This window comes from Castanea sativa, chromosome 8 (assembly GCF_040712315.1).
Source record: "Castanea sativa cultivar Marrone di Chiusa Pesio chromosome 8, ASM4071231v1".
Taxonomy (NCBI): Eukaryota; Viridiplantae; Streptophyta; class Magnoliopsida; order Fagales; family Fagaceae; genus Castanea; species Castanea sativa.
Genome location: NC_134020.1, coordinates 21,910,061 through 22,054,239, shown reverse-complemented (window position 1 = coordinate 22,054,239; position 144,179 = coordinate 21,910,061). Strand labels below are relative to the sequence as shown.

At 37.9% G+C, this 144,179-nt stretch overlaps 3 protein-coding genes and 4 pseudogenes across 3 annotated transcripts; 6 read left to right on the top strand and 1 right to left on the bottom strand.

Moving 5' to 3' along the window:
* Window positions 1–53,638: 53,638 nt before the first annotated feature.
* On the top strand, window positions 53,639–55,023 carry LOC142607058 (uncharacterized). The gene is made up of 2 exons (XM_075778468.1): window positions 53,639–54,187; window positions 54,596–55,023. The coding sequence occupies exons 1-2, from the start codon at window positions 53,759–53,761 to the stop codon at window positions 54,764–54,766; spliced, it is 600 nt and encodes a 199-aa protein (XP_075634583.1). The 5' UTR covers window positions 53,639–53,758; the 3' UTR covers window positions 54,767–55,023.
* A 2,312-nt stretch (window positions 55,024–57,335) lies between these two features.
* On the top strand, window positions 57,336–59,832 carry LOC142606007 (UDP-glycosyltransferase 73C4-like; annotated as a pseudogene).
* Window positions 59,833–76,360: 16,528 nt separating this feature from the next.
* Window positions 76,361–84,002, top strand: LOC142606005 (UDP-glycosyltransferase 73E1-like; annotated as a pseudogene).
* On the top strand, window positions 79,407–81,338 carry LOC142607554 (uncharacterized; annotated as a pseudogene).
* Window positions 84,003–85,048: 1,046 nt separating the features above from the next.
* On the bottom strand, window positions 85,049–85,627 carry LOC142606004 (uncharacterized). The gene has a single exon (XM_075777425.1). It carries the CDS (start codon window positions 85,625–85,627, stop codon window positions 85,049–85,051), a length of 579 nt encoding a protein of 192 aa, XP_075633540.1.
* An 8,068-nt stretch (window positions 85,628–93,695) lies between these two features.
* On the top strand, window positions 93,696–97,741 carry LOC142608475 (E3 ubiquitin-protein ligase RSL1-like). The gene is made up of 3 exons (XM_075780254.1): window positions 93,696–94,490; window positions 95,562–96,331; window positions 97,247–97,741. The coding sequence occupies exons 1-3, from the start codon at window positions 93,738–93,740 to the stop codon at window positions 97,425–97,427; spliced, it is 1,704 nt and encodes a 567-aa protein (XP_075636369.1). The 5' UTR covers window positions 93,696–93,737; the 3' UTR covers window positions 97,428–97,741.
* An 851-nt stretch (window positions 97,742–98,592) lies between these two features.
* Window positions 98,593–140,341, top strand: LOC142606003 (E3 ubiquitin-protein ligase RSL1-like; annotated as a pseudogene).
* Window positions 140,342–144,179: the final 3,838 nt, after the last annotated feature.

Genomic DNA, 144,179 nt, shown 5'->3' with positions numbered 1-144,179 from the left:
GTCTGTCAATTTAAAGTCCACTAGGCCCACAGGTTAGTCCGCACTATAAATGGTCCAAGGAATTGTCTTAGGAGGAGTATCTCCTCGGACAGGCCCAGTAAAGGCCATGAGACTTGCTAAATGGTTTAGGGACAGAATTCTGAAAGATCTGTTGGGTAAATGTGTGATCCAAGCACCCATTAGAAGCAGGAATGAATGAGAAAATATCTGAGGAAAAAGCTGCTACCACTGCATTAAAGGCCCTGCATCTACCTCCCTAGCCGCATTAATGGAGAAATGACTTCTGAACAGTAGTATTCAGCCTTCCAGCTATCGTTTGAAGACTTTAAGAAGGTGGTGGATGGGACAAGTATCTGGGGAAAAGATTTGTGTTACACGTGGATGAAACAGGGAAGAAGAAGAGGATATAAGAAGACGAGAGAAAAGAGGGGGGAGGCTTTTCTTTTAAAGAAATTAAAAATTGTAATATTTTGCTTAGAGAAAAATGGGCTATACAAATTGTCCTCGGCTTATCAACGAGGAGGGTTTTTTATCACGTTCATCTGTTACTTGCTTAGATTGCGACATTCTAGCCTGCTTATCAACTTTCCAACATCCCAAACCTAGGTTTCAAACCTATACTTTACAAATTTCATTGTATAAGGCTCTTTGGGCCTGAGCCCATCGCTCGTTTTGGGTCCGGGTACAAATTATGCACTTACAATGCTCATGTCTATATGTATAACAATATCTATGTATGTAAGAAGTGATTTACAATTATACATATTTTGAGAATGGCTAGACAAAGAAGAGTGTTTTTCTTGGTGGATTAGTGCAAATTCATGGACTTTATAATGTATGTGGTTGGGTTGTTGTATCATTGGGCATCATGGTAGTGAACCCATTGCACTGGTTGAGATATATTATTGACATTCTGCTGCAGTGATATGAAATGCCTTAAAAGAGAGCGAGTGCCACATAGGGACGAAGTCAAAACTTATTAGAGTTAGAAGGGGCAGAAGTGCGTGTGTGTGTGTGTGTGTGTGTGTGTGTATAAATCATTATAAAAGTCCAAATAAGAATTCATTTAGTATTAATAAACCGTCAACCAAAACAAAGCACAAAATCATTGTTTCTAAATACATTATAATTAATTATTTAAGAAAATGAACTTAGCGTTTTTTTCTTAAATCTTTGAAAACATCTATAATTGAATCTATACTAATTGTCATAGCGATATCTCTTTCAAAGTATAAATCATAGCATCCATAAAAATAAATAAATAAACTCATATTTCATTTTGTTGGCAATGTCTATTTTGATGACATCTATAGTTAAAAATGCTTGCTCCATAGTTTCTCTCTGTCTTCTCTTAGTTAGGCTGCTTAGCCGCGTAGGATTTTTTTTTTCCCCCCTTTAATGTGTGCATTGCTTTAGGGTGAGGGAATTTTTAAATATTTTTTTTATAAAATGTCTGAGTTGTTTGTTTTTGGTAAAATTTGTAATTTAGTGGATTTGATTTTTTTTTTAGCTTTGCTATTGGTAATTTTTGTTATTGCGCAAATTTTTTTGTGTCTGAAATTTTTGTTTTAAATTTAGATCTAAATTTTTTTTATGATCTTTAAAAGGATTAATGATATTTTGGGTGGGGGAAGTGTAAATTGCTGAAACTAGTACAAATATATAGTAGTATTTTTTTTTTTTAATTTGGCGGGGCCATTGTCCCCAATATCAATGAATGATTCCACACCTCAACTGAACCATGTACCACAGTGATATCTATATCTCATTATTCTTATTTCTATAGAATTATTTACATGTCATATGTTATTATTCATATGATATAAAAAATTGAGATAAGAAGTGAAATTTCATTTTGTAAGCTACATGATTCTGAATTATCAAATTATTTTTCTTATTTTTAAACCACAGTCCAACAAAATTTATATAAATTGACATAAAAAGGATAAAATTAGTAATTTAAAGAACTTATAATTTAAATGAAAACCTCCAAATTTGGGGAATTGAAAATGATCTCTCCTAATCCCTTCAACTCTTTTCTCTCATTCCTTTGAAACTGTTGGGTTATAGACTGACTCTGATTAATTAATTCAATTACCGAAGTGAATTAACTAGATCAAATTACATGCAAATCACCAAATAAACTAAGTGCAACGGAAATAAAATAGACACGGTGATTTATTGACAAATGGAGAAAACCTCTCACAAGGCAAAATTCCCACCGGATAAGTTTCAAGTCACCACTCTCAAGAATTCATTAATTAGGAATAAGCAGTTACAGGTATAAGGAATATTACTACTTCCTTGGACTGTCTCAAAATACCAACCTACAATTGAACCTCTACTCCAATCCTCAATTGAACTTGCTCTTATAGAGACTTTTTTTTGTATGCACGGATCCTAGTACGTGTCTAACTTCCCAACAACTAATTGATTCTTGTTAGATGCAAAGTTCTCCACTTCAAAGCACATTCAAAATTTGGAAGTACTTGATTACAAAATCTTAAGGCGTATAAGAGTGTGGTAGTTTCTCACAGAATGTATGAGTTCTCTAATTGAGTCTCTATGTCTTTGATGACTTTAAAATAAAGCTTTTATATGATCTAAAGGTTTAGTGAACGAAACCCTAGCAATCAAAGTCATCATGGGCTGAAATTCAGATCTAAGAATTTTGAAATGGCAGAGCTCAATAAATTAAGATGTGTCGAGCTTGTGTCGAGAATCCTTCATTAAATTATGATAGATGCTAGTGTTGAGCTACTGTTGAGACTAGTGTTAAGCCTTATTGAATTAGCTTTTCTTCACTTGTTTGTTGGTTTAATCTTTAAGTTTTTCATGATACTACTTGTAATGTAAGAGTTACACACTTCTTGATATATTAAATTCATCTTATATCTATCAAATTACAAGTTTTTATCAAAAGATAAGTTAATACGTAAAAAATATAACCCTAACAAAAACATCAAAACAAGCGTAATTAAACATCCATGATCCATCACCCCTTTTCAGGATTGACTCCCCTCTCCTCCCGCTATCCAAACATGCTACTTGGCCATGTTAATTTGTGCATTCTTCTGATTAGTGCATATATTCCCGATCCGAGCAAATGCAACCTCGCCATGTTAAAATTCATTGTGACTAACTAGTATGAAAGAAAAACTAAAAGTAGTTGACCTGAAGCCTGTCTAGTATGAAAGGCTGCCAGTGGAGAAAGTAGCAAAACTACTTTTTTCCTAAATTTCAAATGATTACAAGACATTGTAGCAAGGACTAGAGCCTTCGGTGGATGCCAACTTGTAGAATGTAGAAATGGACAACCATTTAGGTTCACTTTCATCTCCTAGATGATAGTATATTGGAGCTCTAGTTCCTATTTTTATCTGATAATGATCTTAAAGTATATGAGACAGCAGTACTGTCATGGGGTTAGATCAATCAACATCATTGCTCATAGTGGTATTAGGTTAAGTGTGTGATCTAAAAGGCCACCTAACCAAATTTAATCGAAATAAAAGTATTGATCGATTCTACTGAAATTGGAGAAAGTAGTAAAAAGTCAAGTTTGAATTGCTAGGGAATGATAAGACAAAATATACGTACAACATTTCTTAATTACACAGGTAAAGGAAATCCAAGCTCCAAGAATAAACTTTAGAAGAATTAGTCTTATCCACTTTTCAAAAACAAAATATAAACCAAAGGGTCTGTAATGGGAACCAAGTCATTGTTTTTAAAATGCATGGGTGGAAACACTTTTTCAAGTATTGAATAAGAGACCCCAAAAAGATCTTTTTTTTTTTTTTTTTTCATTCTCTTATAGATAGGAGTAGGACTAAGGAGTAGCTTTTAATTTGTCTTGCAACTTTTTTTTAGCTTTTGGTTTTGTGGTGCATATCCACCCACTTAATGCAAAGTCATTTTTAACTTTTCTCCTTTCCCACCTCTCGAATAACAAAGTAGAGCCCAACATGCTCAAAATATGTGACTGCCCACTGGTTTAGCTTGTGAAACCGTACGCCACGTTCGGGTTATATTATCATCAGCAATCGTAGCGCCGCCGGCTGCTATTTTACCAGACATTCTAAAAAATTAGCAGAAAGTTATTTTCATAAATGCAGTGAATAAAATCAGTCCACGCATTTCCTTGATTCTTCCTCCCTTAATTTCTGTCTTTTCTTATAAACATGATGCTACGATCTCTCTTCATTTCATTTCTGTCATGAGCCTTAAAACATTCATTTCATTTCTGTCATGAGTAGGCATAGCAAAATGGGCGGTTTGGGTTGGGTTTGGATCGGATTAATTGAGTTGTGGGTCAAATGGACTGCGGGTCAAAAAATGATCATTTCAAGCAAGTTAAAAATGGATTCAGGTCAATCGAGTTACAGGTCAGGTCGGGGTTAACCCATATTTTTACATGAATTTTTTTTTCTATAAAAAAAACAACATATATGTGCCATTTGGAAAGTCATGCAATAGATTACTTGATGTAAAATACATTATTTTGAATTCACTACTTATATCAAGAATGAATTCAATTAAACTTATTAATACTTATTCAATAATTTTAAAATTATACAAATCCTAACATCGTTATCTAAAACAAAATAACACAAAAATAAGTAAAACAAATACACAAGTTTTATTTATAGACAATATCAACATCTCAAAATATAAAAACAAAATTACAAATGACTTATTGGATAACTCATTTGACAAAAAATAAAAACATATAAAAAATTACAATCTTGAAAATTAATTTTATATTCTATTATCAATTGTGGTTGACACTCTATTTCAATTTGAAATATACATTAAAATTTGATTGTTTACTTATTTATACATGGTCTCCTTTATGAATATCATATCATTGCTAAATAACACACACTATAGAAAATATTATAATTTATTTTGAAAAGTTGTTTATTTTGGACATAAATTGTTAAAAAATAGGTCTCAGCATTCATAATTTATGCTAGTTTGATACTTAAGCTTCACTAATTTCACACTTATGAATGTTTCTGACACATGTTTGCAATTTTAAATCTATGTTTTTAATTATACTGTAATCAGATTATCTTGGCATATACTTTTCTATTTGATATTTAAAAATCTTTACTAATTACAGAATGCTCAACCATTCATCTTTCAATTAATTTGCATGCAATTATGTAAATGTCGCAATTGTTTCCTGAGAGCTCACAACAAACAATTAAACCAATATTATCTTTATTATTATAATTATTTCTTTACCAAAAAAAAAATTTTTAAAAATTGTTTGGGTTCAAGTTGGGTCGCGGGTCAGGTCAGGTTGGCATGCAAAAAACACGGGTCTAGTCACAAATCAACCCATTTTTGTTTTGGGTAAAAAAATCGGCTTCGAATCAGGTATTTTCCTAGTTGGATCGGGTTGGGCCAGAAAATTTTGACCCGCTTTACCATGTCTAGTCATGAGCCTTAAAACATTGTGAAATCAGTAATGCTATGACATACCACAACTTTTAACATAATTTTGTCACAATTTACTCACGTAGTGAGTTGTGAATAGTAAAGTTATGGATTCCATAAAAAAAAGTTATAGTCCTAACATTTTTATTATGAAATTTGTCAATGTATTTGATGTATTAGACTTTCTTCTTATATAAGAGTAGGCTTTAGCTGTAAGTTCTGAATATAAAACACACCCTTATATGAATGGAAAACATAATACATCAAATGTACATAATTAATCATTTCTCAAATAGATCCATGACGATCATTTTTATTTTTTTAACGTTTTCCTTTAGAGTTTGCAAGTTCGATATGTTATATCAATTATCAAGTCCTTATCATATGATTCTCAGGATTAGATTCGCAAAAAAAAAAAAAAAAAAAAAAAAAAACATGAGAGTTAAATTTTGAATGCATTTAAATCCATTTGCTTGTTGTTAAATTGGTAACAATTTCCAACCCCTTTGATAGGACCATAAACAATTCCCCAATTTCTGACGAAACATACCTGATCAATTCAGCAAGACTAAAAAAAAGATCCCATTTTTTTTTGTCTCAAACCTCAATTAAAGTTCTCAAACTAGGAAACACTTTTCTTATAAAGAATCTAATACAATTTTCTCATTAAATTATGTGGGAGCACTATTATCAACTATCACGAAATTGCATTTATCAAAAAATATGTATATCAAGACATGCATAAGAATATCTTCAGGAAAAAGACATGCATATCAAACACAATGCTAACCAGATGCATTTCACGTGTACAACAACATTCGTATCATCTATTTTTCGAACTTCTGTGAAATTTCTTCGCTTGTATGGTATTGTTGATAAGCATTTCAACAGTTAGTTAAGAATTCTTTCAATCAAGAAATCAGTCGTTATAATTGGTGGAATTTTTTAACGTCATTTTCAAGCAAAAGAGATTGCAATTTGAAAGGAAAACCCCAAAAGTTAGCCATGCATTTTGGACAAATGATCGAAGATTTTTCAAACAAAAATTCTTCTGTCGGACTTATCTTGAAAATTACTTGTTGATTTGTCCATGCCGTCAGCTCCATTTTTCTAATGAGAACCAAATTAAGCATAAGCATTGGTAAATAAATTCTGCCATGACCATCATTTTGCTTTCCACGTGTTTTAATTCCTTCTGTAAAAGTCAACCAAACTAAGGCAGTGTCAAACTTCCATGCAAGCAAAGTATTTTGGACAGTTGCCCCCAAGGAATTTCTCTCTCTCTCTCTCTAAAAGAGAAATGAAATAAAAATGTTTATCAACTTTCTTAATTGTTAAGATAACATGTTGTAATTGGTGTATAATATTCATTCATAAATCTGTATAAAAGTGATCTTGTATTTAGGTCAAGAATGACTATACATTATGACAACAGGGATATGACCCCTAAAATTTTAAATTTTTTAATAGAATCATATAAGCTTTGAAAATTTGGTTAAAAAAAATTTATATTTGATCCTCCAAAATTGAAAATTTATATTTAATGTTACTAAAACCAACAATTGGTTTTAGTAAGAAGAATATTGACACATAATGATATGTCTTTCATAGCTTGAATATCAACTTAAAAATAAGTCTAAAGTGAAAAATTTAGAATCGCCGATGTGTCAAGTAGTAGTGGTATATAATGGACTTTACTTTTTTTTTAGAGAATTTCAACTTATGGCATCCGCTCTTAATGATAGCTCTTTATTAATGGTGGACTTAACTCAACTATTGTGAGAAATATTATGAAAATTGTTGTGTTGTAGCATTACTCTTAACTTAATAAAGGTAAAGAGTTATTATCAGGAGCGGATGTCATAGGTTGAAACTCTCTCAAAAAAGAAAAAAATATACAACCTTTTGTCTACCATAATTTCTCTTTAATAAATTATCAAGGATTCCTAGGCGTAATGAATTTATTGATGATGGATTTAATGATTGGAAGAAAGTAGGGGTGAAAAAAAATGTGATTTTCTAAATCATATTGGTGATTCTAACTATATCTATAAACTTAACAAGAAAAAATGTGAGGACTTGATGATATATATCTTGTTTCATCTATTAAAGTGTTTATTCAAAAATTTTGAGATGATAGATGAGATGATTTACTTCCACTGTGAAATAATTTTTGTGAGACACGAAATATAAATGTCCCAAATATGAATGTTCATTACGTTGAAAGATCAAAAAATTGTCAAGAAGATTATTTTGTAATTAATAATCAAATGTCATTATTAAGTTTTTTTTTGGTAATACAAGAGATTCTCAATCAAAAGAGAATTTAACAAATCATTTTACTTATTCTTAACTCAGTTTTGAATCTCAAGAGGCAAATGATTCTTTTAGAATTGAAAATATTTATTGGTACAAGAGTCTTCATTTGTAAAAATTTACATATCATTAAATTAAACAAATATAATTGAAAATAGAACTTAATCATTATGGGTATAATGTAGTTCGATATTAAACTTCGGTAAGCATTGAAAAATCAATAGTCTATCAACTTATTTATAGGGATGGTTGTTTTTGTATTTACTCTTCTAGTTTCTACGGTCTACTTTCTACTAAAACTACAAAATGAGTATTTTCAACTATAAATAAGTATTGTCAAAATTAGGTTTACCAAAAAAATGAATCATAAATTATTGAATTATAATATATTCAACTACCATTATTTTGTATCATTTCTTTTATTTATATTTTGTTAATACTGAATATACTAGGCTAGTTTTATTTTTCATATATTAATTTAATTTTAAATTTTAATATTTTCCACATATAATTAAATGGTTAAAATTTTATTGTTCATAGTTTGGCTCCCCACCAAGGATAAAATTTTGGTTCCATCCTCGCTTTCACCAATCACAAGTTATCATCTTAATGAGTAGTGAAAAAGAAAAAAGAAAAAGAAAGATCCTAAAATTGCTCTTTGGGGTGGGGGATTTTCTTGTAGTTGACATTGTTGTATTGTCTTCTAATCTCACGCTAAAGCTTGTCTCAGCTCAAACAAAGAGTTGGGTCAGCCTTTAGAAAGCATGGGTGCGGCTCCAGGGCCGCCGCACCCGCACCCGCACCCGACACTTGGTGACACACTGATTCGCCAGTTTTTTTTTTTTTTTTTTTTCAATTCGGGTCAATTCGAGCTAGTTTGGCTCCTTTGAGCTGAAATCGTCTGAAATTGGCCGAAACTAGCCGAGGAATTGGCCGAAATACACATTAAAAATAATAATAAAATAAAAACTTGAGTTGATTTCTTATTTAGTTATAAACTTATTATATATTTGTCAAATTATTTGTAGTTTAAACAACTTAAATTGAAATTACTAAATTATTTTTAGTTGTTATTGCTCTTAAATTGGTATATGTTTACCATTATATGAAAATATATTTAATAATTTGTAAATAAAAATATATATAATAATTTATTAGTAAACATATCCAGCTGCACCTGCATTTTACTTTTTCAAAAATTGTCGAGTCTCACACCCGAATCTGCACATATGCTTCATAGGTCAGCCTCAACTGAAGAAAATTTGAGGCAGTTTGAGGCATATCATTTTTCTTCTTTATAAAATTAAGTTAGGCTGGTTTCTAGATAAATGAGAAAAATCAAATCCACACTCTATGAGAATTTGCTATTAAAATACTACCATAACGCCCAATGGTCTTGGAAAATGCAATATAGTCAACTAATTTATGTACGATTTTCATTGACCCCCTTCCTTCCCAATTTTACTTAGCTAAGGGGGAAAACTCAATATTATTGGGTTGCTTTTTCTTCTTTGCATTAATTTTTTTTTTATTACCGTTACTCTTAAAGCATTTGTAAATAAATTATTATAAGAAAATTTTAATATCCCTTTATCGGAGATATAAAAAATTATTACAAAAATCGATTACTTTTGTTTTTTCACATAAAATTGTGGTTTGTGTCTAAAGACTCTAAAGTCTGAACTCAACTTAAAAAAGCCGGTAACGTTTAGCATTTTTCTTTTGTGGAGGGCTGGGACCGCTAGGAAGATAAGAAGTTAGAAAAACTTCGATGGTTGTAGTTGTTTTGGGTTTTTCTTAAGTCTGGGTTGCATTGGTTGACTTTTGTATAGTTTAAGCCCTTAAGGTCTTCTACTTCCAACCCAAAGTTTTGTCTGAACTTGGCTCTCTCAAGTCTCATATGAAGAAAATTTGGTTTTATTTTTATTATTTTTTTCTTTAAGATAATAGAGAAGTGGGCTAGCTTGTTTCCACATAGATGAGAAAAATCAAGCCCGCACGCTATCAAAATTTTGATACCCATTTAATTTTACCTTAAAGAGTAGAACCTAACGGTCTGTGAAAATTCAACATAGTCAACCAGTCTATGCAAATCTGAGATTTGCGTATATTATATATTTTGTGGACATTTGTTAGGTATTAGAGGTTGGAAAATATACACATTTTGAAAGGAAATTGAATTGACCCCTTGATGTAATCTGACTGGTAAGACGGACCTTTCAAAGAAGAAGCTAATTTCTTCCACTTTGAATGTTGTAATGTTTCTAGAGTCTCTGGAGAAGAACGTAGTCCACCAATCAAAATCTGCACCATTAACGAAATCTAGGTTGCGCTTTGTACTGTTCCCTTAGATTTTCACGTTTGATATAGAGCACTGTCAAAAATTTATGTTCCAAATGAAGGATCTAAAAATGGTATATAGCAGAATAAATGGAGTATTTAAAAAAGGTGGCTTTTGCTCCATTTGGTTTATATGATGAAAAAAATCAATGGAAAACGTTTAATAGTCTAATCATCCAAAAACATTAAAAAACAGTAGATGTTAATTAGGTGGAAAATGTTTTCCATGGGGTGGAAAACGTTTCTGACTTTAAAACTGAAGCTACTAAAGTTAATATATATTTTTTAAATGTTAAGCTATTTTTCAAGATTATATAGATGGTTGCTTTCAAAAAAAAAGAAGATTATATAGATGATTTAATAGTTTAACTATTTTTGGATGGTTACTTTTTATGATTTTTCTTTAAAATATATATATTTTTAAATGTTTGTGAAGCAGTAAACGTATACCTTTAAGAATTTAATATTTGAATTGATTTTCTAGTTGCTCTACGTGATATTCATGTTGTGGATAAAATTTTTAACTTATGTACTTATTTAAAATTTTAAGAAATATTAATAATTTTTCAAGTAAGCCGAATGATAGAAAAAATTTTCAAACTCATTTTAAGAGTTGCAATCATACAAGAAAACGAGTCATCTTTCGACAGCATTTTCTGCTCAAACAAGTTGAACACTAATCTTATTTTAAGAAGATGCGAGGAAAAAAAAAAGGACCTTTGAGTGCAAATGGCTTGAGTGTCAGCTGGCCCACAATTTAACTCTTTTTTTTTTTCTCTTTCTTTTATTAAAACACTTAAAAGGATTAGTTGTGATGATCTTAGCCCGCTTGGTAAAGGAGTTTAAGTAATATTGTTTGGATGTTTTTGATATATGTGTAGGTAAAAAAGTGTGTTAAAATGTGTGTTAGAACTAAACTACCAAACAGAGCCCTTATAACTAAAGATGTGAAATGAATACTCACTCATAAACAATTTCACTACGATATGCTCGTTCACTAAAAAATATTCAAAGCATGCCTAAGCTACTTTAAGAATTGAGTACTTTTTAAGGTGGGTTTAGGGTTTACACTTATAAAACTTTTATTTATTATCTCCTTCTCCATACTTAACAAAAAAGAAAAACCATAAGAAGTTCATATAAATTTGAAGCATAAAGAAAAAGCATTAAATAATATACGATTTGCTCGATTTTTTTTTTCATAAACACCAAAAAGAATAGTTTATATGAAATAAGTAATAGAATTTTAAAGATAAAGCTGTTAAATATTGCTATCTTCCCATGTTTTAATAAAATGACTACTACTGAAAATGAAAATATATTAATTAATTAATATATTTTTAATATAGAGTAGTGTGACTAATATGCACCAAGAAAGATAAAAACAGAGCTTTCTTAAGTAGGACTTGTAATTTCAATGAACTTAACTAACATAGCTTATAAACAAATATAAGTATGAACGAAGTTTGAACATTAAAATCAAACTTGGTGTTAAGCTTTAAGCTTAGTAAAAAGTAATTAACTAAACTTAAAACACTTTAGTATTTGGCTCAACTACTCATTAAATTAAGCACACATATCGATAGTTGTAATTTTGTTTAGGACAAAATTTAAGTACAGTACTTTAAGTATTATTTCTTATATTTCATTTTTAAAATTCAGTCATGTGACTATTTAACTAAAAAATACACTTTCATTTCATGTGAAAAAATTCATATGACAGAATTTTAAGAGGGAAACTTAAGGAATAATACATAAATACTATACTTAAGTCTTGCTCGTTTGTTTAATAATCACGTGGTACTGTAGTCGAGAGATATCTCTTTAGAAGGTTTTTGAACTAATTAGTAATGTATCACGGTAGCTTTTTTCTTGAACAATAAGTCTAGCTGAGAAAGTTTTTCAACCAATTAATTTATCACAATAACTGCAAGGAGATTCACCCCTATTCAGCAATGTTTCAAACTGTGAAGCAACTCTCAGATTTTCACCCAAAAAGAAAAAAGCAACTCTCAGATAATAGCAGACTAGGATGACCAAAAGAAGTCATTGACACCTTGATTTGGGTCGAAACTCAAATTTCTACAGTTGGGCCTCCCCTTAAAATATTTAGGCGTGAAATTTTCAGGTTTTAACTTGTGTTATGGCCTATGGGCCTTTAGATTTTGAGATGCTATGCTAAAAGTTCAGATACGTTCACGTCGACGTCCTTTCTTCTAGCACTCCCGACAACTTTCAGCTCCTCACTTCTGTTCCTACGTATATCAAATATGTAAATATTCAAAACTTTCTTGGCCCAAATCACATGACATAATTGGGTTTTAGGGAATGGAAATATATATATATATATATATATATATATATATATATATATATATATATATATATATATTCCAGTTGATAAGCATGAGCATTTGATGACTTATCATAAAAGGTCCTATTAATGGGTATCTTTAAACCATTTGTTAATTAACCATTTTACAAAAGTTTTGATATTACTTTTATGAGAAATATAAAAATGTGTCAAAAAAGTCAATTGATTTCTTTCTTTTTCTATAAAAGGTTTTTAAAAATATTTCTTAAACCTATATCCTTAGAACATCCGTTAATTTTTCACTTTGAGTCCTGTTAACTTAACAACTCGTGATTTTTTTTTAATAATCGCTTTCAATTATTTAGTTTATCAGAATCAATTGGGTGTAAAGAATATAAGGATAGAGAGGGTGATGAACGGGCTTGAATAATATTTGTCCCAATATGATGTGTATTATTGCTTCCCTTCCTCTCTTTTTTTTCCCCCCAAAACGGGTGGAAACAGTGGAGACCCTCTGTGTTTGAAGTGGTCTAATGGATGAAGGTGAATAAGTTTACTACCTTAATAAGTGACTGGATATACAAAAAGGGAGAGAGAGAGAGAGAGAGAGAGAGTGGGGGGGGGGGGGGGTGGGGTGGGGGGGAGGGGTGGTGTTCCTTATGGTAAAGGGCTTAATTAATATGTAAATCTCTAGTTGGCATTTTTGTAATTCAATTGTTTTGGGCCACATAAGGATAATGTTCTCCAATGTTGTTCAGTTTTGTATTGATAAATTTTGTAGCTGTCTAGCCTCGGGTGTTTGATTCAAGAATTTCGTAGGCCCAACTCTTATCTTGATTTTGTCTATTTGGACTTCTTTCCCATAAATGTTTGGGGCCTGATGAGAAAGTTTTACGTTATTGAGTACTTTCAAATTTCATAATTTAATTTTCAAAAATCAAGTAGATTTCCAATTGATATATAATTTACTTATATATCTACTTTTTATATACTTTGTTTGTCCTAATGGTATACAACTACTAATATCTTTACGAAACCTGTTGAGTTTGAACATCTACCTATTATTTAAATTATTTGATAAAAATTCATAGCTATCTTGAGATTGTTATTGTGTAATCTTCTCACTTTTGATATATTTAATTTAATTAGGTAGGGACACAAAAACTCATCCCCGAAGTATGCTCCTCGGAATTCTACTGCAATAATTCACACAACTCAAATATAAATAAACAACCGAAAATGAACACTCCATAATGGGAAACACAAATAGTTGATTGCTTTGACCATAAGTGTTACAATTACAATTAAAAGTGCTACTAGAGGAAATTTTCCTGTTCCCATGGTGTCACCCTTAGTGTTTCTCTCTCTATTTCTATTTCTCTTCTTGGACAAATCTTTTTCCCTCACTTTTTGCTAATCCCCCCTCCTTTTGCCTCCCCCTCCCCCCCCCCCCCCCTTCTTTTTACAACTTTAGCCCTTGTTCTTATCACCATAGTTGTCCTGCACTCATCCAGAGTCTTAAGGGATATTTTCTTCCTACTTTATCGGTTACTTCCCTTCCTTATCCTAACATTTTGGCTGTTAGGGGTTGCGTGTACTGTTCAAGCTGTCTTATTTGCATTCAATGCGACAAAGGTTAGGTAAAAATCCCCTCACTAATGCGAAGGTAAGAATCTTCAATCTTCTTGTGCATTCTATAAGTTTCCCGTGGTTACCAATGTCTTCTGGAGGTCATACGTTGATTATCCGTGCTCCATATCTTGGATAAGTTAGTGCTTTAACTTTTCCGCAAGGACTGATTTGCCGTGATGCTCATCTTTGTGCACAATACTTAGGACAATTTGGCTTTTACCTCTTTCATGGTTCACAACCTTCTAAGCACTCCTTTTACTATATGGGCTAGGCCTAAGTTATTTCTCGTGGCCCAATTACTTTTTGGTCTTTTGGCCCGAGTGGTGACTATCCCACTCCCTACAATAGCCTACCACGATCTTCAAGTCATCATAACTAACGTGGGGATCGTGGTTTGATAAAAAGTGGTAATCATTAACTGGCATTTATGAATAGTGGCGGCATTAGGCATTAAAATTCGTAGACACGCCTGAGCTCCTCGCCCCACGATTAACAGCGTGTGTTACCAATTGGATGGTCAAATGGACCCCTTGGAAAACGGAAAAATGGCGGGAAAGGAATGGTCTCATTTGTCCCTTCCTCTTTCCCACTCTCCTTATATAAGAGAGAAAACAGACCCGTTTTAAGGCTCCTCTATTACCATTCTACTCAAACTCTGAAAAAATTTCTTCTTTCTCTCCTCCTCTCCCTTTTCTGACGACCTACAAGTGGCCTCCAACAACCCCTCTTTTTTTTTACTTTACTTTCTGTTGTAAGTTTGTTTCCCTTTCTTCCTTTTGACTTTATTTTTATCTTCACACTCTTCTTTTCAGTTCTTTATTTATTTATTATAGGGAAGTTTAAATCTATGGTGGATACCCGTGAGAGGTTAGCTGAGTTTAGGAGAAAATATGATTTTCCTCATGAGGTAGAGGTGAGTTATTGCCTGGAATCCAAGGTAATACTTTTTAGGAGGGAAGGCAGAGTGGTAATCCCACTCGTTGCCATTGTAGAGGGGGGAGTTAGGATCCCCATGAGTATCCTTCTTACTTATTTCCTTTGCCATTTTAAGGTCTGTCTCGACCAATGCACCCCTAATGTTTTTAGGATTGTTAGTAGTGTAGACACTCTTAACAAGAGGCCCGGATTAAACCTTACTGAGCATGATATCAACTACGTATATAGTTTTCAAGATAGTATAACCTCTAGGTTTTATTTTAAAATTCGACACGGGGAAGTGAGGCTCATTTTGGGCCTTTCGGATTCCGACAAAGAAACAGAAGGAGACTACCTGATTGTCTCAGGGAATTGGTACCCCGGCAGAATCCACTACCCCATGAGTGCGGGTAAAGTAGGTGGGTAGATCTTATAGGGCTTTTCTTTCCACTAACTTATTGCTTCTAATTTACTCTATTTCAAAGCTATTTCTAGGCGTTTTTAGGTGATTAACCTTTAATTGTTTCTATTCCAGAGGATTACGCGTTCAAGAAGAAAAGGCAACTGATCAACTCTACGGATTTGAATAGATTGTTGAGATCTCCAATCTACCCTTATCATGACGGTCAGCTTCATGCAGCCTATCTTATCCTTGCATACTCTCCCGTGATCGGAGCAATTCCTCTCCTCCTTTTACTTATGAGGACTTAAGAGTTACTGTTGTTGTTCCCACCTCAATCGATCGTCCTCAACGCAAAAGGAAGAAGAGAATAAGGAATGTCGAAGTCCATAGCCCTTCACCATCCCAAGAAGAGACAAACATCTCAGTAGCTATCCCTTTGGAAGGATCATCTGCTTAAATGACTCTCCAAAGGGGTTAGGTCACCCTTGCCCAAATTTTGGCCACTCTTGTTGTGCCTCAAGGCCAAGCTCCTCCCAATGCTACAACTACTTCCACACCTCCCCCTGCTCCTCCAATTACTGCGATAACTACTACCCCAACCCGTGAAACTAGAGCTAGGCGTAAGTAACCAAGGGAGTCAAGCTTCGAGTAGCCCTTGACAATCCTTGATTTCGAGAATTCTCCTCCTACCTTGGGTGACACCTATGTTGATGCCACGAGCGCTCCAGCCTACACAAAGGCGTTCATGGTGGACAGGGAAGCTCTTCTTACCATGGATAGAGTCAGGCCTTAGAGGGATGGCCGCAGTGGAAAGGTTGTCGAGTGTTAAGAAGGCCCTCCTCCTTCCCGAAGACATGAAGCACTGGGCAAAGTAGGATGATGAAACCCTGTTGTTGAACATGAAGAGGGAGGCCATCATGGTAATCAACAGTCTCATTATCTCTTCTAGTTACCCCTTTTCTTCTTTCTTAAAGAACTTTCAAGTTTTAACTAGTCTTTTCTTCTTAACGTTTGGCAGGGCTACCAATGTTCCGTGGTAATTGAGGAGAGGTTTTTGGCTACCAAGGCTAAAGTTAAAGAGCTGTACAATGACAACGAGGACCTCCTGAAAAAGATCTCGGATATGATGAACAAAGTTTATGAATCCGAGAAACTTAGAGCTAATGCCGAGGAGAACACCAAGGCCATTACTGAAAGGAAGGAGGCTTTGGAGAAGGAACTTCAGAAGGTGAAGACAGCTCTCATGGAGAAAGATGCCGAGTTAAAAGGATATGTGGCAGTTAATGATGCCAAAATTCAAGAGTCCTACTACCAAGGCCAATATGACTACATTGCCTCCGTGAAGCCTAAAGTGCAGCAAAACTTGCAAGTCTACTTCTCCAAGGGATGGTTTACAGCTCTTGATAAGATGCAAGTGGAAGCCTTTCTTCTCTAAGGCAGGAGAGTAACATTCCAATCCCTCAAGAGCTTGTCATCATCCCTAACCCTAATATTCAGGCTATTATCAACAACGATCTCTTGTCGGCGAAGTCGGAGGTGCTGGTCTTGTTGTGGGGTCAGGCAGGGAAGTAACTAGCTCGGCAACTGTATCCACTATTGAGGAACCGCCTCGTGCTTGACTTCATGTCTCCTTTATTTAGATATAGGTTTATTTACAATATATTATTTTTTTTAGATTGTTGTGTTGTTTTTTTTTTTTTTTCAAATACATTTCTCTAGTTTGCCCAATTTTCATAGGCCTTAACTTTGTATTCAAATTTCTCAAGTACTTTAGACTTCTATGCAAAAGAATACTTCTAAATCTTCCTGTCTATCTATGCTCCTTACTTATGTTGCTTGGGCTACACAGGCATTTAACAATTTACTTTCATATCTTTCCCTATATGATATGCATTGTTTGCTTTTCAAGACTCCAACAAGTTAGTTGTTTATTCTCAAAGATGTCTAACATCAATTGAACTAAAACTAGCTCCTACTCGAGATGTTAGTGTAGATTTTCTACCACAAAATTTACCTTCCTTGTCTTTTCAAGCTTTGATTTTACTTTCCATTAGTGCTCTCTTCTTGAAATTTTGATCTTGTTCCTTACTTAACAACCCTGAAGTCTAATCAAGACAGGAAACTTAGTTTAAAAATTTACCCGAGGTAAAGACAAGGTCTTGCACCACGGGCTTTATTTTTACGAAGTTCTAATTTTGTTTCCTGATAGTGACTCTGGAGTCAGACTAAGACAGGAAACTCAGTTTAAAACTTAATCGAAGTAAAGACAAAGTCTAGTACCTCGGGTTTTAATTTTGTGAAATTTTAATTTTGTTTCCTGATAGTGACTCTAGAATCAGACTAAGACAGGAAACTCAGTTTAAAATTTACCCAAAGCAAAGACAAGGTCTAGTACCTCAGGGTTTATTTCCCCTTGTTATTTCAACATCCCTAGTTAAGCCTTCATAGAACTTTACTATTGTTTACAGAACTTAAACAAAACAGAAAATCAAACAGTGCATATTTCTTACATAATAATCAAAAGTAATACTTCTTTAAATTAAATACATTCCATGGCCTTGCCACAGGCCTTTCATCTAGATCCTCTGGCCGATAAACACTGATTCCTGCAATTGATGTTACCCCAGAGTCCCTACCAAGTCAGACCAAGCTTTCCCATAGTAGGATCTCAGGTATTCCCAAAAACCTTCCTTAGTACCAAATCTCCCGGAATAAACTCCTCACTCTTGACACCTTTATTATACCCTTGGTTGCTTTTTTGCTGATAGTTTGCCAATCTGACTAAAGCTATGTTATAGTTTTCTTCTATCAAGTCTAGATGCTTGCCGAATAGTTAATCATTCTTCTTGACTTCAAACATGTCGGTCTGAAAGGTTGGCAGCCCTATCTCCACGGGTATCACGGCTTCCACACCGTACGTCATTGAGAAAGGAGTTTCTCCAGTAGAACGTCATGGAGTAGTCCTGTATGCCCATAACACGCTCAAAAGCTCTTCTGTCCACCATCCTTTTGAATTGTCTAGTCTCCTTTTCAAGCCATTCACTATATACTTGTTGCTTGCTTTAGCTTGACCATTGCTTTGGGGATAAGATGGAGTTGAGTACCTATTAGTAATTCCTAACTCTGAGCAGTATTGCCGAAATGCCTTGCTATCAAACTGTAAATCATTATCCGATATGAGAACTTTCGATACACCAAACCACATCACAATGTTCTTCCATATGAATCTCTTGTCATTTGTATCTTAGATATTTGTAAAGGGCTCTTCTTCTACCCACTTAGTAAAATAGTCTGTTCCCACCAGGAGCCATCTTCTATTACTCGTGACCTTAGGAAAAGATCCCACTATATCTAGCCCCTATTGTGCAAAAGGCTATGGGCTGGATATAGGTTTGAGAAATTCCTAGGGTTGTTGGATGCTAGGAGTAAACCTCTAGCACTGATCACACTTTTTAAAGAATTTTAGCACTTGTTTGTGCATGCTCGACCACCAATATCCCTGAGTGAGGGCTCGATGTGCCAACGACATGCCTCCCGTATGACTTCCACATATCCCTTTGTGCAATTCTTCCAAAAGTACTTCAATTGCCTTGGGATGTATGCACAACAAATATGACCTTTTATATAACTTCCTATCTTCAGAGAGCCAATATCGCGGAGACTTACATTTGATTTGGTTGGATTCTTTCTTATCCTCGGGCAAAATCCCATTTCGGAGATAGGCCACTATGAGATCCATCCAACTCGCGGATGAATTTATGCTCAGGACTGAACCCTTTTCGGAAGGAGTTAAACTAGAAAATGGTAAAAATTCAACTGACACAATCCTTGGAAGGGGATCAACCACTATAGAAGCTAGACTAGCTAGGGAATCGGCATGACTATTGTTGCCCCTAGAGATATGTGATATCTTTAGCCTCTTGAACTGACACTTTAGTATCCCGACCTCCTTCAAGTAGCTTATTATTCTCTAGTCCTTAGCTTTGAACTGGCCTGTGATCTGACTAACAACCAGCTGTGAATTACAATATAGTTGTACTTTGTCTACCCCTACTTGTCTAGACACTCTGAGCCCCGCAAGGAGAGCTTTATACTCTGCCTCATTGTTGGACGCAAGAAAACCTAGTCTGAATGACATTTCCACTTTGATTCCTTCTGGAGAGATAAGTATGATTCCAACCCCCGATCCTCAGCAATTTGATGCTCCATCCACATACTCCTGCCATATGTCTTCTCGAGGTTCCACTATCCTGCTTCCTTCTATTTGCAAAACTTCGGGTTTCTTAGGTGTGAATTCTGCAACGAAGTTTGCTAAGACTTGCCCTTTGATAGAGGTTCGAGGCCTATAGTGAATATCAAAAACTCCTAAAAAAGGCCCCTACTTTGCTATCCTCCCCATGAAATCTGACCTTCTGGGAAACACTTACAAAAGGTGCTCGGTTAGCACAATTACTGTGTGGGCCTAAAAATAGTGGGGCAACCTCCATACAGCATGAATTAATATTAGCACAGATTTTTCTAAAGAGAGATATCGTGTTTCTACTTCCACAAGAGTTTTACTAACATAAAAGATTGGTTTTTGAACTCCCTAATGCAATCTTTACAAAACAGCACTTACCGCATGATTAATCACAGCCAAATACATATACAGTGTTTCCCCAAGCACTAGCCTTGACAAAACAGGAGCTTGAGACAGGTGGCACTCATTTGTCCACTGAAAGCTTTTCCATTTCTTTAGCAATTGAAAAAAGGGTCAACATCTATTCGCATACCGTGAAATAAACCGATTAAGAGCCACAGTTATCCTAGTAAGTTGTTGAACCTCCTTAAGGCTTCGAGGAGGCTTTAGACTTTGCAGAGCTACAATTTGATCTAGATTAACTTCTATACCCCAGTGGGTCACCAGGTAGCCTAGAAACTTGCCCGAGCTGTGACCCCCAAGGCAAATTTTGAAGCATTCAACTTCAACTGGTGCTGTCGTAATGTTTTTAAGGTTTCTGCAAGATTAGTGAGGTGATCCTCTATGACCTTACTCTTTACTACCATATCATCAATGTATGCCTTCATATTCCTACCCAACTGCTCTTTGAACATTTTGGTTACCATTCTTTGATAGGTAGATCCCACATTCTTCAACCCAAATGGTATGACCTTATAGTGAAAATTACCCGTAGGGGTAATGAAAGAAGTTTTCTCCTAGTCCTCAGGGGCTAAAGCTATCTGGTGGTATCCTTGGAAAGCGTCAAGAAAACTCATCCTAGGATGCCCAAACATTGCATCAACAAGTTGGTCTATCTTTGGTACTAGAAAATGATCTTTAGGACATGCCTTGTTTAGATCCGTGAAGTCTACACATACTCTCCACTTCCCATTCTTTTTCTTCATTACCGCCATATTAGCTAGCCATTCGAGATAGTAAACCTCCTTAATTGCCCCAGCCTCTTTAATTTTGTCCACTTCTTCCCTTACTACCTTAACATGTATATCCGAGGATCTACGAGGCTTTTGTTTCTTTGGTGGACAACAAGGGTCAACATTAAGTCAATAACAAATAAAGTCCGGATCCACCCCGGGTGCATCATATGAACTCCATGCAAGCACATCTAAATAATTTATTAAAAACATGACTAACTCTACTTTTTCCGACATAGGGAGTTTAGCTCCTACCTGGAAATATTTATACCCGAGGTCAATATGTATCTTCTCCAGTTACTCATGAGTATCCACGAGTAGGGACTATAGCTGCTACAAGGGATTTGTTGACCCAGACTCGGCCTCCTGCTTATGCCCCACAGTAGCTATTTGGAATTTTCGAGCCATACATTGGTCTCCGCGTATTTCAACAATGCCTTACTCAATTGGGAATTTCACCTTTTAATGTAATGAAGAGGGTACTGCACCCATGGAATGGATCCAAGGGCGTTCGAGGATTGTTGAATAAAGGGAATATGAATGCACTACTATGAAGTGGAGACTCTCCTTTCATCGTTCCACCTCCACAAGAAGGGTCACCTGCCCTGCTGACATAACAATGCTCCCTTCAGAGGCCACCAAGGGACTATCATACTTTGTCAGATCCTTAGGAGTAAGTCCTAACCCCTCATATAGGTTTAGGTACATTACTCTGCCCCACTTCCCTGATCTATCATGACTCTTTTGACATTGAAGCCCCTAATCCGCAGTGTACTACCAAGGCATCCTTATGGAGCGGAACAGTATCCCTGAGGCCTTCCCCTGTGAAATCAATGCTTTCGTCCTCCTAACGACTCTAATTATGTATGGGTCCTTCCGATTCTATGTCAGAAACCGAATTCACAGTTAACACCCTAGGTGGTGTTTTCATAGTCTCAACCTTTTTCCTAGTTGCATGTATTACCCCTATGAGACCTCGAGTTCGTGTCGAAATTCCTGCGGTGGTTCCCCCTTTTAAATCCAGCAGGCGTGAGTCTTCCTGCACTAGGAATTCTACTAGATAACCTGCCTTCTGAAGCTGGCGTAAGTGGTCCCTCAAGGTTTGGAAATCGTTAGTTGTATTTCCGCATTCTCGATGGTGTGAATAGTAAAAGCTCTGATTCCTTTTGGTAACATCCCCACTCATCTTGTTCGGCCAACGAAAATATGGCTCATTCTTTATCTTTTCCACAATTCGAAAAACAGGCTCTTTATACAATGAGGTAACCATTTTTGTAATTTGCTTCTAAGCCTAAGGGAAAAAATCCCTCCAAGGTTGAGGGGCCTGATCTGCCTTGACCTTTTTCTTTTCTCTTACGAGTACCTTTGCTTTAGCCTTATCTTGTAGTTGATCATCTTCTAGTCTCTTGTACTCCTCTACCCACTCCATTAGTTTGTTCAAATCCGTGACTAGTTTTAAGGCCAATAAAGCCCTCAAGTCAGAATCAATGGGAAGGCCCACCTTGAAGGTACTTGTAGCAATTCCCTCATTATCTCCTTTGATCTTATTGTACAATTCCTAGTAACAATCCGAATAAGCTCTAAGGGTCTCACCTTCCTTTATGAATGAGAGGAGTGAGGCAAATAGTTTTGGGGTCCTACTATACGTCACAAATTTGGCCCCGAATACTTAATAAGCTCGACATAACCTCAGATAGCCCCTTTTTCTAATCTATTAAACCATCTTATCGCTATTAGACCCAAACTAGAAGGGAAAATTTTACACATTAGGGCCTCGTTCTTAGAGTATATGGTCATGCTTTGATTATAATGACTAACATACTCCACGAGATCCGTCTTGCCATCATATATTGTGAAAGTTGGCCTAGTAAATCTCTTCGGTAAGTTTGTTTTCTCTGTCTCTTCTGAGAACGGGGTTTGAGATATTTGATGTAGAGCCTTACTCATGGCATCCTTACTAAAAACATATGGCGTTGTAAGAACTCGAGAATGAGAAACTAGGCCTTTAAGCCTCTCCCCATCTCGCACTTCCTTTCTGTTCTTGTAAAGAGGTGGAGAAACTGTTCTCTCCCTGGAGGAAGTCTTCTCTCATTCCCCATGAGAATGGGGTGATCTCCTATCCCTCTTCATATTCTTATCACCCACTCTGATAGGCCAAGAATGTATTGACTCATTGTGATGAATTAACCAATTAATTAGCCAAGTGAATTAAATAGGTTCAATTACATGCAATGAGCGTGGTAGCACAAAAAAATTCCCAAATAAAGTATAATGTGGCGGAAATTAAATTTGACATGGTGATTTGTTTACGAATGGAGAAAACCTCCGAGGCAAAAACTCCACCGGATGATTTTAAGATCACTACTCCCGAGAATCCACTATTATCAAAATAAGCGGTTACAAGTAAAGGAATCCCAAAACCTTATACCAACCTACAGTTGAACTCTTACCCCAATACACAATTGGACTTGTTTTATAGTGACAATCTCTCATTTTCAATGCACGGCTCCCAGTACGTGACTAACTAATCGATGCGCGAATCCCAATATGTTGTTTGCATGAATCCCAGTATGTGACTAACTCTACAGCTACCCTTTGATTGTTGTAGCTAATTTGTAGCAGCTTCAAATAAAAACACCTATAAGATCTTCAATGTCGGTGCAAGAGACTTTACTTGGTTACAGAACCCAAAGGCATACAAGAAACGCAGAAAGAACTTTTTCTTCTGTGGGAGGGGGCTAGGGTTTCAAAAAGAAAACCTTATGAAGCTCTCTAGGGTTGGGTTTTTTTTTTTTTTTTCCACTTCCTTTAAATAGGAGCTTAATGGGCTCTCCTATTTCAAATAAGTTTACACAAACCTTGGGCTTTCCTAGTCCAATAAGGATTATACAAACCCATAAACAGATAGCCTTTTAGAGTAAAAACGTTGCTGGCTATAGTTTGAATCCTGTAAGCTCAATAGATCGAGACATATATCGAGCTTTAATGAATCTCGACAAATCGAGCTTCTGTCAATGAGGTATCGAGACTTGCAAATTGCACTTTTCTTGAGCAATTCTTGAGTAATCTTCATGTCTTCAATTTAACCACTTGTAATGATCATCTTAAACCTACTTAGATTTACCAAATACAAATAAAGTGCGTTTTGTCAAAGGATATGCCAATGACATAAAAATATGTCCCTAACACACTCCACACTCATCCCCTCAAGATTGACTAGGTGATGGACTCGGTCTTCCCCGATGATATATCTCCTTGTCTTTATGGCGAAGCAACTCTTTGTCTTTCTCTGCATTCCTTTGCAACAAAGCCACTTGCTCCCTCATTTTTTCCACCTCCATGTCCCTATTTGCATACGGGCCCTCTATATTGGTAGCCAACCCTTCTACCTGCGAAGGTGGGCTAGGCTGTCACTAAGTCTCCTTATGAACTTCAGACCTCACGCGTCGATCCACAAGAACAAATTCTTCCAAATAGGCAGCTCCAGATGAGCGGGACTGCTCCGGGATTGGTTGGCCATGGTCTCAAACAATCTAACTCTTGACTCTTCTGCTTGGTAGAGTGTTTCCCATAGACAACTCCAATTGTAGGAACAAAAACTTGTCCCCAAAGTATGCTCCCTAGAATTCTACTACAGTAGTTCACACAACTCAAATATAAATAAACAACCAAAAATGAACACAAGTAGTTAATTGCTTTGACCATAAGTGTTACAATTATAATAATTACAAGTGCTACTAGAGGAAATTTTCCTGTTCTCATGGTGTCACCCTTAGTGTTTCTCTGTCTATTTCTATTTCTCTTCTTGGATAGATCTTTTTCCCTCACTTTTTGTTGTTTAGCTCCTTTTGCCTCCCCCCTCCCCCCCCCCTCTCTTTTATAGCTTTAGCCCTTGTTCTTATTAGCACAGCTATCCTACACTCATCCAAAGTTATAGGGATATTTTTTTCTTACTTTATCGGTTTCCTCCCTTCCTTATCCTAACATACTAACCGTTAGGGGTTGCGTGTATTGTTTAGGCGGTCTTATGTACATTCAATGCAGCAGAGGTTAGGTAAGAATCTCCTCATTAATGCGGAGGTAAGAATCTTCACTCTTCCTGTGCATTGTAGAAGTTTCTCGTGGTTACCAATGTCTTTTAGAGGTCATATGTTGATTATCCGTGGTCCCTATCTCGGATAAGTTGGTGCTTTCCCTTCCGCGAGAACTAATTTTCCGTGATACTCATCTTTGTCCGCAATACTTGGGACAATTTGGTTTCCACCTCTTTCATGGTTCACAACCTTTGGAGCATTCCTTTTAGTATATGGGCCAGGCCCAAGTTATTTCCCATCGCCCAATTACTTTTTGGTCTTTTGGCCCAAGTGGTGACTATCCCACTCCCCACAATTACCAATTGGAAATCTGCTTGATTTTTGAGTTATGAGTTCTAGGGGATTAGAATTTCGGTTTCACACTAATCATTCATATCAATGTTTATTTATTTATTTTATCTCTAGGCCTCTAAAAATAAATAAATATTACACTAGATGTATATCATTACATCTACTCATCTATCTCTATCTATATTATTTATAAGAGGATTCCTCTCTTTGGACTAAAATTTTATGTGGTTCAAAAATACCCCTAAACCCTAGGTTTAATAAACACAAAATTTGAGAACAATCTAGTAAAAAATATCTCCAACTCCACATAAAATGTCTACAAAATAAGACACTTTCCTACTAATCTATGTATTCAAAATAGACTTATACAAAATGTCCACTTCAATGTTTCCCTCAAGACCATGTTCCAACCATTTTTTTTTTTACTTTATCAAGACTCACCGATTTCTTTTATTTATTTATTTATTGTTAAAACATATGTGGATCATGTTAAGAACATATGTCATTTAGAATTGGCTAATCCTTTGACAAAACGCACTTTACTTATAATTGGGTTGATCTAGGATGTGTTTAACACTTCAAGGAACAAGAGTTCAAGTCCAAGTATTGAAGCCATACAAATCTATTCAAGAATCAAGTGAAGAAGTGTTGTTAATTAAAGCTCGACAGATGTATCTATCAAGATTTAAAATGTGAAGCTCGACAAATAAGCTCGATAGTTGTATCTATCGAGAATTGCAAAAATCAGTTTTTTAGATCTGATTTCATGTATATCCATGTGTATGTGTTTAGGTTTTCTTTTCTCACAACCCTAGACATATATAAGGATTATTATATGTGTCGTCTTATGGTTATTGCACTTGTTGTTACATGCATATTGTAACTGAAGACAACTTGCCCTAATTCATCTTTCTCTTGAAGAAGCTGCTGCGTTTGTACGCCGTAGGGATTTGTGACCAAGGAGCTTCTTGATCTTCATCATCTGGATGAACTAAAGAACTTTACAGCTAACATCCTTCTCAAGTTGGTGGGTTAGTCACTTACTGGGATCCGTGCATCAATTGGTTAGTCACGTACTTGGAGCCGTGCATTAAAAGGAGAGATTGTCACTACATTACAAGTCCAATTGTGTATTGGGATAAGGGTTCAATTGTAGGTTGGTATAAGGTACTAGGATTCCTTTACTTGTAACCGTTTGTTTTGATAATAGTAGATTCTCGGGAGTGGTGACCTTAAATTCACCTAGTGGGGTTTTGCCTCGAAGGTTTTCCCTATTCCTAAACAAATCACAGTGTCAAATTTAATTTTCGTTGCATTTAGTTATTTGGTAATTTGTTTGTGCTACCACGCGTATTGCATGTTAATTGACTTAATTAATTCACTTGGCTAATTAATTGGTTTATTTACCATAAGGGGTCAATACATTCGTGGTGGCACTAACTATGCATACTAGAAAGTACGCATGAGAGCTTTCTTGCAGTCATTAGATGAAAAAGTGTGGTAAGCTATGGAGATAGATTGGACCAAGCCAAAGGAAGCGTCGGTTGATTGAGATGATGCAAAGATCAAAGCGGCTAACTTCAACAGTAGAGCATTGAATGCTTTATTCAGTGCGGTCACAAATGAGGAATAGAAGAAGATATCCTCCAATGAAACTGTGAAAAAAGCATGGACCATCCTCCAAACAAACTATGAATGGAATTAAGGCTGTCAAGGATTCAAAGCTTTAGATGCTTACTACAAACTTTGTGTTAGAACATATGTGATTCATGTTAGGAACATAATTCATTTAGAATTGGCTAATCTTTTGACAAAGCACACTTTATTTGTAATTGGGTAGATTTAGGATGTGTTTAATGCTTCAAGGAACAAGGTTTCATGATCAAGTGTTAAAACCATACAAATCTGTCCAAGAAACAAGTGAAGAAGTGCTGATTTTAAATCTCGACAGCTAGTATCTATCAAGGTTTAAAAAGTTGTTTCAACCCGAAACTTGACAGCTTCTCGATAGATAAGTTATCTATCGAGATTTATGAAAAAAAATTTCAATTCTGATTTTCATCCAATCCGTGAATAGATGTTTGGGCTTTCTTTTCTCACAACCCTAAACATATATAAGTGTTAGGTTCTAAGACCTTAGGGACTAATGTATTAGAACTTCAATGTGTAATGTGTTGACAAATCATGATCAAAACATAGAGTCTAGGTTTAGACTTGCTCAAAGTATGTTTTTATTGTAAAGTTGGAATCGAGTGATTGTAGAAATTAGTGGACAAATTCAACAAGGCTCGATCGATCGAAAATTAGATTCAATCGATCGAGAATCGTGCAAATTGTTTTTTTCTACAAAATTTCCAACTCAGCCCAAACCCGTTTAACGTGTAGGGTTTTATGTTTTACTTCTCATATAAAAAGAAAAACCCTAGCTACATTTTAAAGGCTTTTGATGTGCTGTGTGTTTTAGAGGTATTCACCTTCATACACACTTAGGGTTATCAAGATTAAGATTGATGTTAAGAGCTTGGTGATCGCTTCAGTTGCTGCATAAAGAACTTAACGAAGATCTAAAATCTTTGAGTGGAGTCTCAAAGTCACAAGTAGGGCTATGGATCAAAAGAAAGAAGTAGTTCGTGGACTCGAAGCTGTCACGTGGTCGTGGTAGTGGTAGTAAGTTTTCTACTCGAGGTAGCAATAGGATGTTAGTGGTCTAAGTTCTATTGTATAAATTTCAATTCTTTCATACTGGATCTGTTTTACCTTGAGGATAGCTAGATTAAATCCTCCCCGAGTTTTTTACCGGTTTCATTTTCTTGGGTCATCAGATTTTTGTGTTCTTTATATTTTTTGCATTATATTTGTTTTACACATATTGGTTTAACCTAGTGTTAATTAACAAAATTTTTAATCAACTTGACTTAATATTAGGTTAATCATACTGTGTTAAGGGGTTTAAAACTTTACAATAAGGATTATTTTAAGGGCCGTCGAAGGTTGCATAGTTGCACGAGTGTGAAGAAAAGTTGTGTTTATGCAAATTGTGACCGGAAACCTAATTTGCCCTAGTTCATCTTTCTCTTGAAGAAGCTACTGCATTTGTATGCCGTTGGGTTTTGTGACCATGCAGCTTCGTGATTTTCATTGTATTGATGAACTGAAGAACTTTACAGCCAACATCTTTCTCAAGTTGGTGATTAAGTCGCGTACTGGGATCCGCGTATCTATTGGTTAATCACGTACTGAGAGTTGTGCATTAAAAGGAGAGACTGTCATTACAGAACAAGTCCAATTATGTATTGGGGTAAGAGTTCAACTGTAGGTTGGTATAAAGTATTGAGATTCTTTTACTTGTAACCGCTTGTTGTGATAATAGTGAATTCTCGGGAGTTGTGACCTTAAAATCACCTAGTGGGGTTATTGCCTTGGAGGTTCTCCACATTCATAAACAAATTACCGTGTCAACTTTAATTTTCGCTACATATTTAATTAGTTGGTGATTTGTTTGTGCTGCCACGCATATTGTATGTTAATTTGATTAATTAATCAACTTGGCTAATTAATTGGTTAATTCATCACAAGGGGTTAATACATTCTTGGCCTATCAAGTGGCATCAAAGCAAGCGCACTCTGATTAGGTTTTAATCTTTGTTGTGCGATCCATTGACCACTGTTTCTCATGGATAAACGACAGTTACTCATATACCTCCTTTATTTGATGGTACTAACTATACGTATTGGAAAGTATGCATGAGAACTTTCTTTCAGTCTTTAGATGAGAAAGTGTGGCAAGCTATGGAGATAGGCTAGACCAAGCCGAAGGAAGCGTCAGCTGATTGGAATGATGCTAAGATCAAGGTAGCAAACTTCAACAGCACGGTATGGAATGCTTTATTCAGTGCGGTCACAAATGAGGAGTTCAAGAAGATATCCTCCATTGAAACTGTGAAGGAAGCATGGACCATTTTCCAGAAAACCTATGAAGGAACCAAGGCTGTCAAGGATTCAAAACTTCAGAGGCTCCCTACAAGCTTTAAAGAAATCAAGATGGAGGAGAATGAGTCATTTGATGAATTCTATGCCAAACTCAAGGACATGGTGAACTCAACTTTTAATCTTGGGGAAACCATTCCCGAACCCAAGATTGTGAGAAAGGTACTTAGATCTCTATCCAAGAGATTTCATGCCAAGATCACTGCTATTGAGGAATCAAAGGACATCGACAAAATTCCTTTGACAGAGCTGGTTGGCAATCTGCAGACCTATGAGTTGGGTTTGACAAGGATTGGGAAATCAAGTAAGGGCAAGAGCATGGCACTGAAGGCCAAGAACAGTGACATGGATGAGTCTTCAAACAATGAAGATTCTAAAATGAAGTCATACATTACAAGGCAATTCAAGAAGTTCATAAAAAATGTCAGTGCGAAGGGCTTCGACAAGGATCAAAGGCAATCTAGTTCTTCTCAGTCTAAAAGCCAAGACAAATGGAAGAATGATGCTAGGGATTGCATTCAGTATACTGTTCCCTCAGGACCTAAGTGTTTCGGGTGTCAAGGCTTTGGACACATGAAACAGGAGTGCCTTACATATCTTAAGACCATTGGGAAAAGTAAGGCACTTGTTGCTACATTGAGCAACACCGAACCTGAGGTTGAACAAGATGACATCCACATAGCTTATGCCAAGTTATACAAGGTCGCCAAAAAGCATGAGAAGTTGTATAGGCTGGCCACCAAGAAGCTCAGTGATGTGGACGTTGAACAAGAAGAACTCTCCACAAAGTTTAATGAAGCCAATCAGACTGTTGGAGCACTGCGGTTTGAGAATAATTTCTTGGTTGAGAAAACCAAGAAGCTTGGGGCAGAGCTGTTCCAAGTCAAAGCTCAGCTGGAGTGGACTTCAAGTGCAAAGCTTGATGAGATACTCAACCTTCAGAAATATGCTTCTGATTGAACTGGTTTAGGATATGATTTCTCTTCTCCTAATACTGCTTCCTCTAGTACTATTGTTTTTATTTCTTTTTCTAATAATGTTTAATTTGAGAACAATGATGTCAAAACTGTGTTAGCTAGTGATAACATAGATAAGGGTAAATCTATCTTAGGAGCGCCCCTTAAGCTTGCTAAGAAAGAAACTAAAAACCCTAGGGCTAAGAAGAGTAATGCTCAAAAGTCTAATCAGAAGAAACAGCATCTCTGCCATCACTGTGGAGCAATTGGACATACTCGACCTAATTGCAATAAGTGGCTAGCCACTCAACAGAGTAATAGTATGATCTCTTCGGAAAACCAGAGTCAGTTTCCATCCTCTCTTGCTCCTCTTGGAGATCTCCTTAAAACCCTCATGTTCCTTTTGAACTTGAACGGTTGCAATTCTTCACCCTCACCACCGGTTCAAGGGTTCGTTAAAAGGAAAGGTTCTTCCAAAGTGTGGAAGGAAAAAGGCTCTAAGTGATTTAGTCACTTTTCTCTCTCTCCCTCTATTTTTTCTTACATTACTTGTGCGTTTTGCTTTATAAGTTTGAGTCAATCTAGTTTTATGCATTGCTTTGTTTAACATGTTTTTGTTCGTGTGTTTTCATTTTTACTTTATTTTGTTTTTCATAAAAAAAAATTAAAAAAATTGAAAAATAAAAAAAATACAAAAATAGTGTGTGTTTGTGTACATTGGTACTTGTGTACTTTGAATGGCCAATGAAACAAAGTTTTCTAAACTTCGTATCTCTTATAGTTTAGATGAGCATCTCTATGCACAACTAAGCAAGTGAGATTTGTGGCTCGTGTTTGTGATAAGTAAGAATAAATAATCTTTTGTACTTAACACTCGTATCACTTTTTTTTACGGAAAGGACTAGAAAATCCTAAGAGAAAGGCATAAATAACCATCTCACCATTAAAGCCCGCCAATCATGAATTGACATATGTATGCTTTGGCATAATAAAAGTGCAATGTCAAAAGCTAAACATAATTGGGTATTTCTTTTCTCTATCTTATATGCTCATGCATGATATGCTTAAAAGAAAATATGCAAAGAAAATTAAAAGCAAAAAGAATCAAAATACTTTATATATGATTGCAAACGTGTCTTCTAGGAGATGTGGGAGTTATAAGATATACCTAGAAGGTGATAGTCCTCATCAAGCAATTATGATCGTGTGTGAGTTCAATTGAGTTGCTCATATCTCAAATCATCATAACATGTAGACGCTTATGCAATCTTTCGATGTTTCTCACACACAACACGTAATATTCTTTGCTACTTTTGATACATGTGCAGGTACAATGTGATTTGGTCATCACAAGGAATACATGTATTAATGTATACCCACTAAACTGTCTTGACTTGTTTTTTAAATATAAAATTGGTTAGACTTGTTTAGTGTGTGTGAGAGATGATTTTAAGAGCTTAAAATGTTGTTTGGATCCTTGGTTGTGTAGCATGCTTGATTGCATTCATATCTATGTTTTCTCTTCTTGAAAAACTATTTTTAAGCAATCTCGATAGCTACTGGACACCTTTCAACAACTAGGCTATTTATCGAGCTCTTCAGCTTCTTTTCATCGCAATCTCGATAGCTTCTCGATCCATCGAGAATGTTTCTGTCTCCTCGATAGCTTCTCGATCCATCGAGCCCCTTTTGCTGTGGACACCTCTGGATAGCTTCTCGATAGATGTATCTATTGAACTTTAAACCTCGACACCTCTCGATCTGTCAAGAATTATGGATTTCTATATAAAGGGTCAGTGTGATTTCTCCTTCATTTTTCTCAATCTCTCTCAATCCTTTCTGATTTCTCACCTTCCCAAACACCTCTCTCTCTCACTCCAAACTTCATTCCAGTAGATTTTCGGCCTAGATCAAGCTTTTCTTCTCTGGTAAGGGTCTTTAATCCTTCATTCTTCATGCATTTTATGCATTAGACCTAGGTTTTTGGGTTTTTGAAAATTTTTTGGGGTTGTTCAAAATTGATGAGGTTTTTGCAAAATTTTCAGATGGGTTTTGTATAATTGATCCTAAATGATCATACATTGCATCACATTTACATTTTAACAATGTTTCATACATTTTAGATGTGTGTTTACTTTGTTGCAAACTTGTGTGTTAATAGGTTTGGATTATGCTGAGCCCATGATGCTTTTAAGTTTGCATGTCACATGTTCATGCATTTTTCATGCATACGTACCTTCATTTCTTTATATTCTTATATTGAATTGTTTGGTGCTCTTCTACTTGTCTCCCTCTCTTTCCTTCTTTTAGTTTGCATCATGGCACCTAAGCGTAAATCCACTCTGTCCTAGAATCCTCTTCATTCTGAGGCATCTTCCTTTGATTCTACTCTTTCTCATCTTCAATTCCGTGATGAGAAAGCTCGTAAGGACTTCTCGAAGAACTTTTCTCGACGAAGCATTCATTCAAAATGCCATGTCATTTTATCGGATTTCTTCGATACTGACCTTCCTACTGTTATCTACAATAGGGGTTGGGAGTCATTGTATGGCGTCTCGGTCACTTATCTTTCCGTGATCATACAGGAGTTTTACTCCAATATGCACGAATTCGATTATTCAGTACCTCATTTTTCTACTCGCGTTCGAGGTACACGCATTATGGTCACTCCAGATATTGTATCTGAGGTGCTCCATGTCCCGAGGGTAGCGCATCTTGACTACCCCGGTTGTGATTGCCTTAGGACTGTGTCCAAAGACAAGCTCATGTCTCTGTTCTATGAGACTCCTTCTTGGGGTGATTGTCAAAAAACTCGTTACTTGACCTTTGCTAAAGGTCCGAGGTTTCTTAACATAGTAATTACATTTGTTCTCCATCCATTGTCTCACTATAACTCTATCACAGTGCCTCATGCTCAATTTTTGTTATCCCTCCTAGAGCATCTTTCTATTGACTTCCCTTCTCATTTCATCATCTCTTTTAGAGATGTCTATAAGGATACGGCGACTCATGATAAGCTCATCTTTCCTTTAGCTATCACGAGGATCCTTTACCATTTTTCTATCTCCTTTCCCGTTTTCGATCATTTCCCTATCATGTGTGTCATTGATGAGGCAACTGTCAGACGGAGTGAGGCCCAGCTTTAACCAAAGCGGCCACAGACTGAGACGGCGACACCTCCAACTTCTTCAACTCCATCCACATCTGCTCCTTCTTCTTCCACGGATGGTGTGACTCTCGAGGCAATTATGGCTCAACTTCAATAAAGATTATGACGCAGCTTCAGCGCATGGATGCTCACCTTAATACTCTCAGTGATGAGTTGTGTTAGGTGAACACCCGTGTCGGTCGTATTGCACAACGATAGGCTCGCCTTGGTGGCTTTGTTGAGTCTCTCACTCCTTCTCCAGAGACTTCTAAGGATGAGGACGACGATGGTGGCGTTGATAGCGATGGTGATTAGGATGATGGTGCTAGCTCTTCCAGCGATAATAAGATGGGTGCTTAAGTTACTTGCCTTTTGTCATTCGTGACAAAAAGGGGGAGTAATTTTGGGATATGAGAGTAGTAATGTATTTAGAGGGAGAGTTAGCATATGAGATTTTTGTTAGGGGGAGTATTTATACTTTTTTAGGGATGTAGTGAAGACTTATGTATCTTTTCTTGTCTTTATCTTTTAGATACATAGTTCATGTACCTTTGGTCTTATGACCACTTTGTGATAGCAAACCTTATACTCTTTATTGATACATATATTTGAGGTTGTTATTACATTTTCACCTATCTCTTCATTTGTTGTTTCTTTTCTCTCTTTATTCACATGTTTCTTATTATTTATATGCAATCTTTTATTTTTGTTTCACACTAAGATGCCGTGATGAGTTTTGTTTAAAGTGTTTAAAAAATACAGGTTGTTAAAGTCTTCCTTGCCATGAACTCACTTCTTGCAAAGTTTTTCAAGAGTTTGTGTTATGACAGCTTTATTGTATTCAACAAGTGAGTATGAGTTCATGATCTATGACTTCTCTCATATGTTCATTTGTTTGTTGTGGTTTTGTTACAGATTGCCAAGGGGGGAGATTGCTAGGACATATGTGATTCATGTTAGAAGCATATGTCATTTAGAATTGGCTAATCCTTTGACAAAATGCACTTTACTTGTAATTGGGTAGATTTAAGATGTGTTTAATACTTCAAGGAACAAGGTTTCAAGATCAAGTGTTAAAGCCATGCAAATCTGTCCATGAAAAAATTGAAGAAGTGTTGATTTTAAATCTCAACAGTTAGTATCTATTGAGGTTTAAAAAGTTGTTTCAACCTGAAACTTGACAGCTTCTCGATAGATAAGTTATCTATCAAGATTTATGAAAAACAGATTTTCAGTTCTAATTTTCATCCAATCCGTGAATAGATGTTTGGACTTTCTTTTCTCACAACCCTAAAAATATATAAGGATTATTTTAAGGGCTGTCAAAGGTTGCACAGTTGCACGAGTGTGAAAAAAAGTTGTATTCATGCAAATTGTGACCTGAAACCTAATTTGCCCTAGTTCATCTTTCTCTTGAAGAAGCTACTGTGTTTGTACGTCGTAAGGTTCTGTGACCAAGCAGCTTCGTGATCTTCATTGTGTTGATGAGTTGAAGAACTTTGCAGCCAACATCTTTCTCAAGTTACTGATTAAGTCGCGTACTCGGATTCGCGCATCTATTAATTAGTCATGTACTGGGAGTCGTCATTAAAAGGAGAGATTGTCACTACAAAACAAGTCCAATTGTGTATTGGGATAAGGGACGTTCTACTGTAGGTTGGTATAAAGTACTGAGATTCCTTTATTTGCAACTGCTTGTTGTGATAATAGTGGATTCTTAAGAGTGGTGACCTTAAAATCACCCGGTGGGGTTTTTGCCTTGGACGTTTTCCCTATTCGTAAACAAATCACCATGTCAACTTTAATTTCCGCTACATATTTAATTAATTGGTGATTTGTTTGTGCTACCACGCATATTGTATGTTAATCTGATTAATTAATCAACTTGGCTAATTAATTGGTTAATTCATCACAACGGGTCAATACATTCTTGGCCTATCACGTTGAAGAGATTAAGATGGAGGAGGATGAGTCGTTTGATGAGTTCTATGCCAAACTCAAGTACATAGTGAACTCTGCCTTTAATCTTGGGGAAACTATTCCAGAACCCAAGGTTGTAAGAAAGGTGCTTAGATCTCTTTCAAAGAGATTTCGTGCCAAGATCACCACCATTGAAGAATCAAAGGACATTGACAAAATTCCTTTGATAAAGCTAGTTGGCAACTTGCAGACTTATGAATTAGGTTTGACAATAATCAGAAAATCAACCAAGGGAAAGAGCATGGCACTGAAGGCCAAAAGCAGTGACACAGATAAGTTTTCAGACGATGAAGATTCTAAAATGAAATCCTACATCACAAGGAAGTTCAAAAAGTTCACAAAGAATGCCAATGCGAAAGGATTCGACAAGGACCGAAAGCAATCCGGTTCTTCATAGTTCAAAAGTCAAGATAAAGGGAAGAAAGATGCTAGGAATGGCGGTCAGTACACTGTTCCCTCTGGACCAAAGTGCTTCGAATGTCATGGTTTTGGACACATAAAGCAAGAATGTCTAACTTATCTCAAGACCATTGGGAAAAGTAAGGCTCTTGCTGCTACCTTGAGTGACACTGAACCTGAAGATGATTTAGATAATGAGGATGATGGAATCTTGAATGCCTTTACTGCCACTATAAATCCTACTGAGGCGATTGTTGAAGAAGTGGATGAAGAAGAAAACTTGGTGGAGTCTAAGTTTGAGAAGATGGATGAATAGGATGACATCCATACAACCTATGCAAAATTATACAAGGTCTTTAAAAAGCATGGGAAATTGTATAGGCTGGTCACTAGGAAGGTAAGTGATGTGGAACTTGAACGATAAGAAATATCCATAAAGTTTGATGAAGCTAATCAGACCATTGGAGCATTGCGATTTGAGAATAATTTCTTGGCTGAGAGAACCAAGAAGCTTGAAGCTGAGTTGTTCCAAGTCAGAGCTTAGCTAGAAAGGATTTCAAGTGCAAAGCTTGATGAGATGCTCAGCCTTCAGAAATTTGCTTCTGATCTAAGTGGTTTGGGGTATGACTTCTCTTCCTCTAATATTGCTTCTTCTAGTACTACTGTATTTGTTTCACCTGCTAATAACGTTGATTCTAAGAACAATGATGTGAAATTTACTTTAGCTAGTGAGAACATAGACAAGGGATAAATCTATCTTAGGAGCACCCGCTAAGCTTGATAAGAAAGAGACTAGAAACCCTATGGCTAAGAAGGGCAGTAATCAAAAGTCTAAACAGAAGAAGTAGCATCACTGTGGAGTGACCGGGCATACTCGACCTAATTGCTATAAGTGGCTAGCCATTCAACAGAGCAACAATATGATCTCATCGGAAACTAGAATCAGTTTCCGTTCTCTTTTGCTCCTCTTGGAGATATTCTCAAGGCCTTCATGTTCCTTTCAAATTTAAACGGTTTCAATTCTTCCCCCTCACTACCAGATCATCGCTAAACGCAAAGGTTCTTCCAAGGTGTGGAAGGAAAAGGGCTTAAAGTGATCTAGTCACTTTTTTTCTCTCTCTCTCTATTTTTTTGGTTATGCATTACTTGTGTGTTTTGCTTTCTTGCTTTTGAGTTAGTCTAGTTTTATGCTTTGTTTTGTTTAACATGTTTTTGTTTGTTTGTTTGTTTTTAGTTTTGTTTTATTTTGTTTTTCATAAAAATAAAAATAAAAATTGAAAAATTAGAAAATACAAAAACATTGTGTGTTTTGTGTATATTGGTACTTGTGTACCTTGGATGGCCATTGAAACAAAGTTTTCTAAACTTTGTATCTTTTGTAACTTAGATAAGCATCTTTATGCACAACTAAGCCAGTGCGCTTTGTGGCTCGTGTTTTTGATGAGTAAGATTAAGTAATCTCTTGTACTTAACACTCATATCACTATTTTTGACGGAAATGACTAAAAATCCTAAGAGAAATGCATAAATAACCATTTCACCACTGAAACCCGCCAATCATAAAATGACATCTGTATGCTTCGGCATAGCAAAAGTGCATTGTCAAAAGCTTAACATAATTGGGTATTTTCTTCTCTCTTTTATATGCCCATGTATGATATGCTTAAAAGTAAAATATGCAAAGAAAAATAAAAGCAAGAAGAATTAAATACTTTATATATGATTGCAAGCGTGGTTTTTAGGAGATGTGGGAGTTATAGATTGTACCTTAAAGGTGATAGTCCCCATCAAGCAGTTATGATTGTGTGTGAGTTAAATTAATTTTCTTATATCTCAAATCGTCATAACATGTAGATACTTATGCAATCTTGCGATGTTTTCACACACAACACGCAAATTCTTTGCTACTTTTGATACATGTGTAGGTACAATGTGATTTGGTCATCACAAGGAATACATGTGTTAATGTATGCTCACTAAAATGTCTTGACTTGTTTTTGAAATATAAAATTAGTTAGACTTGTTTTGTGTGTGTGTGTGTGTTTTGGATCTAAATTCTTGACATTTTTCTTGTTAAGAGATATTTTTGAGAGCTTAAAATGTTGTTTGGATCTTTGATTGAGTAGCTTGCTTGATTGCATTCATTTCTGTATTTTTCTCTTCTTTGAAATATTGTTTTTGCACATCTCGACACCTTCTCGACAGCTCATGACAGATAACTATCCATTGAGACTTTTGATCTTCCTTTTTCGATAGAAGTTAACGCAATCTCCATCCATCGAAGCTTTCTTGAATTTTTCTCTATAGATTCTTGACAAATTCTCAATCCATTGAGAAACTTTCTATCTGCTCGATCCATCAAGGTTTCTTTGCCTTTGATAGCTCTCGATAGCACCTCGACAGATAAGTCTACCGAGAATTAGTGCTCGACAGATCCTTGATAGCTCTCGATCCATTGAGCTTCGTGTTTCTATATATAGCCTCAACGTGATTTTTTTCTTCATTTCTCTCTGATCTCCCTCGACAGAAACACTCTTTTCTCTCTCCCAAACACTTCTCACTCAACGTCTTCACCTTCCCCACTTAATCTTCAGCCCAAACCTTGTTTTCTTCATCTGGTATGATCTCTTCTCTCTCATTTGTCATGCATTTGATTCATTTAGACCTAGGTTTTGGGGTTTTTCAAAATGAATGAGGTTTTTGTGAAATCTTTGGGTTGGGTTATGTTTAAATGATCATGTATGCTCATGCATTGCATCACATTTGCGTTTTTGCAATGTTTCATGCCTTTTAGATGTGTGTTTCTATGTTGAAAACTTGTGTGCTGATAGGTTTGGATTAGGCTAAGCACATGATGTTTTTATTGTTGCATGTCACATGTTCATGCATTTTTCATACATACATACCAATTTTTTCTTCTTTTGATACTATTGTTGTTTGGTACTCTTCTGCGTCTCTCTCTCTCTCTCTCTCTCTCTCTCTTTTGGATAGTTTGCGCATGGCACTCAAGCGCAAATATGCTCCGTCCCGGAACCCTCTTTGATCTAGGGCATCTTCTTCTTCTTCTTCTTTTGATTCTACTCCTCTTCACGTTCGGTTCCGTGATGAGAAGGCCTGGACAGACTTCTCGTAGAACTTTTCTAGACGTGGCATTCATTCGGAACGCCAGGCCATCCTTTTCCGATTTCTTCGAAATTGACTTACCCATTGTCATTCACAGTAGAGGTTGGGAGTCCCTTTGTGACATTCTGGTCAGCTGTCCCGCTGTGATCATACATGAGTTTTACTTCAATATGCACATCTTTGACTATTCTATACCTCACTTTCTCACTTTTGTGTGAGGTATACGTCTGGTGTGAACTTATTGCAGATGTGCTACACTTACCAAGGGTATTGCATTCTGATTACCCCAGTTGTCCTCATCTTAAGACTGTATCTAAAGACAAGCTTTCGTCTCTCTTCTGTGAGACACCTTCATCTTGGGATGAACGTCAAAACACCCATTACTCGGGCTTTGCAAAAGGTCCGAGGTTCCTGAATATGGTGATGACATTTTTTTTACATCCTTGTCTCACTATAATTCTATTACTGAGCCTCGTGCTCGATTCTTGCTATCCCTCCTTGAGGGACTTACCCTAGACTTTCCCTCTCACTTCATACTCTCCCTTATAGATGTCTATAAGGACACGGCGACCTGTGATAAGCTTATTTTCCCTTCTGCTACCACGCAGATTCTTCACCATGGGTCTGTCTCCTATCCAGAGTCTGCTCATTTCTCTATCATGGGTGCCATTAGCAGCACGTCCGTTAGACAGAGCGAGGCCCAACTTCAACTGATGCAGCCACAGAGAGAGATCGCCTCTCCTCCAGCCTCTTCCGCTCCATCTACCTCTACTCCTTCCTCTTCTTCCGCGAGTGGTGTGACTCTCGAGGCGGTCATGGCACAGCTTAAGTGCATGGATGCTCGCCTTGACACTCTCAATGATGAGTTATGTCAAGTGAACACCCATATTACTCTTATTGCACGATGTTAGGCTTGCATGGGTGGTTTCGTGGCATCTCCATCTCCTTCACCTTCTCCAAAGGCTTTGAGGATGATGATGATGGTTCCAGTAGCGATGTTGATGCTGCTGAGGATGATGATGCTAGCTTTCCCATTGACGAGGAGATGACTGCTTCTCAATGACTTGCCCTTTATTATTCGTGACAAAAAGGGGAAGTAGTTTTGTGTATGAGAGTAGTCATGTACTTAAGGGGAGAGTTAGTATAGGAGATTTTTTGCTAGGGAGAGTGTTTATCTTTTGAGGGATGTAGTGAGAACTTTTTGTATCTTTTCTTTTCTTTACTTTCTAGATACATTGTTCTTGTATATTGGTCTTGTGACCACTTTGTGATAGCAAACCTTGTGCTGATTATTGTTATATATATGTGTGTTGAGGTTGTTATTACAGTTTCACCTATCTCTCCATGTGTTGTTTCTTTTCTCTCTTTATGCATATGCTTCTTATTTATGTATGCAATCTTTTATTTCTGTTTCACACTAAGATGCTATGATGAGTTTTGTTTAAAGTGTTTCAAAAATACAGGTTGTCAAAGTATTTCATGCCATGAACTCTCTTCTTGCAAAGTTTTTCAAGAGTTTGTGTTAGGGTAGATTTTATTGTATTCAGCAAGTGAGTATGTGTTGAGTAATTTATGACTTCTCTCATATTTCATTTGTTTGTTGTGGTTTTGTCATGGATTGCCAAAGGGGGAGATTGTTAGGACATATGTGGATCATGTTAAGAAAATATGCCATTTAGAATTGGCTAATCCTTTGAGAAAATGCATTTTACTTGTAATTGGGTAGATCTAGGATGTGTTTAATACTTCAAGGAACAAGAGTTCAAGTCCAAGTATTGAAGCCATGCAAATCTGTCCAAGAATCAAGTGAAGAAGTGGTGTTAATTAAAACTCGACAAATAGCTCAACAGATGTATCTATCAAGATTTAAAATGTGAAGCTTGACAAATAAGCTCGATAGCTGTATTTATCGAGAATTACGAAAATCAGTTTTTCAAATCTGATTTCATGCATATCCATGTGTATGTGTTTAGGTTTTCTTCTCTCACAACCTTAGACCTATATAAGGATTATTTTATGAGCCGTCATAAGGTTGTTGCACTTGTTACATGCATATTATAACTGGAGACAACTTACCCTAGTTCATCTTTCTCTTGAAGAAGCTGCTGCAATTATACATGGTAGGGTTTTGTGACCAAGGAGTTTCTTGATCTTCGTCGTCTTAATGAATTGAAGAACTTTGTAGCCAACATCCTTCTCAAGTTGGTGTGTTAGTCACGTATTGGGATCCGTGCATCGATTGGTTAGTCATGTATTTGGAGCCGTGCATTGAAATGAGAGATTGTCACTACATTATAAGTCCAATTGTGTATTGGAGTAAGGGTTCAACTGTAGGTTGGTATAAGGTACTGGGATTCCTTTACTTGTAATCGCTTATTTTGATAATAGTGGATTCTCAAAAGTGGTGACCTTAAATTCACCCAGTGGAGTTTTGCCTCAGAGGTTTTCCTTATTCGTAAACAAATCACAGTGTCAAATTTAATTTCCGCTGCATTTAGTTATTTGGTGATTTGTTTGTGCTACCACGCATATTGCATGTTAATTGACTTAATTAATTCACTTGGCTAATTAATTGATTAATTTACCATAAAGGGTCAATACATTCTTAGCCTATCATTTTTGAATTTCCAGTTTCCTTCATTACTAATCTCACATACAGTAGACAAAAAAAAAACCCTCTTCACACACGCAAAGTTCGTGTGATGAGGCTAGTATGTCCTAATACCATACTAGGGGTGTCCAAAAAAAACCGGGACCCGACCTACCCTCCCAACCTGTCCAATTTGGCTTGAGAACCGGCCAACCCGACGCTGATGACGATCAGCGGTGGGTCTCTGCCCCTTGAACTTGAAAACGACTAGTCGATTAGCGGGTCTGAGGCTGAGAAACCAATTTTCAACTGACCCAACTGTCTACAGACAGAAAAGTCGCCGTTCAACATCGATAATAGTGGTTTATAGGTGTTTTCTGTCTGATCTGTCCAGCTCTGGCCTAAACTTGAAGAGATCAGGCGAGATCTCGTTGAGATTCAACCTGATCTCTTCGAGATATGCCGAGATCTCATCGAGATCCTGCCAAGATTCGGTTTGATCTCTTCGAGATTTGCCGAGATCTCATTAAGATTTGGTGGCTTTTAGCAAAATTAGGCAGAATTTCTCGCAACTCGAAATCAACCGAGGACTGATCAGTACCCAATGAAAATCCAACCACCTGAACCAACTCCTTTCACCAGTTGACGGGGGGTCTAGGCATGGGAAACTTGAAGAGATCGGGTTGGTTCTGGGTTGGCCATAAATCCAACCCGAATTGACCTATGGACAGCCTTATATCATAAAACTACTAATACCTATGGGAAACCTAATGAGTTATTTTAAATTATTTAAAATAATAATAATCATTCATAGTTATCGTGGGATTGTTACTGTGTAATCCTCTCACTTTGGATTTATTTAATTAGCAATTAGAAATCTATTTCATTTATGAGTTATGAGTTCTATCAACATTTTTTTAAAGAAAAAAAACAATTATAGTTATCATTAACATGCATGTAATCCTTACACCTAGTGCCATACAACAACTAATACTTATGGAAAACCTAAGGAGTTTGAACATCTACCTATTGTTTAAATTATTAAAAATAATCATAATAGTCATTTATAGTTATCACGGGATTGTTATTATATAATTATCTCACTTTTGATTTATTTAATTAGCAATTGGAAATCTACTTGATTTAAGAGTTATGAGTTCTAGAGGATTAGAATTTTGGTTTCAGACTAATTGTTCATATCAACGTTTAAAAAAAATTGTTGTTATTGTTAACATGTAATCCTTACACCCCATGGACTTTTTGTTTCATATCAACTTCTTCAAAACTCTATATTAATCTAAACTTCAAGAAGTTTAGGGTATTTGATCGCATGTATGTATTTATTTACTTTATTTTTTTATTATGATCAAATTGAATAGGTTTCATTTATTTGTTTCCTTTTCTTTAAGCTAATTTTCTTAAGTTTGATCTAATTTATTTGCTTATGATTTGAGAATCAATAATTAAATATGGTTAGGCATGATTTTCATATAATTTTTACAAATTCTTATTTGCCTCTTGAAAGATCTATTATTTTGTATATCATATTTGAATTATGACATGGGTTCCAATAATGATATGTTGTTTCCAATTTTGATTTCAAGGTCAATCTTCTTTTTGGCTTATTATTAAGCATGTATTTGGTATAATTTATTAATTATTTTCATTAAAGTTCATTTTGCATACACTTCATTTTTTTAATCTTTATATTAATTTGATGTTAAATTGTTGATAACAATTTGAATTTTTTTTTTTTGTTCAATTATATTTTTTATCAGAATGGATAGACAAAATCAAAGATATACCGTATTGGATGATCAAGGTTCATTTGGTGCTACTTGATGAGAAGGTAAGTTTCAAAGTAAAATAATGAAGTTTCTTATATGTCTTCAACTACAATTGAATTTTTTTTTAATTAAGTTTTCTCTTTCTTTTTTTTAGGATAATGTATTAATCTATTAGAAACTCAACATTCATTGATAGTTTAGTGATATAGAAGAAGTAAAAATTTATTGAATTAAATATTTTGGAGTTGCAAAAAAGAAGGGTGCTTACAGGATTGTGAATCACAAATACATGATAAGATTTTATGCAACATATGTGAAGTTGTTACAAACAGATGATCAACTTATTACGAAATAAAATTTTAAATTGATTCCATCTTATGAGTTGAAGTATCTTGCTGACATAAACACATCTCTAACAAGTAATTTTGAGTATACTTTTATACTTAATATATGTTATTATCTTCATAACTAATTATTTTACTTAAGCACTTTATTGTTTGTAGATTCAATGGGAGCAATCATAGGAATTTATCCAATGGAAAAGATAGAGGTGCGTGGGAAAAAATTGAACAAAAAGCTAATCAAACTTCAAGATAATAGTTCTATTAGATGTTGATGAATATATTACATAGATTCAAACTTTTTGTCAAGAGATAAAATATTAATTGTCTAACAAAAATGTTTATGCAAAAGGGAAAAAAATTAGAATCACATTTTGGGATAACTTTGCAGAGGAAATTAATGAAATCTATGTTTTGATAATTCTATATGATCTATATAATTATCACATAAACTACTATTAAGACATATATGACTAAGAAATTCTTTCTTTTGATATACATGATATCTATTTAAACATCATAAACTATTTATGTATTAATGATGGTAGGGAAAATTGTCATTGTTTTCTACAAACTCTTCAAAGTTGTATATGAATTTAGATATTTTAGAGGTCACAAAATTAGGAAAAAAGTTAGGGCAATTTTAAAATTTCTTATTTACAATCATTCAATTTATATTTTCTTAAATTAGTACTTCATGAACTAAAATAGTCTACCAATAGACTATTTCAATATGTTGAATTTCAATATAGTCTTAAAGAAACCAAATTCAACCTTGATGAGAAAGATAAGAAGATTGAGTTATTGTAGCTACGAGATACAGTCCTTTACCTTAATAAGATTTCTAACATGAAAAGAACATTATCAGAAATTTTGACCTTTATAAAGATTTAAAAAGAACTAGTTAGAGCAAAATATTATATTTTGTTGATATTATATTAGTAAAAAAAAAAAGATATATTTAGAACAATACCATTTAGTACATGCTTTTATGTAGGACTTAACATTTTATTACACAGCCTCTATTAAAAAGATCAATACTGAGAATGGATGGTATTATCCCTGTGATGAGTGTCATAAAAAATTGAAAAAACATGAATCAAAACTGTGGTGTAAATAAAACAATTTCCTTTAAAGAACTGTATCCTATGAATGGTTGTTTTACTCAAAAGACCACATCTTTTTTTGTTAATTTTATGATGGTGGTTATGGACAATGTTATGTATTTGAGAATATATTTCTATGCAAATATTACGTTAGTTTGGAGACATTTGTGGTGTTGTTAATTAATTATATTTGTGGTATTGTGTTAGTAGAGCTAAAACTACTATAGGTTCTTTGTAACAGGTTTCAACAATATATTTGATGCAAAACAGGTTCTTTGAAACAGGTTGTCTCTTGTAATTGATGTAAACAGTAGTTTCAAAGCCCACTGGAAAAAAAAAAAATCACCTATAGCGGCGGTCAAAAAGCGCCGCAATAGGGTTTCATTTAATAGATAAAATGGGAACCTATTGCGGCGCTTTTTGACCGCCGCTAAAGGTGAATACAATAGCAACGGGCACGACCTGCCGCTAAAAGTCATTTGAAACAAATTCGAACGGGCCTATAGCGGCGGTTTTATGCCCGCCGCAATAGACTAAAACCGCCGCTAAAAATCGTATCTATAGTGGCGGGTTTTTGTACCGCCGCAATAGAGATACTGCGACGCGACAAGCCTGGCGGGGAGAACCGCCGCAATAGCCCCCGCCGCAATAGGTGAAATGTACCTATAGCGGCGGTTTTTGGGGCTTTAGCGGCGGTTTTGGCCCGCCGCAATAGCCCAGTTTTCTTGTAGTGAAACTCTAAATAATATTGGCCTCTACTTTCAAAGCCCAGTATTTAGCGATAGCCAATTGTACATTGTTTTATCTCATCTCTCAAGTAACAAGCCTTGAAGGTCTAAAGATTTTAATAAAGAACATTGACAATGAAGAACAATAATACACTGAAACATAGTGTATAAAGAGTTATTCAACAATCTCCAAAAAGTAAAAACTACTTCTAACATTTTTTTAAATCGTTAATATTATTGTTAATAATACTGCAAATCACTTACAAACTCAGTATTTATATGGTAAATCCATTAGATACAAAATTTTAATGCAAACATTTCAATATATGCAACTACAAAATGTCATTATAGCATAATTGGTGTGTTAGAAAATAATTTGATATTAAAGTGTTATTATTTCATATTTGAAGGTTGATATACCAATACAATTTATTCTTTTCGTTATAATAATAATTTTTTTATTTCTCAAATAAAATATATATTTTATAAGGTTATGATTAAAAGTAGAACATAAAAAGTAGTACCGAGGATTTATATTCTTCTCTTCCATATTAGAGAGTTGCATAACAAACACCTCTCTCTCTCTCTCTCTCTCTCTCTCTCTCTCTCTCTCTCTCTCTCTCTCTCTCTCTCTCTCTCTCTCTCTCTCTCTCTCTCTCTCTCTCTCTCTCTCTCTCTCTCTCAGTGTGTTTTTACGCCTTGCGATTGATTCTTAGGTATATTTGTAAGCTTATTTAGACTTGCATATTTGCAAATTCTATTGTGTCTCCAACTTGCATGTCAAGGGTGTATTTGAAATATAATTTTTTTTTTCATTTACATCAATTAGTATTTATATATATTCAAAGTTAACCAATAGTAAATATGTAGAATTACCAAAGGAGTCAATCTCATACCGGAGGCTGTACCGGTTTGACCAAGGAACGGTATATTTCAATACCGGTTAATACCGGTGTACTGTTTTGGGTTTACCGTTATTTTATATATATATATATAAGTTTGTCATAAAACATTACCTCAATTCAGAACAAATTATTCATGGTTTTAGATTTTAGCATCAATTAAAAGGAAAAAAAAAAAAACAATACAAAAATAGAAAGTTTAATTGTTCATTGCATACTAAGAAAACAAATAATACTAATAAGTTAATGCAAATAAGTTACCATTCTGCCCTTACAAAAATTCAAAAATTACAAAATTAAAAAAAAAAAAATTTGTACCGGCCGGTACTGCCCGAAATTAGCCGGTACGGCCAGTATTTAAACTGGTACGAAACGTTGGCTTTTTGATACCGGTATACGTACCGATACGGTACATACCGGCCGGTGCTGGTACGGTATCGACTACACTGAGAATTACTTATCTAATTTTTTGAAAATTCACATGCTTTCATATATACATGTGTCACACCATAATTTTTATTCATGTTTTTCAAATTTTTAGGCCATTCATTACAGGAGACATAATACCATTCATTCTCAATGTTGATCTTTTTAATAGAGATTGTGCAATAAAATGTTATGTCCTAAAAAAAACATGTAGTAAATGTTACCATTCTAACATAAATCTCAATATCAACAAAATAAAATTTTTATTCTAACTTGTTCTTTTTCAATCTTTATAAATTTCAAATAGTGTTCTTTTCATCTTAGAAATATCTTTAGATCAAGGATTGTATGTGATAGCTACAATGACTCAATCTTCTTGTCTTTTTCATCAAGGTTCAATTTGGATTCTTCAAGACTACATTGATATTCAGCATCTAAAAATAATTTATTAGTGGACTATTTTAGTTTACAAAATACTAATTTAAGAAAATATAAATTGAACAGTTACATAGTTCTAAAATTCAGTAACCCTTTTCTTTATGCAGTGACCTCTGAAATATCTAAATTCACAACTTTGAAGAGTTTGTAGAAGACAATGACAATTTCCCTACCATCATCATTCATGCATAAATAGTTTAAATTATGATGTCTAAACACATATCATGTCTAAACACACACACACACACACATATATATGTATATGTCATAATAGTAGTTGATGTGATAATTATAATAGGCTACATAAAATTATCTAAACATAGATCTTCATCAAATTTATCACAATTGTGATTCTAATTTTTTTATTCTTTTTTGCTTAAACATTTTGGTAGACAATTAAAATTTTATCTCTTGACAAAATGTCCGAATCTAAGTAATATATTCATCAATATATAACCAACCTGTTATCTTGAAGTTTGGTTATCCTTTTGTTCAATTTCTTCCCATGGACCTCTATCTTTCCATTGGAGAAATTCTTATGATTGCTCCCATTACATCTACAAACAATAAAGTGTTTAAGTAAAAATCATTAATTATGAAGATTGTGATATATATTAATTATAAATGTAATATCAAAATTGCCTATTAGAGTTATGTTTTTGTCAATAAGATACTTCAACTCATCAAATGTAACCAATTCAAAATTCATTTTTGCAATAAGTTGATCATCTGTTTGTAACAATTTCACAAATGTTGTTGCATGCATTAAATCTTATCATGTACTTGTGATTCAAAAATTTGAAAGCATCCTTATTTTTGACAACACAATATTTAATTCGATAAATTTTTCCTTCTTGTTATCTCTAAAACTATCAACAAATGCTTTTCTAATACTTGCATGAATAAGATGATCAACAAATGCTTTTCTAATACTTGCATGAATAAGGTCATCCTAAAAAAAAAGGAGAAAACTTAATCAAGAAATAAATATTTATTTTACTTAAAAACTTACATTTTCATCAAGTAGCACCAAATCAACTGATAAGTTCATTATTTGTTTTAATATTAAATACCACCCACATTCTTGTGATTGTTACTCTAATATTCCAAACGTCTTTTTCAATGTCAATTTTATCCAAGAGGTTATATCTTTAATTTTGTCTATCCATTTTAAAACAATATTAACGAAAAAAAAACATCAAATTGTAATCAATAATTTAAAATCAAATTATTGCCAAGATTATATATATATATATATATATATATATATATATATATATATATATAATTGTGAAGAGTTTCCTCAAAATCAAAATTAAGAGGATGATACCACCATTGGAACCAATGTCATAAACATGTAATTCATATAGGATATACAAAATAATAGATCTTCCAAAAGGAGAATAAGAGATCTGTAAAAATTAATATATCAGTTCTTGTGAAAGACATACCACTATGAAAATTATGTCTAACAATTTTTTTTTTTTTTGAAATAGTTTCAATCTATAGCGTTCGCTTCCGATAATAGCTATTTATTATCAGACCAAAACACCAATTGGTTTTTGGTATAGGTAGGGAGGGATTGAACCCCAGATCTCTTATTTAATTGTCAGAGACTTTATCAGTTAAGTGAACCATAAGCATATAAATTAGATCAAATTTAAGGAAATTAGCTTAAACAAAAGTAACAAATACATACAACCTATTCAATTTTTTTATGAAAAAAAAAAAACATACCAGTAAGATTGTAGGTACCGCAGGTTGGAGAAGGGAAAACTAAACCAAAAAAATGTAAAACAAGCAGGAGAATATATATATATATATATATATATATATATATATATATATATATATATATATATATATATATATATATATATATATAAAACACACACTCTACGGGAAAGTAATTCATATAAAAATCAAATACTCAAACTTCTTGAAGAAGTTTTTTATTTGATAAACAGACACATATACACATATAGGAGAAGGGGAATGAGATAAGAGAATACACTCACAGGCCAACATCAAAACTGCATGCGGCAGTTAGTGTCGCAGAGCAAGTAATAAATCACTTCTCAATATCACATCTTACCGATGTGAGATGACTCTACAACACTAAGTATATTTTTTTATTTGATTTGAAAAAATAAATAAATACATAGTCCATGAGGCATAAGTAAAATAAAAAAGAAAGGATATAGATGAACAATGATTACACGTTAATTTAGATTTTGTTATTCAAACTGATTAGGTCTCTCTTAAGTCTTGGTATAGTAGTTGTATGCAACCAACCAACTAATTTTTTTTTTTTAAAGAAATTTAATAAAATTCCTCTGATCACGGTATGCAATACCTGATCTTTGTTTTCGTTTTTGTTTTTTTCTGAGAACAGTACGCAGTACCTGATCTTTGAGCTTTAAATCAAATATATATGAATCCATCATTTAATGCTTGTGATGGAAACATTACATTATAGTTCCTCATCTATTTCAGACGTGACTATGAGGACTTTGCTAGAGATCTAACAAAGTAACTTACTCAACATCTTCCCTCAAGAGATGATACTTACATGGCGTCAACAATAGAAGGTTGACAGCTGAAATACATCATATTAAATAGGAAGTAATACAATCACATAGTCATTGGCTATAACGTGATGTTAGCTGAAATTCAGATGACCTCAGTCTTATTTTAGATCCTGCAGCTTCACGATGTTCTTAGAACACTTGGCTTATTTTATTTTCAGTTGCTCAAACTTGAATTTCACCACTCTTTAGTGCAATCATTGTTCTTTATGCATAGCACCCACGATCTTATAGCTCACTCATCTTCAATTGAAGTCACCTCTAGCCCTCCCATGTTATGGATTTTAAATGCTTTGGATGAACATGATCAAGAATATATAACATTTAATATTTAACCTGTAGCATAATCACACATATATTCCCTGATTGAACTTCATAATTCAGTCATGGTTGCTACTTGCTTGCCTTGTAGCCATCTTAGCTTGTAATTTTTTTCCTTTGGTTAATACATAAATAAAAACAAAAACAAAAACAAAAACTCAAGCTCAATAAGTCATTGGGCTTAGAACATGTGAATGTTGAGCATCTTAGCTATATTTTCACTCTATTTTGAGAGTAAACAATTACTTTTACATTTTGCTTACTTCACTTTTTCAAATACACTTTCTAACAGACTCTTTATTATTTCTCAATCTCGTTTAAATATTATTTCTCTATTCATTTTTTATTCAATTTTTAATCTTTCTTTATTCATTCCTAACTATAGGGATGTTCATTGATCGGGTTGGGTTGGGTTTGTGCCCAACCCAAACTTGACCAGAAAATTTCGAGTGGATAAAACGCAACACAAAACTGACCCAGAAGATCTCTTCAGATTGGCCGATTCGGGTCTTGTTGGTTTTGGGTTTTATCATTAGGGCTAATATTTGGCTGGATTCGTCGAGATCCAGCTTATATTTGGCAAGATCCATCAAGATTTGGTCGAGTCCGTCGAGATCTGGCCTAAATTATGTCGAATAATGATGAGATCTCACTAGATCTTGACGGATCTCGATGAGATCTCGCTGGCTCTAATCCAAAATGCTTGAAAAATCATCAAAAGAATTGATGTATTCGGGCAGATCAAGTTCCACAGGTTTTGAAATAGGAGACCTGTAATCGACCCGTCGGGGTTGTGTTTAGGGAGGTTGGGACCCATGTCCGATCGCTGGAGTTGTTGGATCGGGTGGCAATGGGTCGAGTATGGGTAGGTGGATGGGTTTCTTGGACACCCCTACCTAACCACTGTATTTTATTTTAAATTGCCAATAGTTGTATTTTTTTTTTAAATCTCCCAAAGATCATATTTTCTAATAATCTCTTTTTTTTAGCTGACATATTTTTTTAAATTTCAATTATTTTAGTCTTGTGCAAGTCCTTTAAAAATTCTATGTACTTTGATATTAATCAAATCTATGTTACTTTTTTCTATCAAACAAAATTGGGATCTCATCAAAAAAAAAAAAAAAAACACACACACACACAAAATTGGGATCCAATGCAATAGCTAGGGCTATTGCACCATGCAATACCTCTCACATCATTTTCACTTTTTCAAAATTTTTAATTTTTTTTTTATAAAAACTCTCAACTTTTTTACCTTTTTAACTTTCTTGATCCAATAGTTGGTAGTAAAAGCTAACTTTTTAACTTTTAATACAAATTCATTTCTTCATTAATTTTTGGGTAAATTGCAAATTACAATCCTAAAGTTTGGAGGTAATTGGATTTTACACCTCGAAGTTCCAGAATTTAAATTTCACCTCTTGAAGTTCGGTGATGCTTGGATTTTACACCCTAACATTTTAAAATTTGGATTTTATCCCCTATTTTCTACAAGTGTTTGGATTTTACTCCCTAAAATTTTAGAGTATTTAGATTTTATATCCTAAAGTTTCAAAATTTAGGAGTGTAAAATCTAAACAACTTTAAACTTTAAGGGATAAAATCCAAGTTCTGAAACTTCAGGATGAAAAATCCAAATACCCCAAACTTCAAGGGGTAAAATCCAAAGTCTAACACTTCAGAGTGTAAAATTCAATCACCTCCAAACTTTAGGGATGAAATTTACAACTTACTCTTAATTTTTATCTCTATCTTTACCTTGGCGGTGAAATTTACCACTTTCCAAGTTTTCTTAGTTCTTACCATTTTAAAAAAAAAAAAAATCCCCGCGTAGGGTCATTATCTTTAAGGCGAAAATACACTTTTGATCCCTACATTTTAGATCAATTCCCATTTTGGTCCCAAATTTGATTTCGTTACTAATGTCATCCCTAAAAAGAAAATCGTTTCTAAAATGGTCATTGTTGTCAGTCAACCAACGGAAAAATCCTATGTGTCTAACAGAATGCACTGCTTGCTGACATGACGCTGACGTGGCCATTAAAAATTATTTAAAAAGATTATTTGGCATTTTTTTAAATGCCACGTCAGTATTTTAATTTTTTTTAAAAGCCATGTCAGAAAATTCAAACAAAAATAAATTAATTTTTTTTTAAAAAAGCCTTAAATCTAATTTAATTTAAGCCTTAAATTTTTTTTAATTTTTTTTGGTAAGAACATAACAATTTGTTCTTCATGTTCTTTCCAAATCTCATAAACGAACCCAGCAACTAAATCCAATCTCCAGCAACCAAATCCAATCTCCATCAATGCCAGGAAAACAAGAAATAAATCCAACAAACCAACCAATCTCCAGCAAACCCATAAACTCATAAATTTCACATTCAAATTATCAAATTCCTATTCGAAATTCAGCTTAATCATGAACACACACAAGAACACCATCTGCTCCAAGATCCACATCATCGTCCAAGATCAACACAAGAACACCAACAGCATCATCGTCCAAGATCCACAACCCAAATCACCCAAACAACCGCCTATCAAAAGCTCTGCATCACTCGAAACGCACCATCTCCCTCGTTAACCCAATCATATGGGTTTGAGAGCCACTACTTGGGTTTTGGTCATGGCTGGGATTGGGCCTGAGAAAGGAAAAGAAAGGGTGAGGTAGAGAGAGGTTTTTGCCATTCATGGCTAGGATTGGGCCTGATCTGCTCCAGACCACCGCTGGCCTTCTTCCCCTTGATCTGCTCTAAACCACCGCTGGCCTCCTTCCTCTGGATCTACTCCAAACCACCGCCGGCCTCATCTCCTTCTCTCTCTCTCTCTCTCTCTCTCTCTCTCTCTCTCTCTAAACGCAAATCATGAGTTCTCTCTCTCTCTAAACCCAAATCATGGGTTCAAAATGGGCTAATGAAAAAAATGGTCTAATGAAAAGAAATCATTGAAATTAAAGAGAAATTAAAAAGAAATCGTGAGAGGCAGAGCTTGGGGTCTTTGGCCATAGGTTCTTGGGGTTTTTGGCTATGGGTTTCTGAGTTTGGAGCTTGGTGTCTTTGGCCATAGGTGTCTGGGTATGGAGCAGATCAAAGAGAAATCAAACAGACAGAGAGTGAGAGAACAATGGGTAGAGAGATGGATTAAATTGATGCTGTGATGTTAGTGACTAACAAAAAATTTGATGTTGGGTTGGGTAACTTGGGTTCGTGCAGTTGGGATTGGGATTTGGTGTAGAGGATTGTGATAAAAAAATTTTAAACTGAGAATTGAGAAATTAAAAATTTTTAGTTTAAATAAAATTTGTATTTTCAGTTTAAATTAAAATTAAGAAATTAAAGGTTTGTTTTTTAATTAGATTTAAGGTTTGTTTTTTAATTTAGTTTAAATTCTCTGATTTGGCTTTTTTTTTATTAATTAAAATGCTGACGTGGTAGTTAAAAAATGCCAAATAATTTTTTTTAATAATATTTTAATAACCGCGTCAATGCCATGTCAGCAACCAGTACATTCCGTTAGACACGTAGAATTTTTCCGTTGGTTGATTAACGGCAAGGACCATTTTAGAAACGATTTTCTTATTTTAGAGATGGCATTAGTAACAAAATCAATTTTAAAACTAAAATGAGAATTGATCCAAAATATAGAGACAAAAAGTGTATTTTTGCCAAACTTTAACAAAGAGACAGAGAGAGTCCGGGAGCGATCGGTGTTAACCGTGCAAAGCCGCATCGTCCGCTCCACTGTCCTTCTCGCCACCGCCAAGAACAATGTCAATGTCCACTTCTCGGTCCTTGTACCGTACCTTCTCTACCACCCGGTTCTCCCAAACCCTTCGCACCTTCTCTACCACCACCCCCAAGCCGTCACATCACAACCACCACCAACAAAACCACAAGTTCCTAGAGTCCCATTCCTATGTCGGTAGCTGGTGGAACTCCGATCGGCCACGGGACCCCAAGGTCGCCGAGCGCAGGCTCGCCATGCTCCGCCGCGACTACGCCAAACAAGTCAAGCAGGTCCGCAAGGAGTACATCCGCGAGGTCGAGCTCATGCGCCTCGAGCAGCAGCGCAAAGACGAGGCCAGGAGAGAGGCACTTCGATTAGCCAATGAGGAAAAGAAAAAGCTCAAAGCCGAGGCCGCTAAGCTCCGAGCTCATGAGCGCGAGCTCGCCGAGAAAGAATTCCGCCAAACCCTAGTACGTCTTCTCTCTCTCACTTTTTCTCTTAAATTCTTTATTTTGTGTTTGGCTGCTAAGGAAATGTTGGAAAATGGGATGTGAATTGTGAACCTCTTTACAGATTTAAACTTTTGGTTTGTCGTGATTTATGTTTGGTTGCTGAGAAAATGTGGGAAAAGAGTTTTGAATATTTGAATTCATGTTTAGTTGCTAAGGAAGTGTTGGAAAATATGGGGATGTGATGTGAGGCTCTAAGTTTTAATTTTGTTGTAATTTATCATTTACGTTTGGTTGCTGAGAAAACGTGGGAGAAGCATTGTGAATAAGTTGAATTTTAGGTTTGTTCATAAGTTGGGACAGAACTTTACGAACAAAATTCAGTTACCATTTTGGAGTCTTTACCAAGTGTTTGTTGTACAAATGCAGTTGAAGGAAAGAGCTGAGAAGCTTGAAAATTGGAGGATGAAAGAAACAAAGAGGGAAGAGAAGAAGAAAGAGAAGAAAGAGCTGCTGCACCGGAAGAGTTCCTTGTGGATTGATGAATCTGAATTGGAAAAGAAGATACTTGAGGCTATTGTTGATACTACACCCCTCTGATTCTTTCACTTTTCATTTTTGTATTTTTGGATGGGAATACTTTTTTTTCTTTTAGTTGGAATAATGTTTAAGAAGCATAAAACAATCAAGGCTTTGTCCCTTTTTTGTTAACATTTTGAAGCCTCAAAGCATTTTTGTGCTAGAATATGTAGCTTAGTCATGTTTTGTGTATCGGTGTTTGTCAAAGTAGCCTTGTAATATACAGCTTTGTTTGAAATAATGTTTTAGCTTAATAGATTGAAGAGGTTTCTTTTTCAGAGACCTGCGGGGGGGGGGGGGGGGTGGGATTGTTTTCTAGGTATTAAGTTCTCTTTCTTTTGGCATGTGAGTGTATGGACTTGGTGGCTTTTATGAACATATGGATCATCCCTTCATACTGTCGGTGGGGCTTATATACGTGATCCATTGGCATATAACTATATATATAATTCTATCTGACTGTGCATGTGCTAATAGATTTTTCCGCTATGGGTGCTTCTGTTGGCCCTTGCTTTAAGTGCCTGCACTACTTTGGATTCTGTGGAACCAAAAGAAATGGTCAAAACACAAAATCATGTGATGAAGGTATAAATTTTTTGTCAACTTGGATTATGCATCATTAATAATGGGAATATTATTCTAAAAAAAGATTTTATTTCATAAATCTCTTGATAAATTCGACAGGCAACCCTTGGGTTCTTTGCTTTGCCAAATGATCCTGCAGATGATGTCAATCTCCTTATCATTAACCTTATCACTCTCTTATGTGCAATCCTTCCCATATGGTATTCTATAATCAAAAGGTCTTTGCTTTTCCTGACTTGGATATTCCTTTGAAACAATAACATTTCTTCGTCTTTAGAAGTTTTGGTGAAATGCATTATATTAAGTGATGAGATAATTTGGTTTTGCCATCACATTCGTCTAATATCTGAATAGAGTATTTTAATAGAGATTTTGGTTCCATTTTTTGAATTCTATATTTTTAAATTGAATTTTTTGAAAAAATTAATTGGAAGTGTATCATTGAATCATTCAAGGTTGCGTTCTTGAATAAGGAGTACTAATTCTGTGGAAGCACTCCCAGTTGCTAAAGTTTCTTAAGTATGCCTGTGTAATGTGTCACTGCTTGCATAATAATGCTTTTGAGCTTGAACACTATGGCTGTTTCATAGGTCTTTCAGCGTGTGAGTGCATGTACCTGGTAAATATTATGAATATATAGCTGATCCCTTCGTACTGATCTAATTTTTATTGAAAGAGTGAAGAACAGTGGAGCTTATAATATTATCCACATTTGCACAGAACTAAGTATATAACTCATCTGATTGTGTATGTGTTAATAGATTTTTCATGTAAGATTTCATATATACCTTTTGTAATTATTAAAATTATAGAACTTAGTGGAGAGGATGGGAGAAGTCGGGCAGAGCAGCAGTTGCATATGTTGATTGATCAGTATGTTAAAGCAGAGAATAGTTTGTAATGCATTGTATGTGATGCTTCTCCTGTTTCAGACGGTTTGCATCAGTGGATATCGCTTCCCAATTATTTGTTTCTTTCACTGTCTTCTGCTAACTCTGTACTTCCAAGTTGTGAAGAGCATTGTCATGTATCTTCCACATTAGTGCAGGTCATTTTTAAATTCTGCTTTTGAGCTTTTATTGAGAGTATGGGCAGTTTTACGGGACCTAAAGGTTTGCATTTTTTTTTTTTCGGTTCTTTTGCTGGTATTCTCTCGCTCTATACACTTTTTGAACCTTCATCTTGTAATTACAACTATACCTTGGTATTAGTTATGTTTCCATTTGTATTTGTTACCATATCTTACCTTGACAATTTTTTTGTCCCTGCTTTAAAATTGGTCTGGTGCTAATTTATTCTTACTCTGTTCTATTTTTATTGGATGTTTCATCCTTCTCTACTTAACATTGAGTCATGTGCAGTCACATTTGGTAGAGTTGAAATAATACGTCTTCCTCTTTCCTATCACAATGTTTTAAAACTTTTCTTTTGTTTAAATTCTGTGTTATTGATTTTGCAGTTTGATGTTGAAAGAATGCTTCTCTGAAAAGTTGAATCATCACTAGAAAAAATGTCTTATGTACATGAAATTTTATGCGTGTGTTATACTAATTTTTTTTTTTTGGTTTTAAACTTTCTAGCAATCTTATAATGTTTTTATCTGGCTGATTGGTTGAATGTCCTATACATGTCTTCCATTATTTTTTATTTGCTTGGATTTTTTAGCAATATATTGAAGTGATTGGTTTTGTTATTTCACTTAATTTTTGTTTGAAATAGGTTCGCATATCTTCTGCAGAAGCCTTAGGTCAGATGGTTGGCCTTATCACCCGGACACAATTAAAGTGAGCTTTACTTAGACTTGTCCCTACAATTTTGGAATTGTAAGATTTGATACATTAATAATGCTTCAAGTTTTATGTTTATGATGCTGCACTGTGTATATGTTGTTTCCTATTTTTGGTAGAATAGTTTCCTGAATTGGGGTTATACATATATATTCTCAAAAACCTGCACATAGAAAACCTATCAACAATATCATGCATATGCATGAAAGTCAAAAGGGATGACGTTACTATTTTCTGTGCATCAGGTATAAAAAAGATCACGATGTTGCCTTTGTAAGGAATAAAAATTTTCTCATGAGCTCCTTTTGTTCTTACTAATGGGTGCTACATAGGGCCTTATAATCGAGTTTATGATTTTATTTTATGATGAACTGATGGTCTTTTCCGTTTAAACTTTGTCATGTTGACATATCTGGAAGGAAAGAAAAAACCCTTGATTGCAGTAGATATAGGTGTTTTCTTAGGAATGGGGAGGATGTAGAATTCATGTTGTGGGATTTTAAGAATTTAGAGGATGCTCTATATGCAAATACTTGGTATAAGCTCTTCTTCTATGTCTTTCTAGGCTTTAACTATGTACTGCAACAATTTTGTTCTATACAGAAACTGTTACTAGTTTATAGACTTCGTAAATATTATACGACATTAAACAACTATTCGGTCTCAAAACACTTTACAAATATTACATACAGCAATAATTTTTTTGGTGCTTGTTTATTCTTGTGATGGCTTGCAGGAGCTCACAGTTATCCTATCAAGTCTGCTCCCTGTAGTTTGCATTAGTAGTGACAGCAAAGAGCACTCTGATTTCTCAATGGCATTGAAGATGTAATTACCAATTCTGTTTTGTGTAAATTCTTTCAATATAAGAACTTCCATTTCTTCTAGTTGGTATTGAAGTCCACTACTTTTTCAAGCTTTCAAATTTGTTGAATTTATGAGGGTTTTTTCTCCTTTAAATTAATTTTAGCCAGTGGTTTGACTTTTTTTTCTTCTTCATAGGACTGGCAGCAAGTTATTATTTGGTTCATTTCTGAAATTTTTGTTTCTAACATTTCCTGTTTTCAATTGGAAGGATTAACATCTCATTTACTTCTCCTGGTTTCCCTACTACCCCCGTTCCTTGGCTGGATGGATGTTATTTCTTGCCTTAAGCGGTGTTTATCATATCAGTGTGCTGTCTCATATTTGATGATGATAGTTATTCTAATTTGGCACTGGACATCTAGATTTTATATTTGAATGCGCGTTTGCTTTGTGACAGAAATATAATGAAGTTCTGTGCTCCAAATCCAAGTTATCCCACTTCAATTTCCATGTGAAGAGGCGGCAGGAATACCAGAAGGATGTGACAATCTTGACAAGCTGCCTTCTATAGAATTGGGCACAAGTTTCTTCACTTCAACATGCATGCTACTTCAACCAGTGGAAATTTTGTTTGAGAAGCTGACACCATAACCAAGCTGCATAATCTCCGGCTTGTGCTTGCCTTGACAAGTGATATTGCTCGCAAATTTCACATTCCAAGGATTTCTTTCCTCGGATGAAGTAGCTTTTGTCTCTTGTACTTTCAACCTTTGTGTTCACAAGGCTCAAGAGAAGATATCCTCTGAGTCAGAGTATTTTGTCGTGCCTTGCTTGCCTGTCCATGTTGAATTTACTAATTCCTAACTGCCTTTTCCTAGAGATTCAAGAATGAAGAAACTTAGTGAGCAAATAGTAGCAGGTAGCTTAGCCTTATATGGGGTCTAAATACTTTCGAAGAGTTGGAGTCAGCATATGTCAAAGAATACAAAAAAGCATGGGAAGAGAGAGTCTGGTATGTTGGCCCTATTTTTGCTTTGCAATAAGGAGCACTTAGATATGGCTGAGAGAGGTAACAAGGCCTCCATTGAAGAGTATCAATGCAAAAAGTGGCTTGATTCCTGCTCTGTAGTCTATGTCTGCCTTGGAAGACTGTGATCTAACACCTTCCCAACAGATAGAGCTTGGGTTGGATTTAGAAGCGTCAAACAGACCATTCATTTTGGGCTGTAAGGGAAGGAAATGAGTCGAAAGAATTGGAAAAGTGGCTTTTAGAAGAGAGGTTTGAAGAAAGGATCAAAGGGAGTGGCCTTTTGATTTGGGGTTGGGCTCCACCGTTATTCATATTATCACATCCTTCAGTTGGAGGGTTCTTTACACATTGCGGTTGGAATACAACCATAGAAGCAATATGTTCTAGGGTGCCAATGCTTACTTGGCCACTATGGGAACTAGTTTATCGATGAGAAATTAATAGTGCAAGTACTAAAAATTGATGTGAGGGTTAGGGTGGAGGATCCTTTACAGTGGGGTGAGGAGGAGACGATTGCAGTGTTGATGAAGAAGAAAGATGTTAAGGGGGCCATAGACAGGCTAATGGACGAAGGAGAGGAAAGAGAACAGAGGAAGAAAAGAGCTAGAAAGCTTGGGGAGATTGCGAAGAGAGATGTTGAAGTTGGGGGATCTTCTTACTTGAATTTGACCCTGCTAATTCAAGATATATGCAACAAGGTTATGGAAAATCAACCTAACACACTTATATGAGAGATGGGGAGTTTTTTCCCCTTCACCTCATGTAAAGTGTGCAATTTCTTATAGGTAATTTGTTTTGGTTAAGTTCGAAGACATCCTTTTTTTTTTAACACCATAGTTGGCACTATCCTAGATGTGAAAGAGGCTAGGCATGCATTACAGTGCAATAATCTTTCACTTCACATTGTTTCATCAACAACTTAGTGCCATAGTGATATACTCATATTACTAAAAGAACCTTTTTTTTTTTTTTTGGTAATATGGATTTTTTTTGGTAGGTGACAACTGACAATGGGCATTAAGTTAGTTCAGTTTGTTCACATGCTATCTAAAATATATATATACCTGTTGTTAATTTTGATCAATGTAACATTAAGTTTGCTCCATGTATTGTTGATTGGGTCCTAATAATGGGTGTATTTGTGCATCTAATAAGATTGAATCTTATTATGCAATCAATTGACTTTTATAGGGAGTTGAGCCATTTTTAGTATAAACTAGTTGCAAACCCATGCAATGTTTGGGAATATATTTTTTTTTGGTCAACAAGAAAATTTCATTGAACTAAAAAGCCTCTACAGCAAAGGAAACAATTCGGTCATACAAACAACTAGCAGCATCTAAACTAATAAGCATTACAACATCCGCCTCGGGGGGGGGGGGCTTAAGAAGATAGTAAAATTATGTGGAAGTAAAGCTCCATGACGTGCTAAGGCATCAACGCACTTGTTGGCCTCTCTAAAACAATGCTTGATCCAGACCAAAGGGATTTTCTTAAGGCCTTCTTTACGGTCAAACACAATAACATCAATGCTATTTAATCTGCAGCTGTTACTAGTTACTAGATCAGCCACAACTTTCGCATCCAACTCTATTTCCACAGCAGGCAGATTGAGAGCAATACACAAGCGGATTCCATCCCTTAAGGCCCATAATTCTGCTGCCACACTCATGGTGACCCCAATAGCCTGAGCATATCCTTTCACCCAGTTTCCAGCACTGTCTCTAATGATTCCTCCTCCACCTGCTAGGCCCGGGTTACCCAATGAAGACCCATCAGAGTTCAGCTTGAACCAATGGAGGGGTGGAGGAGTCCATTTTACCTAAATTCTTACTTGGCCTGACACATGCTTCCTATTAATGCCCAAATAAGCCACCTCCGCAACTTTCATTAAGGTCTGGCTTTGCAAATCTCTGTGATTGCCTAGCCTTTCAAAATCCATGTTGTTTCGGCGAAACCAAATAGACCACACAGCCATAGGGAAGATAATACCCCAATCAATCTTAGAAACCCCACATTTGCGAGTGCTTTGACAATTTAGACGAAGCCAATAAATAATGTTAGCTCCATAGAAAAGAGAAGGGTGGGTTGGAGGAGAAAAGGAGTTCCAAAAACTCTAAACCTCTAGGTAGTCCCTCAAAGCATGCTCAATGGACTCAGTTTCAGCCTGACACACAGGGCAAACCGGATCTAATTGCATGCCTCTATCTCTAAGGATGGCTCGGACAGGGATGCTCAAGTGGTAGCATTTCCAAAGAAAACATTGCACCTTCGGGGTAGAGCAAACCTTCCACACCCATCCTCCTTTAAACAGTGGAAAGCTCCTACCATGCTCCTCCTCTAACACAAGATGATAAGCATCTTTAAATATAAAATCACCACTAGGGGAGGACTGCCAACAAATACGGTCAACTCCACGGTTTAGGAGGGGGAATGGAGTTGCCTTCATTTCCAAAATAATTTGCTTAGGGAAGGAGAAAGAGATATGCTCCAAATTCCAGCCAAAAAAATTTCCAACATCCACAAGTTTAATATTTTCCTCACCTTTGTTAAGAGGACCAGTGATGAGACTTCGAAAGGCTGTTTAGCCACTTGTCATCCCAGAAGGACAGACCACTGGTGCTATCTGCAATCCATTTTGTGCCCTTATTAAAAGTGGCTTTTCCCTTCCGTAAGGCTGCCCAACAAGGATAGCACGAATAGTTCTTAAGAAAGGAGCGGGTATTCCAGGTTCGGTACTTATGAGACAAAACACAAGCCCAAAGGGAAGATTTTTCTGAATTAAATCTCCAATTGAGTTTGGCAAGAAGAGAAGTGTTTTTAGGCTTAGCCGGATGAATGCCTAGACCACCCTCTTCTCTTGGCTTAGTTATCTTATCCCAACCTACAAGGTGCACTTTTTTCTTGTTTTCAGACGAACCCCAAAGGAAATTATGACTAAGTCTATCAACCCCTTGAAGAATTCTCGCAGGGAGGGCAGTACCCTGCATTACATAATTGAGGATGGTGGATGTCATTGAACGGGTAAGAATAACTCTTCCTGCAAAAGACAAAAGATTGGCCTTCCACCCCGCCAACTTGTTCTGCACACGATCAATAATGAATCCGAAATCTTGAGGGGAACCCGTGTGTTTAATGGGAAACCCCAAGTATTTGCCCAAAGACTAAGTGGATCGAAACCCCAGGATACCACACATCTCCTTTCTAAAGCCAGAATCCATATTAAGGGAGAAAAAAACCCGAGAATTATCCCCGCTGATTTTTTGTCCAGACAACTCACTGAAAAAATCTAACACCTCCTTAGTGGCAATACAGTTCTTGTGGTCAGCTTTAGCAAAGAGTATAAGATCATTAGCAAAGAAAAGATGCGAGAAGGAAGGGCCACCTTGAGACACTCTAATCGGATTCCAAAGCTTGGCTTGGCATTTCTCTGCGATTAGCGCCTCAAGAACTTCCATACATAAGATAAAAAGGTATGGGGAAAGCGGATCACCTTGTCCGATCCCTCTTGAGGAAAGGAAAGGATCAAGGGTCCCTCCGTTGAATAATACAGAGACAGAGGTTTTTGAAACACAGCTCATGATCAGAGAAACTAGCCGGTCAGGGAATTTGAAAAGCTTTAGAGTCTCTCGGATAAAGCCCCACTCCAAACGATCATAAGCTTTTTCCAAATCCAACTTTATAGCCATAATCCCATCATTCCCCTTTTTCTTGGATATAGTATAGACCAACTCTCGTGCAATGATTGCATTATCCACACCTTGTCTCCCCAGAACAAAGGCTGCTTGAAGAGGAGAGACCAACTCAGAGAGGAAAGGACGAATCCGGGCCACAATTATCTTAAAAATCACTTTGTAAGTAGTGTTACAGAGGCTAATAGGACAATAATTTTTCAAGGATTGCGGACTTTTACATTTTGGAATCAAGGTAATTAGTGTTCTGTTGAGAAATTAGGTACCACTCCCGTATTGAAAATCCCCTTGATCTCCGCTTTCACCGAATCCCCAACTAGAAGCCAAAAACATGGGAAAAAGCCAACATGGAGCCCATCAAGCCCCGGTGCTTTAAAAGGTTTAAGCACCCATAGACCGGCTTTTATTTCCTCATCCGTTACTTATTTATCAAGAGTACTTGCATCCTCATCTTTCAAGAAAGTTTGCGAGCAAGGAGGATTCCATTGCATTCTAGAAGAATACAAGAGAGTAGTAGTGAAAAGATCCAAGAAACCTTCCCTAATGAACTCCTCAATACCCCTATCTCCATCAATCCAATTGCCTGCCCTATCCTTCAAACATAGGATGCGGTTTCTTCTCTGATGAACCAAAGTAGAAGTATGGAAGAATGTAGTGTTCCTGTCACCCTCAACTAACCACAAAATCTTGGCTTTCATAGCCCAAAACTCCTTCTCAAGTTTAGACACTTCCGTAAATTTGGCTCATAATTTTTTTTTCCAAATTGATCAGGAAAGAATTTGAATTCATAGTTAAACTCTTCTGGATACCTTTTAGTCTAGCTAAGATTCTATTCTTCCTCTGGAAGAGGTTACCAAAATGGGTACGATTCCAAACAGTTGCTTGTTCAGAGAAGGAAGATATAGCCATCTGGAAGTTTAAAGGGTTTACCCACGTATCTCTGACCAACTCCGAGAAAGTCGGGTGAGAAAGCCATATAGGCTGAAACTTGAAAGGTCTAGGAGGGTGAAATCCTTGATTACTTTCTAAACACAGCTTTATAGGGCAGTGATCAAAATGTGTTTTCTCTAAATGGAAGACCGCAGCCTCAGGAAAGAGAGAATTCCACACAGGGTTAACAAAAACTCAATCGATCCTTCCTTGAATTAACTGGGAAAGAGGCCTGTAATTTGACCAAGTATACCTTGGTCCATTAAAGCCAATATCAATCATTCGGCATGAATCAAGGCATTCCTAAAAGCGAAGAGCTCTGCTGACACTCACAGGATTCCCACCAAACTTATCTCCATTCGTGAGAATTTTGTTGAAATATCCAGCAATTACCCACGGTAAGGAATGAAGCCCTGCCACCTTGGCTAAATTATCCCAGAGAAGCTGACGCTCTGCAAATCTGGGACTCGCATAAATTGCAGACAATAACCAGGGAGGCCTTGCTGTGGATGTCACAAGAGCATGAATCTCTTGCTCAGTTAAAAAGAGATCCGATAATTCCACTTGTTCTGAGTCCCACAACACCCACAAGCCCCCAAAAAGACCAATGGAATTAGCCACAATGGCACCATCCATGGGCAGTCTATCAATTATCCCTTTAGCTCTGTCATCACAGAATTTTGTTTCAGAAATTATCATAATAGCTGGGTGATGCTTACGGATCATATTACTAACAACATAACCAAAATTGGGGTTAATAGCACCCCTACAATTCTAGCTGAGCATATCCATTATTAACAAAATAAAATAGATACAGAAACAACTAAATAACATCAAAGAAAGCGATTAGAAATGTCACCTCCCTTTTCACACTTCATATCCATGCTCTCAGTGGACCCTTCAGGTGGTTGGGCATTATTTAAGCTGCCAGGAGGCTCTTCAAGGTACCCATCTGAACTCCAGGACTCCATATCACTCCTTGCTTCTTTAGACCAAAGTTTCGGGTCTAATCGTTTGAGATTAGCTTTAGAAATATTCCTGATATCGACCTCCAATGACCTGTCTGCCATCTCACCTTGTTGATGAAGATTAACTTGGAGCTTAGACAGAGGTGGCCTACCATTCACTTGAGTGTCCAGGGCTTGTGGGGAAGAATAATCCTTATTCAAGGTGTGCGCATGAGCCGAAGCCATAGCAATATCATCACTGAGGTCACGGTTGTCCACGGCAGCCATTGAACGGGGCGGATAGGAGGTGGACAACAGCTTCTTGGTAGGAGCAGAGCCTCTTGCTCTGAATTCTCGAATCACCACATTCACCTCGGGGTTCCCAGCTTTCCCCTCTTCCTCATGCGACACTTTACCATCAAAATTTTTCAGGTTGATCATCTTCCATTTCGAGTAAGTCTTTTGGTGTGTAGCTCTCGACTTGGTCTGGCCTTGAGAGGTATTTTTCAACTCCTGACCACATGTGTTGCTTTTGCCCTTCATAGACTTGGGTTTAGGCTTACTCCTCATTGGAATCGTGCTGGTGCGATCTGCACCCATCGCACTACTCCCTGCATTGTCACTCAAAGACCAAAACCCCAAGGGCTGAGAGTCAGCTACTGGACTAATAGGATCAAAAGGCTTTATTGGGCTGTGAAAAGAGGACCCAAACTTAGCAACCGGGCTAGCAACTTTATAAGTTTTCCTATTGGGCTTTCCTTTTCGGGCAACAAGCACCCAAGGCCCAAACACATTAGTTTCTTGTTCTTCGTTCTCCACCGATTTCTGGCTTGCCGGAGTCTCCATGTTCAACACCGGTGCGTCATTCTTAGGGGACGGTTTCACACTGTAGGGACAGCCATCCGCTTTGTGTCCAACTCATCCGCAAGAGAAGCAAAGGGAGCTAATGCCCTCATATTGCACCGGTTGGTCTATACCACCAACTTTAACGATTTTTACAATTGGTTTGTCAAAGTTCACCTGTACGCACAATCTCGCAAACCGCCCTCTTATCTCCAAAGTAGTATGAGTATCAATACGTAGCACTGGACCTATCGCCTTACCGATATCCCGAAGCATCGATAGCTCGTAATACTCAATGGGAAGATTGGGAAGACGCACCCACACCGCGACAGCGGAAAGACTCGCTGTTTCTAGCCTGAAGTTAGGTTCCCAACCTCTAATGGATAGGTAGTGCCCGCCAACAAACCATGGGTTACCTTTCAACACTTTGGCGTGATCCTCCTTTAGAGCGAATTTAATAAGGAAGAAGTCGTTACCTAGATCAATGCAAGTCATTCTTCCCAACGGCTTCCACATGCTAGATAAGCGAGATTGGAGAAAATGATAGCCAACAGTCCTCCCGAAGACTTTCACGATCAGAGCACTAGTCCAAGATGCTCTAATTTTGTTTTTCCTATCACCTGAGAGTTTGACAGCCACTTCCCTAGGAGGCAGGTCATCGAACTCGTCATTTGACTGAGCCTCAAACTCCATAGGACAGTCAACTACAAAGGCTTGCTCAAACGCCCCAAGAATTTCTTCCATAAGAGAATCTTTATACAAAAGCCCTCCAGCTCCAGCACCATTGACGTGAAACTCCTGAGCTAGTTTATCACAATGACAATCCTTCACTTTCTTCGTACTCCTTTGGAGTTCCTCATCTTCTTCTCTAGACCTGACCGACGGTTCCATGCACGAGCTCCCATTTCACTTCGGATAAGCAATTCAACTCTAGGAAAATTAAATTCAATCATGCGTGGGAATATATTATTACTTTGAAATTGTGGTACGATGTATGATATGTTCTCTCTTAAAATCAAAAAAATTCTAAAATTATTTTTCATCTATCCATCTTTACATATATATCATTTTAATATTTTAGGGATGTTTGATTGAAATTATTTCTTTTTGAGATGGTCCATATTTTTCTAAATTATATTATGGTACGTTGTGTTTTCCTTTTTTTTTTTTTTCTTACAACTAAATTCTTTAAGTTTTTTACTCAAAAAAAGATTCTTTGAGTTTCAAATATATTATTCAAATTTCTCATTTCTTAAAATAAAATATCATGATAATCAAAACTCATCACAAAATTAAACCTGATATCACTCTAATTGTTGAGAAACACATTTAAATACATAGCAAGATTGTATTTTAATATATATTCTAATTTGCACTTTCAAAGTAACTAAGTATTATGTCAAACAAAAATCAAACAAAAGCTATGAGAGGGAGAGAGAAGGCTTGTGATGGAGAACTCAAAAATACACCTAAAATTGTATATTAACCCAAAATAGTGTTTTTATAAAAAAATATAATGATTCATCAACTTAAAGTTAAGTTGCAAGAAAGAATAAATAATTAAGAAAGAGAATAATCACATTTTTTGGGAGAGACTTGAATTGGATAAATTTATAGAAAATAAGATGAGAAGAAGAATAGTCAAAATAAAATATATAGTCACACCAAATTATCCAAGTCATGTTATGTAATTGAATAACATTATATTCTTTTATTCTATCTTTATAATGCAATATGATAGCATTTAACAATCAAAAAAAAAAAAAAAAGAGGAAAAAATAGCAACTTGAAAACACAAAACCAAAAAGTTTAGAGTGTGAAATTCAAGTCAATCCTATTTATTTTTGTAGTGGTAAGCATCAACCTAAAGTAAAGATATAAAACATTAAAAAAAACCACACAAAAAAGAAAAGAAAAAAAGAAAAAAAGAAAAAAAAAAAAAAAAATATATATATATATATATATATGAGGGAGAGAGAGAGAAGCTTAACAAATATAAACTCTACGCTTCATCTATTATATATACTAGCGTTTAACCCGTGCAATGCGCGGGATCATTTTATGAGTTAGCAAAAAATCAATTTAATATATTATACTTAATGTGATGGTAAAATATGGAAGGGGGTGCATGGTTACAGTAGAATTTTTAGCAAATTAAAAGAAGCATCTGTAAATCAATCAAATGTTTGATACCCCTTTGCAGCTTCAGCTTTGTGGTCATGTCTCATTGGTTGTTGCACACACAATCTTTGAATGTGTTCTACAATGTTACACTCAACAGAATAAGAGGTGTCCTCCAACCAAACATGATCTACTAAATGAATTACATGCAATTTCTGTCAACTTAATAGCAATTACATTCATTGTTTTATTAATGGAAATTCACCCACCAACAACCATAAAGTTACAACAACAAAATACATTTTCTGCATTTATCTACCATTAAAATAAAAGTTTAAAGTAGCAACCCTAGTAATTATGTAGATAGAGTGGAATATTAACTTAAAATCTAAGAGATAATCAACTTTGTATAAAAAAAATTACACTTTTAGATTTCAAAGTTCTACATTTTCAATCACTCTTCAAAAACAGCAAAACAGGTAGGATGGAAAATAGTAATTGAAAATTAAATTGAATTTTGTAAATGCTATTCTTCCTTATTCTCTCTAACAGTTGTATTACACATTCTCTTTCTATTTCTTTGCTTCAAATTCAGGTCCGCAAAAAGAAAGTTATTAGATTATGCTGTTAAAGATGACAGCAAATCAAGTGTCAAAGGGAAATTATAATAAAATTGTACAATAGAAATACTACTTCATATTTCAAGATACACTTTTAAAACATTAGCTATGCTGATACATTAGCTAACAGGCCTACACTAACAGACCATACATTAGCTATGCTTTGAGATAACACTCAAAGCTATACCAATCAGCAAAAGTGAGAGTACATATCCTATGTGTGGTAAGTACTAAGTGGCATGCCACAGTGAAAACTTCTGCAGAAATAGTCAAGATTTCAGCTTACTTGCCAAGTAAAAAAGGAAAAAACCGCTTCCTTAATGAATAAAGATTTCAGTTTACTTGCCAAGTACAAAAAGAGGTATCTTCGAATAACAACATGGTACTTTGGTTACTAATTGAGACTTGACCTCAATGGCTTGTAATTTACCTTCCTCATTCTTGAGTTGGCTTCAAATATCCTAGCATTACTTTGACGCAAAACATGATATACAACAAACCCCATACTATCTACATCAATTTTTTTTTTTTGCTAAGATAGTTCAATAGAATTAGAATTTAGCATTAATTTAAAATATATTCTAGATTTTTCACCTTCTCAACTTCATAATGTCTTCCTTTATTTTAACTCAATAAAAAACTTTGGAAGTGTTCTATCTTACATAGGCCTAAAGTAAATTTGAGAGAAGCCAGGATGGATGGATATTCTGTAAATCTCCACGAAATGTTTCCCAATGTATCAATCACATATAATTGGCCCTTATATACAGTAATATCATATACTCAAAACCGTTATCATCTACAACGGCTAAACTCCTAGCCCCAGATTTTGCAAAGCCTAATATTCCAGCACCAAAGATAACAAAAACAGCAGAGTCATTTACATTAGTTCAAGATGAATTGGGAAACATAACTACATTATTGACAGACCTACATTCAATCTAAGTTTATGTTTTGGAACATTAAAAAATCTTATCAGATTAATATGGAATTAAAAAGAGTAGAAGTCAAATGGATAAGAATGATAGTTAGGATGTCCTAACCTGTCAGCTTTATCCAGCAATGTTTCTTGAGAACACCTAGTGAATGTTATAAATCTGTCTAAACAAAGTTAATTCAAACAATAAATACTTAATGGATAGAATCTTGACAGAGAAATGTAGCAAATTTGAATTTAAACAAAATGACAGGGTAAGAAGGTTTGTTAAAATTACTGAACTTTCAGATTTTATACAGTTTAAAACAAAAACATATATTTATTGGAGATTTAATATGATAATTCCTAAAGGAAATGCAGTGGTGAGAAGTTTAAGGAAAAAAAAACTATTTGAAGTAAAAAAAGAGTATGCTGATTTTTTAGGCAGAGCAGCAAATACTCTTCTAAAAAAAAAATTAACAATATAAAAAAATACATAAAGATTCATAGAGTAAGGTAGTATATCCATATGTTTGTCTTGCTTGTAAGAGTGTTATTTATAAAATAGATTGAAATACATTAGACTTCAGATTTTTATAAAATAAGCATGTTATTCAAGGGCTAAACCCCATGATGCCACCCCCTTTAAAAATGGATTATGATAAATCAAGAAGGCAGTAAATAATAAAAGAATATAAAAATTCCAATTTGGAAAAGATTATAATGTTATTAAAGCAGGGAATACAAAGATTATAATTTGAGGCCAAAACATTGAAAGAGAGAAAATAAACATCTGGATTTTAATTCAAATTCAAATAACAAAAAGTAGCACTAAGGATGTGAAATAATTAGAAAGGAGAATTGAGCTATGAATAGTAATAAAAACTGACACTAACCAACCAATAAAACAAATAAAACAGCTATATAAAAATTCTTGAATCCCAAGCACACTAAATTAAACCCCAAAATTGTTCATTATTTGATTCCTATAATTTCTTAGTAACCAAACAAAAATCATTATTATTATGAAAAAAAATTTTAAAAGCCAAAACAATGACACGAAAACAGAGAGATGGACATCAAGGAATATAGGATTTTGAACATAATGTTGCAAGTTGTAACAATGTACATAAAAGAGAATGAACATCCAAATTTCAATTCAAGTTCGAACACATAGAATTGATGCATACCGTTCGTCGGAGTAGCGCCGAAAAAAGGATTTTTATTATCAAAAAATAAACCAAAGAGAACTCTAACAATCTAACTTTGCTTAGAACTATCCCAAATACATCAATCAACAAAATGTAATCGAAAATATCAGATAAATAGAGGGATATTAAGGCCGTCCTAAAGTGACACAAAGTCTACAAAAAGAAGCTGAAGTAATCATTATAAGGAAGTTGATCACAAAACATGACACTAACAAAAAAAAAACATAACAATTTTACAGGTTAGTTGAAAAAGAATCATGGAATGCTTTATATATATATATATATATATATATATATATATATATATATATATATATATATAGAAAAAGCTATCTAAAATATGCAAAATCAGAGGAAATTCAAACAACAAATACATAATGGACAAAATTATCAGATAAACAAAGGAAAAATTAGGCTTTCCTAACCTATCAGTTTGTTCCAGCTACTCTGCTTGCAAATTACTCAAGTTTTGCACTTGACAGAGAACTGCAGCAAATCTGAATTTCAACAAAATGACAGGGTAAGAAGGTTTTTTTATAATTTCAATAACACAGTGTCTAACAATCTATTGGAAGGTGTGTAGTAATTAGTTGGTTATTAATTTATTTATTTATTTTTCAAAAACCCAATAATTAATCCAAAAAACCATAATTCTACTTAGAAAAAAAATTATAAATTACTATACACTCTAAACTTTCAGATTTTAAACCATCCTTGTATTAAAATCAAGGGCGAATTCCCTAATGTTACCAAAACTTAAAACCAAAAATAATTATTTCAGACCGAATCATCCATAGAGAGAGAGAATAAACCCATCATTACACACTCTAAACTTTCAGAGTTATAACCATCCAAGTTGAAATTTGGCTATTAAAATTAGGGGCAAAATCCCTTATGTTACCAATACTTAAAACCAGAAATTTTAATTTTTCCATAGGAAGAGAAATAAACCCATCTATATTTCAAAAGGAGTCAAAGAAGAACCGTAGACAATTCGGTATGGAGAAAATTTTAAACTAAAAACATATACATATTGGAGATTTAATATGCTAATTCGAAAAGGAAACGCAATGGTGAAAAGTTTCTAAAAACCAAAACAGTATTTGAAGAAGAAAAGAGTACACTGACCTTTAAAAAATTTTGTTGCAGAGGAGAGATGAGGCAGAGCAGAAGATCAGATGGCGATGGCCGGCCGCACGAAACTCCACTGGATCGCAAAGCAGAGTCTGATGTGAAGAGATCGCTAGGGCTTTTTTCTCTCTATCGTAGTATCGGTAGGGGTTTTTTTTAGAGAGAGAAAATGTTAAGCAGAGTGATGAGAAGAGATGGCTAGGGATTTTTTAGTTGCAACGTTTCTGTTATTTTATTTTAACCATTTTTTTTTAATATGCAAAAAACGCTGCCAAACGGTGCTAAACTCGCTAAACAATATAATGTATCGTTTTCTAAAGTGTAACGTGTCTTAATTTTAGATAGGCAGTTATCCTATGTGTCAACACCTCTTTAATTGTAAGAACCAACTTTCTCTCAGCTTTGTCTATTATATATATATATATATATACACACACACACTAGTGTGGGTTGCACGTGCAAGGCACGTGTTGGCCCTTTAGTAAGAGAATTAATATAGATTTTTTTTTGTTGAAAAAGTATGAAGTCATGTACTTAAATTTAAAATAGTTATTTGAATATCTATGTACTATGACAATTTCTTAGAACTTATTTACTAAATGTAATATCTACTCACCAAAAAATGCTACAAAGAATGATAATAAATGTCATCATTTTTCTACAATATTTAAATTTTCGCAATAAATGATAATATATGCTACAAATGTTTTAAAGATCTTTATTAAATTAAAAATATTTGCAATCATCTACAATGAAGATTTTGTTATTCATATTTCATTCTTTATTATTTTATTTTATGAGTCTAATTACGGTGTTTAGCTTACTTATTTTTAATGAATACCCTTTTAAGTAGGAAAATAAATTAAAATAAGAACAAAATAACAAAAGACATATGTTATCAAAGTTTTTATTAGATAAAATTATAAGTGTAGAAGATTTAAACCTAATAAATTAGTGTTCTCTAGGTAACAAATAGAATACCATATATCATCATTCTAACTTTTCAAGCATAACTACCAGTCTACTACATAAAATTCAAAATACACAAAGAAATTTGTTGGGACATTAAAATTTAGTAGGAGTATTAGACATTGCACAATGGAATATTTTAGGAATTATAAGATTTTGTTAGGGTTTAACTAAGAGAGAAATAATAGGGGTATATGCTCATTTACAAAATATAAATGATGAAATTATTCAACTTTACTTTATGGGGGAATGCAACTACCTCAAACATAAAGGAGGAAAGTGTTACTTCGTCAATTTGTGTGTGTGTGTGTGTGTGTGTGTGTGTGTGTTTATTTTTATTTTTATTTTTAAAAAAACTTGAAACAATGTGTAAAAAAAAAATCAACCTAAAAAAATTATGCATTAAACAATGAATTTTAGTTCAACAAATTGAATAAACCAAAAAAGAAGTCTAGAAACACAGCAACAAGTCACGATATTTTTACAATACCTTTATTTTTAGCTATGGTGGGTCCTAGTATGATATTTTATTATTTTATTTTAGAGTAATGTTACGTCCACAATATTTTCATAATAAATCTAAGGTGGTAAATTGCTACTGGTTTTAAATTTGGCTAATCACTTTTAACCGTGTATTCAAACATAACATAAAATTCCAATTGAAGAAAATTGTGCCTAAAACAATGAATTTTGGCTTACTAAATTTGACTAAACAAAAAAAGAAGCCTAGGAACACAACAAAATGTCACACAAAAAAGAAGTTTAGGAATATAACAAAACATCACAATATTTTTGTAATATTTTTTATTTTCAGTTGTGGTAGGTCCTAATTTGATATTTTATTATTTAATTTTTACATCCATAGCATTTTCACAACGAATTTTAGGTAAAAAATTATTATTGGCTTTAAAATTATGCATTAAAAAAAAAAAAAGCAAAAAGACAATACCAGAAAATTGTGCGTGAAACGTACAATGAATTTTGGCTTACCCAATTTGACTATATATATACTAAAAAAGAAGTCTAAAAATTTAACAAAATATTAAAGCATTTTCACAATACTTTTATTTTTAGGATCCGAATAGATATATTTTATTTTATTTGAGAGAAATGCTACACTTATAACATTTTTAGAACAAATTATAAAACGACAAGTTGTTATTGGTTTTAAATTGAACCCACTACTGATATCACTTTTTTATCATTCAAAAATACCTTGCCACATAAAATTTGTTACAAAATTTTTGTGAAAATGTTGTAGACATAACAATTCTTTTATTTTATTTATTTTGATCTATAAGGAATTGAAATCTCGCGATCGTGAAAATATTGTAACAAGAAGAAGATGTTATAACATGTTCATAATCCATTTATTTTTAGTTGTGATTGTTCTCAGTCTCTTATTTTATTTTGACCTTTAAAAAATTGACACTTCAATAATTATGAAAATATTGTAAAAATTTGTTGCGTCAATGTAATTGTGTATGCACATATAATATTTAAAAGCACAAGCAAAACCAGCGTATTGTGAAAAACAAAAAGGCCAATGAACAGTGGAAATCGTCAATAATTGTGAAAATATTGTAAGAATTTGTTAAGTCAGTGTACCTGTATATACACATAAATATTTAAAAGAAAAGGCAAAAATAGCACAACCAAAACTGGCGTACTGTGGTTTGTGGGAAAAAAAAAATGCCTAATGAACAATGTTGTGAAAGTGTTTCGAAAAATGTTGTGGATGTAACACTTCTTTTTTCATAATACCTTTAGTTTTAGTTGTTGATGATTCTAGTATGATATTTTATTTTAATCTACAAGGAATTAACATATCAACAGTTGTAAAAATATTGTGACAATTTATTGTGTTAACTAACAACTTTATATATATATAAAAAAATAAAAGTGTGGACAGGATATTACACACAAAAAAAAGCAGAGAAAAAAAAAAGAAAAGAAATCAGTGAGAAAAAAAAAAGGAGCAACGGTTCAAAACTTGGAAAAAAAAAAAAAAGACTCACTAAACCAAAACACTATAGCTATAGTGCTTTAGTGCATTTGTGCTTTGTTAAGTCAATGTAACTGTATATACACATAAATATTTAAAAGAAAAGGCAAAAACAGCACAACCAAAACTAGCGTACTGTGGTTTGTGGGAAAAAAAAAGTTTAATGAACAATGTTGTGAAAGTGTCACGAAATATATTGTGGATGTAGCACTTCTTTTTTCATAATACCTTTAGTTTTAGTTGTGGATGATTCTAGTGTGATATTTTATTTTAATCTATAAGGAATTAACATATCAACAGTTGCAAAAAAAAAAAAAAAAAATTTATATATATATATATATATATTTTAGTGAGTCTTTTTTTTTTTTAACTGCTTTCTTTTCTTTTCTTTTTTCCTCTGTTTTTTTTTGTATCCCCCCCCCCCAAAAAACAGAGGAAAAAAGAAAAGAAAAGAAAGCAGTTAAAAAAAAAAAGACTCACTAAAATATATAGATTTAGCGCTACAGTGATTTAGCGCATTAGAGCATCCACAGCAGTGGAGCTAAATTTTTAGCTTTTTAGCTACACAAAAAGTTACTTTATCTATTTTACCTTCACACATCCTACAGCAGTGGAGCTATTTTTAGCTTTTAACAGAATAAAATAATATAAACACTACAATAAAATAATATTTCATTCAACCACCAACACACAGCCACATCCACCATCAAACCCATAAAAATCACAGCTCAGCCACAACCCCACTGTGCCCATCAAAACCAGTGAAGAAGACCAAAACAAAAACCCAGAAAAATCAACACAGCCAAACCGAAACCCATGCTCGATACTCTGTCCGATTCGGTACCGGCCGATGAGACTTGCGCCAATCATCAATCAGTGATCATAGACAGTGATGATGAGTGCAAAGCGAAACGGAGTGCTTTGATTTGAGGTGAGTCGGGTAATGTGGGACTCGATCAAAAAAAATCACCAACCAGAGACAAACTCTACACAAATCGGAGACAAATCCATGCGTCGATGCTACCCACGCTGTCAACATCCTTGCCGATGCTTTGGTTTCCGATTACACTACAACTCTCTCTTGGCTTCGATCTCATCGCTCTACTCGTGGGTCTGAGGCGGATGGCAGATCGGCGACGTGGGTCTGAGGTTGATCGGCGGTGGGTTGGTGACGTCGAGCTTCGGAGTTGAGAGAGATGAGGTTCAGATGTGATGAGAGAGAGAGAGAGAGAGGCACGATGTGAAAGTGGGATTATTTTAATCGGGAGCTGGAATAAAAAAATTATTATTATTTTTAGCTCTCATGAACAGTGCACATCTATAGATAGATGTGCATTGTTCATGAGAGCTAAAAAAAAATAGATTTAGCTCCATTGCTGGAGCATGCTTTTTGATGTTTGAGAAGCTAAAAAATACCAATATAGCAATATACCACCACTGCTGTAAGTGCTCTTAGCGCTTTTATATATAGATATATATACATATATAAAATATATAGATGACATTTGCTTAATAGTTTTTGTACTTCCTAATGCAATTAAAACCATTTTGAAACCTCTTAAAGAGTGCATAAAGACACCCATTAATCAAAAGCTAGTTAATTCAACGTCAGCACCCCAATCAACTCCATACTGAGTGCATAATTAGCTTATAAACAAATCATTTCCTTAAAAGTAGTAGCTTTAGAGACTGGCAATTTGCTTCTATAAGTAAAAAGAAAAAGAAAAAGAAAATGAAAAGAAAGAAAAATTTGCAATTAATTGCAACTTGCTCCTTCTCTACAACCAAAACGCAAAGCCAAAAGAAATATAGAAGTCATCGCCAGCTTGCATCAAGCATGATAACACAAACAATAAAAGGCATCGATACGCTCATCACTGTCATCTGTATGATTATCAGATAATACAGACAATATTAAGAAGAATACAAAAGAGACAAAAAGAAGCTCTACAGTATTCATCTAATAAATTTGAATCTAAGCCATTTCAATTTCAATTTCTTCAACACTCACAAAAACTGCAATGGCATTTCAATTCCACCAGCTTCACTTTGTTATGGTACCACTACCATGCCCATGACACCTTACTTACATGGCTAGACTATTCGCATAATGCGGTATTATCATTACGATTGTAACCACACCTCTTAATGCCATCTGAATCAAACCAATCATCAACTGTGCCATTGATTTTGGACTCTGATGCAGGGCATTTCAAGTAGCTATATCCTAATCCTCTTGTAACTAATTAGTTAGTTAGTTAGGTGATTTTTAAGTATTACCCTACAGGATTTAGACACTTGTCAACTATCTAGAGTCTGCCAATGCCAAATAACTAATATAAGTAGTAGAATGTAAGCTCTTTGTAAATCAATTTTTTGTATGTGAATGAAAATAAGTCTCGACAGCTTTTACTTGAGAACTTAGTGTTCTTGTAGAGGTGCCTAATCTAATGTAGTCAAAGGCGTTCTGGGCACTCGCCTAGGCGCCCAGGTGAGGCGAGGCGCCAGAAAAGCGCCTTAGAGGCACTGAGGCGAGGCGCCTTTAGTGAGGCACTCGCCTCTGGTGCCAAGGCGCTCGCCCAGATTTATTTTGTTAGGCGAGAGGCAAGCGCCTGAGTAAAGTTTGCAATTTAAAGGCTCTAATGGCATGTTTTGTAAATGTAAAAAGGTGCATGGTTGGTTTTAAAACTGTTACCTCAGTGGGGATGAGTTGTCACCCACTATATCAAATAAATTAATATAAAAAAAAAAAGCATAAAACAAAAGACCCAATGAGAAATTTTGGGAACCACTTCTCTTCATCAACTTTCAAAGCAAAGCAGTGGGAATTTCATCTTATTCTAAGGTTTGGAAGAGAGTGGGCCAGTGGCTGCCGACAGTCAACCAACATCAGGTAATATTTTCCTATTCTTTTAGTTTTTTTTTTTACACTTTTTTTTTTCCTGAGTTCTCTCTCACTATGACACTGCCTTTGTAATTTTGTCCACACTTTCAGAGCATAAAACTCTTTCCTCTCTATTTCTTCTCTACCTTTTCCCCCTTTTCTCTTCTCTTTTGGACTCTTTATCTCCAGCAACTTTCTCCTCTGTTTTTCTCTGTTTTTTTTCCCCCTTCCCTTCTCTCTTGGACTCTATCTCAAGCAATTCTTCCTTCTCTGTTTTTTCTCTGTTTTTTTTCCTTTGACCTTCTCTAGTCTGACTGTCTTATAGCAACTCTCCGCTATCTTTTTCTTTATTTTCTTTTCCTGTATTTTTCCCTTTTCTCGAACTCATTATTCACTCAATTTTTAGAGCTTAAACCATAGTAAATGATACATAGCTAGCTTAATATAGAATCCTATTAAATGTATTGTATTGGGTTTTATTTTTTTATATGTAGAATGGCTTCAGATAATGGGAGGAGAAAAGATCTGGGATGGAAATATAATTATTTAGGTAATGTTGAAGACAAAAATGCAGTGACTTGCCTTTTTTGTAATAAAGTCACAAAGGGAGGGATACATAGAGGAAAGCAGCTTCAAGTAGGGAATTTTAAAAACTGTACAACGTGTTTAAAATGTCCTGATCATGTTAGAGAAGAGCTTGCGCAGTATATGGCAGAGAAGAAGGGTGATAAGGAGAACTATGACAAGATGCTTGATTTTGATAATATAGATAATATGATTGAAATTGAGGATGTAGATGATGATGAGGTAGAGGAAGTAGAAGTTATCCAAAAAAGGGAAAAAAATCATGCTCTAGTAAGAGCATAGTTTTAAAAACCGGACCGGCCGGTTCAACCAGGAACCAGACCTTAATTCGGTCCAGTTATTAGTAAAAACCAGAAATGAAAGAAAAATCAGACAAACAAAACAAACCGTCGGTTCAACCGGCATAACGAAAACCGGTCCGGTTAAATCGGTTTTAGCATTTCTTCATAAATACTTCAGCTATTGTGTTTTTTAACCCAAAAAAAAAGGAAAAAAAAAAAGAAAAAGAAATCTTGTTTCAGATTTAAGAAAAGAGATTTTGATTTTGAAAATGCTCTATCAAGTATGAAGTGGTGAAGCCTAAGATACCTACGGTGAACCAAAAACATCAAATTTACTTTACTTACCTTTTGGTAAAATTTAAAAAAAAAAATCAGATTTACTATATTGTGTTGAGGAAGAACCAAAGAAGCCCAAAGAAAAGTTGATTTGTAAGAATCTGTCTGCTTCAGTTAAGGCTTTTTTTTTTTTTTGCTGCTCTTGCCTCTTGCACTGCACATATTCACGAGAGAGAGAGAGAGAGAGAGAGAGAGAGAGAGAGAATTGAAGAAAGAGACATGAAAATGCTGAAAAGAAAAAAGTGAGATATGAGATGGGAAAACGTGTGGATGTGATTTCAGATTGCGTGGTAGGTGTGAATGTGTGATATACGTGTGAATGTGTGAAGGGAAAAAAAATATAAGTGGGCAATGATATTGTTACCCATTGGTGCACTTATTTTTGTTATTTGAAAGGTTAAAAAATAACTAAAATAGTTTATAGTGGGTTTGTGGTGCTTGTATATGTTTTTTTTGTTTTTGTTTTGGCTGAATTGTGTTCAACAGTGTCTAAAAATTGGTAAGCTAGAGTTTAATGTTTTACTATTGTTTGATTTTTTTAGTTAAAATGACCAATTACAAAATTATTTATTTATTTTTATAATTATTAATTAAATTATTTATGACGTCACCGGTTCGACCAGAAAACCGGTAATCAGTCCCTTTTTCGATTCTTTCACTGTACCGGTTTTTAAAACCATGAGTAAGAGAGGGGTTGGCAGTAGCCCCCAAGTGAAAACTGTGAAATTGATGCCAAAGTCTAAGAAGTTGAAAGGTCCCATGGATTCTTTTGTAACATTAAAGCCAGAAAAAGTGGTTGCACTTAGGAAACATGGTATGATGAAGCAAACTAGCATCAATGATAAACTTGACAAAGAGAAAAGAGCACAAGCTTGTCAGTATATTGGCCGGCTATTTTATCTAGCCGGTATACCATTCAATGTTGCTCGCTTAGATGAATTTAAATGGATAGTTGAAGCTATTGGGTAGTATGGTCCAAATATGAAGCCTCCTAGTTACCATGAGTCAAGACTTCCAATTCTCAAAAAGGTGGTGGCTTACGCAAATGAGTTATTAAGTGATCACAAGGAATCTTGGAAGAAATATGACTGTTCTATTATGTCTTATGGGTGGACTAGTAGAAACAATAGGACCTTGATGAACTTTTTGGTGAATTGCCCATCTGGAACCATGTTTGTGAAGTCAATTGATGCATCATTTTTTATGAAAACTGAGGAAAATTTTTTTGAATTACTTGATGCATTTGTAGGACAGATTGGGGAGGCTAATGTAGTCCAAGTAGTATCGGATAATGGATCTAATTATGCGTTGGCTGGGAAGTTGTTAGAAGCAAAAAGGCCAAATTTGTATTGGACTCCATGTACAGCACAATGCGTTGACCTTATATTGGAGGACATTGGGAAAATTCCTAGAATCGCAAAAACTTTGGAAAGGGCCATTCAATTGACTGGATATATCTACAACCATGGGGATGTGTTAAATATGATGAGAGAATACACAAAACAAAGAGAGCTGTTTAGGGCTGGGAAAACTAGGTTTTGCACTTCATATCTTACAATAAGATCCATATATAAGCAAAAACATAACCTAAGGGCCATGTTTACTTTTGAAGAGTGGGTTCATAGTAGATGGGCAAAGGAAGCAAATGCTAAACGAGTAGTAGAAACGATTTTGATGCCTTCTTTTTGGAATACTATAGTTTACATTCTTAAAGTTATGGGCCCTTTTGTTTGAGTTCTTCGCTTTGTTGATAATGAGAGAAAACCAGCTATGGGTTACATATATCAGGCAATGGATAGGGCCAAAGAAGCTATTATTTAATGAGAATAAAGAAAGGTATCCAAATATTTTGAAAATCATTGATGAGAGATGGGAGTGTCAATTACATCGGTCTTTGCATGCAGCGGGTCATTTCTTGAATCCAGAGTACTTCTATTTTGATCCTGACAATACAATAAATCATGAAATTACAGTAGGATTGTATGCTTGTATACAAAGACTAGTTCCTAGTACTGAAATTCAGGACAAGATCATGGCTAAGCTACCCATGTATAAGAAAGCTAAAGGACTCTGGCATTCAATTGGCTTTAAGATCAAGAAAGACAAGGGCTCCAGGTAAGAAAGCATTTATATCTAACTTATAATGACTAGAACAATGGCACTTTTTACAAATAAAAAATCTGACTTCTATGATATATCATATATCATATATCATTACTCATACTTATTTTTTTAACATAGCTGAATGGTGGAGTTTGTATGGGAGCTTAACTCCAAATTTGCAACAGTTAGCTATAAAAATCTTGAGCTTGACTTGTAGTGCATGTGGTTGTGAGCGCACTTGGAGCGTGTTTGAGCAGGTGAGTTTTGAAGTATAATAAGTAGATTTTATCCTTTGATGAGCTACTTTATTATATAGAAAATTCCAATGGTTTAATTATTCACTATAGCCTAATACTTAGTTTTCATAAATGCTTGTAGATTCACACAAAAAGAAGGAATAGACTTGCACAAAAACGACTAAATGATTCGTTCTTTGTGAAGTATAATCAAAAGATGAATGCACGATATGATAAGTGTGATGTTATTGATCCCATCTTCTTAGATGATATAGATGAAAGTAATGAATGGTTGTTGGGGAAAATTGGTATTGAACCATCTATGAATGCTGAAGATGAGTTCGTTTTTGATGATGATGCTGATGGTTTGACATGGGGTGTAGTGGCAAGAGCTGCCGCTGTTGGAGAAGCAAGGAAGAATACTAGATTCCAAACAAAATCAAGGGCAAGCTCAAAGGCCTCAACATCACAACCAAATATTGAAGAGGAAGATGCTAATTCTGATGAGACCAAGGAAGAGAATGTTGATGGTTATAAATCTGGTTCAAGTGACTTTAAAGTGATGGAAACTTGAGTGGAGAGTTTGATGATGACCTTTAGATTAAAAATAACAACTACATTCAAGCTATTAAATAGGCTAATAGGCCGAATGTTCAATCTAATAGGCAGAATGTTCAATCTTCAAAAGCTTTTGTTTTGTCATGGATAGTCATGAAGTTCAATCTTCAATGTTTTGTTAGGAGTTTTCTTCTTTCTAATATGAAGTTATGAACAATATTTTGGTTTAATATTTAGATTTAGTTAATATTTGGATGGAGACTGTTGGAGCATTTTAATATTAAATAATTAAAATGAATAAATGTTATAACATAAATGTAAAGATGTGGGAGTGAATATGGAAGATGAGGAGTTAGTGAAAATGTTTAATCCCACATTGAAAAGGAGAGAGACTATTTTGTTCTTTTTAATTGTGGTGATTAATGGGCTAACATGAATTGTCTCAAATATTGGGCCAGATACGTGCCTCTTGGATCCTCCTACTTGACAGCCCATTCAGAGTAATTACCATATCAATTGATGAGTAAATGACCCAAATTAATATTCCATTTTTATTATGAAAAATGAAAAGCTATTAACCCACTTAATGGACTATCCGTTTGGGCCTTTTCATTATTCAGAAACTCCTTATCGACCTAATTAATCAGATATAAAAAAAAAGAGAGATTTTGGCAAGGAATAGTGTTCTTTCTGGTGGAACTTTGGGCTTGAACACTTTATGTAGAGGTTGTTCTAACCATACGACACTTGTTGGGCTGTTGTATCTTGGAGGAGACAAGTTAGAAACGGTCTGCACCGGTTACAAAGTTTAGCCAAGGGCTTGAATCTCCTTAAAGAAAGCGAGTGTTGCGCCTCAGTCCAAATAGTGTTGTGTAATTTCTCCCTTTAAATTAATAAAAATTCAGAAGTATTATTTAGTTTCTCTTCGTGTTATTTCTATTATCATTGTGTTTGCACCAATAGAGACTAATTTTTAAATGGTGATTTATGGTTAAAATTCAGACTTAGTTGATATTTGATAATTATCTAGACTTAGTTGACTATTGATATTTGGATGGAGACTAATTTTTTAGTTGGGATTCAAACCCACAAACTGATTTTATAGACCAGGCTGATCAGCTCCTATCCCTTAGGAATGAAGTCAGATTTATTTATATAATATTTTATACATCAAATAAATTAGATTGGAACCCAATATGTAAAATAACAATATTTAGAATTTGGCGCCTCGCTTCACTTGGGCTAGAGCCTTTTTGGCGCCTCGTCACCTTGGGCAATACAAGGCCTTGGCACCTTAAGGGCGCCTTTTGCCTTTGACTACCTTGGCCTAATCACCTATCAATTGGTTCTAAGCAACCCTCATTGCATCTAGTTCTAATTCATATTACAGCCCATCGTATATTCCCTGCATTAGACTCCCTATACAACTAGTCTAACTCCAATTGCCACTCCATGAGGCCGGCTTGCCAGAAGGATGTGAAAACATCGATACAGTCCCCTCACGTGGCTTAGGAACCTCTTTGATGTTGTTAGTGAGTTACAACAACCACTAGTCCAAGCTGCATAATAGCTGATAAGAATCTTGCTTGGACATGTGATATTGCTACCAAGTTTGATATACCAAGACTTTTATCTGATGGAACAAGTTGTTTCAATCTCGTCTTGTCATAATATACTTGCATCCAAGGTCAATGAGAGTACTAGTGTCTCTGATTTAGAGCCTTTTGTTGTGCCCAGTTTGCCTGATCAAATTGAATTAACCAGAGCAGAGTTACCTACGAACTTGAATACAAGCTTGAAGGATTTTAAAGATCTTCATGAAAAGATAAATAATTCTGAAGAAGGAGCCTATGGGGTCATGGTTAATAGTTCTGTTGACTAGGAACCAGAATATGTAAAAGGGTATCGTATGACAAATGGAGATAGAGTTTGGTGTATTGGGCCGGTTTCACTTTCCAACAGGGCAAACTTGGACAAGGTTTAGAGGGGTAACAAGTCCTCAGTTGGTGAAAACTAGTGCCTCAAGTGGCTTGACTTGTGGCCTCAAAACTTTGTTGTTTATGCTTGTATTGGAAGTCTTTCTCCCGTTACATTATTACAACTGATAGACCTTTACTTAGGATTTGAAGGGTGTGACCAATCATTCATCTAGGTGATTAAAGAAGATAAAAATGGGGAATTGGATAATGGAGGATGGCTTTGAAGAGAGGACAAAAGCAAGAAGCCTCTTTTATCTGGGGTTAGGCTCCACAAGTACTAATCTTGTCACACCTTGCAATTGGAGGATTTTTGACAAATTGTGGTTGGAAGTCAATGCTTGAAGCGGTTTATGCTAGCGTGCCAATGGTAACATGGCCTTTTGCTTAACCAATTTTTTAATGAGAACTTGGTGAGAGAGTGGGGGCTAAAATTGCTATTCCCTTAGGGGATGAAGAGAAGTCTGGGGTATTGGTGAAGAGGGAGAAAGTTAGGAAGGCTATAGGAAAGACAGTAACCGAAATGTAAAGAAAGGGAATATAGACAAGAGAGAGCAAGAAAGCTTGCAGAGATGGCAAAGACAGCAATAAAAGAGGGAGGATCTTCTTACCTTGACATTGCATTGTTAATTGAAGATATTAGGAAACTATCCATGGCACTCAAGCCTCATGAGAAATTTGTGGCTACACTATCTGAATTGTAAGTAGCTTGTGAACTTTCATTTTCTACTTTGTGTGTGTGTGTGTGATCATAACTCATGATCAACTTGTTGCTTTGATTTGGTGGTGTAATATAATAACTTAGATAAAACACATCTACAATTTTGTAGGTGCAGTGATTTATAATTCTGAATTAAATTTAAACATATATGCATTGAATTTAATTTTTATTAGGAAAAATAATATTGTCTGTACTTTATTGGTCAATGTAGCCATGAATTTGAAATTAATTGGAAACTTAATGTACTACACTTAAAAATTGTATCTAAGTTTTGTTCAATAACTTTTATTGAGCCTATTGGCTAATATTGGAGGGTTCAACACTAGCATCCCAAATATGTAAGTGTCACTATTTATGATAAGGTAAGAAACTGGTCCTTTTCCATTAATTGTAATCACGTAAAAAAAAAAATTTATCTTCTTATTCATCTTTAGTAAATGATTCTCTCAATTTGTTATAAAATCGGGAGGGATCATCTTATATTAAAAATTTAGAAATTTCTCTTAAATTAAATCTTATAAGTGAGAGACCGAAATATTTCTAACCTACACTAGCAAGCTTTCACTCCAAAAATTTAAACTAGCTTATAATCTCACATGTACACATTGGTGCATATAAAAAATAATACTTAGAAACATATTAAATGATCAACTGAGTTCTTCTCATTGCCAATCATCCAATCACTCACAAAGCAATAAAATCTAGAAAGCGATTTGGGCAGTCAAGGTATGCAATAAAATCAAAACTTTCATTTGAAGAGCTTGTAGAGATATATTGCCTACTAAAGCTAATCTAACTAGAAGGAAAAAGCTAATCTAACTAGAAGGAAAATTTTGTTTGATGTTGGGTGTGAATGTTGTGAGGAAGGGGTGGGGACAACAGGCCATATCCTGCTAAGCTGTACATACTCTAAGAAGGTTTGGAAGTCCACATGCTTGAGAGAGATCATGACTCATTGCACAAATCTTCCATTTGTGGATGTGGTTTATTTTTATTTTTTATTTAAAAGACTTCAAGACTTTATTAAAATTACAATAAAAACAGTACATCATTTAGAAGAGCTTGTTCTAGAAAACAAGGGCTCTCTTCTATCCAAACAGAAAAGTCATTTATGCTTAAAGAATGTTTAGCTAAGAGATGGGCCGGTCGATTGCCTTGCCAACAAACATGGAAAAACTCCACTTGACGAAAGTCATGAGAAGAAAGCAGTGAGCCATACACCACAGCAGCTATCGATGAAGGGGGTGGAGAAATCTCTTTCAAAGCATTCATAAGGACCAATGAGTCACCCTCAAGAATAAAATCTCGAATCATCATATCCTTTGCAAATAGTAGTCCAAATTCAACAGCCTTAGCCTCCACTTCCACTAAACCAAGAGGGGCCTGGATTTTCTTACTGCATGCCCCAACTAACCTGCCTTCTAAGTCCCTGATTAGAACACCAATTCCCATAAACTTCTGTGAAGCAAATACCGCGCCATCAACATTGATTTTGTACCTATCCAGCGGAGGAGGACTCAAACGGGCTGGCAAGCTCGGGCTAGCCTTTGAAACCTCGTAAACCCCTTCTTGGTATTCAAACAGATAATCCAGCACACCATACACCATTTTCTGACTTGATTATTTCACTCCACCGTGTTTCGATTTGTCCACACCAGCCCATGCCACCATAATTATCTTCTCCGTTCTATCCTGCTCCCATTGAGCTTCCATTACCCCATACCAAATCATGTCCATGAAGGAACTGAAATGAACCTTTAAGCCAGTTGGGAAAAGCTTCGAAATAGCCCAAACTTCTTGGACTAATTTGCACCCCCAGAAAAGATGGCCTGAAGATTCCAAGTCTTGTTGGCATGCTTCACGACTTCCTTCCAACAACACCTTCCTCTTCACAAGATTCTCCTTGGTTGGGATAATGTCTTTGCAAGCTCTCCATGCAAAGTGGCGGACCTTATGAGGAATATGGAGCCACCATAATGACTACCAAAATTTCCTCAACTGACTGTCATCAGAAACAGCTCCCTTCCCTTCACCATCCGCCATCTCCATTACCACTTTATAGCAGTGGCGGAGCTAGGATTTTAGTCTAGAGGGGGCAAAATTAAAATACAATATTAAAAGTGAAATTTATCTAAAAAACATTAATTAACAATAATAACAAAATAAATAAACGATTGTAAGCAAATATGAATATATTTCATATTATTAAAATAAATAAACAAAAACAACAAATTCATAGCTACTAAAAAATTTACAAACTGATGGAGTAAAAATATGATTAGTGTTACTTAAAAAATATAATGAATAAATGTTTAAAATTATTTTTTGTGATTGATAACATACCAATTTGTAAGACATAAGTAGTAAAATTTATAATATCTCTAGCATCATTCAAAGATAAAATGCTGTGAAAAGTATCATAAATAGTAAAAATTGTGTAAATAATGATATAAAATAAAAATAAAAAAATAGTGAAATAGGTGGTTTGGTCACTTTCAAGTTTCAACAAGTAGAATTTTTTTTTTTTTTTTTTTTTCCTCCATGTGACTACTAATACCCAAAAAAAAAAAAAAAAATTTAGGAGTTAGGGGGGGCAGGTGCCCCCCCTCGCCCCCCTCTGGCTCCGCCAGTGCTTTATAGGCACTTCGGACTGAGAACCTGCCATTCCCTGTTAGAGCCCAGACTAGCTTATCATCACGTATGAGTGCACTCAATGCTATACCAGTAATAGAATCAGCTTCATGTGGTAATAAAAAGCTTCGGATCAACTTAGTTTTCCAAGACCCGGAGGAAGGATCAATGAGGTCGCACACCCGAGATTCAGCTTGGATCACAGAAGGAGGCGAGATCACCTTATAAGTTGAAGGTGTTGGAAGCCACCTGTCATGCCAAATCCGAATACTCCTTCCATTGCCAACCTGCCACAGAACCCCCTTACGTACTATGCTTTGGGCTGCCATAATGCTACACCATGCAAATGAAGGATTACAACCCACCTTGTCTTGAACAAAATCACACTTAGGGAAGTATTTTGCTTTGAAGGACTCCCCACCCACTTGCAGCATCCACCCTTGCTTGGCCAAAAGAGCTAAATTGAATTGTTTTAGTTGCTTGAAACCCATACCCCCTTGTGACTTAGGAGTACAAAGTTTCTCCCAACTAATCCAAGCCATTTTAGGTTCCTTTTTTTTCTAACCCCACCAAAAATTTCTTATTAGGCTAGTCATCTCCTCACAAAGAGTGTCCGGAATCTTGAAGCAACTCATTGAGTAGGTTGGTATTGCTTGAGCCACTGCCTTTATCAGAATTTCTTTCCCAGCCTTAGAAAGCAGTTTTTCCTTCCATCCTGCCAATTTCCTAGCCAACTTCTCCTTTATCTCCTTGAAAGAATTTTTCTTGTTTTTCCCCACCAATGAAGGTAAGCCCATATATTTCTCATGCTGCTTGATAACTTAGGCACCAAACTAGCCTTAATCTCTTCTTGGACTTCTCTTGCAATATTGCTACTAAAGTAGAGGGATGTTTTGGCTCTATTCAGTTGTTGCCCTGAGGCCAATTCTTAAACCTTCAAGACACGCTGTAAATCATCACATTCCTTAATGGAAGCTTCGCAAAAAATTATACTGTCATCTGCAAAAAATAAGTGGGATAACAGGGGTCCACCCCTACATAATGAAATACCCTCCATATAACCATCAACAACTGATTTTTTGATTAAGGCTGAAAGGCCTTCTACACAAAGTAAAAATAGATAAGGGGAAAGAGGGTCACCTTGGCGAAGGCCCCTAGTGGGAGTAATATGGCCTTTGGGCTTACCATTGATTCTAATAGAGTAGGTAACTGATGAAATGCATTGCATCATCAAGCTTCTCCATCTAGGGTGAAATCCCAGTTTCTCCATTATTTTATCCAGACAAGTCCACTCTACCCTGTCATATGCTTTACTCATATCTAACTTCAAAGCCATCTCGCCCTTCTTGCCTATTTTTCTTTGGCTAATATGGTGCATAGTTTCAAAAGCTACTAAGACATTATCGGTAATGAGTCTACTATTAACAAAAGCACTCTATGTGTTACTAATAATAGATGGAAGAATTTTCTTTGACCTATTAGCAAGTGTTTTAGCAACCAACTTATAAATCACATTACACTGTCTAATAGGTCTATATTCCGTTACTTTCTTTGGTTGATTAATTTTAGGAACTTAAACGATTTGAGTTTCATTAAATTTTGGGGGAGTGATACCAAAATTTAGGAAATCAAGCACTGTTTTAGTAACTAAATTACCAACCGCAGGCCAAAAATTATTGAAAAAAGAGAGGGGGCATACCATCAGGACCCGGTGCTTTTAATGGGTACATCTACTTAAGAGCTTAGTGAACCTCACCTGAATGAAACTCCTTTATCAATCGAACATTCATATCCGAGGTGACTTTGGGTTGGACTGCTTCCAAAATTTTTATAAAATCTGTGGGTGAAGAGGAGGAAAAAAGCTCTGAATAATAGTCCGTAAAAACCTTTTCAATGGCTCTTTCATCATCTTGCCAAACCTCCTTTGCATCTAAAATACCCTCAATGGCGTTTTTCTAGAACCGTGAGGAAGCCTTCGCATGAAAAAATCTAGTGTTACAATCTCCCTCTCGAAGCCACTTAAACCAGTCCAAACGAGATCTTTGTTTCCACATAGAGTTCTCCTTATCAAGCCAGCAATTGAGTTCTTTTCTGGTCTCTCTAATATCCTGAATTATACCCATATTTGTTGGTTGCACTTCTAACCACTCCAAATGTTTTTGTAGTCGAGCATTCTCCCTTCCCACGTGACCAAACTTGGTCCAACTCCATGCCTATAATTTGGTTCTACACAAGTTCAAGCACGATAGTATAGAATGACAGGAAGTATCGGTCAGGCCCTCATTCCATGCTGTTGTAACAAGACTATCACATCTAGGCTCCTTCAACCACATGGACTCAAATCTGAAAAGTCTTTTATGTCTACCCCAATTCTGCTCCTCAAAAAATTTTAGAAGTAAAGGACTGTGATCCGAGACAGAGGAAGATTTGTGGAACAAACGTGCCATAGGAAATAGAAGAGTCCAATCCAATGACACTAGTGCACAATCAAGTATTTCTCTAATATAATAACCATCACCTCTCTAATATATCCACGTATAGCTCGGTCCAATATAATCCAATTCCTTTAGCCCACAAAAATCAAATCGAGCTATTAAAGCGAGCCATTTGTTGGTACGGTCTTGCAACACCACCCTCTTTTTCTTCAGCTCTTCTGACCTCGTTAAAATCCTCAATGACAAGCCAAGGCAGACGTGAGATAGTGGAAAGGGAATTAAGGAGTTGCTATGATTCAAATCTCTTCGATGTGTCCGGGTTACTATAGAACCCAGTTAAGTGTCACCAATTGATTTTACTAACACCCTTAATAAGGACATCAATGTAGGATGGTGAAGAGCTTAACACTTGAATTTTTATTTCTGAATCCCAAAATAAGGCCAACCCCACTGGAACCTACACTGGGAACAAAGAAGCCTTTTTGGAAACCACATCGATCACCTATCACCTTCATCCAATCAATGTCAAATTTTGTTTCCATCAAGAAAAAAAATTGGGCTTCTCTAACCTAATCGCCTTTTTTAAGGCATTATATGTCTAAGGGTTCCCAAGCCCTCGACAGTTCTAGCTTAAAAGACTCATTGGACTTGGCGGGGTTGCTTAGTAACCTCTGCCACTCCTAAATGTGTAGCAAAGAGAATACCCAAACTTCTAGCTTCCTCATCCACTCTCAATTTCTTTTCCTTATCCCCTTTTGATGTCTCACTTGTAGTCCCCATGTTAATTTTCCTTTTAGAGCTTAACTCTACCACATACATCTCATGATCTCCCTCTACAGTAGCACAACTTGTTAATTTTCTTTTTTTCGGCCCATTAGCAATATTAGGTGTTGAGAAATTTAGACCCCGGTTGATAGAATTAACAAGTTTTTAAACCCAAGTTGTTGATTAGATTTATTATGAATAAACCTTGTTAAAACAAACAAATATCAATATCATGTCAAAATCATATGCAGTGGAAAAATAAATAAGACAAGATATGATGACTGAAGAAAATCAATGAAATAATCTAGTTTCATAGTAAAAAACTTGGGTGGAAACCTTCCCGAGAAGCAATTCACTATAGTAAAAAGAAGTTTCAGATCTAGTACAAAACATTTGTCCCTAGACTCTACAATTCCCGTAGATGAACTTACAACAAAAATCTTCTATCGCTTTACAACCTCTGAACTCTTCAATATATAAATGCCACCCTTTTGTACTGATCCCAGTACGTGACTAACCAAAGATGCACAGCTCTCAGTACGTGACTAACTCACCAACTTGAAGAAGAAATTGGCTGCAAAGTTCTTTAGTTCATCACACAATGAAGATCACGAAGCTCCTTGGTCACAAAACACAACTGTGTACAAACACAGCAGCTTCTTCAAGAGAAAGAAGAACTAGGGCAAATTAGGTTTCCGATCACAATTTGCATGAACAACACTTTGCTTCACATTCGTGCAATTGTGCTCACTGTGACGTCCCTTAAAATAATCCTTATATATGTTTAAGCTTGTGAGAAAAGAAAGCCTAAACACATACTCATGGATTGGAATGAAATCAGAACTGAAAATCTGATTTTCATAATTCTCGATCTATCGAGCAACTGTCGAGCTTTGGGCTTAGATAGCTTTTTAAACCTTGATAGATACTTATTGTCGAGATAGCTGTTGAGACTTAAAATCCAGCACTTCATCACTTGTTTCTTAGACAGTGCATGTCTTTAACACTTGAACTTGAAACCTTGTTTCTTTAAGCATTAAACACATCCTAGATCTACTCAATTACAAGTAAAGTGCGTTTTGTCAAAGGAATAGCCAATACATGATGACATATGTTCCTAACATGAATCACATATGTCCTAACATTAGGACCCACCTCAGATTCCTTCCCTCCCATTTTGACTTCCAAACCCTTGACTTTTGATTTTTCCTCCCTTTATTTTTGTCCTTAGATTCTGACCAACCCAGTGCAATATTCCCTATGCTCTCCCCAATGTCAACAAAAGCAGCATCCTGCGTAATCTTTGAGTCTGCATTAGTTACCACTGATTTCGAAAAGCTTGACTCCCTTTCATTCTGGACTGACCTAGAATTATCCCCCGAGATATCCTGGATGATTTCCAAAACTACAGGATCGGGGATATGCTTTTCATTGGAAATAGCCTTATCAATATCTTCTAGCATCTCCTCAATATCAACACCCTTCTTTTTTGGATTCAAATTTCCTATAATCATGGAACTTACCATATTCGAATTCTGATGGACCTGAGATTACTCCCCCCTCAACACTGCCACTTCTCCATTCGCCAATGCACCAATATCCGCTGAACAACCCTTGGAGTGCCGTGGAAGTTCCCTAGGAACAGTTAGCTGTGAACCACCCTTCACCTCCATAGACTGTCACCATGTCGAGCTGAATTGAGGAGCTCTTAACCAATGTCCAAACTGCTGATCTTCCACTGACAGACTACCTTTGATTTTCAACCAAACTTTGCAATCCTTATCATCATGATCCAACATACCGCACTAGAAACATAGATTAGGGGACCCTCATCAAAAGAAATTTTCCTCCCATGGCAGAGAGGTTGGGAGACATCCACCATTACCCTCACACGCATAAAAGTTCCTCCTTTCATCTCCACAGGATCATTGGATGGTATTACAGGTCCAATGGATTCACCGATGAGCACTGCTATTCCAGAGTCATGAACTTAAAGGGGAGTTCATGAATCTGGATCCAAAAGGCACAATACTTGAATTCCAGTTCCTTAATGGACTTTCTTCCATCGAAGCACTAAAAGAATACCAAGTGACAATCAAACGTCCATGGTTCTCCCTGCAAGACCTTTTTAGCATCAACTTCTAACCCAAACTTGAAAAGAATAGTGTTATTCCCCACATTAATCAACTAGAAACTCTCTTTCGTGTGCCAAAGTGGACGAAAAGTACGGGCCATTGCATCCATGTTCAGACTTCTCTTCGTATAAAACTTCGCAACTAGGACATTTTCTGATATGGACAACTTCCTTGTAAGCATCACCCTAGTACCTTCCTTTGCCAAGAGAGATAACCCATAAAAAAGCTACACCACACCACTAAAACAAAACTGGGCCCTTTTAGCAACCCAAGTCACTAAAGGGACGATTGTCTTTCTTAAGGAGAAAGGAAACCGGGATACTACAGTCTAGGGTTTTGGAGTCAATAGACTCTTAGCCCTAGCCTGAGAACATGACACTCATTTTAATAATGTTGGTCATTTGTGGATGTGGTTGATCAAATAATGCAAAGAAAAAATGACCTAAAGACTGCAATATTTTTCACAACCAGCTAGATGATTTGAAATAAGCAAAATGAGGCTCGCTACGGTACTTCACGTCGTGATCCCCCCTTCTCTAGCCATGTCTGCTGCAACCCATGCTTTAGAATATTTTGAAGCTAATTATGGAAGCTTGTCTTGAGTATTTGTAAGTTTGTCTTGTTTTCTTAGGCATTCCTTTATGTAAATTTGTATATAGTTGTTGCATTGTTGTTAGGTGAAGAGAAAGCTCTGTAGCTAGTACAATCTTAGCATTGTTGATCTATGATGCAGCCTTGCTTTTGTATAAATTTATTACTTTCTTTGAATAAAATTCTACTGTTTATTCTCAATATATATATATATATATATATATATATAGACACACACATATTAAATGAAGTACCAACGTTCATTTTTGAATTTTTGTCTACTCTTAAAAAACCATTGTAATAATTTGTTGGATAAACTACTTATTTAGGCCTTATTCTTTACATAATATATTAATTTGGTCCATACCATATTAATTGTGTCAATTTGGTTCAAAACATTTCAGTATCATGTCAATTTAATTCTTGTCGTTATCTCTTAGAAAGAAATTGCTGACATGACAAACTGCAAAAATAATAAATTAGTTTTCGTTAATGTGACAATAAAATAATTTATTATTTTTACCGTTTGTCACGTCAGTAATTTTCATCTAAAACAAAAAAATATGGATTAAATTGACAAAATACTAAAAAGTTAGGAATCAAATTAACACAATTGATAAATTATAGACCAAATTAAAATAGGGTGTAACGGGCAAAAATTGTAGAGTTTATTTTTATTTTTTGGTTGTATTTATCTCTTAAATTTATAGCGGTAAGACTAAAAACTAGGAAAGAGAATTTACTTCTGCTTGAAGGAAAGGAAATTTTTTTTTTTTTTTTTTTTTTGAGAAACAGGAAAGGAAATATTCTTGAGTAATATTTCCTACAATTTTACAAAATGTTAATGCAACAAGCTTCTTATTAATTTTCATTTTGATTTACAATTAATATCACCTTTTTCATTACTAATAATCACTTACCACCTTTCTAAAAAAATAATAATAATCACTTGCCACATTAGCAGTTTATAAATTTTTTTGTAAAATAATTTATAAGCATTATTCAATATCCATCGGGTGCGGTATTAATAAGGATAATAAATTAGTAAGGAAGCGTGTGATTTCCATTTTGTGAACAGGAAAAGACGGTTTGACCCTTACTTTCCAAACAAAGAAAGACAGGAAGCGTTTGCTCATTCGGCCCATTTCTCAGAAATTGCAAATGTCGAACAGAGACTCAGATCATCGGGAAGACGACCTTCAGTCGGTAATCCTCGAGCAACGCCGCGAGCTCATGGCGGCGCAAGCCCTAGACTCCGACCTCGACTTCGCCTTCCATCTCCAACTCCAAGAAGCCCTCGCCGCCTCTCTCGCCCTCCAACCTTCCACTTCTACTTCCACTGCCTCAATTCTCGAACCTCCCCACACCACCACCACCACCGAAAACGACGGCGTTTCGAGTTTCGCTGTTCTCCAATCCGACGAACTGGCTAAATTGGTGCAAGAAGTGAAGGACCGGGAAGCAAGCGAGTTGGAGATGCGGAGAGTGAGGGAAGATCTCAACCGTCGGATCCACGACGAGAAATTCGCGCGCGAGATACTGAGAATTCCGGAGGATGACTGGAAGGAGTGGGGCGGCAATTACGAAAAGCCCCTCCTCGGCGAGGGCTGCTCGAAATCGAAACCAGTGGCGGACAACAACAACAATAACGACGCCGTTTTCAGAATTTACACGAAAGGCTTGGTGAGCGTGGAAGAGATTAGGGGTGTGAAAACTGCGTTGGCGGGAATAGGCGTGGCGATCTGTGATCCGAGTGATAATGTGATATTCGAAGTGAGGAAACCACTTGTGGGAAATGGGATGAGCAAGAATGCTGCGGAAGCCAAAGCTTTGATCGATGGCTTAAATGCTGCTATCGCTTTGGAGTTGAAGCGTGTCACTGTTTATTTCGACTACAACCCGCTTTACCAATTTGTATGCCTCTCTCTCGCTCTCTCTCTCTTTGTTTTTCTCTTACTCGATTTTCGTGTTTTAATTTTTAATTTAATACATGTTTTATTATAGTTTTATTTTATGTATGAATTAATTATTAGAAAAGTCTGCCAAAATTGTCACATACTTTTATTTTACCACTGAGAATAAGTTGTGAGTGAAGGTGAGAGTGATCATATACTACTTTGAGTCAACTCCTTCATGCTGTGCCCATAAATGAACTGATGGTTATTACAAGTGTCTTGAGTCTTGACACTTCAAAGACTTTTTTTTTTTTTTTTAATATCAAAGCATTTATAGTTATGAGCAGTTTCTTCGCATTTATCCTTCATGATTTTAGTGCAAAAAGTGGGAAATGTGAGTCTATAATAGTTACATTTGGTTTCTCAAAAAAAATAATAATGGTTACATTTGGGAGAGGCTTAAGATCATTGCTTCCTGTGCATCTTACCGGCTGTACTGCACAAGGCACTGAACTCAAGCTGAACCTGTTATATTTAGGGGTTTGAAATATATTATTATTCTTATTTGATCCTTTTTTGGTGGAATTAAAATGTGAGTATTTTGGAGCATTTAAAAAGCAAACCCCAAAGAGTTTTTCTCCAAATAATAGCGTAGATGAACCACTTCGAAGGTTACTTCAACAATCAAATGCGAGCATAATTCCAATAAAAGAAATCTGTCGTGACCCACAATAAAATGGCCAGTTATGATGTTCACGGCCTCCCTCATTTTTTTGGGGCTTGGGACCGGATGTGAACAAAATGTGTGACACTGAGGAGTAAGGAGTAAGGACAGGCACAGGCAGAATTGGTGAATGATAATATTTATATGTTATATTTTGAAGTACCACTTTGAGAAGCTCTTTTTGTAGAGTTCTGTGGTGTCTTTTTGTTTGGAAAATGCTTTTTTTGATGATTACCTTAATGGTGGTATTTTTAATATCCTTTAATTCTAGAAATGTTTTATAGTTTTTACAACTTTGTTTTGGTCTTAAATATTTTTACATGCCCTCTTTATTGAGGTTGTAAACATTGTGTTTTACCAATGCAGGTTAGTGGAAGATGGCCACCAAAGCAGCGTAAGATTGCAGTGCTAGTAAATCAGGTGACTCTTCTCCGAAAAAAATTTATGTATTTCAACCCCAAGCTTGTGGCACGGAATGATGTTAAATTTGCATTTAAACTTGCAAAAGATGCAATAGTGTCTCAGGTTACCAGACCTGCAGAATCTAGCCATGGCAATAATCTAAATGAGGCTTGTGTAATTTGTTTGGAAGATGCTGATGTCAGTCGGATGTTCTCGGTTGATGACTGCCTGCACCGGTATTGCTTTTCTTGTATGAAACAGCATGTTGAGGTGAAGTTGCTTCATGGGATGGTGCCCAAATGCCCTCACGAAGGCTGTAAATCAGAGCTTGTTGTTGACAGCTGCAGAAAGTTCTTACCACCCAAGTCAATTGAGACCATGAGCCAACGCATTAAGGAAGCTTCAATTCCTGTTGCAGACAAAGTCTATTGCCCAAATCCAAGGTGCTCAGAATTAATGTCAAAAAGTGAAATTTTGGAATATAGCAAAGATTTTCTGGATGTTCAACGATCTGGAGCCAGGAAATGTGTAAAATGCCATGGCCTGTTTTGTATTGATTGCAATGTCTCTTGGCACAGTAACATGACATGTTTTGCCTTCAAAAGTTTGAATCCTCATCCCCCTGCAGAAGATGTAAAGCTGAAGTCTCTTGCTACAAGGAATCTTTGGCGCCAGTGTGTTAAATGCAACCATATGATTGAACTTGCTGAAGGTTGCTACCACATGACTTGCAGGTATTCCCTCCTATCCAAGTGTCATTATTGTTTTTTTTGGTTGCCAAAGGTCATTATTGCTTTTCTTTTTAATGCATGTAAGTAGTATCTTTATTTACATATAAAAAAATGTAGCTTCTAAGTACGTATATTTTAAATCCATTGTTTTGCATGTGGACTACACAAGAAGAAGAATATAAGTTTAGAGGATTATATATCTCTCTTTGTGGCCAAGTCTACATGATCTTGATGCCATAACTAGGTCTTCTTCTTCTTCTTTTTTTCTTTGCGATTACCTGCTTGCTCCTTTATTCTCTGTTTACATTACCTATTAAGGAAGTGGAGACTTTAGATGACATTTGTCTGTGAAACAGATTTGGTGGCTTAGTTGGAGTCCTTGGTGTTGTCATTAAAACCATTTGCTATCTTAACCTGTTATAAAAGAAACTTGGCCATCAAGGAATATGTTTATAAACAATGTGGCTGAATGAGAATGTTGGAGAAAAATATGCTTAAGATTGTTTTGTCATGCACACTGAGGACCAAGTCAGAGGCATTAAAAGAATTATGAGGCAACAAAATAAGGTAGATTGAGAATTGGAAGGCTTGATGGTCATGGATTCAGTGGAAGACAAGGTTGTACATAGAGATGAATGGGACTAATGTTACTACCATCTTGTTGCTGTTGTGTGTGTGTGCATAGGTTTCCCTCCCCCCCCCCCCCCCCCCCTTCGCCCTTTTATTTCTCACCAAAAAAAGGAAATCGTTTAGAGTTCATTCCATCTAAAGTTAGGTTCTGCATATTTATTAGTGATTTACTACTTGGAAGTTAGAACGGAAGCCTATTTAAATCTATCTAATAACCATTTATTTTCCCTTTTATGGTTACCTTTTGTAGTTGATTATATTGCTGCTTGTGATTTTATTGCTTTTCAGGTGTGGGTATGAATTCTGCTACAATTGTGGAGCTGAGTGGAAGAACAAGAGAGCGATGTGTTCTTGTCCACTTTGGGATGAGGATCACATTTGGCTTGAACAGGATAGAGACTTTGATGAAGACGAAGAGGATGAAGATGAAGATGATGAGTACTACGACTCTGATTCTGATTACTATTGAACAGACATCTTCCCTTCAACCCCCCCCCCCCCCTTTTTTTTCCCCTCTTCTATTCTTTTCAACTGCTTGCTCACAAGTCACGAATTTTTTCTTTTCATATTTTATTAGGGACAATGAAAGAAAGCATGAAAAATGGATGAGCAAAACAGAAAAGTAAATTTGAAGGAGACGGGATTATGCTCTATTGTAAAAAGCATTCATGTTGACTATTTGACATAATTTTAAGAGCTCACTTTATGGAGTTGGCCTCTCACAAGTACGTTGGCCCCATTGGCTTGGAGAGACCCTCTCCATAGAGTGGACACATTATATAACTTCTGCATCTTAAGAATGTTGAATTATGGTTTGGTATTGCTTTACGGTGTGGATGATTCTGCTAGGAGAAAGGAGCTCCTCCAATAAAGGTTCCTAAATTAAGCTGGACTTAAGGAGTAATTCCCATAATAAAAGGTTGCTGAAGCAGTTAGATATAGGCTAATTTGATTTTAATGGTGAGTTATGTATCACTGACTGCGTCTCTGTTTTACTTTACACTTAAACAACACACTTTCATAACATGTCTCGTATGCAACTACTTCGTGAGAGTTGATAGAATCAGAGAAGCTTGCTTAAGCAGATGGATATTGGCCGCATCAGTTCTTTTAAAAGATTTTTTCATCACTGCTCATCCTTAGTGTGGTGGTCATTCAACAAGTATAAATGCTTGTAGGGTGTGGTAGGCAATGGGCCAGGTTCAAGTCTCTAAGAGGGAACTTCACACACATATACACTTAGATTAAACTAGAGTAAAAATTTTATTTTGTATATAAAAAAAAAAAAAAATGAAAAAAAAAAGATTGTCTATTTTACCCAAAAAAAAAAAAAACTTATTTTTTCTATTTTACACTATCACTTTTACAAAACACTCATATTAGTACATCTATTATACACTGTTATATATAAATAATATTTTTTTATCTTATTTTAATATTATTTTATCCTATTCTATTGGCCTTTTCTCTCTACTGTTTCTTCTTTCTTTTTCTTCCTCTTCTTTCTTCTTATTTCTCTCATGATCAAATCAACTCTCCATCACAAGCACAACAAGCATCAAAACCCATAAGCACCATCGATCTCCGTCGAGCCACAAGCACCTTCCAGCACCGATCCACATGCGGCGATGACAATGGATGGGGATGAAATCGCCTCTCCAATCACCAATCCACGATCATCGATCAATGATCAACAAGCAATGATCCACAATCAAAGCACCACAAGTACTGATTCACGATCCACAAGCACTGTTCCAGTTGACCCACAACCACAACCACAAGTTTACAAAAATGCTCTCTCTGTCTCTGTTAGTGTGTGTGTGTGTGTGTGTGTGTGTGTGTGTATTTGATTTTAGGTTGATTTTGTGGTGTGTTCGTGTTGTAGTGGCGGTGTTTGGCGGTATTGGGCTGCGATGGTGGTGTTGGGCGGTGTTGAGTGGCGGTGATGTGGGTGGTGGTGCTGGGTCTGTGTGGTTGGCGGAGATTATTGGTTGAAGAGAGAGAGAGAGAGTCAGGGGAAGAGAGAATGTGAGGAGAAAAAAAATATTAAAATCATGTATAGAAAAGTTACAGTAATGGTGCATATATACACGATTATTGTAGGAATTTTATATATTTGCACACTTTTGCAAGCATTGGTCTGGATTTTTTTGTTTGTTTGTTAAAATGTGAAAAATTAAGCACTTTTTTAATTTTGCAAAACCAATGATATGGTTGCTCTAACATGTCTCATATTCAAGTCTTTTAGTTTGAATTCTTTGCTATGCATGCGAAGTTAGCATAGGACGTAGAACCTCTCCACCTTTCTTACTCAACCTTGACAGCAGAAATTGTAGTCCAGGAGTTGAAACCCTGTTGTTTAATTCTATTTTATTTCTTTGTTTATAAAAAATATGTATTTCAATTAATAATAAATTAAGTGCCTTTTAAAAAAAAAAAATTTATGAGTGTGTATTAAAAACTCTATTATTATTATTATTATTATTATTGATGGGATTATCGGTATTTTTTTTGAAGCTAAATAAACCAGTGTTTTTTTATTAAAAAAATTTAATAAAGGATGTTAGTTTTATCCATTTCTTGGTTTACATAATGATAAACATAGCTAACAGAAAGACAGGTGCCTCTTCTATAAACACACATCTTTGGCAATCCTAACTAAAGCATTGTTTGAGGCTATTTTTTTATAGCCCAAACGCAAAATAAACTTCATGTATTCGAATAAAAAAAATTGTTAAAGGCCCATTTACTCAAGATTAGATGAAATGGGTTTTGCCACTCACTAGTAAAGCCCAAAATTATACGAATGTAAAAGACTATCAAGCCCATTTCATGGACCCCTAGCTAATGTTTATTTTCGTACTCCTGCAAATTTAGCTAGCATTGTTTCCCATTGTTATGAATTTTGTTCCGTTCTGGCCAAAATGGACAGAAAATCTTGTACTAGCTCATAAACCTGAACAACAACCCCCTCTATTCTACCTCGGTGAAAATTTCGGGCTGTTTCAGGTTGTTTCGGCCATTTTCAGGTAATTCCGACCAATATTTGAGATTTGGCCGATACGAGTTTTGGCTTTTTTTTCCTATGTTTACTTGAATTTTTTCGACTAGGTAGGGACAAGTAGCAAGCCGATGTCGCTGCAAGAAGCTCGCAAGCACCACCACAAGTAGCAAAAACATTGATGTTACCGGTCTACTCTGTAGTCTACAACCTCACCTCCACAAAACTCATCCAAGATATGTTGTGTTATGACTTTAAACTTAAATTGAAGTTTTGAATTGGAAAAGTAAAGTAAAAGTAAATGAGGTCGGAGAGTGGGTTTATTGGGGAAAAAAGGACCACAAGATATCAAAATCTTCTGAATTTTACTGACATTAATGTGGTGTTTGGTACAAGGGAATTCATATTACTCCTAGCATCTAGATTTCTAAGAATGTGATTCATTACAATCTGGATGTTTAGGAATGTAGTTTAGGAATGCAGTTATTCTTATTTTTGGTTTCATCAGGAATCTATTAAGATTTTAGGAATGTGAGATAATAATGTTTAGTTTATTCCTAAAAATCTTAAATGAATTATTCATTTTTCCCATTTTATCCTTAGATTTGAATGAGAACTACCAAGTCCTTTAAAAAAAATATTCCTCTAAACAAATAATGAAAAAAAATATAAACTATTAATAATTTGTTGAGCAACACACATACAACAACAAAAATGAATACCTGGCAATAATGGAGGGTCTCCTTTAAACTTTTTTTTTTCCCCACAAGTGAAACCTAATTAGAATTTTGTTTAAGAATATATTAACAGGGTTGTTTATCTTGTTTATGTTATTTTGGCTGGAAAAGATAAAGACAAAGAAAAAGATATTGATGATTTGTTTTATATTTTATCTTAATTGCTTAAATGATAAAGAAAAATGGTTAAAATTGTCAATTTATAAAACATACAATTTTCTATAAGTTTGGGAATCTAGATACCCACCTATGTTAAAGGGAATACACATTTCTACTAAGAGGGGTTTAAAAGGAGAATTCATATTCTCTTGGCATCTGATTCTCTAATATGATTTGCAACTAAACATGAAAATTTTTAAATATTGCTGAGAGTTCTAAAATATTACCCCATACTAAACGTTACATAATAATTCTTAGGTTGAACCATGCTTGCGTTAAACAGTGTAATATCTTGGGTTTGGGGTTTAGTTATTGTCTTATTGATAAGGTGAAGATTGATCCTAATAATAATAATAATAATAATAATTAATAATAATTATTATTATTATTATTAGAAAAAGTTTAGAAACACAAAATTTCACAATTTTTTGTTACAATTATAACATGGTGTGAGATTGATGAAGAAAAAATAATAGTTAATTACTCATTGTTTGCTACCTTAAAATTATGACAAAAAAATTGTAAAATAATCTATGATCTAAAACTATTCTTATGAGATAAATTTATTTGGTACAAAATTATATATATAATATATAATATATATATTAGAATTTTTTTTTAAAAAATTTAAAATACCTTAAAACGGTACGTTAAAATTGGTTAATACTGAAATATTTCGTTCTTCTCAACTAACTTTTAGTTCGTTGGAAATGGAATTAATAACATTTCCCTTAAATGCCCACTCACGTCAGCTAGTTACAGTAAAACTTTTGTGATTTGATGTCTCTAGCGTCAGTCAAATACAGGGAAGAAGGAGTACCGGTAAAAAGGAGAAAATGTGCAAAGATAGGAGCATCTGGGAAATAGAAAAAGGAAGAAATAAATATGGTTTGAGATTTGATTAGATGTTGACATAATTTTGGCAGGTGAGAGGGAGAGAATAGAGGAAGAAAGGAAAATGAACGAATAAACCCAATCTCTTGGTCAATAATATTTTTGTTAATTTATTTATTTTTATTATTATTTATAAATTTTATTTTTTTATTGTATTTTTTTAATATTATTTCAATTAATTTTTACTTTTATTTGCAGTATTTTTATAAAAAATTTTTAACTTTAACAAAATAAGTGGATCTAAATTACACAATTATTGTAATTAAGGCCTGTTTAGTATTGTTATTTAAACAATAGTTTTTATTATTTAAACAACAGTACACGTATTTCTACTACACTTTTTTACTCACACGTATTTTCACAACACTTAAATAACGTTGCTAAAAATCTCTTACCAAACAGACCCTTTAATATAACGAATTGTAAATAGTAAAATTATAGATTTATACTTTTTTTCATCACTTACAACTTGTCCTGTTGACAAATTATGATAATAGTTGTGTAATTTGTTACTGTCAAAATAAAAAATTTAAAAAAATTGAAAAGGAAAAAAGAAAAATCAAATTTGGGTGGGTTTTACTCTAATCGTTCCGGCTTTACCGCTTTAGCTGATAAAGGCAAAAGACACTTCTGTTTCTCTTCTGTATTTTTTTTAGATAATAATAATAATAATAATAATAATAATAATAATAATAATAATAATAATTGTAAGTGCACAATTGCAGGTCCTCGAAACCGATTACGGGCCAAGGGAACAACCTTAAACAATATAATTTGTAGAGTGTGGGCTTGAAACCCAAAATAAGTGTTTGAGGATTAAATAGCAAGCCAAATATTATAAACACTTAAAAACGCAAAGAATGCTATAAGTCAATCTCTCGGACGTAAGCGAAGCTATTCTTATATAATTTCTCTCTCTCTTTTTCTCTTTCCTTTAGGTTACAAAGAGGGGGATCCTCTACTTCTGTCTTAGATTGCTCTTTAAATCCTACTTTCTTTTGAATACTTTGTACACGTGTTGCTTTACCTCCCACTTTAGCCTAGATATTTCTTTTCTCGTGCCTTTGAATAGTAACCAGAAGTTTCTCCACTGTTCGGGTGTCACTTCCCCATAAATGCGGCGGGGTGGTAGGTGCAGGGTCTTTAATGTGGAGGTGGCTGCCTTTATCTTTGACATTTCTTCAAAACACCGTGCTTCGGGGCATTCTAGGGTTTACCCCTTTTAACCATTGGCCTTAACCGTGTCATCCCCCAATCTTTATTACGAAATCCCGAGTTCTTCGGTGTCCATCCGAGGGTAAGTTCACCCTCGGCTAGATCCTCGGACCCTTGGCGTATGGGCCGACCCATAGTACCAACAAATTCTAAACCCAGTAGCAGGTCGGCCTTCCTTAACACGGCCCAAAAGGCCCACATTCTCATCAGGATCTTTTTGCCCCCCCACAATAGCCCCTCAAAACTCTAATTTTCGACATCCGAGGAGAAAAATAGGGTTTTGATCTAACGAGAATCCACTCCCACCACTTACTGAGCGATGGCACGTGTGGAAATCGTTTCGCGTCCCAGAAGATGCCACTTGGCGGTTTTATTTTCAAAAACGCGCGCATTTATTACTGTAAGTTACTCTTTGTCTCCCATGTTCAACGGTGAGATGGGCATCCAACGATCTTCGTTACTCCACGAAATTTTAGGCGGGACAAATATAATTTCGAGGCCGCCTTTTTGCACGTCGTGACGCTTCGGGAACCTGCGCCTTCATTTAATTCATCAGGGATCAATCCCATCAAAACACCAACAATCATTCTTTACCAGCAGAAAACCGTGGAAACCTGTACCTTCAACTTTGTAAGTTCTTGCTCTCTCTGTTTTTAACCTTTTATCCTCGGATACAGTCCTCGGCTGTCTTCGTAAACGTTCTCCCCTTTAGAGTTTAGCCTTTCGTTCTTTCTAATGGGTAGGTTTAAGTGTCTAGTTGATACCGCTGCTGGGATGGAAGGCTTTAGGGCCAAATACCGCATTCCCAGCGATGTAGGACTAAAATATTGCCCAGCAGAAGCCGTGGCCGGTTCTAGGAAAGAGGGAGAGGTTATCATCCCAATGATAGCCTTCATAGAGGGTGGGATGACCCTCCGATGAGACCTGTAACTAGGGAGTACCTTCGCAACCACAGGTTGTGTCCCGATCAGTGCCTCCCAAACGTTTTTAGAGTTTTGGGTAGTGTAGATGCTCTAAACGAGCAGATTGGTTTAAACCTCACATGGCACGATGTCGTGTTCCTATATGAGTCCCATAAACTTTCTAAGGTAGGTTATTATATTAAGTCTCGGTCCAGCACCGTTAGGCTAATCTCCTGTCTGCCCAAATCCAACAAAGGCATGAAGGACGACTACTTGATTGTGTCTGGGAACTGGCACGACGGCCTGCCAAGCCCGGTTGAGTGGGGGGATCCAGGTGCGATGCCGTAGGATTAATCTCCCCACAACACAACTTCTTATAACACACACATAAATGCATATTCACTCTTACTTAAACTTGTTTAATATTTGTGTGAATCTGACCATGTTTGTTTGTTTTGATGTCTTTTTTGCAGATAAGCAACACGTGCGTCCTCGTCTGAGCCACTGTAACGTCGCGGATCTAAACCGAGTACTTCGCTCCGAGGTGTTCGTCAGCGAGGACCTACAACTTAGAGCCGCCCATCTGATTTTAGGATACGATCCCATCTCCTCAAACTTCCAAGAAATAGAAAACGCCATAATCGCGGGAGACCGGAGACGAAGAAAAATAAACGTAGCCCGGCCGAACTTTTTAGACGACCGCGACCTCCCGGACGCGCCGACCACGGTTTTGTACACCCAACCTATCGCAGCAATTCCCTCCTGTGCACTCACAAGCAACTCGTCGTTCAGGAAGAGCGGGTGTCCTCTTCACACACACTCGACGACGAGATAGATCAATTCCGTCTCGGAAGACACCGAGGGACCTCGCGGGAACCGGTTTGTGGTACTTTCGGACGAGGAGGAAGAAGCCGCGAGGCCTCCGGAGAACCCAGGGCTTGTGATTGCCTTACGTGAGGACGGATCCGAAGAAGACATGGGTAGAATGCGGGGCCTCCTTTCCAGACGGAAGCTGCTAAGGTTGTAGAGAAGAAGACGGGGACATCCTAAGTTCCCCAGCTTTACCACCTCCCCCTCCTCCCGCTCGAGCCAAAACTTCCAAGAGGGGATCCCGGGGAAAAGAGGAAGGGGGGATACCGAGGGGGACACTTAATAAGGACCCAAGAAACCATGACAACAACTCCCACCGGCCCAGCGGCAGAAGCTCGGACAAAGGCAAGGGCGAGCCCGCTCGGTTGAAATCGGGGGAATTCGGACGGGCCGGGCTGAAGTGCGCCGAGCGCGACCACCTGGTCCCCGATCTAAGGCGCTGGACGGTGCACCCATCTCCTGCCGCGGTCCAGTATAAGGGCGGTTCAACAAGGCCATGCCCACCACTTGGCCGAGGTTTTGGAACGCCCTCTCCTTGCCCAAGGACATGGAGACCTTGGAAAAAATGGGCCAAGCCAGACTATTCCTCTCATTGAAAAGAGACTTAGCGTGGTAAGTTTTCCCCTTTTTAGGAAGATTCCACTTTTAACAATATTTATAAGTAAGTTTGTTTTTTTACTATTCCTAACTCCATCATCCTTTGTTCCAGGCTATCCAGGAGGTCTTTGTAGCCGAGAAGTTTATAGAAGACACTCGGAAGGTAGCCGAGCTGAGCTCGAAATCGCTGGAAGCTCGAGAAGTCCTTGGGCACGGCCCACTTGCCTCGAGAATGAGAAGCTGACCTCGGAGGTGGCGGATCGAGGAGAGAGAAAAATGGGGTCGAATCAAACTTGAAGACCATGAAGACCGGATCAAAGGACAGCGCAAGCTCCTTCATGAAAGAGATGAAGAGCTCTCCCAAGCTCAAAGGGAGTGCTCGGATGCGAAAAGCAGCTGGCGCTGATGAAGGAAGAAGCCAGCTCCTTCCAGCTCTCTCTCAAGCCCAAGCGGGCAAGTTTCGATGAAGGGGTAGCAACCACCGAGGAGCTGACAGAGGAGTTCGCGGCTTTATGCGCGCGAATCCTGTCAAAAAGTATGGGGGGAAGCTTTAAACGTAAGCGGGGAGTTCCCCAATCTTCGGATGCGAGGAAGTCGAGAACGTTTGGCTTCCCCTAGAAATAAGGAGATTGAAGAGGCTCCTGGCGCTACAGTGCTACCCCGAGACAACTCTTCCTGCTCTACCTCCGGAATGGCCCCAGCAGGCAAACTCGATCCTACCAGAACCTTCTGGTTCCAACAAAGAGAAGGAAGGAGGAGGGGATGCAGAGAAGGACTTGAACCGGACGGTGGAACCTAACGTCTTTCCGGCGAAGGACGCAGATAAGGGAAAGCAAGTTTTGACACCCTTTGAGCTGGAGTTGAGGGAGACCGAGGGCACTAGTACCTCTCAGCAAGACCCCCCTACAAAAGCTTAGGGCCTATCTTTAGGACTTCTCTTTTTCCATGTTTGAATTATATATATGTAATGTATATTTGATTAATTAATGAAGAACAATTTCATTTTGCTTTTCACTTGGGTTGTATCTGTTTTACTTTACTTTTTTTTTTTTTTGTATTTGTTATAAAGACTGCCATTAGCACATAATAAAAATTTCGCAGAGTAAACAAATCTAACTCCAAGGATTGCACAAACATAACTTCCACATAATCATATGCACATTATTAAAGATTTAACAAAAGGTGGTATGGTTGAAATGTTTAAACAGTGCCTTTGATTAAAAAAAAGAAGATCCTGTATAACGATTAAAGTCCGAGGGCCTTTCCTTACACAAATTTGCTTGACATTTAAGGATATAAGACTCAAGATCCAAATTAATAAACAGCAACGCATTAACACCCAGGCATAATCAGAACTTAACTTTAATCAAAGTCGTTGTCCAAAGATGAGTCTTAACCAATCTTTCGTTTAATTCTTAAGAATTATAACTTCAAATGTTAATTTTCCCAAAGTAGGAGGTCCGAAGACCCGGCATAACTAAGGTTCTGTTTAACAAACGACAAGACATCAATTTCCACAAGGTTTGTGATCCGAGGATGACACTTAACCAAGTTTCTGTTTGATTCTTAAAAATTGTAACTTCAAATGTTAATTTTCCCAAATTAGGAGGTACTAAGACCCGGCATAACTAAGGTTCTGTTTAACAAACGACAAGACATCAATTTCCACAAGGTTTGTGATCCGAGGATGACACTTAACCAAGTTTCTATTTGATTCTTAAAAATTGTAACTTCAAATGTTAATTTTCCCAAAGTAGGAGATCCGAAGACCCGGCATAACTAAGGTTCTGTTTAACAAATGACAAGACATCAATTTCCACGAGGTTTGTGATCCGAGGATGACACTTAACCAAGTTTCTGTTTGATTCTTAAAAATTGTAACTTCAAATGTTAATTTTCCCAAAGTAGGAGGTCCGAAGACCCGGCATAACTAAGGTTCTGTTTAACAAATGACAAGACATCAATTTCCACGAGGTTTGTGATCCGAGGATGACACTTAACCAAGTTTCTGTTTGATTCTTAAAAATTGTAACTTCAAATGTTAATTTTCCCAAAGTAGGAGGTCCGAAGACCCGGCATAACTAAGGTTCTGTTTAACAAATGACAAGACATCAATTTCCACAAGGTTTGTGATCCGAGGATGACACTTAAACAAGTTTCTGTTTGATTCTTAAAAATAATAACTGCGAGCATCAGAGCTACCCATAACTTTGAAATATTAATTGACAAAAGCTCATTTCATTAATAATAATACCTTCTAAGATTATTTACATTCCATGGACGTGGTACAATTCGTTCGTCTAGGTCAGCCAGCCTATACGACCCTATGCCTGCTATTGAAACAATGCGATAGGGGCCTTCCCAGTTAGGTCCCAGCTTACCCCAAGCTGGGTTCTTAGAAGTGCCTACAACTTTCCTTAATACAAGATCACCAAGCGCAAGTGGCCTTAGCCTCACGTGGGCGTTGTAACCCCGTTTTAGCTTCTGTTGATAATAAGCCATCTGGACCATCGCTGCCTCGCGCCGTTCCTCAAGCAAATCTAGGCCTTTTTCCAGGAGTCCATTGTTATTCTCAGGACTAAAGGAGCTGGTCTTTAAGGTGGGAAAACCAGATTCCAGAGGTATTACCGCCTCGGCTCCATAAGTCATAGAGAATGGAGTTTCTCCAGTGGACCTGCGCGGTGTGGTCCGATACGTCCACAGAACATGAGGGAGCTCTTCTACCCATCTACCTTTCGCATCATCCAACCTTTTCTTTAGCCCACTGACAATGACTTTGTTAACGGCCTCGGCCTGCCCGTTTCCTCAAGGATAAGCTGGGGTGGAATACCTATTTATAATACCCATGTCACCACAATACTTCCTAAAAGCCTTACTGTCGAACTGAACACCATTGTCCGAGATGAGTGTGTGTGGTATACCGAATCTGGTAACGATGTTTTTCCGGACAAACTTCTTGGAGTCAATATCTCTTATATTTGCTAAGGGCTCGGCCTCAACCCATTTAGTGAAATAGTTTTCCCACAGAAGCCATCTTTTATTGCCGCGGCTCTCGGAAATGGCCCCACAATGTCCAAGCCCCATTGTGCGAAAGGCCAGAGTGGAGAGAGGGTTAAGAACCCTCCAAGGGTTGGTGAATATTAGGAGCAAACCTCGACATGATCACATTTCCTGGCATAGTCTTGGGCCTCCCTTTGCATATTGGGCCACCAATAACCCTAGAGTCGAGCTCGCTGGGCCAAGTACCTTCCCCCAGTTTTGCTGCCACAAATCCCTTCATGCAATTCTTCTAGAAGCCCCTCCGTTAAATCAGGGTGTACACACAACAAGTACGGTCCTGAAAAGGATCGTTTGTACAGTTTTTGATCCTCGGACAGCCAGAAACGTGGCGCCTTTCGGCGTATCTTATCTGCTTCGGATTTGTCCTCAGGAAGGACATCATCCCTAAGAAAAGATACGACCAGATCGATCCAACTAGGTCCAGGCCTTATTAGATGGATAAGAGGCGCGTTGGTAATGACAAGAGAGGGCTCTAGCAAATCCTCAACGAGGATAACCCTAGGTAAACCTTGAGCCGAGGACGTTGCCAGCGTGGCTAAGGAGTCTGCATGGGTGTTTCCGCTCCGAGAGATATGAGTTAAGGCGAAGGAGCTAAATTGAGTTTGCTGACGCTTAACCTGGGCCAAATATTCCTGCATCCTTGGATCTCTAGCCTCCATGGTCCCCGTGACCTGTCCGACCACCAGTTGAGAATCCGAGAAGATGTGGATTTCCCTTCCACCCATTCTATGCACCATTTTCATGCCTACCAAGACCGCTTCGTATTCGGCCTCATTGTTAGTAGCCGAGAACGCCAATCTCAAAGATTTTTCGAAGACAATTCCCTCTGGGGACATAAGAACAAGTCCAACACCATATCCTCTTTGATTAGCCGCCCCATCCACATACATTTTCCAAATCGGACGCATGGCAGTTGTAATCACACCAACTGATTTTTCATCCATATGTGCTTCTTTTAGAGTTTCTTCCAGTAATGGCTCGGCAAATTCCGCCACCAAGTCAGCGAGGACCTGGCCCTTTACCGAGGTGCGAGGCTTATACTTTACATCAAAAGCCCCCTGGATGGTCCCCCACTTTGCTATCCTTCCTGAGTAGTCGGCGCTACGCAGAACTGCCTTGAGGGGCAATTGGGTCAGAACAACCACTGTGTGGGACTGAAAATAATGGGGAAGCTTTCGCGTGGCATGGACCACGGCTAGGAGCGCTTTCTCTAAGGGTTGATAACGTACCTCGGCGTCACCCAAAGACTTACTAACATAATATACCAGTCTTTGCACCCCGCTATCATCTCTTATCAGGACAAGGCTGACCGCGTGGACGGCCACTGCCAGATAAGCAAACAAAATCTCATGTGCCTCTGGACGAGAAAGAATGGGTGGCCGAGATAGATATTGCTTAAGCTGTTGAAAGGCTAACTCGCAGTCCTCGGTCCATTGAAACCCTTTCCACTTATTCAGCAGTTGGAAGAAAGGACGACACCGGTTAGGACCGAATATGAACCCGTTCAAAGCGGCAATCATTCCCGTCAACTTTTGAATTTCTTTTGGGTTCCGAGGAGGCTGCGGAATAAGCTGAATAGCCTTGACCTGCACCGGGTTTACCTCTATGCCTCTATGTGTAATCATGTATCCCAAGAACTTCCCAGACCCCACGCCAAAAGAACATTTTGAGGCGTTGAGGCGCAACTTGTACCTTCTCAGTATCTGAAAAGTGTCGGCCAAATCTTTCACATGTGAGGGGATTGTTTTGCTTTTCACCACCATATCGTCAACTTATACCTCAATGGTTTTCCCCAGGTATCCTGTTCGAACATTCGGTTATCATCCTTTGATAAGTAGCCCCAGCATTCTTCAGACCGAACGGCATGACCTTATAATGGTAATTCCCCGTTGGCGTAATGAATGCAGTCTTTTCCTGATCCTCCAGTGCCAAGGGAATCTGGTGATAACCCTGGAAGGCGTCTAAGAAACTCATCCGAGGATGTCCGACAGTGGCATCCACCAGTTGATCAATACGTGGCATTGGGAACGAATCTTTGGGACGGGCCTTGTTCGGATCAGATAAAGTCCACACATACCCTCCACGTTCCATTTTTCTTTTTAACGACAAACAGTATAGGCTAACCACTCAGGGTAGAAAACTTCTTTGATAGCCCCAGCCCCTTTTGAGTTTAAGCACCTCTTCCTTCACAGCCTCGGAATGTTCCCTGGAAGATCGCGAGGTGGCTGCCTTCTCGGAATGATAGCCGGGTTGACATTTAGGTGATGACAAATAAAGCCCGGATCCAGGCTCGGAGCTTCATAAGGATCCCACGCAAAAACATCAACATTATCCTTCAAGAACTCTAACAACTCCATTTTCTCTGGGTGTGGTAAAAGTACACCGACTTGGAAGAATCTCTCCGGGTCATCGGCCACTGGAAACTTCTCTAATCCTTCGCACTGTGTCTCATCTCCTGTCACCACTCCAGATGAATCAGGAGCCGTTAACTGCTATAAACCCTTGTTGATCAAAGCCGAAGACTCGGCTTCTCTCTGATGCAGTACCGCAGCCGATATGCACTGCCTGGCTACTGATTGGCTGCCGAGGATTTCCTCAACACATTCCCCCGAGGGGAATTTAACTTTAACATGTAAGGTAGAGGAGACGGCTCCAAGCGCATGCAGCCAAGGCCTGGCAAGGATGGCCGTGTATGGAGAGTACGCATCAACCACGATGAAGTCCACCTCCACTGTTTACGGGACCGAACGGGCAAACGGATTCTGTCCCTTCGGCACAACGGCTGCTCCCTTCGAAGCTTATAAGTGGCGAGTCATAAGGAGTAAGGTCTTCCAACTTCAATCTTAACCCCTTAAACGAGATCGGGGTACATGATATTACGCACTGCCCCTTACTGATCTATCATCACCCTTCTTACGTCATAGTTCCCAATTCGAGGGTAACCACAAGAGCATCGTCATGGGGCTGGATGGTCCCTACCTTATCCTCCTTCAGAGAATCTAGGACGGGCAAAGTGCCCTTCAACCTCTTCGGCACCGTGACCCATGTCCTCGGTCTATTGATGGGAAACCGCCATCACCCTAGTGGGACACGAGCCGGTCCCGGGCAGCGAAGATAACATTAATTGTTCCCAAGGCTGGCCGAGATGTATTGTTCCTCTGGTTGTTTGAACCAACTTGACTGGCCTGCCCAGTGGGTTGACACAAGTGCTGCTTCAACTTTCCCTCACTGACGAGCTGCTCTAGATGGTTCCACAGGGTCCGACAGTTCTCGGTAGTGTGGCCTACATCCTGATGGTACTGACAAAAGAGATTTTGGTTTCTTTTCGCAGGGTCCCCTGCCATCTTGCCTGGCCATCTGAAGAAAGGCTCTTTACGAACTTTCTCTAGTAACTGATGCACTGGTTCTCGGAACACAGTAATCTGACCGGGTGCTTGCCGAGCCGGATTGCCCGAAGTAATCCCTCCTCGGCTTGTTGTTGTGGTATCTATCCGACCTGAAATCCCTTCTCTCCTGCGGGATAACCTTTTCCTTTCCCTTCCCTTGCTGCTGGTCTTCTTCTACCCTCTTGTACTCATCAATACGATCCATAAGGCGGCGTACACTGCGGACGGGCTTTTTCGTCAAAGACTTTCTTAGGTCGTGGTCAGTAGGGAGACCTACCTTAAAGGTATTAAGCGCCACCTCATCAAAGTCACCATCTATCTCGTTAAACATCTCCCAGTATCGGTCGGAGTATGCTTTCAGTGTCTCCCCTTCCTTCATGGCCATGGATAGCAGCGAGTCCAATGGCCGAGGGACTCTGCTACACGTAATGAACCGCGAAGCGAATGCTCTAGTCAGCTCCCCACGAGCCTACGGACCCGGGATTGAGAACCGTTAAACCATCTCATAGCCAGGGTCCCAGCTGGAGGGGAAAACTTTACACATCAGAGTCTCATTGTGAGAGTGCACGCCATCCTCTGGTTGAAGTGACTCACGTGCTCCACCGGATCAGTCCGGCCATTATAAATGGTGAAGGTGGGCTGGGTGAACCTCCTGGGAAGCCTCCCCCTCTCAATCCTCCGCAAAAACGGAGATTTAGAGAGTTGGTGCAACGCCCTACTCATGGTATCGTTACCTAAGCCCCTAGAACAAGGCTTTCTGCGTTCTCGCGAGTTGGTTGGCTGCCCTCCTCACTGGAGGATGTTGCACTGGTGGGAGAGCGCGACCTTGAGCTGTGGCCAGCTCCCCTATCCTCCTCTGAGGAAGAATTAGATGAGGATGATGAAAACCTACGCTTAGCGCGGCGTAGCTTTCTCTTTAGACGGTTGATTTCCTTCTGCATGGATTTAGAACCCTCATCATGGGTGGTGCTACCCCCTTCCTGAATATGGCCAGCACCTGGATACTCTGTATGGACGCTCCCCTCGCGATCTCTTTGATGTTCAAGACGTTGAAAATGATCTTCCGGCTGTGATCCCTGTGACTCAGCATGGTGAGCACCTAAGCCTGCCATAGTACCCCTGTCGCTTCTAGACTAGATTTCCCACAGACGGCGCCAATTGTAAGTGCACAATTGCACCTGGCCTCAAGAACAGTTACGGGCTCAGGCCCAACGAGCCTTAAACAATATAATTTGTAGAGTGTGGGCTTGAAACCCAGGTTAGAAGTGTTTGAGGATTAAATAGCAAGCCAAAGATTATAAACACTTAAAAACAGCAAAGAATGCTATAAGTCAATCTGCTCGGACGTAAGCCGAGAACTGTTCTTATATAATTTCTCTCTCTCTTTTTCTCTTTCCTTTAGGTTACAAAGAGGGGGATCCCTCTTTCTGTCTTAGATTGCTCTTTAAATACTACTCTTTTGAATACTTTGTACACGTGTTGCTTTACCTCCCCTTTAGCCTAGATATTTCTTTTCTCAGTGCCTTTGAATAGTAACCAGAAGTTTCTCTTCCACTGTTTCACTTCCCCATAAATGCGGCCAGGGTGGTAGGTGCAGGGTCTTTAATGTGGAGGTGGCTGCCTTTATCTTTGACATTTCTTCAACACCAGTGCTTCTGGGGCATTCTAGGGTTTACCCCTTTTAACCATTGGCCTTAACCGTGTCATCCCCCAATCTTTATTACGAAATCCCGAGTTCTTCGGTGTCCATCCGAGGGTAAGTTCACCCTCGGCTAGATCCTCGGACCCTCGGCGTATGGGCCGACCCATAGTACCAACAAATTCTAAACCCAGTAGCAGGTCGGCCTTCCTTAACACGGCCCAAAAGGCCCACATTCTCATCAGGATCTTTTTGCCCCCCCACAATAATAATAATAATAATAATTGTAGGGGCATTGGGCCCAGTAATTTACCAAGGATGGCCCAACGAGGTCTTTTGGGCTAGAAACCCTAAACCGAAGACATCAAAATGATCTTGGAGTATCTGAAAGGATCTCATAAAGAAATGTCAAATAAAGATATGATAAACGAATGACCAATTATGTCCGAGGAGTATATTTGTCCTCGGATTGTTAATCCGAGGACATTGGACGAGAAGTTTAGTATCCCCGGGATATGTTGTAAAGAATCCTACGGCTACAGGAATACACGGTACACGTGGAGGACAATAGAAAGGGCGGGGGAATATCTAAGGTAAAGCTGCTACCACCGCCCATACATTAAAAGCTATGTAAATTGATATATTGACTGCATGGATGGAAGGATGGGACGTGAGCATGAAGTTTGGAACTTGGTCCCTGACCCCAGTGGGTTTTAGGGAAGGATTGATGGGACAAATATCCAAAACCAGCATTACAACCATGAGGTGGAGGACGATGAAGAGGAGAAAAAGAAGTATAAATGAAGGAGAAGTCCTACGAAGAAGGGAGAGGCTTTTTCAGGAAGAAAAAGAGCCAATAGTATATGATAATCAATATTTGTATCCAAACTTAAGGAAATACTATTATAAACTATCCTCGGATTTCGTCCGAGGAGGAATTCTAAGTCTTACTCTTGCAAACAACTCTTTAATTTGTCCCATTGGGCCCAAAGCCCGTTCTTTCCCTTATTGTCTAAACCATCCTTGAAATCTAGATTAGAAACCCATCCTCTACAAATTTATTGTAAAGAAAGGCCTTTCAAGCCCATCTCCCTCCAGTCATAGTTTGGGAATTTGAATTGTGTCCTTACAATAATAATAATAATAATTTGTATATATATATATATATATATATATATATATAATAATAGGTAAAGTTAAGAGAAAATTTAATTAAATTTTAAATTAAAATTTAATTAGATCTTAATTTTGCGCCATGTGTTCTATCTAAATTTTTTTAATTTTTGTGCTAAGTAAGTTAATTCAATGTAAAAATTATATTTCAATTAGAGTTTGATTTTGCGACATGTATTCTATTTAATCTAAATTTTTAAATTTTTGTACCAAATGAGTTAATTTAGTATAAATAGCGAGGAGTCCAATATAAGTAAACCATAAAAAACATAATTTTTAAATGATTTTATATTTATGATACTTTTTTTATAGAACTAAAAATAATTATAATTTATATATATATATATATATATATATATATATGTCCCATCTAATCAAATTTTTTTTTTTTTAATTTTTATTCCAACACTCGTCACTTTGCCTTGCTTTTACATCCGTCCAAATCTTTCCCTGCTTCTACTAAGGTGTTTCATTTTCTTTGAGGCATTTGGTCGAGCATATAGCAAACACAGACAACATTAATAATTAGTTAACCATGACCATGAGCATATACCACACACAAATAGCAAGAACACCACTCTCTTTGCTTTTGGGTTTTCACCCACAACCTCCAATCATTATTATCAATGCTTCTTAGTTAGTAGTCGCTGGTCAAAATTGTAATTGAAGTTGTTGATCTTATCATGTGGTTACTAGCGTCGCCACCCTTAAGTTGAAATCGCAGCATTCTTTTTATTATTATTAATAATTCAAATTTTGTTTGTTTTGGTAAGCTGAGAGGAAGGAGATAGTATTAGTAGTTAGTTTTATAAACTGAAATTGGTCTTTTAAATTCTGATTTCTCATTTTGAATTGAACCTTACACACAAATATACATGACTTAATGAAGTTTACGGTTGGCTAGAGCTGGACATTGTTCTCTATCTCTCTCTCTCTCTCTCTCTCTCTCAAGTTGAAATCGGAAAATAGGTTTTTTTTTTTTGTTAGTACACTTGGCATCCCATGTGGCATAAAAAAAATATTTTTAGTTGGCTATGTCAACACTTTTCATTCATTACTTAAAGTTAAAGGTAAAAACGATTTTGATACTAATTAAATGTTGGGAACTAAACTGACACAAATGAAATGTTAGGAACTAAATTAACATATAATACAAAGATTAGGGACTAAATATATAATTTATCCTAACAAAAACAACAACTGGTCATTATCTTAGATCATACTAGTTTTGTTGAATAATTATTTTTAAGAAACTATTTATTAAAATTTTTAAAATTATTTTGCAAAATAGGTTTGAGTTCAAACTTCATAGTGCACTTGTCTCTCCAAAAGTCAGAGTTAACCCAAAAAAAAAAAAGTTTATATATAAAAAAGGGTAGTGTTAATGGTGCAACACCAATAACAAATAACTTTATGTTAAATCGTCTTGTTTTATGTAAGATTTTTGACAAATTTTATAGGATATATAATTAATAAAGCTAATTTTTTAAGTTTTAATTATTACTTCAGTAATATTTTCAGACACTTTATTAATTTATTTTCATATTAACGGATATAGGACAATTGTTAGTAAACTATATTAGAAAAGTTTTTTGACAATGAAAAATATAAAAAGTTATTATAAAAATTAATTATTTTAATATTTTTTTATAAAATATTTCTCAAAATAGATCTTAAAATTTATACCAATTTTGTACAAGGTGGACAGTGAACACTAATTAAAAAAATCTTCTTTAGCGAAATAAAATCAACCAGTTTCCAAGCATTTTCTCTCACACACACTTTTTCCCTCCAAAGCGAGAGAAACACAGAGAGAGTGAAAGAAAAGAACACCAAACACGGACGACCTGAACACCGCACTCACCAAGCAAAGCCAAGAGCTCATGGCGGTGAAGACCCTAGACTCCAACCTCGAATTCGCCTATCAACTCCAAATGCAGGAAGCCATAAATGCTTCCCTCGCTCTCCACAACACAGCAGCTGCAAGCTCTTCACGCACTCCTCCACATCCACGACCCAACGACGTGGTCATACCACAATCCCTGGACGACGACGTATTGGACTGCCGTAGTGCTCATGATCGAAGACATTTACTGCTTCGCACAAGAGCTTGAGGACCGCAAGCAAAGCGAGGCAGAGACGAGGAAAATGAAGGAAGATCTCAACCGTTGGATCCACGATCAAAAACTTTTCGCCGATATCTTCGTCGGCACCCTGCGAGGCCATGGGAATATTTCCATCGTTGGCACCCTACGAGGCCATCGTCTTTGTCTTTGTCTTCGTCTTCAAAGGATTTGGTAGACTGTTTCAGGCTGTATTCGGTAGACTCGGAGTGTTTCAGGCTGTATTTCAAAGGTTTGGTTAGCGAAGAAATGGTTAAGGGTATGATGGTAAATGTGGCTGGTGCAAGGGTTGCGATTTGCGATTCAAAAGACAATCTCATACTGGAGATGAGGAAGGATCTGGAAGCTTTGGTAAATGGTGTAGTTGTGAGTAGTGAAGTTGCTGAGCTTCAAGCTCTCATTGAAGCTCTCAATAAAGCTTTGACCTTGGAATTGAAAAAGCGTCACCTTTTTCTATAACGATTACATGCTTTACCAATATGTGAGTCAATAATAACCTTATTATTATTATACTTTAATTTGACATTTTTTTAGTAGTGTTGGTGATGATACCAAAAATCGTCAGTAAGCCACACGGTCCTCACGTGTCCCCGATGAAGAACCTACACAACACAAAAGCTGAAGACCTTAGGAAGGGTACCGGTGGGGTACCGGCCAAATACCCTCCGACGGTCAAGTTAGAGAAAATCTCTTATTCGCAACTCTAAAGTTCTAGAGCTAAGGCGAATTATGTGTACCTTGGTTTATGAGGGCTTTGGGGTATTTATAGTAGTGTAGGGCCGAAATATGCGCATTGGCGAGGAAGTACTTTCCTTCTAGGAGAATAATTTGTGGATCTTACGTATCTCTTAGAGTTCTTTTCATTATAGGAGTCTTCTTAACTATGGTCAAACGTGTAGTGCAAGAATTTTCCTTATACACGTATACGTGGGGGACAAGCATGGTGTATAGCTAAAGGTTTGCTTATCCCCTTCAGTTTTTCCCTCCATCAGCTTTTCCTTCCTACGGTCATCAGCTTACGTAGCTGTTCCAGGAGAGGTCGTCAGCTCAGAACCTTCAGCTTGATCCCGTCAGCTTTCTCCCTTCTCCCTTCTCCCTTGATCTCATCAACTTGCTCCCTTCAGCCTAATGCTGTCAGATATGAGGTAGAGCCACGACTCTGTCAAAGGAAGGTGGTTTAAAGACCAGAGATGACAGGCTCGTTACTCCCGTCCCCTTCTTAAGGCTTTAGGAGCTAATTGTAAAATCGCCTTTATTAGTTGCCCCTTACTCCATGATCCCGTCAACTATAGCTGACGGGTTATGGAGTTGATGTCGTTGGGAAGCCATTCATGTGTGGTAATTTGAGCCTCCTTCATTAAATGATGGGACACATGGCATGGATTGATTGGCTCCGTGCCTAAAGGAGCGTGTCACTTCGTCTTTCGTGCCCTCTTTCGCCTATATATACTTCATTTCCCCCTTATTTCCAACTTTCCACACCTTACTGATTTTGAGAGAAAGAGCGTCACCCCTGAACATTTCATTCATTGATCTTCTGGCTCCGTCAACTAGATTGTCGTCCACTTCTCGGGACTGTCCTGTTACTCGAGAATTCTTTTATCTATAAGTTTTCTTCCTTTATTTTACCTTCTTTTATTTTCCTAGTAGTGCTCTTTAGTGAGGTCGTCAGCCTAGGTTCTTAGAATAAACCCGCCGTTTGTAGGTAGTTAGATGTCTAGGGAGGCGATGAGTGAATAATCGTCGATCCGCGAAGGAGCGGGTTACGATGATGTCTTCCAATCAGGCCGTGAGCCCGAGGAGGGCCTATCTCGGTCGTCAGAGAGGGAAACGTCAACCCCTTCTTTTGACAAAGAAGTAGGGAGTTCTAGAGAAGGTGAGGTGAGTGAAGACGGTGAAGAGGAGGAAAGGGAAGGTGACGGAGACCAAAGGGCCAATGAAGAGGAAAAAGAAAGAACCAGTGACGAGGGTGGAAGTGACGGTCACGAGGAAATCTTAGAGAGTACCTCAGGAGCTTCTGGTGACGATCGTCCTTTCATCCTACCCCCAGAATGGTCCATCAACAAATTCTTTCTGACGATGTTGGAAAATATTTTCAAAAATTTGCGGGCCTGTTATCAAATACCAAATGATATCCCAATTCGCCTCCCTGAAGAGGGTGAGAGATGTTATTCGAGACGAATCGCGGATGTTGGCATGTATGATGCCATGTTCGTTGTCGAATTAAGATTACTACTGACAGCCTTACATCGTCAGCTGGCTAACTTTCTGGGGATATCCGTCAGCCAAATTGCCCCTAACGCCTGGCGAACATTTATTGGCGCCGAGATCCTATGGGGTCGTTTGAGTGGTGGGAACCGTCAATTAACCCTAGATGAGTTCTTTTGGTGCTACCGCCCTTAGCACATCTCCTCATCAAAGGGGATATATCATTTTGCAGTGAGGGAGAAAGAGTTAAAGTTGGTATTGGACATGCCCGATTCCAATAGAAAGTGGAAGGGCAGATATTTTTTTTGTAGAAGGGACGAACTGGGTATGCCATCAGAAGGAGTGGGAGTCAATGCCTCATGGTTTTTTTGACAACACCTGGGCATACGTCAGGAACTCAGGTTGACCCTGTCTACTTTTTTATTTCGTTTGCCTATTTGATTTCTAACCCTGTCTCCTTTTCTTTTCAGCTAACATCCGTCCACGCATTACCGCGGAATAAGAGGATTTCATCCATCAAGTGATGGCTATTCCCTTGGACGAGCGGAAGTGTTGGGACCTAATCATGCTAGACACTTTACATTTGTATTGTGGTGGTCCAGAGCCGACGGGGGAGGCTTGCAAGCTAAAAGCTTACTCTCGTCGACGTGAGTATTTTCCAATTTCTTCTGTCTGCTTTCTGATGTTGTTTCCTTTCTAACCCTCTCTGTCTTTTGTAGAAATGGAGTCAGCCAGGCAAAGAATACGGGCTACCGCTGCTGCCAAAAAGAAAGAACAGGAGAAGGCAAAAGGGGAGGCGACACCGTCGTCAGTCCTGAAGTCCGTCGGGAAGGTAGGAGCCAAGAGGAAGGCTGACGGTAAGGATGAGCGTTTTGGGAAGAAGGTTGCTGTAACTCCTGGAGATAAACCTTCAAAGAAGTCGTCACCTCCCAAGTCCGTCCATGGGGCAGGCAAAAGGTTGATGATGTCGTCAGGCCTCGTCCGCCACCTTCTAACCCACAAAGATTATGTTGTGGAGGTGACAGAGTCCATTCTAAAGGACGAGGAGATGGACCCTTGTGCCGAGCAGGCCACAGACGAGATAGGGGCGTCAGGCCTATTTGATCTTACTCGGGTATGCCTTTCGCTTATTTTGGTGCCCGACTAGTTTTAATGATCTGATGTCGTTTTTCCTTTGGCAATGCAGGCTATGGCTCGTATGAAGGCTTTGTTAGAAAGGTGTGTTGCCAAGGAGAGGGTGATTACCCATTTGCACGAGCGTATCAAGTACTTAGCCGACGGACAAGCGAAATATAAGGATGCAAACCGTGTCCTTGGTACGGAGTTGAAGGATCTAAAGGAGAAGTTGGTGAAGGAAAGTCGTCAGCGGAAGCTGGAAGAATAAGCCAAGATGACGGCAGAAATGGAGTTGAAGTCCATCCTAATTCAGGTGGAAATGGCTAGGAGCTACGCTGTGACAAAGTTTAAGAACTCTCAGCCCTTTATAGACGCTTGTGCCACCTACTACAGTGACGGGTTTGAGGACTGCTTGAAACAAGTTAAGTCCGTTTATCCTGATTTGGATTTATCCAAGATTACCATGGACGAGTCTATTCTATCGACTCCTGTAGGCGACATTGTCAATGAGGAAGGTGACGATGCTAACCAACTAGAGGTAAACCAAAGAAATGATAGCATTGTTCTTGCTCAACCAGCCATGGACAAGCCCATCACTTCGACTTCGTCAGCAAATCCTCATGGCGATGATCAAAATGCCGCAGACCCTTCTACTCCTAGCGCCCAGCCTTCTATTGCCAAAGGTGACGGAAAGTCTTAAGATCCCTCCGCTTCGTGAACTTCAGCACTTCTTTTTTTGTAAAATATAAATGAATTTTAATGTTTGACGCCCGTTGCTTTGGGCTTTTGTAAAGACATTATTTTATGTTAATCTCAATGTGTTGTTTTATATTTGAGGCATATTTCTTTCTTCTATCCAAGTTAAAAACCACTTGCTTGTGATGAGCTCGTCAACCTATGGGTGACCATGTTGTCTTTTTTTGCTAATTATCAAAATAATGGCGGCGTCAGCTTTCTTTTAGCTGAAACTTCGAGCTGTTTTTATCAACCCGTTAGCCTTACGGGCAATGGCGTCAGATTTCTCATCTGCTTTAACAAAACTTATTTTAGCTTGCTATATGCCTGTCAGCTTTTTATGTCGTCAGCTTTCTCAGCTGATAACATACTTTAGGTTGTTCTGTACCTGTCGGCTTTACGGGTAATGGCGTCAACCTTCTTTTAGCTAAAACTTACTTCAAGCCGTTTCGTCTACCCGTCAGCCTTATGGGTAACGACGTCAGCTTTCTTTTAGCTGAAACTTTTGTCAAGCCATTTTTATCTACTCGTCAGTCTTATGGGTAACGACAACGGCTTTCTTTTAGCTAATTAACTTATTTTAAGTCACCGCCATTTACTCGTTAGCCTTTAGGGGTAATGGTGTCAGCTTTCTCTGCTGACAAACTTATTTAAAGTTGTTTTTATATACCCGTCACTTTATATGTGACGGCGTCAGCTTTCTCGGTTGACATTTAAAGTTGTTTTCCTTATACCCGTCACTTTATATGTGGGTGATGGCTTCAGCTTTTCTCTTTGCTGATTACTCATCCATTTCACGGATTTTAGTAAGTTTATTCATTTTGTAGGTTTTATAGTGGATTTGTCCACTCATTGGACGTTATACTAAACCTGTCTGCTTGTTATCTTAGCTTCATCCACTTTGTGGTCTTTGCAGTAGGTTTTTCCATCTTGTGGACTTAGTGATAAAGTCTTCCACCTTGTGGACTTAGTCATGAAGTCGTTTACTTTGTGGTTTTTGCAGTAGGTTCGTCCACTTTGTGGACTTATTAGTAGATTTGTCCACTTTGTGGACTTAAAGACAAGGTCATCCATTTTGTGGACTTAGTGATAAGGTCTTCCACTTTATGGACTTGGCAATATTGTCTCCTTGATGACATAAAAAATTTACTAGTCGTTGTTGAATAAAACTCCTCTTATTATGATGAATGCATAAGTAGAAAATTGTTCAAAAAGAATGAACCTTCAGCCCTTTGGGCTTAAAATGTATTGTAGATAAGAATAAACTAGGACAAATAATCAAAAGACATAAACTGGAAATGAGGAGTAGTGCTTTTCATGCTATCTTTTACTAGTAGTACTTCCTGAGATGCTCGGTGTTCCATGGGTGGCGCAGCTTCTGCCCGTCGAGTGTTTCAAGGTGATAAGTGCCCTTCCTTAGCTATGACGTGATCCTGTAGGGCCCTTCCCAGTTTGGGTCGAGCTTTCCTTGCGCGGGATCTTTGGCGGTGCCCATTACTTTCCTTAAGACGAGGTCTCCGACTTTGAAATTCCAATGTTTTACTCGGGAGTTGTAGTGTTTTGCCATGAGGTCTTGGTATCGTGCGAGCCTCTGCTCAGCTGTCGCCCTGACTTCGTCAACCAGATCAAGTTGTAGTCGTATGGCCTCATCATTTCTTCCCTTGTTGTGATTGTCCACCCTATAGCTCGTAAGTCCAATCTCAGCTGGGATGACTGCCTCGCTCCCGTACGTTAGCCGAAATGGAGTTTCTCCCGTAGGAGTCCTGACTGTCGTCTTGTATGCCCATAGTACGCTGGGTAGCTTTTTCGGCCAGACACCCTTTGCCCCCTCGAGCCGAGTCTTGATTATCCGAAGTAGGGATCGATTCGTGACCTCAACTTGTCTGTTGGCTTGGGGATGGGCAGGGGAGGAGTAGTGGTTTTTAATTCCTAACTGTGAGTAGAAGTCTTGGAAAGAGTCATTGTCAAATTGCTTACCATTGTCTGAGATCAAGACCCTTGGAATTCCGTACCTACAAATGATGTTCTTCCAAACAAGCTCCGTACGTTCTTCTCGGTGATGGTGGCCAAGGCTTCAGCTTCCACCCATTTGGTGAAGTAGTCGATGTCGACTATTAGGAACTTCAGCTGCCTCACTGTAATTAGAAACGGGCCCATGATGTCTAGTCCCTATTGGGTGAATGGCCACGGGGCGGTTATCGAGGTCAGCTCTTCCGTTGGTTGCCTGATGATGTTGCTAAACCTTTGGCATTTGTCGCAGGTTTTGACATACGTCTGAGCGTCTTTTTGCATGGTCGGCCAGTAATATCCAGCTCGATTTTAATTTGTGCACCAGCGACCTTGACCTTGAGTGATTGCCGCAAATCCCTTCGTGTACTTCTCTCATGACATATTCCGCTTTTTCGGGTCCTAGGCATCTCAGATATGGTCTGGAGAAACCCCTTTTGTACAAGACGTCCCTTATCAAGACGAATTGCGACGCTTGGACCTTCAACTTCCTTGCGGCTTCCTTCCCTTCAGGCAGGGCGCTGTTTCTCAAGTAAGAAGTTAAAGTGGTGGTCCAATTGCTTTTGGATCCTATTTCCTGTACGTCGATGACATCTATTAGTGGTGAGAGTTGAATAAAGGATAGTACCTTGTCAGGAGCGGTCATGTACTCTGCTGATGCGGATTTAGCAAGGCGGTTGGCTTGCTTATTTTCTCCTCTTGGGATCTGGACGACCCTTATCTGTAGCTCATTCATCCTTCTCTTTGCTTGCTCCAAATATTTCTTCATCCTCTCTCCCTTACATTCATAGTCGCCATTTATTTGATTAGTGACGACTTGGGAGTCATAATGGATCACCATGTTTGCGGCTCATACGGCTTTGGCTAGATCCAAACCTGCTATGAGGGCTTTATACTTCGCTTCGTTGTTAGTCATGGGAAACTCAAGTCGAACCATGCATTCGATCTTGTCACCCTCTAGAGACTAAAGTACGACCCCCGCTCCGCCAGCCATCTTGTTCGACGATCCGTCCATGAACATATTCCATTAGGAATATTCTGCCCCCTAGCCGTCGGCATTGGTGAACTCCGCAATGAAGTCGACGATCACTTGTCCCTTGATGGTAGTGCGTAGGCGATATTTTATGTCGAACTCGCTTAGCTCTATTGCCCATAAGGCTATACGTCCTACGGCTTCTAGGTTGCTCATTGCTCGTCGTAGGGGCTTGTCAGTTAGAACAACCACGGTATGGGCTTGAAAGTATGGCTTCAACTTACGGGCTACCGTGACTAGAGCAAAGGCGAGTTTTTCCATTGGCGGGCATCTTTCTTCTGCACCATGAAGTGCCCGGCTGGCGTAGTATGCGGGCCTTTGCACCCTGTCGTCTTCTTTGACTAAGGCCGCACTGACGGCGGCCGGGGAGACGGCTAGATAGAGGAAAAGTTCTTCTCTTGGTTGTGAGGGACTTAGTAACAGAGGTGAGGAAAGGTAGGCCTTCAGGTCTTCGAACGTTTGTTGACATTCGGCCGTCCATTCAAAAGATTTTTTTAGTGTGAGGAAGAATGGCAGACACTTATCCGTTGCCCTTGATACAAATCTATTAAGCGCGGCGACCTTGCCATTAAGGCTTTGCACTTCCTTTATATTTTTAGGTGGCGCCATCTCCATTATGGCCCGGATCTTGTCCTGGTTAGCCTCGATACCTTTTTGGGACACCATGTACCCTAAGAACTTTCTAGCTGTCACTCCAAAGGCACACTTGCTGGGTTAAGCTTCATGTTGTAGGAGCGAAGAGTATTGAAGGTTTCCTTGAGATCCCCTAAATGATCTTCTTCCCTTCGGCTTTTCACTAGCATGTCATCAACATATACTTGGACGTTTCTTCCAATCTGTTGTGCAAACATCTTGTTCATGAGCCTTTGATATGTTGCACCAGCGTTTTTCAAGCCAAAGGGCATGACTTTGTAACAAAAAAGACCTTGGCTTGTTACGAACGAAGTCTTCTCCTGATTAGCTTCGTCCATTTGGATTTGGTTGTATCTAGAAAATGCGTCTATGAAGCTCAGCAGCTGATGTTGGGTCGTAGAGTCCACCAGGATGTCGACCCGCGGGAGGGGGTAGCTATCTTTTAGGCATGCTTTGTTTAAGTCCATGAAGTCAACACACATCCTCCATTGTCCGTTGTTCTTTTTGACCATCACGATGTTTGCCAACCAATCAGGGTAGTAAACTTCCCTGATAAATCCTGCCTCTTGTAGCTTGCGGACTTCTTCTGCTACCGCCCGATCTCTCTCTTAGGCGAAGACTTTTTTCTTTTGGCGGACGAGCGGAAAAGATGGCAACACATTCAATACCATAACTGACGGGTCAATTCCTAGCATGTCTTCATGGCTCCACACTAACACATCCTGATTTTCTTTTAGGAAGGTCGCAAGTTCTTGACGCACCGTCGAGTCTGCAAAAGGTGCCAATTTTGGTTGTCCGTTTTGGTTGGGAGTCGTCGAGAGATATGTCTTCAAGTCTCTCAATGGGCTCTGTTGCTGCCCGACGCTCTTCTATGCTCAGGGTCTGGTGGTGGTCATCCATCTCCATCATAGCTATGTAACATTCGCGTGCGGCCACCTGATCTCCTCTCAATTCTCCTACTCCATAATTAGTAGGGAATTTAATCATAAAATGGTAGGTTAAGGTTACAGCCTTCCACGAGTTGAGGGTGGGACGTCCTATGATGACATTGTATGCTGACGAGCAATCGACCACGAGGAATGCTACGTTCTTGGTGATCTGCTGTGGGTAGTCTCCAACAGTTACAGCCAAAGTGACTACGCCAAGGGGAAATACCCTCGTTCCTCCAAAGCTGATGAGTGGGGTGTTAGTTGGAACTAGTCGCTCCCTTTCAATCCCCATCTGTTGGAAAGCAGGATAGTAGAGGATGTTTGCTGAACTGTTGTTGTCGACGAAGACTCGGTGCATGTTGTAATCCCCTGCCTGTATGGTGACGACGAGCGCGTCATCATGGGGATGGTGAAGATGCCGTGCATCTTCTTCTGAGAATCCAATGGAGCGATTTTCAATCCGCGACATTTTAGGTACGGAACCCGTCGTTTGGATGTTCTGAACCATTCTGAGGTATGTCTTCCGAGCCTTCTTAGATGACCCAGCGGTCGTGGTGCCCCCTACAATCATCCTTATATCTCGTAAGGGTTGTCTAGGGCAATCGTTATCCCGTCAGGGAGCTTGATTTTACGGCGGGTCTGTTCTCTCCTTGCTAACGAACCTTTGCAGCCTTCCTTGTCTAATAAGAACTTCTATTTGTTGCTTCAAGTCGTAGCAATCAGCTGTGTTATGGCCATGATCTTGATGAAAGCAGCAATATTTGTCCCTTGGCCTCTTGTTGGGATCTCCCTTCAGCTTGTGGGAAAAGTCAAGGCTCCTTCATCTTTAATTTGCATTAGCACCTGGTCAATAGGAGCAGTCAGGGGGGTGAAGTTTGTGAATCTCCTCGCAGGTGGTCTAGGGCGTCGATCATCCCGTCGTTCTTCAGTTCTAGCCTTCTTTCGCCCCCTATCCAAGTCTGCGTCTTCCTGCATTTCCCTTTTTTTGGGCTTCTCCTCTCGAGCCAATAGTGCGTCCTCTGCGTTCATGTACTTGGTCGCTTAGTAGAGCACATCTGACATGGTCTTTGGGTCGTTCTTATACAGGGAGAATAGGAACTTACCCTTCCGCAGCCCGTTGGTGAACGCCGCTACGAGTATCTTGTCGTCTGCTTTATTAATCGAGAGGACCTCCTTGTTAAAACAAGTTATGTAAGACCTCAACGTCTCGTCTTCCCCTTGCTTAATGTTCATCAGGCATGCGGTGGACTTCTTGTACCTGTGGCCTTCAATGAAGTGCAAGGCGAATTGGGCACTCAACTCTTTGAATGTACTAATGGAGTTAGGCGTCAGCCTACTAAACCAAATCCTCGCGGGTCCTTTCAGTGTGGTGGGGAAGGCTCTGTACATGATTGCGTCCAGCACCCCTTGAAGGTGCATCAGGGTCTTGAATGACTCTAAGTGATCTAAGGGGTCCTTACACCTGTCGTAGCTTTCTACCTATGGCATGCGAAATTTTTGTGGAAGGGGGAAAGAGCTAACAAACGCTGTGAAGGGCAAGTCGGTTCACTAGACTAGATCATCAAGGTCGTTGGACACCCGTCCCTTGAGGGCATTCATCATGCAGTCCATTTGTTCCTTCATCATTTGCATCTCAGCGACTATGTGAGGTGGGACAGTATCGGTGGCAGACGGCCGGTTCGTGTCTTGCAGCTTTGGCCTGCTAGGGGCGTTGCTGCCTTCCGGCCCCTCCTGGTTCCTTCTTTCCGCGTTGGTTCCTTCTTGATCTTTTTCCTGGGCGTTAGCGCCCGCGTTCCTCTAACGCAGTTGTTCTTCCAAGTCTTGGTTCTGTTTGGTGAGGCGCTCCATAGCGGTGGCCAGAGTTTGGACTTGCCTTTCGAGTGCCATTATGTGTGGTTTGTCTCTTGGCACGTTGTTAGTGGTCGTCATCGAACGAGTGAGCACCATGCAACTCTTTGTCTGGGAAGCGATAGCACGGCTTTATAAGTCGCTAAGTTTTCCACAGATGGCGCCAACTGATGATGCCGAAAATTGTCAGTAAGCCACACGGTCCTCATGTGTCCCCGATGAAGAACCTGCACAACACAAAAGCTAAAGACCTTAGGAAGGGTACCGGTGGGGTACCGGCCAAATACCCTCCGGTGACCAAATTAGAGAAAATCTCTTATTCGCAACTCTAAAGTGCTAGAGCTGATGTGAATTATGCGTACCTTAGTTTATGAGGGCTTTGGGGTATTTATAGTAGTGTAGGGCTGAAATATGCGCCTTGGCGAGGAAGTACTTTCCTTCTAGGAGAATAATTTGTGGATCTTGCGTATCTCTTAAAGTTCTTTTTCTTATAGGAGTCTTCTCAACTAGGGTCAAACGTGTAGCTTAAGAATTTTCCTTATACACGTATACGTGGGGGACAAGCATGGTGTATAGCTGAAGGTTTGCTTATCCCCTTCAGTTTTTCCCTATGTCAGCTTTTCTTTCCTAAGGTCATCAGCTTACGTAGCTGTTCCAGGAGAGGTCGTTAGCTTAGAACCTTTAGCTTGATCCCGTTAGCTTTCTCCCTTCTCCCTTCTCCCTTGATCTCATCAGCTTGCTCCCTTCAGCCTAATGCTGTCAAATATGAGGCAGAGCCACAACGCCGTCAAAGGAAGGTGGTTTAAAGACCAGAGATGACGGGCTCGTTACTCCCGTCGCCTTCTTAAGGCTTTAGGAGCTATTGTAAAATCGCCCTCATCAGTTGGATCTGTCTTATTATGCTAAATTTTGGATTGCTTTGTTTGTGGATATGTTTGGTTGTATTTATTATTATTTTTATTGATTTTAATAAAGTTTGTATAATTGTATTGGTGGGCGTGGCTTTGATGGTCGACTGTTTGTTGTAAAGGGACATGGGAAATGGAATAAATAAAAAGGAGGACGCTAGAGTTATAGAAATGTGATAAAGGGTGATTTCGTTTTTGTTTTTGCTTTTTGTTGGGTGATGAGTAAATTTGCTAAGGTATTCGTAATCTCACTAATCCAAGCGTTTTGCTATTACGTGTTTTTTACGGGATACATATTACGATGATGCGACATTAAAGTTTTTACTTTTTTATTTTTATTTTTTATAACATTACGATAATCTAAAGTTACAAAAATATATTACATTACCTTAATCTTATCATCTTCCTAAACAATATAACGTTGTAATGAGAGTACATTAACGTAAGATTACAATAATGTAATATTATGGAACAACATAACATCATGGCAAGCCAACGCCCCACAAGGGGTTTGTATCACCATCAGTTGGGGATTACGCTTAAAGCGAAGGTCATTGATTCAAATCTCTATTTAGTCATTCTCTTGGAGCCAAAACTTGTAAATAAATAAATAAATAAATAAATCTCTATTAAGTCATTCTCTTGGAGCCAAAACTTGTAAATAAATAAATAAATAAAGGTTAAATGTGCTAAGGTAAAACCTTTGTTATATGACCTAGGCAATTTGGCACTGGTTCAATGGTTGAGTTAATTGGTTGAATTGCAAAAACTGTGAAAGGTAAATTATCTTTGTGAATATGACTTTTCTGATTAAAATGAATATCAGGCACAAGAAGTTTCAATTTAAACAAATATTTTACAAGTTCTTTGCAGATACATGGTAGGAAAGCAAGTGCTGCATATGTTGGTTCATTTGATTGACTGCTTCAAAATTTGTTTTAGTACCAATGTGCAGAAGCTGCAAGATCCCATACAAGTGGAAAAATGGGAGGCATTCCATTTTTCAACTTTTCTTCCTGAGCTTTTCAATTGAATTAGCTTCTCTGGTTCAATATTGTCAATTATTAGCATATGCATTTTATTTTCTAATTTGTGAACTCTTTTGATGAGATGTTACCATTATGTTGTTGTTGCAAGAAAATTTCATTTTTCTTCTCTAGTATTCAAGTTATGATAATTATTTGTCTGCGTTAGTAAAGACTAGTAAGTTGCATTCTTCTGATACAAAGATAGAAGTGGTTGACATTGTATATCTGGATACAGGTTACAGGCAGAGTACCACCAAAGCAGAGCAAGATTGTAACATTAGTCAATCAGGTGGACCTTCTTCAAAGAAAATTTACATATTGCAACCCATCTCTTGTGGCACGTGATGATATTAAGTCTGCATTTAAATATGCAAGAGATGCTATAGTTTCTCAAATTATATGGGCTGAAGAAACTAGCAAAGGAAATTTGAAGGAGACGTGTAATTTGCTTTGAAGATACTGATGTTGATAAGATATTTTCAGTTGACGGTTGCCTGCACAGATATTGCTTTTCTTGTATGAAACAGCATGTGGAGGTCAAGTTACTTAATGATATGGTGGCAAAGTGCCCTCATGAAAACTGCAAGTCAGAGGTGAGTATTGATAGCTGCGGAAAATTCTTGGCACCAAATTTGGTTGAGGTCATGAGCCAACGCATTAAGGAATCTTCTATTTCTCCTACAGAGAAAGTTCATTGCCCGTATCCCGGGTGCTCAGCATTAATGTCAAAAAGTGAGGTTTTACAATATACTAAAAACGTATACATTGATGCGGAAGAATCTGGAGCCAGGAAGTGCATGAAATGTCAAAAAAATTTCTGTATCAAATGCAAAGCCCCTTGGCATTTGAATATGACCTGCTATGATTACAAAATATCAAATCCTAAAGCCCATCAAGGAGATGAAAAGCTCAAGTCTCTTGCAAAATCTAATCGATGGCACCAGTGTTTGAAGTGCAACCACATGGTAGAACTAGCTGGAGGTTGTAATCACATCACTTGCAGGTACTCTAATATTTCTCCCTCCAACTCTTAGATGGAAGAGCTATCTTATTGAGGGAATAAAGATACTAACAGAAGATAGAGAGTGCACCTTTTTAAAAAACTTAGATGATTGAATAGGCAACAAATGCCAAATAGGGTATAAGATTAGGACATGGGTAAATCCGTTGCCTTGGATAAAACATACAGTTTGATTTCTTAATGCTAATATTCTCTATTTGCTTTGAGATACTGCCCAATAAATTCAGAATTCAGAAAATCAAGATTTTTGGTTTCACTGGTGAAGGGGATAAAAATGGTAAATGGACGGAGACGTTGGGGACGGATCGACACCAGCAATGACCCAGCTATGACGGTTAGGTGTTGCAGAATATCCGTCTTGTATAAATTAATTATGGATGCCACGTGGCATGTCGTCTGATATCTTTCAGATAAGCCTTTGCTTTATCCCCACGCAAACGTGTACACTTGGACTTCTTGCGACACACGTTTGGGAAGATTCCTATATGGAAAGGAACTTGAGAAGGAAGTTGTATCCTTAAAGAAAGGTAATTCTACTCAATATAAATACCCCAGAAACCCTAGGTATGAAGGTACGCATAATATTCTTAACTCTAGCACTCTAGGGTTAAAGGAACAAGATTCTAACTTGACCTTCGGAGGGTATTCGGCCGACACCACACCGGTGCTCTCTTCTGGGTCCTTCGTTTCCTTTTTGCAGGTATTGTTTTCATTTGAGGAGCGCTTGCAATTCACTGGTGATATTTTCGGCTTCATCAGTTGGTGCCGTCTGTGGGAAAGATTAACATTAAGGAGGAGGAAGAAAAACTTCGGGTTATTTCAGCCTCGCTCTATCCCTGAGACAAAGAGTTGCATGGCACTCACCCGATCGATGGCAACGAACAACAATCAAGGCGACGAACCACGCGCCACCGCTTTGGAAAGGCAGGTCCAAACGCTTGCAGCGGCGGTTGAGCGCCTCACTAAGCAGAACCATGATTTGGAAGAACAGTTGCGGCAAATAACTGCGCATCAGAGCGCACCACGGGAAGATCGAGGAGGGAGCTAGTCCGAAGGAAGGAACGCGGAAAGACCGAGGGCGGCAACGCTCGAGCTAGACCGGCGACAAGAAACCAATCAACCGCTTGCTTTAGACCACGTGCCGACTCACATAGCCACCGAAATGCGGGAGATGAGGGAACGTATGGATGCAATGATGAACGCCCTTAAGGGACGAGTATCCGGCAATGCGGACGACCTAGTCCATAGAACGGATTCACCATTCACGGCGTTGGTGAATTCATACCCCGTCCCTTCAAAGTTTAAAATGCCCCATGTGGAAAACTATGACGGATCAAAGGACCCGTTGGATCACACTGGAGTCTTTCGGAACTCTAATGCATCTTCGGGGTGTGCGGACGAAATCATGTGCGGGGCTTTCCTCACCACCTTGAAAGGGCTGCGAGTTGGTACGGCAAGTTGACGCCTAATTCCATCGGCACTTTTAAGGAATTAGGTGCACGGTTTGTATCACACTTCATTGGAAGTCATCGACACAAGAGGTCTATTGCATGTATCTTGGGGAATTAAACAACGAGAGGGTGAAACATTAAGGTCTTATATAGCCCGCTTTAATAAGGAGTCCCTCGATAGACGAGCGAACGACAAGACACTTGTGGCGGCATTCACGAACGCAGGTTACAAGAGGGTAAGTTCTTATTTTCCCTATGTAAGAATGACCCGAAAGACTATGTCCGATGTCTATTACGGGGCGACGAAGTATATGAATGCGGAGGATGCCTTGCGCTAGAGAAGACTACAAACCAAAGAAAAGGGAAAGAGAGGAAGATATGAAACCGGATAACGGACAAAAAGTGGCTAGAACCAGGAGATCGACGAGAAGACGGAGACCAAACCGCCTTCGGGGAGGTTCACAAGTTTCACCCCCCTCGCGGCCCCAATTGACCAAGTGCTTATGCAAATCAAAGATGAAGGAAGCTTGACATTCACGGGCAAATTGAAGGGAGATCCGAACAAGAGGCCAAGAGATAGATATTGCCGCTTTCACCGTGACCATGGCCATGATACGACAGATTGTTATGATTTGAAACAACAGATTGAAGCCCTTATAAGGCAAGGAAGGTTGCAAAGGTTCGTGAGGAAGGAAAGAACTGATCATCCTCGGGAAGCGAGATCCTAGACGGGAAAACGAGCGTCCCGGACCACCGTGGAGACATACGGATGATAATGGGGGGCAACGCTTCGGTAGGATCGTCCAAGAAGGCCGAGAAAGACTTATTTACGGACGGAAAAAAGCGTCCAGTCGACGGGACCTTAATTAGAAAGAATACGGCGAAACGACTCCAGTATCGAGTTTTTTGAAGACGAGGCCGGCGCCTTCACCACCCCCATGACGACGCGCTTGTGGTTAGCATACGAGGTAGGGGATTTCAACGTCCACCGAGTTCTAGTAGACAACGGGAGCTCGGCGGACATCCTTTACTATCTGCGTTCCGGCGGATGGGGATTGCAAAGGAGCGCATCGTCCGGCACGCGCGCCCGCCGTCGGCTTTGGGGGAACCCGGGTCCATCAGGATCCGTCACATTGGAGGTGACGGTAGGAGACTACCCACGACGGATAACTAAAAATGTCTCCTTTCTAGTGGTTGATTGTTCTTCGGCGTACAACGCCATACTCGGACGTCCTACTCTCAATGCATGGAAAGCCATCACTTCAACCTACCATCGATGATCAAGTTTCCCCTTGAACATGGGGTTGGAGAACTACGCGGAAATCGGGTAGCTGCACGGGGAATGCTACGTGGCCATGATGGAGATGGATGACCATGTACGGACAATGAGCATCGAAGAACGAGAGAACGGTGGCGAGAACCCGTGGAGACATTGGAAGAAGTCCAACTAGATGATTCAAGGCCCGATCGAACCACCGGGATAGGAACCTCGGTCGACCAAACGATTCGACATGCGCTCCTGTGTTCCTCGAAAACCAAGATGTGTTCGCATGGAGCCATGACGACATGCCGGGGATAGATCCGACGTCATAGTCCATAAATTAAACGTATCACCTTCGTTTTCCCCCGGTCCGACAAAGAAAACGCGTATTCGCCCCCGAAAGGGATCGAGGCTGCGACGAGAGGAAGTGCGAAGCTACGAGAAGCGGATTTCATACGAGAGGTGTACTACCCGGGCTGGCAAATGTGGTAATGGTCAAAAAGTCAAAGGGAAGTGGAGAATGTGCGTTGATTTCACGGATCTAAATAAAAGCGTGCCACTAAGAACGGCTACCCGCTCCCACGGATTGACGCCTTAGTCGACTCTACCGCAAAAACATGAGTTGTTGAGCTTCGTGGACGCCTTCGGGGTACAACCCGGATTAAGTTGGAGAAGACGGATCAAGAGAAGACATCATTTGTGACGAGTCAAGGGCTTTTTTGCTACAAGGTAATGCCATTCGGGCTCGAGAATGCGGGAGCCACATACCAACGATTAATGAACAAGATGTTCGAGCACCAGTTGGCGGAACGTCCAAGTCTACGTAGATGACATGTTGGTAAAAAGCGTAAAGGCATCGGATCATCGAGGACCTCCCGGGAGACTTTCGACACTCTTCGAACGTACAAAATGAAGGCTGAACCCAAGTAAATGCGCATTCGGAGTAGCTGCTGGAAAGTTCTTAGGGTTCATGGTGTCCCGGCGGGGCATTGAGGTCAACCACGAAAAAGTGAAAGCAATTATGGATCTATCCCCTCGAGGACGGTGAAGGAAGTGCAAAGCGACGGGAAATATAGCAGCCTTAAATAGATTCGTATCAAGAGCAGCGACAAGTGTCTCCCTTTCTTTAGAACGCTAAGGAAATCTTTTGAGTGGACGGACGAATGCCAAAGGGCATTTGAAGAGTTGAAGGCATATCTACGCCGCCATTACTTAGTCCGTCTACGCCGGGGGAGGAATTATTCCTGTATCTTGCTTGTCTCATCGGCGGCGGTAAGTGCGGCTCTCGTTAGAGAGGAAGGGAAGGTCAGGAGCTGTGTACTTTGTGAGCCGGGCGCGAGCGGGCGAGAGGGTACCCACGGATAGAGAAACTCGCCTTCGCACTTGTAAGCTGCGGCTCGAAACTGAAGCCGTATTTTCAAGCACACACAATAACAATCGATGGATCAGCCATTGCGGAGAGCAATGCACGATCCTGAAACCGCCGGACGAATGGCTTTGTGGGCTATCGAGCTAAGCGAGTACGATATCCAATACCGGCCACGAGCAGTGTGAAAGGACAAATATTGGCGAGACTTCATTGCGGAATTCACTACACATGAGGAGCGAGGGGCGGAAAGAGACGCCTACATGGAGAATTCACATAGACGGATCCTCCGATAAGCATGCGGGAGGAATCGGAGTTGTACTCCATACCGGAAGGAGATAAGATTGAATGTATGATCCGTAGGGAGTTCCCTGCTACGAATAATGAAGCGGAGTATGAGGCCACTGGTAGCGGGATTGGAGCTTGCAATAGCAGAGCTGGGGCCGGGGAAGGCAATGGTCTACTCCGATTCCCAAATCGTAGCTAGCCAAGTTGATGGGAGTTATGATTGTAGGAATGAACGAATGAGAAGGTATCTCGAAGAAGTGAAGGGTCGGACGAGTGCCCTCCAATTCACGATAACTCGAATGCGAGAGAAGAGAATCAAGAAGCGGATCGACTCGCAAAGGCTGCTTCGGCCGAACCTATGGTCGTCCCGGAGCGGTATTGTCCTTCGTCCAATATTCATCGTTACTAGATAATGTTCGGGTGCAGGAATTAACCACGGGAGATGGTTGGACGGTTCCAATCGTGGCGTACCTCAAGGACGGCAAGCTTCCGAGACGAGGAAGGAAGAAGCAAGGAAATTGAAGGTTAGGGCTGCCCGATTCATGCGATCAAAGGCATCCTCTACAAAAGAGGATTCTCCCGACCTTATCTAAGATGCACTGGGCCATGACGAAGCGGACTACGTAATGAGGGAAGTTCATGAAGGGATGCGTGGAAACCACTCGGGATCAAGATCTGCGGTACACTGAAACTACTCGGGCGGGGTATTGCGGCCGACAATGCGAAGGATGCCCACATGTACGTAAGAGCTGCGATAAGTGTCAACGATTCGGCAACCTTATCGGGCAGCCAACGGAGGAACTCACACCCATGACGGCCCCATGGCCATTCGCACGATGGGGGTTAGACATCATGGGTCCATTTCCAATAGCGGCGAGACAAGCTGAAGTTCTTGGTGGTTGGTATCGACTACTTCACCAAGTGGGTGGAAGCAGAAGCTCTTGCTACTATCACGGAGAAAAATATTCGCAACTTTGTATGGAGAAATATTGTTTGCCGATATGGGATTCCGAGAGTGCTCGTGTCAGACAACGGGAAGCAATTCAACAACGATGCGTTCCGAGATTTTGTTCTCGGTGGGAATCGAGAATCACTCGTCGCCCGCTCATCCATAGGCCAACGGACAAGTTGAAGTCACGAACCGGTCCTTGTTAAAAATCATCAAGACCGGCTCGAGGGGGCAAAGGGCGTATGGCGGGCGAACTACCAAGTGTCCTATGGGCGTACGGAACAACGGCAAGGACGCCAACGGGAGAGACTGCCGTTTCGATTGGCGTTTGTCAAAGCCCTCATACCGGCGAAGTGGGATTGACGAGCTACCGCGTGGAAAGTTATGACGAGAGTAAGAATCTTGAAGCATTACGTCTAGAGCTTGACCTTGTTGATGAAATTAGGGCAACGGCGGCCGAAGAGCGCGCGGTACCGGGACATGATGGCAAAACATTACAACTCTAAGGTTCGGCACCGGGACTTCAAAGTTGGAGATCTAGTGTTGCGAAAAGTGCTTGGCGCTACGAAAGATGCATCCACAGGAAAGGCGGGTCCCAACTGGGAAGGTCCGTACCGAATCATCTCATGGCGCGAAGGAACGTACTTACTTGGAGACATTAGACGGAAAGAAGTTAGGCCACCCCTGGAACACGGAGCACTGAAGAAGTACTACCAATAGTGCGGCCGATCAGCAGTCACAATACCTACTGCCTTACTTTTCAGTCTAATTTTAGAATGTTATGGCTTTTACTTTTTAGAGCTCAGTTTTTCTTTTTCATGAACAATTTGGTTTATTGAACTTATGAGAGGAATTTTTTATACATGCTGATGAAAGTCTACAATGAAAAATCTACAAGTCCACAAAGTGGACGGATCACCCAAAGGGTGAAAAACCTACAAGTCCCCAAAGTGGACGGACACCCAAAGGGTGAAAAATCTACGAATCCACAAAGTGGACGGATCACCCAAAGGGTGAAAAATCTACAAGTCCACAAAGTGGACGGATCACCCAAAGGGTAAAAAATCTACAAGTCCACAAAGTGGACGGATCACCCAAAGGGTGAAAAATCTCAAGTCCACAAAGTGGACGGATTACCCAAAGGGTGAAAAACCTTCAAGTCCACAAAGTGGACGGACCACCCAAAGGGTAAAAACCTAGTCCACAGAGTGGACGGATCATCCCATGAATGTCTGCATGGTGGACGGATAGCAAAAATACGTTTGGAAGTCCATTCACAAAGTGGACGGGTTAACTGGATACATGACGGTTAATGAGCAAGCAACATGCAATAAAAAGACTTGATAAGTCAAGTTTAATAATTACTAATGACGGTTTAAAGTTCTTTTACAACGGTAAAAAATTTTACACAAAAAAAAAAGGGTATCCTATTCATTCTTTGGAGAGCTCTCGACCAATGGGCCGTCATTTGGCTGACTAGGAGGAGGAACTTCGCCTTCATCAGCTGGAGCAGTGACGGCAAACACTTCGTCTGTACTTTCTGAACGGACGGATTGTGCAAGTGTTTGCCCTTGAGCGTCAATAGATATATGGGATACATCCAGGTCAGGGTACGATGACTTCACCTGACGGATGGCGTCATCGAACCCGTTGGCAAAGGAGCTCCCCAGCTCTGTCAAAAGGAGTTCAGAATCACGATATTCTTGAATGGCTATCTCCTTTGCGCTGTGAAGCTTGGATGTTGCCTCCGTCAGCTGCTTTTCCTTGTCGTTTAGGATCTCACGAAGATGCCCGTTCTCTTTTTCCACCTCCTCTCTCACACTCGAGTATTTGAGCTTCCTGTCCATGTTGATCTTGTAGGTTTTCAGCTCGTGCAACTCATCCTCCATCGTCTGGCTTTTCTTTCTCAGACGGTCCATGGATGTCTCATGATTGAGACAACGGCCATGGAGCCCTTTCATCATCACCATGGCCTGGAAGCGAAGTACAGTGTTATGGCAGATATAAAAGAACTTAGCAACAATACCAGACAGATTCAAATTACTGTGCAAGGGAGAAAAGACCCGTCTCACCCATTGCCTCCGTTGAATGGTTGCCTAGGTCTGCATAGTCGTCGGCTGTCAGCATAGACGACATCTTCTCGAGGGCATAGCTTGAATCCTCCCGGAAGAGGACGGGTGGTTTCTCCCCGGAGCCTGCTGGGCCTTTCATGAGGCCTTTGCCCTTTCCATGCTTGACGCCCATCTTGTCTGCCTCCAGGGCCACGACGGGTTCAGTGGAAGTCTTTAGCTTCTTGGGAGGACGGTCCGTTTTCTCAACTTGAGGCCGTTTTGACGGTACAGGTGGGACCGTCCCCTTTGTTTGACCCCCCTCTTGCTTTTTCTTCGCCGCCTGTTGCTTAATGAATGCTCTCCTCCTGGCGGCGTCCATCTCTGCAAATCAAAGACGGATGATAAAGGAAAGGTAAAAACAAGAGAAAAATGAAAGACGGGTATAGCTTTGATGAACTTACGTTTTCGAATCCTGTTATCGTATTGACGGGCAGCGGATGTAGGTTCAGGTCCGTCACAATACCAGTGAAGTGTATCGAGTGTGACGAGTTGAGCCCAAGTCCTCTCTTGCAATTTTGTTTTGTTAAAAATTTTCTCCCGAGAAAATTCCATTGCTCAAATCAACTTTGAGGACGGTCTCGAGCTGCGATAAAGGACGGTTAGGCATGTTAGTATAAAAAAAAAAAAAAAAAAAAAAAAAAGAAGAAAAGAAAATGTCGAATGCTAGACGGAAGCAAAAGGAATACACCTACCCGACGGGGGCATTATGCCCCCAGTTGTAACGACGGGCATGTTAGTTACATCTCTGGACGACACATCCATTCGTCCCCTTCCAAAAAAAAGTAACGACTCTTCCGGTCTGTTCGAGGTACGGAGTGTCAGCGACGAGCCTCGATAAAGGACTTCTAGGCTGCAAAGCTATACATCCCCTTGGACTTGACAATCTCGTTGGACGGTAACAATGGAAAAATTCTTCCACCGTCGGCCTCGGGAACCATCGGACATTGCCCCGTATAAAACCTCGAACCCCGATGAACACTCTCCCGGGCATTGGGGGAGATTTGGGTGACGGACAGACCAAGGTATTGAAGAAGTCGACGGTGAAGAGAACTTAATGGAAATCTGAGCCCCGCCTTTAAAGCTTGCTCGTAGATTCCAACACCGTCTACTCCCTTGTAGTAGCACTTCTCGGATTTTTTGGGAAGACGTAGACGGATGTCATGCAGTATTTGGTACTTGGCCTAAGTGTGTTGAGTTGAGATTCGGTCATGGACGACCTAAAATCATTTACCGTCCCGAGAGAGCGGCATGACGAACTCCCTAAGCCCATACGGGCCAATTGCGGCCCGAACGGGGGGATCCACACCGTCCAAGCTACTGCTGGACGACTCAGAACTATCCGTCTCTATACCACCGTCAAGGGAAGAAGAGGTACTTGACGGGTTCCTCCCTTCACTTGAAGTGTCAGGATCTCTTGGACCTGACGGAAACTTTCATCGTAGCTGCCCCCTCGCGGACAAACGTGGTTACTTGACGCACTAGACATTACCTACATTTATGACGGTATAACCTAAGACACGAAGCGGTTCTAAAGAAAGTGCATATACTTAAAACAATGAAATTCAAAGAAAGACGGAGAAAGGTTTGGAATACATACCGGATTTCTTTGAACGACGGGAAGGCAACGTGTAGTTGTGACGGTTGCGCTCTGCTCACAAGTTTTTGACAAGAAGAAGAAATGAAGGGAGGAATATCTGGCCTTTTATAGAGCAAAGGGCACGGAATACGAAGCGACACCTCGATTTTGGGAAATAGCCAATCCACGAGGGCCACGTGCTCTTCGTCAGAAATACAGGCCACGTGTCATCCGTCGTGGTATACCAAGCCCGTTCCCATTTAATACATTGTCTTCAGTCATTCCATGGATCCGTCAGGTTATAAGGACGGATCCAAGGAGCTGAAGGGAACAACTGAAGGGGATAAAAATGGTAAATGGACGGAGACGTTGGGGACGGATCGACACCAGCAATGACCCAGCTATGACGGTTAGGTGTTGCAGAATATCCGTCTTGTATAAATTAATTATGGATGCCACGTGGCATGTCGTCTGATATCTTTCAGATAAGCCTTTGCTTTATCCCCACGCAAACGTGTACACTTGGACTTCTTGCGACACACGTTTGGGAAGACTCCTATATGGAAAGGAACTTGAGAAGGAAGTTGTATCCTTAAAGAAATGTAATTCTACTCAATATAAATACCCCAGAAACCCTAGGTATGAAGTACGCATAATATTCTTAACTCTAGCACTCTAGGGTTAAAGGAACAAGATTCTAACTTGACCTTCGGAGGGTATTCGGCCGACACCACACCGGTGCTCTCTTCTGGGTCCTTCGTTTCCTTTTTGCAGGTATTGTTTTCGTTTGAGGAGCGCTTGCAATTCACTGGTGATATTTTCGGCTTCATCAACTGGGTTGGTTTAGTGAAATGGGCCTGCCTATAGGTCCCTTCAGACGGTATTTTATCTTCATTCACTGTGTTATAATGTTCATGTCTTTGTATTTCCCAAGGGGAACAAGTAAAGATAAAATCAACCTCGCTTTGTTTCTTGTTCATCTGTGTTAATGTCATATTTGTTAAAAAATGCTTTTATTTTCCCCTGCTTGCAATCTTTCTGCAGATGTGGATATGAGTTTTGCTACACTTGTGGAGCCAAGAGGAAGAACAAGAAAGCAACATGTTCCTGTAAAATGTGGGATGAGCCTAACATTATATATGATAACTGCCGAAGATGATGAATAGTAGTGTGAAGGCTTTTGTTGCAGATTGACTGCGATGGTGATCAGTCTGTATCTATTTCTCACCCTTTCACGTTGTGTGATTTAGTTTTTGGCAAAAATAACAGCAAGAAGTATCACATCAGCTAATGCTGTGAACATATAGCATCTAAGTTTTTTTTTTTTTTGTCTAAAAGAACAGCAGGTATTTCCCCCTATCCAAGTGTCATTATTATTTTTTTGGGTTTCCAAAGGTCATTATTGTTTTTCTTTTTAATGCATGTATGGAGTATCGTTAATTACTTATTAAAAAGGAGTAGCTTCTTTTATGTACATATATTTTAAATCCATTGTTTTGCTTGTGGACTACACAAGAACAAAAAGATAACTTCAGAGGTTTATGTACCTCTCTTTGAGGCCAAGTCTACACGATCTTGATGCCATAACTTGGTCTTTTTTTTTTCTTTGCAATTACTCGCTTGCTCCACATTACCTATTAAGTTGTTGTCAATCTTTTTTCTCCTTATTCTCTGTTTACATAACCTATTAAGAAAGTGGAGACTTTAGACGACATTTGTCTATAAAACGGATTTGGTGACGTAATTGGGGGATTCACATCTTGACCTCGGCTTTGTCATTAAAACCATTCTTTATCTTAACTTGTTATATAAGAAACTTGGCCATCAAGGAACATGTTTATAAAAACTGTGGCTGAAATGAGAATGTTGGAGAAATAGATGCTTAAATCATGTTAATTGGAATGCTCAATTTTAGAGCTGATGGTTTTGGGGAGTGGGGTAGATGGATGAAGGCATGCATATCTATAGTTGGTTTCTTAGTGCTTATTAATGGGTCCCTAGCTGGTTCTTTTGGTAACTCTTATGGTCTTCGTCAAGGGGATCTTTTATCTCTATTGTTGTTATTGTTGGTGATGGAGGTGTTGTGTAGGCTATTGAAGAGGACAGAAGATGGAGACTTTCTTAGGGGTTTCCAAGCAAGTCCAAATGTGCGAGGAGGTTTGCATATTTCTCATTTTCTGTTTGTTGGTGATACTATTTTTTGTGATGCATCTAGGGAACAATTATTATATATTCGGATGGTGTTGATTTTAAAAAAAAATTATTACAGCTTGAAAGTAAATGTTGGTAAGAGTGATATTGTGCCCATTGGTGAGATTGGGAACTTGGATGGCTTGTATTTTATGTTGTAAGGTTGGTAGTTTGCCCATGTCTTATTTGGGAATGCCTCTTGGAGCTCATTTCAAGGATGGTTCGATTTAGAACTTTATTATAGAAAGGATGGAGAAAAAGCTCTTGGTTAGAAGTGATTATATTTATCAAAAGGGGGAAGACTTACTTTAAGTACTCTGTCGAGCCTTCCAACTTATTAACTATCTTTGTTTACTATTTCACAACATGTAGCGGACAGATTAGAGAGGATTCAGAGGAATTTCCTTTGGAGGAGACCTGAAGAAGTTTTTAAATATTCGCTTGTTGGTTGGGATAAGGTTGTTCGGCCAGTGGAGGTAGTTGGTTTAGGGATTTGAAGGATTGGGCTTTTTAACAAGCTCTGCTTGGGAAGTGGCTTTGATGCTTTGGAAAGGAAATTACCCATTTGTGATGTTAGGTTATTGCCACCAAATATGGGGAGGTTAGTGGAGGTTGGTACACTAGAATTGTTAGAGGGACATATGGTTGTGGGTTGTGGAAGAATATTTAGAATGGTGCAGATAATTTATTTGGTCTTGTGGTGTATGCAATGGAAGAGGTTATCCACATTCGGTTCTGGCACTACCCTTGGAGTGGTCCTACTTCTTTGAAAGAGTTATATAACTTATATTTGAAATTTTTTGCCCATGCTGTGGTTCAAGAAGCTTTGATATTTATTTGATTTTATATGCACTAGATAGGGGAGGTATGAGTTGGAACATACTTTTTTATTATGACTTTAATGATTGGGAAATTGTGAGATTTTACTCTTTTTTTGAGTATGTCTTTGCCAGAATACCAAGGGAGGAGGTGATGATGTTCTAATTTGGTAGTTGAATCATAGTGGTATTTTTTATGTGCCTTTTTTTTATAATTCTTTATTAAAAACCCTTTCTATTTCTTTCCCTTGGCAGGGTATTTGGTGTGTTAGGGTACCTAAAAGGTTGTCTTTCTTATTATGGATTGCTGCTAGGGGGGGGATTTTTGCAATAGATAACCTTGTTAAGAAGAACTTGTCTCTTGTTAGTTGTTGTTGCCTATGTTGGTGTGGTGAGGAAACTGTGGATCACCTTTTGCTCCATTGTAAGTTTGCTCATTGTTGGGGATGTTTTGCGAAAAGGGCCGAAAATGCTAGACTAGCCCAAATCTCCCATTGGATTCTTTAGAAATGTTTATTTGTGGAGAATTAAGCTCAAAATTCCAAATATATAATGAAAAAAAAGGCTAATGGTGCTTTTACAAGAGAGAAATCAAAATGCCATGACTGAAATACAAGAAAATGTGAAAAAACACACAAGTTTGAAACTTCAACCCATAGTTAGCGAGAAGAGAAATTGAGAGAGGTTGTGAGGAAGAGAAGAAAGGTTCCCCTGTACCCATATTTCCATCCCTAAGCTTCAGAATTGTGAGCATGTTAGCTGGTTGAATGAGATTTTGCTCTGAAGTTTCATCTCTGTGGGGAAAACGTGGTTGATTTTGTTTTGAGCTGAAGGTAGAGGTTTATAGCAGCCTTTAGGTGCCCTTAATGACTAGTTTTTAGGCTAAAAGATGAGGTTATGGACCTTTTAGGTGCTAAGTTGATGTTTGGTTCAAATTTGCTTTAGTTAGGTAAAAGAGTTAGCTTGTTTTATGCATAATTTGGAAAAGATTTAACTAAGCCCTCATTGACTCCTCATTTTTAGTTGTTTCAGATTCTTGAGAGACTCACCTAAGGGCTAGTAGTTGAAGTTGGGCAATAAGAGCCAACTACTTTTAAAAGGAAAAATGGGTTTGCGCAGAAACTTTAAGCTACAGTTTACCAAAGCATAAAAGCTCTTTGGGGTGGAAATTTTAAGTCCAAGACCTCCTCCATGAGCCTGAGGTACTACCCATACCAATATTCCTTGCTCACTTGGTAGCACATATGGGCTAGGCTCATGCAAAAGGCCCAAAAGAAACCCACTCATACCTTCCAAACCACACTCCTTCAATTTCCCTAATATGTCGCTTGAGCTTGAGTCATATTTAAAATATAATACATGAATTGAGCCACAATGAAGTTGGGCTTGTAAAAATTGTATCGCGAAAATGGGTATCAACACTTATGCTTTGTGGAGTGAGGTTTTTCTTATCTTTGGGGTTCAATGGGTGATGCCGAATATTGTTGTCTCTCTTATTTTTGCTTGGAGGAATTGGTTGGGGAATTATTCTTCAAATGTTTGGAATATGGTACCGACGAATCTTATGTGGTTAGTATAGAAGGAACACAATGCCCAAACTTTTGAGGACATTGAGAGACCTATTGATCTGTTGAAGACTTCACTAGTTAGGGCTTTGTTTGAGTGGTCTCATATTGTGGGTCTTACACATTGTATTTCCTTGTCTGATTTCCTTATTTCTGTTAGATCTTCCATTTGATTTGTTTGTATTCTTTTTTTTGCTGTGAGTTTACAATCGTAAATGCATTGCACTTTTACTATCAATAAAGCTTTTATTAACTATAAAAAAAAAAAGGTCATGCACTAAGGACCAATCAGAGGCATTAGAAGAATTATAGGGCACAAAATAAGGTGGATTGAAAATTGGAAGGTTTGATGGTCGTGGATTCAGTGGAAGACAAGGTTGTCCATAGAGATAAATGAGACTAATCTTACCATTATCTTGTTGCT

Coding starts and splice junctions, on each gene's coding strand:
- LOC142607058 (XM_075778468.1), top strand. CDS start 53,759: ATGTCAATGTCCACTTCTCGGTCCTTGTACCGTACCTTCTCTACCACC. Junction 54,188..54,595: donor AAGAATTCCGCCAAACCCTA/GTACGTCTTCTC, acceptor GTACAAATGCAG/TTGAAGGAAAGAGCTGAGAA.
- LOC142606004 (XM_075777425.1), bottom strand. CDS start 85,627: ATGGTGTATGGTGTGCTGGATTATCTGTTTGAATACCAAGAAGGGGTT.
- LOC142608475 (XM_075780254.1), top strand. CDS start 93,738: ATGTCGAACAGAGACTCAGATCATCGGGAAGACGACCTTCAGTCGGTA. Junction 94,491..95,561: donor ACAACCCGCTTTACCAATTT/GTATGCCTCTCT, acceptor TTACCAATGCAG/GTTAGTGGAAGATGGCCACC. Junction 96,332..97,246: donor TGCTACCACATGACTTGCAG/GTATTCCCTCCT, acceptor ATTGCTTTTCAG/GTGTGGGTATGAATTCTGCT.